Below are 144,179 nucleotides of genomic sequence, written 5' to 3'. Positions count from 1 at the left end.
ATTAAAATTATATGTCACTTTCGGTAAAACTAGCATAACAGGTTAGTAGCAATAGATAGGCTTGACTTTGATTGTCCAAGTATTCCGAATAATATATTGATTACTCGCTTATATGCTTTCAACAGTTTGACCAATGCCGCCAATGTATTACCGTCTATAACAATGAACACTGAAATTTCAAATTGCTATCCGGGTGTTTGATTATCTATCCAGTGAATTAGAAGTGTTGAATCATTCGTACAGTGTATGTTGCCTGCGTTTTCTCATAATCGATTTCCGTTATTCCTCAGAGTCAATCAAGGCTTTGTCTTTTGTTTCTATATGCGCAAATGTGGATCGCACTGCTTGTATGAAGCATTTAATGATTTTGTACAGTGGACGTACTGTAATAAGCTTGTTTTCTACTACAAATACAGCAATACTATTAACGTAATGTCCGTTTTTGGATACTACAGGCCTTCGGGGTTCGGAACCCAAAGCATTTTCTGCTTTGAGTTACATGCTTAATGAAGTGTAACGCTGCGAATTGCAGCGGCCCATCTTTTAAACCGAATCGTATAATTGTCTCACGGCAAAAATAGACAGGACGATAGTACCAATCCGAATAGGCTGACAAGATGACCTTACCACCAGCAACCGTCACATTTCACGGAGGATGCCATATTATAAATAAGTCACTAAACAAAGTTTTCTTATAAATACGTACTACGTAGGTATCACGGGAATATTATCAAAAATGGAGAATTGTATCCATGTAAAAATATAGATAGAAATAGGAGTGCAGAAAGACAAATGAATGGTGGATGAATTAAACGAGTAATTGCAAATAATAACGATGAGTATAAAATGTATAGTAGACACTGATATAATCGCTGATAGAAGATAGTGGATACAGAATACGTTGACTTAATTTTGCAATCCGTCTGTGGAATAAATATGTTAAATTAATGATTTTTTTAGTGATGGCTGAAATCAAACTGCAGTTCACATTACTGAACGATATATATTCGGTCACTAAAAGTACACAAAGTATGACCATATTCAGGTATTGTGTTACAAAATGACGTATTTAGAACAACGTTAAAACTCAAAAACGTGTTAATTTATTATAAGCGATATAATCGTTCTTGTCGACCGTTCACGTTTACCTGGCCGTATAACTGTTTTTTCTCCGATCCTCGGCTGCATACAAAAAGTGATGAGAGCTGTTTCCATTATTATTAAGCACAACAAAAATGAGCGGCAACAAGGCAAAGTGAACGGTGCGACGTTGCCGATCTGCACGCTCGGCTGACTCGTCACGTGACGTCACGTCTCAAGATGGCCGACACACCGGTCGCGTCCCCCCGCTTCCACGCCAACCGGATCCTATCCAGTCGCTTGGTAGTAGTAATAATAATAATTTAGAATGCAGCCGTCAGAAAGGAAACCGACCGAGAATAGATGGGAGAGAATATACTGAAATTTAATGTATCGGACGTGTCTACGTTATATTTTAACGCTAATTGTTATTCTACAACACGCTGTTTACTTTCGTTGAATAACACGGACTATGAATAAAGGGTCGTGGCCGTGTCAGTATGTATGGCGACTGTGTGATTCATTTATAGGTGGTTCTAATTAAACTGACGTAAACAGCGGTTGCGTTATATAGTTCATTTAAAGAACTTGATAATAATACCTTGATTACCATATTAAGATATGGCTACGTGAATACGCTTTTGTAAATAAGCAGTTGCGTTAAATATTTAATTTAAAGAATTTAATACCTATTAATAGCTTGATTACTTTAATTTATGGCTACGTGAATACGCTTTTGTATATTTCCTATTAAGTAGGTACCTAAGACTGGCTAGAAATCTTAATCTATGCCAATAATAAGTAGGTACTTTAATATAGAGTAGGGCACCTACCTACCTTTACTACACCATTGAACTCTCGAAAAATTGAGTAGGTAACCTCATTGCTTTTTTCAATGCGTATTTAGACGGGTTCGTCGTTATCGTGCGATAAGCGCGTCGTCGGGGTCGGGACGAGTGGCGCATCCGCGTCGCGGCTAACGGCTCGTCCTCGTCGCGGTGGCGTGGCGGTGCTGCGCGCGCTGACGTCACCGCTCGATAATGGCTGCCGCGCCCGGCCCCCCCGCCACACACACGCCGCCGAAGCTCAGTCTTTCCTCGACCTCTTAAAGAAGCTAGTGTCTTTTATGTAGTGGCAACAAACAACTGTCGTCCGCGAAGTCGAATGTGAAGTTTTGTGTTTTTATTTGTGACTACCATGGTGACAGTGTTTTTTCCCGAAGGCATAATAAATCAGTGACAATTTTCAAGAGAAACGAAGAAAACCGATCTCTCGCACTCCGCACTACACCCGGCGGCGAGATGTCGGTGATGCAGAAACGGCAACACTGCTACCTCTGCGACTTGCCCCGCATGCCGTGGGCAATGTTGCATGAGTTTTCAGAAGCAGTGTGTCGAGGGTGTGTAAATTACGAGGGCGCCGATCGAATCGAAGTAGTTCTAGAAACAGCTAGACAACTAAAACGCGCTCATGGTTTCCAAGAAGGTCGTGGTCCGTCGCATGCAAAAGGAGCACATCGTACGCCCTTAGAAGCCCATCAAAATGGAGCAGAAACAACAAGAGGACAACCTGCACCTCCAGCTCACCATACACCGACGGTTGGTTTTACGTTACACCATCCACGACCTACGGCTAGTGCAGGCCTTCTGGCTGAATATGGAAGCCGAAGAGACGAACATGAGGGTAGACGACTAGCCCATTTACCTACACATCATCTTCCGGCACATGCAGGGGCACGTCTTGCTCCTGGTCTCACTTTAAAACGACCAATGGATGATGATGACCATCAGTCGCATCACGAACCAGCTAAAAGACTTCTAGAAGAACACTCTCGGCCGCCTCTAACCCGTGGTGATTCACTGCCAGCAGTATCACTAGCTGCTCCTTTCGCGCCAGATCGCGTTTTCAAACAAGAGAAACATCCTCTCCGTACTCCTTCTTTTGATGGAACTACGTTTAAAACGAATGGTGAGTTTTTTTTTTTTTTTCATAGGAAACCCGGTCCTAATTCGCGATTTTTTAAATGCATTAAAAACAATTAGCAACCGATTTCATTATACAAAAATAAATTAAAAAAACATTTTGTGTGTAGAATAATTGCAAAATGTATGTATTTTGATTAACAAATTATTATTATTAATTTTCATAGCATGCATGCTCCTCTATATTTGAAATTTTATCCATGCCAAAAAACTGTTGGAAAATGCACAGACATTACAATTTAGAATAGAACATTTACTATTTACTGCCTATTCTTTTTATGTTTGGATTGTTATCAATGTACAATTCAATATTTACATGATTGTTTAAACACTATGATTATGAAAATGTAATAATGTAAAAGAATTACCAACGTTAAATTTAAAGGAATAACCGATTTAAACTAACGACTAAAAATATTTGTAGATTCTGAAATACCTACTAACTAACTTCAGTACGAAAATTACAATTCAGCATAATAATTACAAAACAGAATTAAACTATTGTTTACAAATAACACGCAACCAGTATTTATGAAACGGTTGCTTATTTCAAATGTTACAAATATACGAGCTGTATGATGATAACATTAATGATTGTAGCGGACGCGAACGTGCTCCCATAATGACTGTAGATGTTTTGCGCAAGCGTCCGCCTCGGGAATGATATCTAGGTAGGTGCATTAACACAGTCCATAAATACGAAACCGGTCGGACTAGTTGAGCGTTCTCGAAAGCGAGCCCGCGGCCTCTCGCACCACAATGCTACGTACAAACACCCACGTAATGTAAACGCGGATCGCGGCGTGAATGCATGCACGACACGACGGTGTGGCAACGTCGCGTGACGACATTTTCGCTCGCGTACGTATGTAGGCAGGCAGTCGGGTGAAAAAATATAGCGCCTGCCTACGCTTGGCAGAGTTGTTCGACCACATTCCGTGGTGTTGTTGAGTACAGGGAGCGCTCGGTCACCACTAGCCGTCAGCCAAAAAGGTCATAGTTCGTGACGTCACCTATTCCCATAATGGTCGAGCCTTCGAACCCTATTAATTTAATAGTGTAGATCCCGACACAACAAAGCTACTTCAAACGAGTCTGAATGTTTCGCTAAGTCTTGACCTATACTGTGAATCTTAAACATTAAGTTCGTAAATATAGATTCCCAATTAAATTTGGTGTCACAAGAATGATTAATATTAAAATCAACACGATCATAATTTATTCAAATATTCGTGCGTGTGTATAGTAAACAAGTTCTATTAATGTTTGCGACTCACTATGATTCTAATCGTTCAAGAGTTTTTTAAATCTCAAATTTTCAAATTAAATCGAAAATTTGTCTGCTCTTTAGTGTTTTCGGTGACACATTTCATCGCACTGCAGTACAACGCAGTCGTTCGTATTAAAACAGTTTCTCGGCAAGCGCTATTAATAAGACATTCATGTGTGAGAGTGAATTAGACATGCGTAGTTCCGGACCTAAATAGTTCCTGGAACTATGTCCTCATATGGAACTATATCATTCAATCCGAGTTGTCAAAATTAACATGTTCAGACAGTTCCATTTCCATTCCAAGTGTACTGTTATGCAGGAACTACGAACGCGTTGAACATGACGGACATGCGGACATGATTAGAGCATAGGTACCGCGCGGCGCGGAGGCGTGGCGCGGCGAGTCCACCCGAACGAGTCTCGAACCGACACGAGTCCACGTAAAGAGTGAGATGGAGCGAGTGCATGAAACTGCGTGTGGAGCTCTTTCATATTACATTTTTATTAATATTGAAGTTATGCTCTACGACCTACGTGTTACAGTCGATAGTTGAATAAATTAAAATGTTTTGCCATGGATTTTGACCTTGACCATGCATCATTCCTACGAGCACTTAACCTTAAGTGTTTGTAGACCATTTCTTAGAAAATCATAATTCAAAATTCGAGAATTTTAAAACATTCACCACTTTCGCTATTCGGTATCTCGGTTATGGGAAAAAGGTTGTAAGGCTACAACGAGCTCAATTTACGTTGTATATCAGAATAACGTGGTATTTTAATTAACAATTGATAGGTTATAGTTTCCGGTGCATCGTACAATACATGGAAAAATAATGAAAGTAGTAGAGTAATTGAAATTATTACAAAGTAATTACAGTACATTAATAAATTATGCAACCAGCTGTAACAATGAACCTAAAACTAAAAACCTTACAAAATAATAATTACAATAATAATTGCCATAAGCGGCAATCTATTTTTATATAGTGTTTTTAAAAAATTGTATTTTTAATACCTTTTTTGAAAAATATTGTGTAATTAATAATAATTTAATACGTGATTCGCTACACTACAAACAGCTACTAGACTTAACATGTCCGCGGAACTAAACAGCTTCAAACAGCTACTAGACTTAATATGTCCGCGGAACTAAACAGCTACAAACTACAAACAGCTACTAGACTTAACATGTTCGTGAAACTAAACAGTTCCGCGAACATGTTTACTGGAACTAGTTCCGACACTCAAAAGAACGATGTCATGTTCAATCCAGTTCCGAACATGATTAGCGCACGTCTAGAGTGAATGTTTACTATCCGTCAGTTCTGCACAAACGGTGTGTCATCCAAAATTGAATCTCAGGTTATACGGATAAAATGAAATGATGTCGACTCGTATGTAATTTGTTAACATTATATGCAGCTCTAAGCTTCATAGTCAATTTCCGTGCCAGAAAATATTCTAAACCAACAGACATATATTTTAATGATATCTTTTCTGTTATTTCGTAATATACATTATGCAGAATGAAATTTGTTATTTTAAGAATGGACACATATATGAGTTGTAATATCGAATCCACGTTTTATCGTGTAATAGTGTCGTGTTTTTTTTTTCTCGGGCGTGTCTTACGTAATAGTACGCAACACTATTTCCAACAGCTGTGACAACAACATTCTTTTCGTTTCGATTATCACTTACAGATCAACAACGGATTTAATATAATAGAAAGCCTTCTGCATCTTAAATATGAACTCGGTTGCTGTTGTTTGCCTCACTGAACCTGACTGGAAATATAGACCTTTGTAAACCACTTCAACCTTAGCGATTTTCACAGGATATGGGAATCCCGCACCGCTGACCAATGGATCGGCAGGCTCACCCCTCGGTCGCACGGCTGGTTCGCCACCGGTGACAGGCGCTCCTGGCGCTGGACCATCTCCGATGGCCGCACTAATGTCAGTGACTGACACTTTGCCTCCGGGATCCCCGCGATCAGCCGGAGGATCACCACCACAGCCCCAGACGCAACGATCTGCCAGCCGGTCTAGCCAACACTCGCCAAATTCTTCAGGTAAAAACAAAAAACAAGTGATGGCTATTTATGTTTCTAATGACGGTACAATGAAAGCGGATTAAAATTGTTATCTGAAAAATCGGTTTATTTCGTATCACATGACGGATCGGACTCGAGCGGGCGTCCGATGCCCAACGGCGTGGCGCCCGACGACCGCTTGCGCCCATCACCGTCTCTTTAAGCTCTGCCGACTTTTATCATTGATGTGAACTCGAAATTACTCAGATATTATTCTCGCTCGGTACCGTAATGCACAAGTCGATCGATCAAAAGATAGCTAATGAATTAATTTACGGTCCGGCAGGGTCGAACGGCGGGCGGCGGTCGTCGGGCTCTCGACACGTGTCGTCGACGACGTCGGTGTCGTCTACGGAGGCCGGTGAAGGCGCCGAAGTGCCCGCATCCGCATCCGCACCGTTACTCAAATGCACCTTGTGCCAGGAACGCTTGGAAGATACGCATTTCGTGCAGTGCCCCAGCCAACCGCACCATAAGTTCTGTTTCCCCTGCTCCCGGGACTCGATCAAGAGACAGCAGGGATCCGAGGTTAGTTTTTATTTACAACGCTTGTCGTTTACAAAGTTGCATATCATTCGTTACGTAAATTCGTGCTAAAAATGAAGTAGACTCTCATATTCATCGATCGATTGCAGGTGTACTGTCCCAGCGGAGAGAAATGCCCCCTGGCGAACTCGACGGTCCCGTGGGCATTCATGCAGGGTGAAATTGCTACGATAATGGGAGACGAACTGAAACCGAAGAAGGAACGCGAGACTTAGAGCGGCACCTGGTCAGGCCGACTGTATCTGTTGTCCCTCTCGCTCGCGGGAGGAGAGCCGCGGCACGAGGCCGCCCGGCGGCTCCGCGGCGGAACACCGACGAACGTCTTGTATATAACATTGTAAATAGTCAACCGTTACTATATCGGTTCGCTCGACGAACCTCACGATCGATTCGATTTCACTTCCCGACGATCGGCGAAATGCATCGTGGACTTCGTTTGGTGATTCTTGTACGCGGCGGGCGTCCGACGACGCTCCCGTTATGTTTCGAATGAAGTTCACGTTGGTTTTGGTAGTTTTTCTATACGTCATAGGAGTGGAGCACCCGCGCCATTAACGGGTGGAATTATTGATCTGAATGAAAAAAAAAACTTTTTTTGGTTTTTCGAGTCGAGGAATTTATCCCGAGCGAAAGTTCTTCAGATGCCATTTTCTAAGTTACCTTTAGATTCTGAAACATCGCTGACTTGGCATTTATTTATGTGATTCTTGTATAATGTACGAGTATTATGATATAAAGAACATGACATGATTTTCGTAGTTCAGATGTCTGATTGTAAAGATGTAGTTCTTGAATTTTAGGAGACCCGAAGCTCCGTGCACAGACTAGTTCGATGTAAAATTGTATTTGTAACAAGCGCAAAAGAAACTTATTTTTTTCTAGATTGCGATTTTTTTAGAGTGGTTCGAGTTCCATTACTGTTCTGCTATTGGCCCATCATTCGGCATCACGGAAATTGTTTTATTCTAAACTATTTAAATGAGATTCGAAATTGATCAAAATTCTAATTGGCTGGCACAGAGCGACGTCAAAGAAACGTCACCGACGATTGAGTTGTTTTGTAAAGTTAAGTTAAAAGAGTTATTTGGGGGTTCAGCGTCGTCCGTGCTCCAAGCTGACGTCTTCTTGTTGATTAAGTATAGTGCGGAGACGAGGTTGGAGCGCGCCCGCGCGGGTAGGCTGCAGTATTAGCGTGAGCGCTTTGTATGTGTGTGTGGGGAGGCATACCTAGTCATTTTGTGAAATGTCAAATTGTCATTACCGCAAAGAGAAGCGGCCGTTATAGGAACTCTTAAAACTCGCTGCTGTATTTGTATAAAGTGAATTAATCAATATAATTATTATCGATTTATAAATATGTATGTATTTCGTAATCTTAAACGATTCGTAGTGCACGTCAATTTCGAAGGCTATCAGATATCGGCCTTTGTAATATTATGATTTACGCGATTTCTTTACGGGGTTCACCGTCTAGAATCTTCTTATTGATGTTGTGTACCTGCCGTGCTTCATTGAATCTTCGCTGAAAGACTTAAACATTTTTCTAAAATCAAATTAAATAACAGCTTATTTGTCGACTGCGCTTTGTTTATTGGTTTTCTTAGCTTTATATTTAAGTCTAGACAGAATGTATGTCTTTAAACATTGATTAGAACATTCAATTTAATTGAGATGTCCGTTATTTATTTTATATGTTACATAATTATGTACATATATCTGTAAATATAATTTTATCTACTTGTAAATAATTTCTAGATGAAGAATGGCGTTGACAGCCATATTGCAATCCACAAGGCGTTTCGATTCAGTATTAGTAGCGAACATTCGAGTTTACGTACCAAACGTGTGTTTTGATTTTATTAAAGATACTCAAAAGTTTAGTGCTTTATCGGATAGTACCGTTTGAAAAAAAAACAATAGTGTCTATATAATAAATAAAAGATTTTTTTTTGTAAACTGTCGAAATTTTGGTTTTGCGTAATGCATTTCTCTTTGTAAACCGATCAGGAAAACTTTCGGTTGGTTGTCATATTATCATTGTAGAATACCATATGGGATGTGTGTCAACAACTTTAACACAAATAAAACGATATTCATTGACTGATCCCCTCTGGTCTGTATTAAATTTAATTTTTTGTGAGCCTGCAATGTATAGCGTACAAAACTTGAGGGTTAATCATTGCACTAACAAACGTGTACTTAGTTGTCTTGATTTAGATAAAATTGGCAATGTAAGAAGAACAGGATGGATTGCGATCTTTGACTTTCATTCGTTACGTTGACAATAATGGCATCCCAAAAAAATCGATTATCACACTGGTAATTTTCTTTTTTAACATTTTATGCGGTCGTGAAATTTTATATTAACACAATACTTGAATTAATTAGCAGAACAAATATTGTTGTCCGTTTATGTCAAGGTTGACCCGGTATTTTAAAGTGTGTTTTTTTCCAACCCTTCGCACTCTAGTATTGTCGAGTCTCCTCGTGATTTGAGGTCGTAAAACTAGTGGTTACTTAAAGTTGGTTCCCTACAAACCAAAGTAATGTATTCACGGAGATATCTTTCAAGAAGAGGCATCTAGAGTGCAAAGGGCTTATCACTGCGTATTTTCAGCAGAAATATGAACTTAATATTGAAATATCGATGGTTTTTTATCGTAAAGCCTCATGTTGCTACTTAACGTCGTTTTTCTGATGGTTTCGAAATTGAAGTCGAACGTAGTGCTAAAACAATTGTAATACTGACGACGCCCAATTTTGGACGATCGCCGTTAATTAATTTTTTCTCGCCGATTTTTGGCGCCAAGGGATATGCATGCACAGACGCCTCTGCGTCGTGTATGTTTTAATTTTTTGTGGTTTTTATATATATTAAATGTACATATGAAATAGAGTGTAATTTAGTGTGACGTTTTTGAGTCGTAATTTAACGCGGAACTGTAACATAGCACGAAAACCTTGCCTTTCAAATAAGAATGTGCATGGACCCGCGCCATATTGTGACGTCATAGCTGTCAAATCGAAAAAAATAGATGGTCAGAAAAACAATAATTAGGGAAATAATTCACTAAAAAAAACTATACAAATATTTTTGTTGCTGGCCACACTTTTTTATCGAGCTTTGGCAGATCAAGGCTATTGACGCGCACATTCTTATTTGGAAATTATTGTTTAATAGAAGGCATTTTTCGGCTACGGGCGAATAGACATGTAAAAAAAAAACAATCAAAAAAGTTTTTACTTCATGTGTCTATTATCTCGGTTTTTCCATTACGAAATATACATTTTTAATGTTTTATAATGTACATTTAATATATGGAAAGCTATGGTCCGCCTACCGACAGGCTTTTGTAGTTGTCGATCTCTATATGTCGACACGGAACGTTTTGTGACTCGTCTCGTTCTTACCGTAAGCGGAATGTGAGATGCCACGACGTAAGACGTAAAATGTACATGTTGGTGAAATACAATTGATGTGATTTTTATAATTTGTCATTTTTATTTAATTCACCCTTTGGCTCCGCTATGAGGACGGTGGTATGCGGTAACTACAATTTATGGAATCCTGGATCGCGCTAACGATATTCGCCAAGGTTTATCCAAGAAATCAGTTGTAGTTATGGCATTCTGACCCAATGTATATATTAAATTATGTTTAAACTGCTCACAAGAAAACCTTAAGAATGTTTTAATAAACTCGTTTATTACTCTTATTATCCGAAATAATTTAATGACACTAAAAATCGCGATACTAAACCATAAGAGTACTTTTATTTCTAATAATAACAGTAAAAAGAAAATACGAGCAAGATTTATTACCTATTATAAGAAGCCATTAGTGTCGATACCAAAATACCCCGATTTGATAAAATGCTTGAATCATAGAAGTGGATTGGACTACTTATTACCATACATACAACTGCGTAGCTGTTTAAGAAAAAAGCAACGACAGAGCTAGTTCGTAATTGTGTGTATAATCAATATACCGATTCTTCTAGTATAACTAAAAATAAAGAATTAAATTTAGTGTAAAAGATACAAAGACACGCTTTTATAACAAGTAGTTGTCTTTCTTCAACAAAAGGTTTATGGAGAGTAATCAATGGTAGGCAGCGCGTTGGCTGTGCCTCTGGCATTGTCCATGAGCGATGGTAACCCCTCATCATCAGGTATGTTCGTCGTGAAGGAAGAATATCCAAAGCAGAAGAAATCTCTGCCCAATGTCACATTTGGTATTAATCACGTTGCTGTGTATTAACGGTTCTGGTACAGTTAACATCAGATAGACTGTGAGTTAGTCTGTTTATATTATAAAAAAATTAATAAAATTCTTGGACAGTCAAAATAGGCCACGTCCTATAGGCCGTCTCAGGCCACTCTTAGACTGCTGGTGCGTGATAGTCCGATATCACCATCCTTTTTACATCTGTCGCAAAGCAATCATGAATAACGATTCAACAGGTCCCCTAGATGGTATTTAGGTTGTGACACCAGTGGGCTGTCTTTTTTTTCCTACCTAAGCTGATAGCCTTGAGAGGCTATGTTAGCGTAACCGGGCGAGTAAGTGAGCTCACGGGGCTCAAATCGGGAGTGTTGCTAACACTGGCCCTAGCAAGAGCAGTGCTTCGCAGAATCTACCACCGGATCGGAAACGCGACCCACTAAGAAGATCCGGCGAGAAACTCAGTGGGCTGTGTCTATGGGTTAATTTACTCGTCGAGCTCTTCGTCGCACGCGACAGGTTCGTTCATCCCTTACAACGTCTGCGACGTAGTCTTACAACCTCATCTTATAAACTTCAGATTGATAGAAGATACTTTCATTACAATTATTTTCTACATAATTCCCTTGCATTACGTTTCTCATCCTCATTTCTTTGTGAAACATTGATTTATCGTTACCATTAAGATCACTCTCCTTTCTAACACTTTGATATATCATTCAAAACCCACTTATCTTACTTACTCAATGCCAAACCAGGTTTTCCCATTTAGGAATAAACTATTCAGCTCTGCAAATTGAGTTTTGGTTTGTCGACAGATCGGAGCGGAACAGCCGAGAGGATGCCGGAGCCACTGTGCCTTGCAAACAGGTGATGCCGCGCTCCAGGTACCCGGTCGATCGATATTTGGTAAGTAAAGGGAGTCTCTGGTACTCATCATTTCCTCCTTCAAAAGCCAACACCTTATACTGTCAAGCTATCTCCTAGTAAATATTAATAGGTAACCACTAGTAGATAATTTTATCATAATTAGCAGCTCATATATTGATTTCTATGAAAAGGTTTGCCCTATTTACAATGTAATAAGGAGGTACAATCGATTTTAAATCTGAATTTAAAATAAATACATTTCTAATATTAAATATTACTTATATCGCAGGTTGAAAGCAGCAAAAAGTTGGAACGGGAAAATACAAACGACGATGATTTATGGACCTCCGAGCCAGCGCTTAAGCCTGAAGACGAGATTATGTTGAGGAAATTGCATGATATGCTGCAATCGACTACAAACGATCTAAAGATTTTGTCAGGGGAGCTATCGAAATTTCAAGAACCTAGCATTCAAATAAAATCCTCGCCTATTCCGCTGGACGAGGAATTCAATGAAAAAGTTCATATTGAAGAATTGGTAAATGCAAAATTCTATGGACATAAACTGGTTGACAAAAATCGTGACGGATCTGGGGCTAGACAGATAAAAAATGTTATTGGGCCAAGTACTGGTACGACTAACGCTGATACTAAAAAGAAACATAACGTGAAACCTAAAGTATCGACTTCTGTTCAAGTTAATACAATTCCTGAAATCAAACAAAAGCGAATTAACCGAAACATGGGTTTTTCAAAAACTAAATTAATACAAATTAGTGATAAAACATACAACAAAAAACTGAACAATGGTAAAATTATTAAGGAACCGCTATCAGTAGCCTACAACGAATTCTGCTACAAACATGAAGAACCAACTAGTAACATCCAAAAGAATTTACAGTTACAAAAAATGCCAAACATTAATATAAGAAGCGAGCTAAAACTGGAAAAAGTTTTCAATTTAAGTATTTTACCTGAGAATAACGAAACTTTTCCAGTCCCTACTAACAAGGGCAACTCAACTGTAATTTTAGTAAAACATATAGATTTAAATAAGCAGCCTATTGAACAATCACATTCTACCCAACCTAAGCCCTTAATAAGAAAAGTATCTAAAATGTCAACTTGCGAAAGCAGTGAGTCATCGAATAATTTGAATTTAGAAGTCAAAACTAAATTAAGGAAACATCCAATTAATATTTCACCTAAAAGTACAAATCGAGTAATTCAAACTCACAAGAAAACAGTAAAAAGAGATTCGGAGAAACGTTGTTATGCGGATCTTGAAGAATGGAAAAGAAAACTAAACAGGGTTTACGGGGGACACGTTTTCAAAAACGACAAACCTTCGTCTAAATATAAAATTAATAAGAAAAAGGCATCGCCTGATAAGAAAAATGTAACAAAACCTATCCTAAACAACACAGAATATATACCTTACTCACGATTAACGCTAGGAGGAGTTCGAGTGAGTGATATAGAAAAGGAAATAGGTGATATTTCAAATAAGAATGTACCGTTAAGTCCTATTATAGACAGAATTTTAAGCAGTCGGGACAATAGTCCAAGGAAAAATAAACAAGAAATTATTTCGAGAACATTCACAACTTCAGATGAAAATTTAATGCAAGAAGTTGTCGATATTGAAAGGACAATCAGTGAGACGTTATCAAAAACTATACAGAAAGATGAAGATAATGGAGTCAAACCTAAAACTGTTAATGAAGATAGTGTGAGCTATAAGAGTGACAGTTATATCGACGACTTTGAAGATGATACAGACCAAAAGGAACAAATTTTAGAAGAAAGCTATAACAATATTGAACACCTTGAAGCCAAAGACACCTCTGGTAACAAGTTGAATTCAAATAACTACCAACCAAATAACGAAGACAATATTTCTGATCACAATAAGCCTAGTACGTCCAAAATACAAAATAGAACGTACATAAAAGCGTCGAACTTGTCATTCAAAGACTCAGTTGATGTGTTCGAATTTGTTCATAACGTAGATACACAGGACACCGGCACCCAAAGTGATTCATCAAATAAAATAATTCCAAAAGAAACTCAAACATCACCTACAAATGAGAGACAAAACCTTCAACCTATACGTAACGATCTATGGATGTCAATCGACCCCAGAAAGGAAGTTGAGAAAATGCTGGAATTAGAAAAAGACTTTATAAAGAAATTCATAATTGAAGAATACGGTGATATATTAGAAGAAAAAATTACAAAACCTTCTACTTCAAAAGATAGAAATGAAAATATTAGAAAAAATATAGCAGCGTCGCAGAAGAATACACAAACTTCGCCTGCGCGTGTTAAAAGTGTGATGACATCACCCAGAAGAACCAAAACAAGGACCACCTCACCATTTCCTTTGTCATTGGCAGTCGATAAACAAACTAGTCCTTTACTGTTTGATGTCAACAATAGGGAAACGAGCGTTGACTTAGAAAATGATGAACTGGGAATTTCAATTAATCTATCCTCACCAAGATTCAATCTTCGATTACCTCAGACAACACGAGAAGTTCTGTCTAATCTAGACGCTTGTACTAAAAGAACTGGAACTGATGTTACGTCGAAAACGTTCAGAAAAACGTTAGTCAGTTCTAGTTCAGCTGATGCAGATAATTCCTCGTCGGAATTGAGTAGCGTAGGTGAAATAAAAATGAACCTCAAAAAAAAAATACGTGCACTGAATAGATCAATAAGTTCTGAGTCTAGTTCTTCGTCTGTTTCTACAAAATATAGTTCAGATTTGCAGCCAGGTGGTATATTACCTTTGAAAAGTGACGGTGAATTAAGTTTGGGAAGGTCGAAAGACAAACGTGCTCATAGTATTGGTGAAACTAGTAACTTATTCTAACGAAACGTCTCTAAGTGCCTTTTGAATTGTACGTTAGCTCTCCTGTTACGTTTTGCTTTGCTTTTTGAACTTCTGAAGTACAAATTTATTTTTATATTAGTAATAAGATTGTGAGCAACATTAGTGAATTTTATAAATAATTTTAATGTCACAGCATGTATTTAGGTAATGTAAATATTAACTTCTTTGTTTTCCTATGCCATACCATAAACTGTTGTTTTGGGTAGATTTAAGGGGAATTTTATTACTGTGATTAAATTTATTTTTTCTAATGTTATTTTTAATGAATACAAAAATTTTACTATGAAGGAAATCTGCTTCGTCGTCGTGCTCACGACGATTTCTTAACCCCAGCAGCAAGCGGCAGCAACTTTGTTGTGTAAGTGGTAATGCCGACTTGCAAGAGCGATGGTGTCTCTAAACCCTCACAATTAATTAGGTGAACGGTAGGTTTGCCTCCCTTCTGTGCCAAAAAAAAAACAAGAAATATTACAGAGTACACAAAATATTATCTTTTAGTAAAACAAGTACCTATACATAGTGATAAGGAAGCGCTTAGAAAAAAAAATCGATGCAAATGGAATAAAATATATCACCTACGTTGTAAATGTATATTTCTGTGATCGCTAGCTGCGGACCGGGCAGTGTTCTGTGGGGCGAGTTTTCGGTGGTATTTAAATCATAGACAATGTGTGATCAGATTGCCGAGAATTTTAGGCACCATTGCGGTCTGGGGTGGGCAGACCGATAAAATGCATAAAAATCAAATAAATAATGTATGATTGAACTTTCTGACTTGAAGACACTAGCTGTTTGGGGGGGACGTAGAGCCCGTTAAAGTACTCATTTTGGAAAACGAATGAAGTTGCAATTTGTATACCAAGTGCGATCAAGTCAAAAGCAAACCACTTCAAAGTTCCATTTTCAATTAACCTTTTAATTGGACGTATTGGGATATCCGTATGTGTATGTTGTGCACGTACGCTAACAATCAATAATAATGAAAATATGGTTATCTAATCAATTAGTATCAGTTAAACGGCAGTAAGAAGTCTTAGTGAATTCTCTGTGTCTCTAGTGAAAAAAATACTTCATTACTTTTCCCTAATCGACTTCATTTCGTACGACAAACAGCTTTGACTATTATCACAATAAACTTGGCTGTATGGAATATGTTCCCTTACTTTTCGCAATGGTAAACAAACGTTTTTGTTTGTAATCCTGCAAAACTCTAGGATTGTTTAAACTTATTGAGGAGTTTTACTCTTATCAGTTCGTTCGGTGAATCGCAATAGATCTGAAATAAACAGTGCATAACAATTACTTTTAATCTAAACGCGTAACGCGTAACGGACACATAATCGCTCCTGTAATAAAAGTTTACTTTAAATAAAATTAAGCCAACAAAATGGAACTATTCTTCTTATTTACGTTATTCAGCTTTTCATTAGCTTCGATACTGAATCAAGGCGCTGTAACCTACGACTGTCCGTATTGTCAGCCGGAACAGATTCATATAGCATTTGGAGGTAAGGGCTATTAAGATTTTTTGTGAAATTTTCTGCTTTTTGTTCTATTTATTTTTAAACCTGTTAACGAAAAGTTGTGGAGGTCTTGACTCACCTCATTTAAATTGTTTACTGGTGCCGGTACAATCACAATAAGATGCCGTAACCAAATTATTATATTGTTTTTTCATTATTAAATTTAATGTCTATATGAATTCGTTCTCTACTAAAAGCGATTCATACTTAAGCAATTATGATGTATTGTTAGGGATTATTGTGAACTGTAAAACTACAATTATTATGTGACAAAAGTAATAAAGTATTAACTACGCATGATTTTGTTGATGTTTTAAAATTTTATGCAAATGGGCTGATCGGGCTTTGTCTTAGAATCGAATTGACTCAATAATCATCTAAAGAGTGATGTTTTTTGTCTAAAACAGTAAAATTGTTTATTTGGCCACTTACACCTGACCATTATTTCATAATGATACAGTTTTTATAAAGTTAGCACTTATTTTGCGAACTAACTAACAAAAAGGAAACCCACATGTAAATGAAGGAAAAACACCTTCACCTTCTAGGTAAATAAACTTCTGGGTAATAAGCATTTGAAGTATTCTATTCTATTTATATTTTAGTGACCTTAAGGGGTCATACTAGATTCATTGAGCTGGTAGGTGAGCTCATGGAGCTCTAACCATAGGGGCAGTATTGATTGGAGGTTGAGATACTGCCACTTTCCAATAAAGCAGTGTAGGACAGTGTAAGTTAAAATAGCTATCCATATTTATATTCAAGTGTGCAGTTAAATGAAATTAAAACCCATCATGTGCATCAGCACAGAGTAGCATTCCATTGTGGTATTAATAGGCTTTAGAGACCCTCACTCATACCCATCAATACAATAAAATTAAGAGTTTAATTGATTATGTAAATCCTTTTGTAGTTTAACCATGAAGTTTGAAATTATTAATTGCTAACTTACGTCATTGATATGCATTAATATTTAAAAGTAATAGTGGTCTAAAGGATAAGACATCCAGTGCATTTGTATCTTGTGATGCACCGGTGTTTGAATCCCTCAGGCAAGTACGTACTTAACAAATGTTCACAACTGACTTCCACGGTGAAAGAATAACATTGTGTAATAAAAATCAAACCCGCAAAATTAGAATTTGCGTAATTACTGTTGGTATCACGCCTTGTGAGTCCACACGGGTAGGTACCACCACCACTGTCTATTTTTGTCGTGAAGCAGTAATGCGTTTCGGTTTGAAGGGTGGGGCAGCCAATGTACTGTAAAAACAGATAACTCAGAACTATTATATCATGGTAAGTGGCAAGGCAAGGCTGCGTTAATGTTGTAAATGTCTGCGTGAGCTCGTCCATAAAAAAGTATGTTTGTATTCATATGATTGTATATGTAGTTATATGATTCATAACTAAATACAAAATAAAATCATTAGAATTGTTTCAATAAACATGCAGCCTCCATTTACATATCATGTAATAATATGTTTTATATATGTCCACTGCTGATAAACACTGTTATTTATTCTGAGCTATGAGTACATAAGCTAAACTGATAAGAATATGTACTGGACAATTAACCTTTGTAACTAATTAATATATTATTTTTCTGTAAAGTTTTGAGGACAATGTACTGTTGACTTTACTATCATCCAATTGGGTTGTCACAGCTTTTTATTTTAAATGAATCGATTTAAATGGGATTAAGTATAAAAATAATGTATATTGAAGAAAGAAAGTAGTTTTAAAATTTTAATTACTTAATTCATAAATAACATTTTTTTAAATCACAGTAAGCTTAACAAATTTTCAGCACAATATATTCCCAATTAACCTACTTCATAAGAAAGCAGATCAATATCTCAATTCTATAAATGAACAATTTATTATTTCTTTTCTAGACATATATAATATGATGGACTCCATCAGATGGACTGATTTGTAACGTCATTCTATTCGTTGTTGTCATTGCCTTTCATAGTGACAGCAATAAAGACTTACTTTTCAATTAAATTAAATTGTATGAGTAGAACCAAAACAATAGAGAGATCCGCCAGGGCCCTGAAACTGTGATACTTTAAGACAAATATTTTTTGTATGGAAACTAGCGACATCTTGTAGCGGATGCCCCTAAACTTATATGTTGTTAAAATGAAGGCATTTAGTTATTGTATAACTAAACAGAGAAAATAAAAAAATAATAAATCCTACAAGTCTTTATTTGTTATAGACAAATTGATTAAATTTTATCAATTTGTGGTTTCTGAAAATTTACAAAATCCTTCATTAAAAACAAAATATACGATGCCATCTACAGGAGCAATAAGAAACTAATCGAAGCGAAGCTATCTAGTGGCCGATGCCCGTAAACATTTTGTTGGGTGCTTGAATTGCTTATCTATAGTAGAAAAGTGGGGTAGCTTAATCGTGAATTCCCTTGAATACCTTCTTAAACAATTGCTTACATGCGTAACATTAAACAAGTTGCAGTTTCTATCTTAGTTAACTAGGTTACATATATAATTTATTAAGCTATTACTAAGCCGACATATATAATTTATTTTTAATTGTACATATGGCTATTTATACTTAGGTTTTAGCGGTAGGCAGCGGCTTGGCTCTGCCCCTCGCATTGCTGAAGTCCATGGGCGACGGTAACCACTCACCATCAGGTGGGCCTTATGCTCGTCTGCCTACAAGGGCAATTAAAAAAAAAAAGGTCATTGTAAATCCACATGTTGCAACTAGCTATGTCAAATATGTTATAATTTGTCATTGAAATATTATTTTTATTTCAGAGAAAACCAATGACATCAAAATAACATGGTCCACTTTCAACGACACTCAGGAGTCCACTGTGGAATATGGAGAAGGTATTATGGAAAAGGAAGCTACAGGTTCAGCTACTTTGTTCACTGATGGTGGTAAAGAGAAACGTTCTCAATGGATCCATACTGTTCTGCTAAAGGACTTGAAATTTAATACTAGATACGGTCAGTGAAATAACCTAAATTTTTTTTTTTTTACATGAATAACTGTAGATATGGCCTCCTTTGATTTTAAACAGTTATTGGGAGAACATTATAAGTTGAAAAATTGACATATTTCGCAAAACCGACGTGAATGCATCCGTTATGTGTGTTGTTCACTTTGTAGAAATGGGCTGGATGACTTAGGATGCTTTAGAATGTAGTTTTTCAACTCCGTGCATCCTATTTTTATTAAAAAAAATATTTAGAACTAAGACTATTTGAAGTACTACTATTAAATTTAAGATCTAGACCTCATTTTTCTCCTGGTTGAGCCTCTGCTCGCCCACCTGTTCTGGTGGAATTGGAAAAGCCTTCGGGCTACCGGTAATCATTCCTTCATAAAAAAACTACTTGTAACTCACAGTAATTCACGTTGTGACGCGCATGGGCACTGATAACCACATAACATCAGTGTGCTTAATGCGAGTTTTTTAACGTTTTCGATAGCGTCAACGTTAACTCAAATATTATTATGTATGCAGTTGGAGCAGCGCTCCTAGCGGCAAACGTTCCAACTGAGTTAACTTGAGTGAATTTGAGTTAACTTTTACGCTATCGAGAACGTTAACAGGCTCGCACTAAGCACACTGGTCGTGACTGAGCACCTCTACTCAGTTATGCAATAAAAAAAGAGAATATAGGGAAATAAATAATAATAATAATTAATATAAGGAAATAATAAATTGGATGGTTCAAATTTTTTTTATTCGTCTCGCGATAACCTAAATTATACTATATAAGAATATTATTGTTTATGCAGTTTACCATGTCGGTTCTGTATACGGATGGTCTGAGCTGTTTTCCTTCAAGACTCCTCCGGAAGGCGAAGACTGGTTATTGCGGGCCGCTATATACGGTGATATGGGCAATAAAAATGCTCACGTAAGAAAATTCATTTTTTATCTAATTCTAAATATTTTTTTCTATTTTTTCATTGTATCGACGCTTTAAAGGCAAACGTGTCTAAGCGACAATAACTGCTTTGTACATACATGATAGGCAATATTAACCATATTCGATGCGCAAAAAAATATATTTCTAGGTCTATTAAAATCATTTCAATCCTACAGCTACTAACTAGATTCTACTACAACTAGATTCGTTAAAATAAATTTTGTTTTCAGGTATTTCAACTTTTAATTAGTCTACTGTAAAGTTCACGCATTGTCGCTTAGTCATATTTGCCTTTCAAGCGTCGATATATTTAAAATAGGAAACTTGTTATTACTTTACTAAAAAAAAAGTAAAATGTTATCTTGATTGAGAGAATTAAAAACAAACTTAGGCTTTGAGGTGAACGACCTTTAAATTCTGCTCCATGACATATATTTGTAGAGAAGTTTAATTCAAAAATAGACCTTATTTTTTCTTACCTATTCTAATAACCTCGAGGGTTTATTCTAGATTCACTGAGCTAGTAGGTGAGCTTACGGGGCTCAAACCTGGAGTGTTGCTAACACTGGCCCTAGCAAGAACAGTGCTTCGCAGAATCTACCACCGGATCGGTGATCGAGACACTCAGTGGGCTGTATCTATGGGTTAATTTACTCGTCGAGCCCTTCGTCGCAAGCGACGGGTTCGGCGAGCACGATGACCGGTGCTTGAGGTACCTAAAAGCACCGTTAATGGATCGGGAGGATCCGTAATGACGTGTTTAGGGCGACGTCGACTATTTACCATTCGGTCCACAGGATCGGGTATGAGATCTTAATGTACTGGTATTTACGATACATTCCAGTCCCTGTCATACTTGCAAGATGAAGCCGAACGGGACCACTTCGATGTGATCCTCCACGTGGGCGACTTCGCGTACGACATGGACACGGAGGACGCTCGGGTCGGTGACGAGTTCATGAGACAGATCCAGCCGCTGGCCGCCACTGTGCCCTACATGACTTGCCCGGGAAACCATGAGGAGAAATAGTCAGTTATTACTCATATCGCCTTTTCGCATTGAAAGTGTACAACTTCCTAAAATATTCGAAATTGACTGGTGGTAGGACCTCTTGTGAGTCCGCGCGGGTAGGTACCACCGCCCTGACTATTTCTGCCGTGAAGCAGTAACGCGTTTCGGTTTGAAAAGCGGGGCAGCCGTTGCACTTTTAAAACTGAGACCTTCGACCCCATATCTCAAGGTAGGTGTCGGCACTTACGTTGTAGATGTCTATGGGCTCCAGTAACCACTTAACATCAGATGGGCCGTGAGCTCGTCGAAATATAGTGTATTGTTGGTTAATTGACTTAAATAAACTTACCCATGTTCACAGCAACTTCAGCAACTACGTGAACCGCTTCTCGATGCCCGGCCCGGACTCGAACCTGTACTACAGCTTCGACCTGGGCCCCGTGCACTTCGTGTCCGTATCGACCGAGGTGTACTACTTCACGGAGTATGGGCTCAAGTTGATCGTCAACCAGTACGATTGGCTAAAGGAGGATTTGGCTGAAGCGAACACCCCTGAAAACAGGCGAGTTGGGTACACTGGCTCCGCGCCGTGCTTGCGTACAGTAGGATGTACCGATACAAAATTGTTTCTAGGTACAGTCTAACTAGATGTATGAACTTCGTGCTTTCTTCTCAGTCGGACACTCTTGTCAGAGTGTTCGTGGTTGCGCTGATGCTGTATATGCAGGAGGACCTGTTAGGTCGGCCATGCTCCCGACGACCGCCCTCCAGGCAATGCGCTTCCAGGTCTGGCGGTTCGAAGCGTTTCGAGTACATTCGACCATAGTGGACTCAGTTGCCTTCTTTATTACGTCAGTCCAGCGAGTCGGTGAGCGGCCGCGTGATCTCCTGCCTTCCACCCGGCCCTGGATCACCACCCATTTCTTACTTTACACTTTGATAATGACGAAATGTGAGACAACCGCTCATTCTCTATTTTATCATCCCTTAGAAGTGATATTTCTAGAAAGTAAGAACTACGGTAACCGCTTCATATCGAGCGAGCCGTGAGCTTGCTTCCTCTGGAACGGCAGTCAGTAAAAACGTCACACAATACAAATCTAATTTTTTTTATTTTTGTTCAGGTCAAAGCGGCCCTGGATAATACTGTTCGGCCACCGACCCATGTACTGCAGCAACTCCAACGACATCGACTGCAGCGTGGAACTCACCCGCGTCGGAATCGCCGGAATGTTCGGTGAGACCTCACGGGAAACTTCACTTCACTTACGGGAAACTTATTCCTCATTACAACCCACCCTGGTGTGGAAACATTATCTCGACATTAGGAGCCTAAGGTTGCACGCATCTCAGTTACTTTAATAGTCTCAATCGATCACCTTGTATATATATATAATCTGAATCTCGGAAACGGCTCCAACGATATTTATAAAATTTTGTATACAGGGGATTTCGGGGGCGATAAATCGATCTAGCTACGTTTTATTTTCTGAAAATGTTGTTTTATTCGTGTTTTCAATAATCAACTTTATGACTCTTCCCGACATCTATTGGCGAATAATAATACTATTTTTCATAATTGAGAGTAACTGTTTTAAAAACACAATAACACTAAAGCTATTTCAGCTTTTTTTTGGAACGAAGTTCCTTATCGCGCGTTGTGTAAGGGGGCTAGACGGAAAAAATTCTTACGAAAAGTTGTCACGACACCTTTTAGATCCGTCATTCTGACCAATCAACGTGTAGGCGCTTATCGCGTGACATTGCTCGTATCCGATTGGTCCGCGTAATGAGTAGTTTCTCGAGATAGCGTTTCAACAATAGTAATTTAGTTCATAGTATTGTTTTTTTCTTCTTCATAATGCCGTAATTTATTATCATAACTTAAAAAAAAAAATTACAATTCCTTCACTAATTAATCGAAAGGAACTTCGTTCCATCCGAGTGTCCCTTGACACCTCTGAAGTTTTTTTTTTTTTCCTGCCTATGCTGATAGCCTTGAGAGGCTATTTCAGCTTCGCCCTAACGTTTGTAGGTGAGCTCGCGGGGCTCAACCGGAGTGTTGCTAACACTGACCCTAGCAAGAGCAGTGCTTCGCAGAATCTACCACCGGATCGGAAACGCGACCCACTGAGAAGATCCGGCGAGAAACTCAGTGGGCTGTGTCTATGGGTTAGTTCGCTCGTCGAGCCCTTCGTCGCAAGCGACGGGTTCGACGAGGACGGTGACCGGTGCTTGTGGTGCCTAAAAGCACGGTTAATGGATCAGGAGGATCCGTAATGACGTGTTATTTCAGCAGATAGCGTTGTCAAGCCTCTCTCTCTCTCTCTGTTGTCTAGTATATATTATATGAACTAAATGGAATATTAAATTTATATTAAGCAATCATAGTATTCACTTAGTAAACACTTGTGTCACACACCTACATTTATTTATTTGTTAATCTATTTATATATATATAAAAATGAATTGTTCGTTAATCTCGCTAAAATTCGAGAACGGCTGGACCGATTTGGCTAATTTTGGTCTTGAATTATTTGTGAAAGTCCAGAGAAGTTTTCAAAGGAAGATAAATATGAAAATGCTCGGAATTAAATAAAAATAACAATTTTGTTTTTCCTTTGATGTGTCCCCCGTCAGATGGATTTCTTTTGTTTGTTTTAAGTTTATTTTATACAAAAGCTTAGGTCTTATAATTATCGATTGAGGCACTACGAAGTCTACTGGGTCAGCTAGTTTCTCATATTTCTTTAGTTTTGCTATTGTGAAAAGGAATGCTGATGGAAAGTAAAATTTTATAAATTGTTTTTAGATTAATAATAATAGATAATGTGTTTTCAGGTCTAGAACCATTGCTGATAGAGTTTGGCGTGGACGTGGTCATATGGGCTCATGAGCACTCTTACGAGAGATCCTGGCCCTTGTACGATAATGTTGTGTACAATGGTACCGAGGGACCTTACATCAATCCTGGGTAAGTCACTTGGATCTGCATGTTTGCTTCAGGAATGTGCTTAGAATTTCATGGGGTGATGATTTGTTTACTGTACCTTAACATAATTGACACAAACATATCGACACTTAAAATGCAAACGTGAGTAAGCGACAATGCGTGAACTTTACAGAAGACTAATTTAAAGTTGAAATACCTGAAAAAAAATCTATATTAACGAATTTACCTGTAGGATTGAAATGATTTTAATAGACCTAGAAATATATATTTTTTGCCCATTGAATATGGCTATTGCCTATCATTTATGTATAAAGCAGTTATTGTCGATTAGTCACGTTTGCCTTTCAAGCGTCGATATGTATAGTAAGTTTGTGGTTTGTCAATGCTTGTACTTGATGTATTATAAGATCTATGAGGACATCTGTGGTTTTTTTTAACTTGTTTTGTGTTTATGTTTGTGATGATTAAAAATAGCATTTAATTAAAGCATGGGATATTATGACTTGCTTTCATGTAAATATCATATCGGGCTTTTGTGTGTTTGTTTTGTATTAAAGCATTGTGCCATGGACAGCCATGGGTGCAGTTCTAATTCTTTTTTTGTCTCTTTTTCGAATCTAGAACCCTCTTATCATTCAGCCTCTGCTTTCCACACAGTTCTTCACTGGAATTTTAAAATTGAAAAGTTCAGATTTATAAAGCAATTTTTATGACACACATTTTACTTAACATAAATTATTAATCATGCATATTGTTATGGTATACTAGATGATTCTAGATTCAATTTATTAAAAAAATGTCCCGGAAAAGTTCATGTATACATTTTAAAAGTTGGGTTCTGTATTAGGGTTGTGTTTATTTTATAATTAAATGGTGATTATAACATTTTTATTTTAATAAAGTGAAAATAAGTTGAATAAGTTTCAAAGACCTCTATTTATTTGATCGGGATAAAATTTGGTGTATCTAAGTATGCTTTTTTTTTACAATTATCAGTTAAGATGTAATAAAAAAAAATGTATTTTAAGTTATTCGATTATCCAATATATGGTTGAAACTCAAATTGGACATACTATATTGTTTGAAACCTTTGTACATAACTCTTTGGTTGGGTCGTTAATCCCGGAAATTATGCTTTGTGTGATACTAAAATATACTGGATATAAATAATAATATACTGGATGAATATTAATTTAAAAGTTAAGTATGTACTGCTTGTCTTAAATAATAACATTAATTGATTTTTTATAAAATAGGTACCTTATATACACACTTAAATTGAAAATAAAACCTCAGTTGAGCGACGTTTCAAATGTAAATTTCAAAAACATTTTTGTTTTTTTAGGGCCCCGGTGCACATAGTCACAGGATCTGCAGGCTGCCAGGAGTCCACGGATCCCTTCAACTGTGAGTGATTATTATTTATTAACAGGATGCACCCATGGCTCAATGATAACACGCGCTACCCTCATGCGAGATTTCATTCAGTTGACATTGGACCCTGGAGTACCTACTTATTATAGGTTTTAAAGGACACCCTTGCTTGCACAGACGGGTGTAGGTGTTTTGACTCATCTTGACCCATGAAGTCAAATTCTCAGTTTTATAGTGCAACGGCCGCCCCACCCTTCAAACTGGAGCACACACCCTTCACGGCAGAAAATAGTCCACTTCGACGCTTGAAAGCCAAACGTGACTAAGCGACAATGCGTGAACTTTACAGTAGACTGAAAGTTGAAATACTTGAAAAAAATTATATTTTAACGAATCTAGCTGTAGGATTGAAATGATTTTAATAGACCTAGAAATATATATTTTTTGCGCATCGAATATGGTTATTGCCTATCATTTATTTACAAAGCAGTTATTGTCGCTTAGTCACGTTTGCGTTTCAAGCGTCGACTTAAATGGTCATAGCAGGCGTTGATCCGTTGCGGAATTTGATAGAACAATAACATGAATACAGTGCACCTAGAAGGGTGAGGTCCACCCGTCTAAACAATAAAAAACAATACATACATATTTTAGTTTCGTATTATAAATACTAAAATTTATATGTGTCCGTGTGTACCCCAGACCCCGCCGCCGCGTGGTCCGCCTTCAGGTCCACTGACTACGGCTACACGAGATTCAAGGCGTACAACCAAACACACATTTACTTTGAACAGGTACGACCAATGTTTTTAGTACATTGTATTGTAAACTAATAGGTCGCTTTAACACATTGACTACGGGACTTTCAGCCAGTGGGTACGGGGCTTTTCGAAGCATGATTGGATTTCTTTATAGTGCGTATGAGATCTGACAGATCTCTTTGAATATAGGTACCCATACCTATAGAACTGTAGACATAGTCGCCTCTCGCGTCGAGCGAAAGGGCGCGGTTTTGACTGCCGTCCCAGGGGAGTGTCGCGCGTGGAGCTTTTTAAACCGCAAAACGCAGTGAACGTGTTAATAATATATTTTAAGATAACTTAAAGGCCTTTTAAAGAAAAAACCATGGACCCAGTTCTTTTATGTTACAAATTAAGGTCTTGCACCGCTTTTTTTGGTACTTCGTAGATCGTAACATATGTGTGAGAGAGAGAAGTAGGTAACGTAAGAAGAGATGAGATGATGAGATCATAAATAAATAAACAGTACAGTGTCATTGTTTCCTCTGTTTGACAAGTGATTTCTTTTATTCCTTTAATAAGTCGGGACGGGATTTGGTATCACTACATAGTATAAAACAAAGTCGCTTTCTCTGTCCCTGTATCCCTATGTATCCTTAAATCTTTAAAACTATACAACGGATTTTGATGCGGTTTTTTTTAATAGATAGAGTGATTGAAGAGGAAGGTTTATATGTATAATAACATCCATTAAATAGTGGAGAAATATTGTTATCAATAATAAATTACAGTTTCCGAAGCGAAGCGAGGGCGGGTCGCTAGTTACCAATATAAGTCTCGAAACGTCTGCGCTGCTCTTGCTTGTCCGATATAATACGCTTCATTTAAGAGACAAATTGTAATTAAAACACATCTCCTACGCGGCCGTGTCACAGATGTGTCACTAGCCGCCATTCCAAATATGGTCGCGTAGTCTGTGGGTCCAATATGACTTTTTGTCGGGAACGGAAGGGACGAAGCTGTTTTTCATTTTGTTAATTTAGTGTTCCTTCAGATTTAAATGTGTAATAATGGTGTTTTACCAACTGTTTAACATCTCTGAAACTGTACAAGTGTAGAGAGAAAGGAAACAAAGGCGCTGGACGTGGCTTCTCGGATATTATATTTCATCGCATCTCGTTTCATTCAATTTCATCACAATCCATTAAAGTCTCAAACTAGTTAACTCAATCTTACTTCGCTTCATATAATTTTTCATATTATAACAGACATAAGAGAATGTAAGAGTTGGCTTAAAGGTCTCATTACAGGGTCAAAAATCTTTAAAAAAAAGTGTCCATAACCTGGTCATTACCGGGTAGCGAATTGCAAGTTATGACACTGTACAGTTTGAATTAATTCACCTATGATTATTAAGTAACCGATATTCGTAAATGTGATGTACCCCTAATTTACTGTTTTCAGGTGAGCGTCGATCGAAAAGGGAAAGTCATTGATTCTCTGTGGATCGAGAAACACAAGCACGAAGCCTACAATCTTTGATAGCGTTGCGGCTTAATAATAATAGTAATAATAGCACATTAATATAATAATATAAACTGTTAACCTGGTACATACGGTCAATAAGAGAATCATTAAAGTAATCAGAATTTGGACCTTGACATGTTTAGTTTGCAGACATTTTGAAGGTGACGAAGATTACATTGAAATATTTCGACAACATCATGAAAGCTCGTTATAATATAAGGTAATTCATCGAATAATGATAAGAATCTTAAAAAAAATTGTACTCAATATTTTTTACAAGAATAAACCTTATATTGTTAAAGTTAATGTGCAATATTGCGTGCTCGACGGTGTGATGTCATCTGGGTAAGGCGTGTGGGATGTCCGCGGACTCGGGTAACCACTTACCAACGGGAGGGCCGTGAGCTCGTTCAACCTTCTATGTGATAAAACGAGATGTCAATTATAATTTTCTTGCGATTAAATATTATTTTTATTTTTTTACAAAATATTTAAGAAACTAGTGAAGTACCCGTCAATAATGTAAGTCGGGTATCTGAATAAAGCTGGTTTGAGCCTCGTGAGCTCACCTACTAGTTATGGCGACGCTGATATAGCCTCTCAAGGCTCTCAGCTTAGGCAGGAAAAAAAAAATGAATAAAGCACCAGCAAAATATTACTCCTGTTAGAGCAGATATTAGCGAAGTCCCTCAGGCCCTATGAGCTGCCCTACAACTTCGGTGTAGGGCAGCTCATAACCCTTCGAGGTTAGAAGCTGTGGGTAGGCAAAAAAAATATCGAGATAATATCAAAGACTATCTCGTACATTATTTAGCGTCACACTACTTTGGAGGACGCGGCGGGTGTGCGTATGTGAAAAGGCATTTAGTTTGATCTTGTCGTTTTAAGTTTTCGTACAAAAATATATTTTGACAATAAATATTAATAAAATTTATAAATATATGTCGCAGTTTTATTTTTTTCCCCAAATATTCGTAGTATTGTACTGGAGTGAACTCAAAAATAGCTGAATTTTTTGGGTTGTCGGTCGGTAAGTATCTCCTATCTTGGCACATTGAAGTTTCAATTGCAGATGTTTCGCTCTTGAAACCAAAACACACGAGGTGGCTAAGAAAAAATAAGCTTCGTGTGAATGTTTGTCATTAAAGATTTCCGTGATAACGTATTTTCTGTATTGATTTGATTCATTTCATTTATTTTATTTCATTATCATTCATTCAAAATTCAAAAATCTAGGTATCTCCAGCACAGTCAATGTGGCTCATACAATTATTGGCTTTTTGCCTGCCTATCTGCTAGTAGCCTCATGGGGCTATTCTATTCACCTTGAACGGTGACAGCTCAGCCTAAATTGGCTGATACTAGCCCTGGCAAGATAATGCTTCGCCAAATCTAACTCCGGAACGAAATCGCAAAATTATTGACAACTACCTCTCCGCTTGTATGTGTTACACTTCTTATCGCGTAAGATTCGACAGGTGCTCAGCTCAATAGGCTGACAACTACGAATAAATAGACATTATTTATTCGTAGGCTGACAGCTATATAACTCTTCCCTAAACTTCAACGATTTCCATACTGAACCGGAATTCCTCAAAATCGTTTCAATTGGCTTAAGGGCGTCCAAACGTCACAGGGATACTTTCGTATGTCTAACGTAAGAATGAATTATTTACAGAGCTCCCGTACATATAATAACTGGGTCGGCTGGTTGCCAAGAGGGACGAGACCATTTCGGACGTAAGTGATGCTATTCGATTTGAAAGAAATCATTGGGTTTTGGAGGTCGCATCAAGTTTGCTAGAATGCGCGGTTCTGTCTATCCCTGGTATAGATGATAGTCATTCCCGGTTTGAAATTCTTGCTTGCTTAGGAAATTTCTTAACAAGCTTGTTGCCTATTTGTATACCCCAGTCAGTCTGCTGTATTCATTAGTACTATGCTAGTTGCTCACAATCTGATGCCAATTCAATATGAAGTCGTCGTGGCCTAAAGGGTAAGATGTCCGATGCATTCCTATGTAGCGATGCAACGGTGTTCGAATCCCGCCGGCGGGTACCAATTTTTCTGAATGAAATACGTACTCAACAAATGTTCAAGATTGACTTCCACGGTGAAGAAATAACATCTTGTAATAAAAATAAAACCCGCAAAATTATAATTTGCGTAATTACTGATGGTAGAACCTCTTGTGAGTCCGCGCGAGTAGGTACCACCACCCTGTCTATTTCTGCCGTGAAGCAGTAATACGTTTCTTGAAGGATGGGGCAGCCATTGTACTGTTAAAACTGAGATCTTATATCTCATATGGCTATACGCTGTAGATGTCTATGGGCTCCGGTAACCAATTAACACCAGGCGTACTATGCTAGTGGAACAAGGAAATCATAATCTAATGCCGTTCAATATGCAATTTCCAAATATCCAGCTAAATAGGCAACAAGAAAGAACTTGTTACCTACTTTGAGAATCTTCCGCAGGTTTTTCCCTATTTACCCCAGAATCCCTATTTATTTGACAATAATTCGCAGATAATCCTTTCAAGTGGTCAGCGTTTCACTCGCAGGACTTCGGATATACGAAGTTGAATATCTACAACAAAACGCACATTAACTTCGAACAGGTGAATAAATATTCAATAATAGTTTTCAGGCAAGCACACAAACGAATGAAAACATTAAAAAAAAACCAAATTTTTACGAAACTTCCTTTTTTTATTGCTTAGGTCGCGGCCCATCTGGTGTTAAGTGGTTACCGGAGCCCATAGACACTTACGACGAAAATGCCGCCACCCACCTCGAGATATGAGTTATTGATGACACGAGTACTGCATGAATACCGTCATTATTTTTAAATATTCTTTTTGCCGTAACATTTATAAGGTACATACTAAAAGTTTAATCGCAGTCTGAGCGCCACTACACGAGAACCCTCTCATCGTGGCCGCCGGTAACTACATTCCCGATCCTGCGGAAAGAATGGAAAGCAGTCAACGTCGCCCCAAACACGTCATTTCAGTTCCTCCCGATCCACTAACGGTGTTTTTAGGTACCTCAAGCACCGGTCATCCTTCTCGTCGAACCCGTCACTTACGACGAAGGGCTCGACGAGTAAATTAGCCCATAGACACAACCCACTGAGTTTCTCGCCGGACATGCACAGTGTGTGGCGTTTTCGATCCGGTGGTAGATTCTGCAAAGCACGGCTCTTGCTAGTGTTCGTGTTAGCAACGTCGTCAGGTTTGAGCCCCGTGAGCTCACCTACTAGTTAAGGTTACTTTGTAATAGCCTCTCAAGACTATCAGCTTGGCAGGAAAAAAAACAGTGAAATATTTTAAGTTATCGCGTACAAATCATGCAGATAATTACCTCAAAAAGTGTTCATGAACGACTTACAGGATGAAGAAAAAGCATCGTTATAATAATCGGTTTTTTTTTTAATTGCGTTATTATTGATGGTAACGCATGTTTAGACACCACTATTCTGCTTATTTCTGCTGCGAATCTTGCGTTCTCGTTCGAAGCGTAGCCCACTTTATACAATGCAATTGAGGTTTCGATCTCACATTTCATAGTGAGTTATGGCATGCACTTTGTGATGTGTATGAGCTATGGTTATCTTTTTTTTTTTCTTACCTAAACTGTGAGCCTTGCGAGGCTATTTCAGCGTAACCTTAACTAGTAGGTGAGCTCACGGGGCTCGAACCGGAGTCATGCTAACACGAACCCTAGCAAGAGCCGTGCTTCGCAGAATCTACCACCGGATCGGAAACGCGACCCACTGAGAAGATCCGGCGAGAAACTCAGTGGGCTGTGTCTGAGGGATGGTTAACACTAAGTGAGCCGTAAGCTCGTACACTCATTTGGGTAGCAAATGTTCTAAATCATATATGCCCTTGTGCCTTTAATGAGCAAGGTATTATGAAAGCATCGACGTGTGAAAGGCTATTTGGTTTAAGCGACATCTTTGCAACTTTACAGGAGAGCCATATTATAAAGTTTAAAATTTAGAAAAAATATCATAACAAAAATGTTTTTCAGCTATTTGAATGGGGTAACCTTAATTGAAGTTCAATTGAAAATATCAAACTGCCCCTGCCTATTTCTGCCGTGAAACAGTAATGCGTTTCGGTTTGAAGGGTGAGGCAGCCGTTATAACTATACTGAGACCTTAGAACTTATATCTCAAGGTGGGTGCCGCACTTACGTTGTGGATATCTATGGGCTTCAGTAACCACTTAACACCAAGTGGGCTGTGAGCTCGTCCACCCATCTAAGCAATTAAAAAAAAATATGAATGTCGCGTGTTAAGCGAAATGTCGCTTAAACCAAATATCCTTTACCCCTCGTTATTATTTAAACCACCAGCGACATCCAAACTTTAGATTATCTATTGGTTTTATTAGTTATTAATAATGTTATTATAATAAAATAATAATAGCACGTATTTATTACTCACTCAATACTAAATACTAGTTATTATTAAGGTGATGATGACATTTAATGTTTACTTTTTTTTTTCAGATCTCCGTTGATCTCGAAGGACAAACCATAGACGACTTTTGGTTGATCAAAAATAATAAAAATAACAGAACTTCTTTTGCGATACCGAAATAGGAATCTTCAAGATATAATAATGATCAAATTTATTAGGTAATTATTAGGTACTAGCGACCCGCCCTCGCTTCGCTTCGGAATCTATAATTTATTATTGATTTATCCACTATTTAATGGATGTTATTATACATATAAACCTTCCTCTTCAATTACTCCTATCTATTAAAAAAAACCGCATCAAAATCCGTTGCGTAGTTTTAAAGATTTAAGCATACATAAGGACAGAGGAAGCGACTTTGTTTTATGTAGTGAAGTATTAGCATGCGCGCCACCTGGTGGTGAACAGTGACCGTTGTTCATGGATATCAGAAGAGGCAGTCAAGACGCTAACTAGCGCTTACGATAAGTCAAAAGCGAGATTTCATATAAATAATAGATTAGATTTAAATAAATAGATTTAAACCTAGATGATTACTAAAATTTTATTTTTCATCAATCCGCAATGTAAAACGTACAAAACTTCAGGTTCAAGAATCACATAAACACGGAATTGCCTGGAAAACACAGAGCTGACGGAACATTGTTATGAGCGCACTAATAATAGTAACATTTCCGTAAGATTTAGTTATCTGAAGAACAATCGCGAGCCATTTAAATATTGTTATCGTATTAGATCACCAGCATTGAAATTTCTTCGTTTCTGAGATCAGCTTCCAAACACACTGCTGTATTATTCACGCGCCCCGATAACGCGAATCAGATAAAAGAAATAATTACAATACCTAGACGGCCTACTCGGCGTTCGAATCAAATCCGCTTTTAATACTACGTGCATTCAGCTGGGAGGGTTTTTTTTATTGCTTAGATGGGTGAACGAGCCCACCTGGTGTTAAGTGGTTACTGAAACCCATAGACATCTACAACGTAAATGCGCCACCCACCTTGAGACATAAGTTCTAAAGTCTCAGGTATAGTTAAAACGGCTGCCCCACCTTTCAAACCGAAACGCATTACTGCTTCACGGCAGAAATAGGCAGGGTGGTGGGTACCTACACGCGCGGACTCTCAAGAGATCCTACCACCAGTAAATCTTGTAGTTTAAATAAAAAACACGTGTGGCACTTGGGGACTGCCGCGGCAAAGCGATTGCATAGCATTTTTATCAATTTATGCAATTATAATCGGACAATAATAATTAAATATTAAAACAATAATAAAATAAGACCACGCTATATTTATAAACATTAACAAAAGCAAAACATTAACTGTCCCCTTCACACTCATAAGCTAAGCCGTGCGAGAGAGAGATGGGCAGACTTTTCATGATGTGCATGCAGCCACATTTCATGATGTCACGCTGCGCGCATATCACAAACACTGCACAAGCGCAACGTGTGAATATGTTGAACGCGAGCTACATGGTAAGCGGAGTGGGGGTGTTAGTTTTATTTTACGTTACGGAATTTCTTGATTCGGTCGTCGCGCTCAAAGCCCGCGATAAAAACTGTGATAAAAAATAGCTTAACAATAGGCACTAAACGTAATAGTTCACAGAGTTCTAGGTCAAAAGAAATTGACAATGAATCGTGACGTCCGATCGTGTCTCATGCTAAGCGACGACGCGACGTTCGTATGGTAATCAGTGGATTCAGTTGCTTTCTAATCAAGCCGAGGAATTATATGAATTTACACTTCGATTCCATCGACTGAGCTGCCGTAGATAACAATATTAAGTACATGAGGAAATAAGTATTATAAAATTATATTATAGTGACTGACTGTTTCGTTTTTTATTTAAAATCTTTTGGCAACAAGGAAAAACCTCACATTAAAGAATAGTAGTATATTTAATAGTATAACTATTAAATAGTCCAAATCAAAAAAACTTGATTTCAAAACAATTTATTTAAAAAATCAGTAGATTATTTTACGAAATACTGTAAACCGAACACACATTGGTGACAATGAACTTAATTTTCGATTTAATCATAATACAAGCGTATTTAATCATTTTGTAGAAAAAAAAAAACAAATTATCTTTTCCCTCGTTTTGCAATTCTGCCCCTATTGCGGTTATAATGATTATTCCGAAAGACGTTAAATTGAACTTTCTGTACTTTATTATGTAAAAACTTCGTCTTTCTATGTTTATATTTAACTTCCTGATATATATTTTCCGTATTTTTCTGCAAAATTTCTCTCAGGAAATTAGGTTTTTTATCCTTATGAAATGTTTCTGCAGCAGATTTGAAAAGATCAACTATTCTGGTCACTAATTTGGGATATATATTGACAGAGCAATTTCTGGAGTGATCAAACGGATCTTGTATACATAAGGAGGTGTCCAGTCGCAATGGTTTGCATACTTCAGCGGCAACATTATGTTGATATAAGGAAAAATTTGTTAAGAATAAGTCAAAGCTTTTTTTTCTTATCGGAAATCCTAAATATGGACATATTATATTTTCTTCGAAATCAAAAGTTCCATAGTATGAAAAGAATCCACCAAGCAACTTGTACAAAGATTCATTATTAGTAATCCTGTGGAGGTAGTTGTTATTAAAATTTGTATTCCAGTAGTCTGTCATTAAACATTCCACATCGCTTTGTAGGTCTTTAACAGATGGTAGCATGCATATTTGCTGAAGATAAAATATGACCAGCAACGTTAGTCCATAATTAGGCATTAGGTTTGTACCTGTAATTTTCTTAATCTTGGACCAATACTTAATTATTACAGCTAGTTTCACAGCCCTAGGATCCAGGTGAAGTAAATAAGCAACTAATTTACTATTATAAATACCGGACAAACTCGTAAAATTGATATCACAGTGGTAACCAGTTGGTATGTGGTAACATTTCAGTACTGGCACTTTTGCTGTGGTTATAGCAAATAATTCAGTGAAAATATGTGGGAATTGTCTCAGTCTGTTGCGTGCCTGTATGACTGTCCTGCTTGATGGTATCTCTCCCTCTGGGAGCTGGGCATAACAGTCGACATCACTGGATATTATTCCAAGCCCAGTTATTATTGATCCAAATGGTTTTACTGAACAACCTGCAATGTACATTAAAATAATCGTATTTTAAATAAGGATCTTTTAGTGGCATCTATTACAATGTTTCCTCTTGTTACATATGATAGTAAATTTATCATTTCAACCATTTTATAGGTTTGACTTTGTGTAGTTTCATTTTTATATTGTATTATTTTCCTTTTTTTTAATAGCTTTGATACTAAGTATTAGGCTGTGAATTAGTTTATAGAGTCCTCAAAAACACAATGTGCATATGAATTTTGAAACAAGAATGTGCATGATTACTTTGGTGCAGAAATGAGACATAATGATGGTACCGTTCTCTGCGATCCGATTTGCAATAACCTCTATTACCAGTAAATTACACAATGCTGGTATGATACACAGAGAACACTGTTGTCCAATCTCTGTTAATCATTGTTAGTTGCCTTGAAGATCAATCAATGCAACTTGAAAACTAATATTTTTTAATATATTGTCTTCTCGCATTAAAACTGTATAATCTCAAAACTTACTAATTTTACAGGAGAGTGTTTTAAAGGTTTAACATGTGATATTTTTAATATTAATCATCTTTGTATCATTTATTTTTTATTTTGTACCAGTTACATTATCTGTCTTTTAAAGTAAGATAAATGTAATTTGACTAACAAGTCAAAATATAGGTAAACTAAAAATAAAAATAAAATAAAACTAAACTAGCTCTTTTGACAGTATTTATTAGAGAAATACTGGTGATACCAAATGATTCTGCATATTAATCCAATTTCGAATATTTTGGGAAATTGTACAGTTTTAATGCGAAAAGACGATATGTTTGTTGATTTTTTGTACTTTTGGTTTCCCTAATAAACAAATAAACTTCAAATTAGTAATGATCAATATGACAGGTAGGTACCGGGCCACATGAATTGCAGCATTTCTTCTATGTCATGAAATAAAGGAGTCAAGCCTTCAACTTGCTGCCTAGATAACCGGATCTGTTGCAGTAATTGTTCTACCTGATCGTCAAAGTCACCTTCTAAGCATAGCTCCAAAGCATCTGGCAAACAATCTGAAAAGATTTTCGACTTTGTATGTTAGAATTAAAAATGGGCATAAAAGTGTTAGTCTTACTGTTATAAGTGAAATTACACAATGTATATAGCAATCAGAAATACAATTGTTTTTGTTTACATTATATTTTTTATACTAAATAGAAAATAGACAGAGTACAAAAATAACTAACATTCCTTTAAAAAAGTTACCTAACATTAAATAAGATTTCGGTAGAGACTACTGCCGCTATTAATTATGAGATGTAAAGTACATATGTGGAAGGACGTGGGAACCCACCACAATTACATCCCAAGAGAGTCATGGACAGAGAAACATTTAAACTGTTTCAAGGCCATGACCACGACCCTCAGTAATGAGGAAACCGACGCAAGGAGGAGGAGGAGTAAAGTACATATATTTCAACTGAACCTACGTAGACTTAGGAAAAAAATGTTTATTTATTTTCAGGAGTTAAATATAGTTTTGAGGTAATAGGATCATAGCTAAAAATAAGTAAACTTCTAAATAAGTATGTAGTTTGTTATGGTGATTATTGTTATCACCGTGCGTAACTTGAAGTTATAATCGAATACGGAGGGAGTAACTTTTGAGGATCTTGAATTTTACTTGACTTCGGTATTGTTCAAACATATGCTTCAAAACTTGTAACAGAAAAGGTTAATTTTTTTTATTATATTAGTATTACTTGCAATAAATAAATAAAAACATTCATAACGTTTTAGCTAATACTAATATACAACAGTATCAATCATTATGCACACCTGGGTCCATCGTAATACGATTTTTTTTAACAAAACCAAATCGAAACTAGTCCATATTCCCAAACAAAAATATGTTTTGACGTTTAGCAACACCTTTTTTGCTTTGACCATTTTTTTTGGCAAAAGGAACAGGATCCACACTTTGCATTTTGTATTGTGACACGTATCTTTCGAGGGCAAACCTAATTGCAATAACCTCATTGAAATTTTGGCTAGAGCATAAAAAGTTTGTCCAGAGATATATTCAACATTTAAACTATAATCAAAGAATTTTGATTAAGAAAATATCTCAAATCCACGTTTTTAATCGCCGATTTTTCGAATAACCAATCTCAAATAGTCATGTCTAATCTCTATTTTAATAATTGAACGTTTAAAATATTAACATTGGAGAATTGCATAGCCTTACACCGGTCACTCACATGCGCACGAATACGCAAACCCACAAGTGTAGGACGACATTTGCGAATGATTATGCAAAGTTTTCGCTGCATTCGTGGTTTTCCAAGCTGTGTCGGTTTTTTAACAGACATCTAAGCGCGCGAACCTCGAACCTTCGCGTAGAGTCTCACACATTCGCTTACCCAGTTGCGCCGACGATTGCGAAGGTAACGGACGTATACTATACGCCATTTTCATAGTTCGTGACGTCTACTGTGTAGCGTATCTTCATCAAAAGAAATCCCATAAAAACAGCATGGCTGTTAATGATGTCTGGGAAAGAATTAAAAACCCTTTTTCTCTTCAATGTTCTATTGACGAATTAAAAAGGAGGAGAAATTCGTGAGACATTCGTAAACAAGTGTAGGAGGAAGCGCAAACGGATTCGCAAATTGAGTATGCGAACCCATTTGCACAGCCGCTAGGTTTGCGAATGAATGTTTGACGGCCCTTCACATGCGCGCAAACATTCGTACAATGTACGAATATTTGTGCGCACGTCAGTGGCCGGCATTATGTACGAAAACTGATCCATAATTCGAGGCTAGCATAGACTAAAATAAGGCTTACCGCGAAATATCAATCATGTATAGAGCTGTTTGCGTTCAAAGTGCGACGTGAGACGTGAGCCTATTACAAGTATGGAAAGTTGTAATAAAAAGTTCCTAACAGCGCTATGGCACGTCACGGGTCTAGGCAACGAGCGTGTCCTAAATATGGAAATTAGCGATCCGATTCACGATTAGCAGGATCAGATTTTAGGTAAAAAGTATAATTAGACATCTGTTTATTTAACTGGAAATTTTGACGGGACTTTCACGAGACTGACAAGGCAAACAATAGATCTTTCAACAATAGAAACTACTTTTTAAGTTTTAAATACAACATATGAAACGCATCGTTCCTGTAGAGTAGTTGGAAGTCGTCGCGGTCAAAGAAGAAGACGCCTGGTGCTTTCATAACAAGCAGTGCGACTGAGCGACTGCACCGTTTCGATAAAGCGGCACGACACGAGAACCCTCTCATCGTGGCTCCCGGTAACTACATTGCCGATCCTGCGGACCAAATGGTAAACAGTCGACGTCGCCCAAAACACGTAATCTCGGATCCTCCCGATCCACTAACGGTGCTTTTAGGTACCCCAAACACTGGTCATCGTTCTCGTCGAACCCGTCGCGACGAAGAGCTTGGCGAGTAAATTAACCCATAGACACAGCCAACCGAGTTTCTCGTTGGATCTTCTCAGTGGGTCGCGTTTCGGATCTGGTGGTAGATTCTGCGAAGCACAGCTCTTGCTGGCTTCATGTTGGCAACATCGTCCGGTTTGAGCCCCGTGAGCTCACCTACTAGCCCGGTGACGCTGATATGGTCTCTGTAGAACATCAGCTTATGCAGGGGAAAAAAAAAAAGTACGACTGCGCTGCTCGTATATTCAAGGCTCCGATAGCCACTTAACATCAAGAGTGAGCTCGTCATGAACGTCATGGAGCGACTAAGTAAAAAAAAAGTTATATAAAAACGGTTTTTTTTATTTTTTATCTTTTTTAACGAGACTTCGTCGGACATCCAGTTGAGAATCAAATTAGTCTCTTAACAGGGAATAAAAATAAAACACCATTAATTTGTTTTTGTAACTCAAATTCTACAAACAGCGTAAAAATAAAAAATAAAAAATCGTAAAACGTCTTAGCTTAAAATAATATATAAATTAGTTCACTAGAACTAAAAAAATATGAGAAAAATTGTACTATATGTAAATTATTATAAACTAAGAAGTCGCGTCATAAGTACTTTAATTTTCATGATTTTAAAATGCACGATTCGTTAGATTAATGCGTAGTACATTCTTCGCTGAGGTTGCCGGCTTCTTTAGTGGCCATTTTGTCCGTCACTATAATGTCATTCTCGTTACATTCCTCAGATTGGTTTTGCGGCAAATTTTCCGCGTCACTGTCAGACGTATCCGGCTCCTCGGCGTTCTTGTCTATCATTTTTATCGTGTCCGCTACGTTTTCATTTATGGGCGTGGAATAGGGTTTCACTAGTTCTAGGAACCACTGCTGCATGCTCGAAATGAAAAACTTTCCAAATTCTCTAAAGTTCTCTATTTGTCCGGGCGAAGCGTTCCGCAGCGAGATGACGGCGCTGGTGGGATTGTCAGAAAATGTTAGAATCAAGTAGAAGTTCATTTCGATAGCCTGCTTCTCGACCAGCATGATCTCCTCGGTTATCTTCTTCTGTTGGCTCTCGAAGTCCAGGTTGGTGGCGCTGTATAATCTGGTGAATTTTTTTCGCTTCCATATTGCCTTCGTCACTTGTCCGGAGTACTTTTCCTTCTGTTTTTTACTGTCCGGCTTCATTGTTTCCTCACACTTCCCTAATGTAATCTTCAGCAGTTTCTCGAATATCCTAAACACGATTTCTCTGACTACGGATTTCCAATCCGGATCCACTATCGCCGCAATAATCCTGCGGAATATGTTCACTCGGTACTCTTGATGGGTTTTAGGACGCAGCAGATTGGGTGCTTGGAGCAGTATGATCTTTAGGAACTCCAAATTACGATTCAACTTTTCCTTTTCGTAAGCGTTCGCCGCGTGCTTGAAGTAAGCTTTGATGTCGGAGGCGAGCCTGGAGGTGATGGCGGACGCTAAGTTGTGCGACTGCTCGAAGGGGTCCTGCACGCAGATGGCGGAGCCGTGGCGCATGGGCAGCACCATATTCTCCAACACATTCATCTTGTACCGATCAAACTCTTTGGGCAGCAAAAATGTGTCTCTAAATAACGCTTTTTTTATCGGCGCACCTAAGTATGGACACACGACCATCTCGTCAAAGTTGAACGAGGAATAATACTCGAAGAAGCCTCCTAGGAGCTCCGATATGGAGGAAGTGTTGGAGGAGGGTGGCAGCAGCTGTCTCTGGCCCATGAAGCCCACATTCCAGGAGTCTACGAGGAAGTGTGTGGAAGCGTCACTCTGCAGCCACGCCACCGCCGGCAGGATCGAGATGGGCGGCTGCTGCAGATAAAATATGATCATCATCGTCAGAGCGTAGTTCGTCAGTTTCCCGGTTCCAGAGAAGTCGTGCACTTTAGCCCAGTACTTGATGACCACGGCCATCGGGATGAGCCTGGGGTCCGCGTGCAGGAGGAACGCGATCAGCTTGCTGTTGTGTGCTCCCAACGGAGTCTTGAAGGTCAGATCGCAGTTGGTTTCGGTGGGGATGTGGAAGAACTTGACGATGGGGGTGTTGGCCCGAGGTATGCACAGTATCTCAGAGAACGTTCCCGGATAGTGCTGAAGGATCTTCTTGGCCTTGACGACGAAGTTGGCCTGGGGGTGTCTGAAGGGCGGCGGCACATCCACGAAACAGTCTGCGTCGCTCGTTTTAACTCCCAGCCCCGTGGTTATAGAACCAAAGGGCACTGTTTTGCAACCTACGGAAAAAAATCATATGGCTTCATAACTTCATTCATCTTTTATCATTAATTATTTAAATAATACTTCAGTAATTACAAAGAGCATCTCTATACAGGGTGTAATAAAAATATGTCAAAATTTTGTGGTATCTTCTAGCCGTAAAGATCTTCATACTACTGTCCAAAGGAGCCGTAGCGTCCTATGAGACTCTGCCGCTGGGCGGGGAGCGAGCAGGTCGTGCCGCGGCGGGGGCTCCGACTCCGGCCGCCAGACCTTCAGAGGTAATATCCAACAGGGACATAGAGTAAGGCACCCTACAAACGTGGCTTTATTTCCTTCTAGATATGATTATTACACTGTATAGTTGAGTTAATGGTATTAATTATTATTTTCATTGAATTTCAGAATCAGATGTTCCATACAGACATTCTATTAATTCACTTTGCTTCACGTGAAGCAGTAATGCGTTTCTGTTTACTGAGACCTTAGAACTCATATGTCAAGGTGGGTGGCGGCATTTACGTTGTAGATATCTATGGGCTCCAGTACCTACTTAACCCCAGGCGGGCTGTGGGATCGTTCACCCATCTAAGCAATATTTTTTTTTAGCCTACCTATTCTAGTGAGTTCGGGGGTCATACTAGATCCATCGAATCTGAGCTCACGGGGCTCTAATCTGGCGACGTTGCTAACACTGGCCCTAGCAAGAGCAGTGTTTTGCAGATTCTACCACCAGATCGGAAACGCGACCCACTGAGAAGATCCGGCGAGAAACTCAGTGGGCTGTGTCTATGGGTTAATTTGCTCGTCGAGCCCTTCGTCGCAAGCGACGGGTTCGGCGAGGACGGTGATCTAACCTAATAGCCTAACCTAGGTACCTAATAGCACCGTTAATGGATCGGGAGGATCCATAATGACGTATTTAGGGCGACGGTGACTGTTTCCCATTTGGTCCACCGGATCGAGTCTGTGATACAAAGTATGATAAGCACATCAACACAAACCAGGCCATATTGACTGCAGAGCGTATTCAACGTCTGTATAGAGTTGAGTGAGGGCGGTCACGTCCTCTTGGGTCAGTCTCACAGCAGCCAGAATGTTGTCGAGTTGAGAGTGAAAATCACCAGACATGTCAATCTTCTTCGGATCTATGGTTATGGCTGAAAAGACAATAAATTAAATTCGATTAATAATGTATAAATATATTAGCAACGTTCCGTAATTACCGAATTTCACAAATCTGATGATTTGAAAGTAGAGGGCTCAGTCAGTGGGCTAGAGGCCAAATTTGTAACATCTGATAAAAACGACTTTTACAGTTGCTAGGTGGACGAGCTCACAGCCCACCCGGTGTTAAGTGGTTACTGGAGCCCATAGACATCCACAACGTAAATGCGCCACCCACCTTGAGATACAAGTTCTAAGGTGTCAAGTATAGTTACAACGGCTGTCCCACCCTCCAAACCGAAACGCATTACTGCTTCACGGCAGAAATAGGCAGGGTGGTGGTACCCACCCGCGCGGACTCACAAGAGGTCCTACCACCAGTAAAGTTATTGTCATTATAATATTTCCGACGTTTACAATACTGTACAATTCTCGTGGTCACCGACCCATTGGCATTCACATCTATTGTTTTAAATTTGATATCTGAATCAGACATTTGAGTTGATCCAACTTGGGAGACTTTTATATTACGAGTGTGAATACTACCCTATATACTGCTTTATAAATCAAAATTCAATTGAGACTTTAAAATTGGCAGCAACATTTACATTGCAGCAGTACCTTTGGGATGGTGTTACTGCTTAAAACAGATGATTACATTTATCTCCTCTCCCTAGCTACCACCGAAAATCTAGATACTGGTTTTATTTATTTTACTGGTGGTACTACATAGTTATGAGCAGTAAGCCTATTTCTACCGCAAAGCAGTCATTCATTCCAATTGAAAGGCTGAGATAGCTGTTGTACAAAATAATTGAGACTTCAACTACATGTCTATATGTGGGTGGTAATCGCTTTACAGAAGGTGGGCCGTAAACTATGACATGTTCTTCTTCAAACGAGGCTTGCGGAGAGTACTTTATGGTAGGCAGCGGCTTGGCTCTGCCCCTGGCATTGCTGACGTCCATGAGCGACGGTGCCCACTTACCATCAGGTGGGCCGTATGCTCGTCTGCATACAAAGGCAATAAAAAGATAAAATAAAAAAAAGTCCTTCAAAACTCTAAGCATTAACAATTATAATTATAATAACTCACATTTCTCTTTGGTCCTTGCAAATTCTCTCTTGGGACTGTGTTTGGGTTCCTCACAAGGCCGTCCGTAGTACAATTTGATTGTTAGAAACTCTCCGTAGATGTTCAGTTCATTGTTACATTTGACGGCCTCCGCAGCTTCCTCTTCTGATGAGAATGTGATCGTAGAGAATCTTGGGTTCAGCTTATTGATTTGGACTGATCCAAATACATTGAAAGTTCTTATTAAGTCCACGGGCTGGACATATGGAGGAAAACCTGAAATTTTAAGAATATTTGGTTTTAAAAATTCAAAGAAATAAAATGATATCTTGGCATGTTGATGGACGGTAATATCAACAGGTCAAGTTCAAACCTGTGAACAAACAAAAATACGATAAGTTTTTCTGGTGACCTTATTACTACGGTGTATTAAGATAAGATACGGGTAATGCAATAAATTAATAACATTAAATAATCTGGAACAAGTCATATATGATCATTTGGCCCCAACCTAAGATTCCTTGTGCTATGGGAACCAGAGACTCATACACATACATGTATATAGATTTACAATAGTAAATATATTAAAACACCAAGACAGTGTAAAAAACCTGCTTGCCTCACGAATATTATGCCCTTAGCTGGAATAGAATTTAAGACCCTCGATCAAAGGTTCTAATTGATGTGCTGTCCATTTTTGCTACTGAGAAGTGATGACGTTTAGTTTGAAAAGTAAATCGGTTAAATTTTATTGACAAATCAATTTCACATCTCAAGGCGGGCTGTGGCATTCTCAGTGTCTATGAGCTTCGTTAACCGGTATAGTAAACATATCTTTTGTCTTATTATTAAAGGGTTATCTTTATATATATATTTCTTCTGTGCGTGTTTGTCACTGAACTCCTAAATGACTGGACCGATTTTAATGAAATTTTCTGTGTACCTTCAGGTGGATTCGAGAATGCTTTAGATTTACAAATCAGCCCAGGAGATGGCGCTGCAGTCGGTATCTAGGTTATTTATCTTTTCTAGAACTAATTTATATGGCAAAACGTTTGCCGGGCCAGCTAGTATTTATATAATATCTTTCCAATAAACTATAGCATTTGTTATACTGTATACTGCACCTGTCACAATAATCATTTTGGTTGCCTTCTCTTTAGTTGTGCTCTGTGTGTCGGGTTTTGGTTGCGAAGTTGTAGGCGCTGGGGACGCGCCGTTCTTCCTTCGGGGCGCAGGTTGCGGGGCTGGCTGCCGGGGGGCGGGCTTCGGCGGGGCTTGTTTCGGTGTACATTGCGGGGTAGCTTTCGAAGACTGCTTCGATGCGGGTTGTGGCGCAGCCTTGGAAGGTTGCTTCGGTGCAGGTTGTGGTGAAACTTCTGACGGTTGTTTCGTTACATCTTGTGGTGCAGTTTTCGAAGCGGATTTTGGTGCGGTCTGTGCCGATTGTGGTGTGGGTGGTGTGGGTTGTGGGGGGGCGGCGGTCGTGGGGGTTTCATCCGCCGGCGTTGTTACCTTTGTCTCCATGGTTCATGGATAGAGGTGAAGTCCTGAAAATAAAAAAAGCAAATCATCAAACATTAAACACGATAAACGCGAAATTTGAATATAATCTTTTCCCTTTTTACTACATATATTAAACTTGAATGAGCTTTGTTAATAGTTTTGATATATTTTCAAACAACATCATGTTAACCAACTGCTGGTCATTTCGATTCTATTTCCCGCCAAAATCAAAAGTAAAGTTCCAAATATTTGACGTAATTTATTAAACTACTAGCAGCCCGCTCCGGCTCCGCTCAGGTTTTTAACAAAACTATATTTGACGTTGTTTTATTTTTTAAATATAAGAATACTTATTGCGGCATAACTATATTAGTTAGAGATACGGCATAACTATATTAGTTATATGCTGTCGCGACAACTTTTTGTAAATAATAATTTGTTCTACAAAGTCGTAGTACATTATTTTATTCTATCATCAATCGTTTTCACACGGCACACAATGTAAATATTTTAGATAATTTTTTTACACCTTAGGTTACATTATTGGAGTTTTAGTAAGGATTCCAAATTTTTTTCAAAAAGGATTATGGGTTATGTCGCTCGGGAATATTGTAGCTTTCAAACAGTGAAAGAATTTTTCAAATCGGTTCAGTAGTTTCGGAGCCTATTCAATACAAACAAACAAACAAATCTTTCCTCTTTATAATATTATATAGTATAGATAATAATGTATTATTTGTTCTAAATATTACCTGTAGCTACTTTAATGACTTTACTAAAATACTTGGGCTCCAAGAGTCCCTTCTCGTTTCCTTGTGTCAGAACAACTCCATTTTCAGACTCGTAGAATTTCAAACCATCATTTAATGCTCTATTTAGATCAATGTAGATGTGTATGTAGAGGAGCGGAAGGTCGGCGCCCTCCACACTCTTCACTAAGTGAAGAGTGCTCCTTCTGGAGAGTGCAGCTTCCGATGGCACCGGTTTGCCGGCATGCCGTGAGCGGTGGCACTCTGTGCCCCGTTGTCGTGGATATCGCGTTCCGACCCGGCAGGCTGGTTCTGGCCCAGCGGGGTATCCCGGAACACCAGCGGCATCGCCCGGGCGGCCTGAAGGGCCGCCGTACCGCGGAGACTGACGTCGTTGGTCGTCGACTATCGCCTCGACGACCCGTCGGTCGGGCGTCCTCGGGGTGGCGCCGCGTGTCTGGTTGTAGTGTTGACCGCGGGCAATCAATCAAGGCAGCACGAGCCGCGAAAGGGAGAGGATCCCACTCGTGCACCCTGAGCGCTGTGACAGTGCGCTCTCACTGCGCTCGACCCAAAGCTCCGCAAGGGGCTGCGTGTCGAGCGGTCGGGAGTCGCCACTTTTCGTCCACGACAGCGCCGGACTTTTCGTCAGTCGGAACCAGGCTGACCCGAGAGCTCGAAGGAAGCGGAAGTCGGTCAAACGACCGGCGGCTCCCGCTCCCTCCGAGTCCTCGGAGGTGGAACCCGCACCTGCCAAGTTCCTGGCAGTCGAGGAAGGGCTGGTGAATGCTACGGCGTTACCCCCCATAGGATGCGGACCTGCACGAAATTTGACGGTGACCTACGGCGAACCGGTTGTCACCACCCCGGTGCGGACCAGTGCCTCCCGCCGTAGAGATGCAGCTCATGTGAGGGAAGGTGAGGTTGAGCGACTATCCCGCTCCCTCGTCAAAGAAATGGAGGCTACGGATCCACGGGGGACATTCGTAGTCTCGAAGGAGATTGTCTCCGCGGTGGCGACCAAATCAGGCTCGTTGAAGGGCACATATGTGCAAGCCCTGAACCGCGTGGCCACCGCCGTGGAGACACGACTGGACGATCTCCTAAAACGTACAAGCACGGACGAAGTGATTAGCCTGCGGTTGCAAATGGAGCAACTGCAGGCACTATACACTTCCGTCCAAGTAGAAAACGCGGAGCTTCGTGCGGAGAGTGCTCGGGTGCGGGAGGAGATGGCCAGGATGCGTGTGGTCCTTGACGATGTCGTGGGATGCCAAGGCAGCTCGGCCTCTCCGCCACCCGTGCCCTCACCGCAGGAAGCAACGGATAAAGACCGCGAGATAGAGGAATTAAAGAGGTGTCTCGCGATAATGGAGGCCCGCACGTCTACGGTGGAACGCGCAAGGCCTCCACTGGCGCACGAGCGGCCTGTGCCCACAAATGCGACAGCGACCGCAGTTGTACCAGCGCCCACGGGGGCTGCAGCCAAGGTGCGTATGGCACCCGCCACACGAACGGTGCGCAGCTCTCGTGCACCGGCCAAGCCCGCTGGACGACGAACGCCCGCCCAGCCCACGAGGCCCCAAGCCGCTGCTTCTGCCCCGCCCCAGGCCGCCGCTTCTGCCCCGCCCCAGGCCGCTGCTTCTGCCCCGCCCCAGCCTGCCAAGGTGGGGCCTGGCAGAAGCCGCAAAAAGCGAGAGAGGGGCGTGAATGCCGCTGAGACGGCGCAGATCCCCCAGCCCCGCCCATTACCTCCTGCTCCGTCCAACATGGATGAAGCCTGGAACACGGTGGTGAGGCGGGGGCGAAGGAAGGCTGCAGAGCCAAGCACCCGAACCACCCCTGCGGTCGTCTCCCCTCAAGCAATGGGTCGAGCGACGACTGGGGGAGGGAGAAAAGGGCGCAAGGTGAAGAAACCGCGCGCCCCACGGTCGGCAGCGGTCGTATTAGAACTGCTGCCGGCTGGCAAGGAAAAGGGCCTCACCTATGGGGAGGTGATGGCTCGGGCGCGCGGTAGCGTCGACGTTGACGCCATAGGTGTGGAAGGGGGACTCCGAGTCCGGCAGACGGCCAGCGGGGCTCGGCTGTTGGTATGTCCTAGTGCTGACTCCGGCGCGGCCGCAGACAGACTGGCAGCCCGGCTTCGCGAAATTCTGCCGGACCCGGAAGTGGTGCGCATAGATAGGCCTGTCAAGATGGCGGAAGTCAAAGTGACGGGCCTGGATGAATGTGCCACTAAGGAGGAAGTGGCCGCCGCTATTGCATCGCAGGGCAACTGCGCCCTCGCACAAGTGAAGGTGGGGGAGCCTCGGAGTTGTTACTCTGGATCTTTCACTGTGTGGGCGCGTTGCCCTGTGCAGGTGGCCACTCTTTTGGCCACGCCTCCACAAGGTCGGCCCGCCGACTCGCCGGGGAGGCTGCGCGTGGGCTGGGTGATAGCCCACGTGCAGTTGCAGGAGGCACGTCCATGGCGATGCCTCCGGTGCTTTGGCACCGGTCACGGCCTCGCCAAGTGCCCATCGGCTGTGGATCGCAGCGGACTTTGCTTCCGTTGCGGTCAGGCTGGGCACAAGGCAGCCTCTTGCAGCGCCGCCACGCCACACTGCGTGTTGTGCGACGCGGCGAAGCGGCGGGCCGATCATCGAGCTGGAGGCCCGGCCTGCTGTTCCGCCCCCTCTTCCACAAAGAGACGGCGTGGCGGGAAAAAAGAGAAGAAAAAGGCAGAGAGAGAGCCGGCTGCACGTGAAGCAGCCGGCCCGTCAGTTCCCGCCGCGGCCGTCGAGCCGCAAGGCGGGACGGAAGACGAGGGAGCGATGGATGTGACACCTCAATAATGGGTCACGTCCATCGCTTCCTCCAAGCGAATGTGAACCACTCCGCCAGGGCGCAGGATCTCCACACCATGGCGGAGTGGTTCATCGACATCGCGATCGTCGCGGAGCCATACTTTGTACCTCCCGACCGGGAGGATTCCTGGGCCGGAGATGTCGATGGCTCTGTGGCGATCGTGATGCGACAGTCGGCGGCGTTACCCCCCCTTGGAATGGTGGCCAAGGGACCCGGGTACGTCGTAGTTAGGGTCGACGAAACCGTCGTGATCGGGGTGTACTTCTCTCCGAACAGGAGTCTCGCCGAGTTCGAGCAGTTTCTGGGTGGGCTCGAGGCGTTGATCCATCGCTTCGAGTCTCGCCCGTTGATACTGGCGGGGGACCTCAACGCCAAATGTACGGCGTGGGGTTCCCCTCGCACGGACTCACGCGGCGAGTTCCTGTCGGAGTGGGCCTTCGCGACCGGCCTCTGTCTTTTGAATAGAGGTTCGGTCGCGACCTGCGTGCGGTGGAATGGGGAATCACACGTGGACGTCTCGTTTGCGTCCTCATCCGCCGCGCGCCGTGTCCTTGGCTGGCGTGTCCTCGAGGGGGCGGAGACGCTCTCGGACCATCGGTTTGTCCGATTCGAGCTCTCTGCTTCCAGCTCGTTGAACGCGCCGGCTGAAGACGCCCGCGGCGAGGAGGAGCTCCCGCGTAGCGCTCCCCGATCATTCCCACGATGGGCACTGAAGCGCCTGAACAAGGTGCTCGCGGTGGAGGCGGCCACAGTGGCCGCGTGGGCGCCGATGCCCGCGCGTCTAGTGGACGTGGAGTCGGAGGCCGACTGGTTCCGGGGTACAATGCGTCGCGTCTGCGATGCTTCGATGCCCCGGATCAGCGGTCGCGCTCCACGTGGTGGTGCGTATTGGTGGACGCCCGAGATCGCGCTCCTCCGAGAGGAGTGCGTGCGGGCGCGCCGCCGAAGCGCCCGCCACCGCCGTCGCCGCCTTCGCGATGCGGACTTCGCGGAGGTAGCGGCCCGCCTGCATGCCGACTGCCGTCAGAAGCAGGAGGCACTGCGGCGGGTCATCGGCGAGGCCAAGTCTCAGAGCATGAAGACGCTCCTAGAGACGCTCGACCAGGATCCCTGGGGGCGCCCGTACCAAACGGTCCGCAAGAAATTGCGGCCGTGGGCGCTCCCGGTGACAGAGCGTCTCCAGCCTCAGCAGCTGCGGGAGATTGTCTCCGGGCTGTTCCCGCGGATGGAGAGGGACTTCGAGCCCCCCTCCATGGGCGCGCCGCCACGGGGTGATGTGAGCGGTGATGCCCCTGCTGAGGTGGTCCCTCCGAGCATCTCGGAGGAGGAGATTCGTGCGGCCGTGTCGAGGATGCGGAGGAAGGACGCGGCCCCCGGCCCTGACGGTGTTCATGGTCGGGTCTGGGATTTGGCCTTCGGTGCCCTTGGGGACCGGCTCGTGCGGCTCTTTGAAGCCTGCCTCGAGTCGGGACGGTTTCCGAAACAGTGGAAGACGGGCAGACTTGTTTTGCTGAGGAAGGAGGGACGCCCTGCAGACTCACCTGCGGGGTACCGTCCAATCGTGTTGCTGGACGAGGCGGGAAAACTGCTCGAGCGAGTGGTGGCCGCCCGCATCGTCCAGCACTTGGCGGGGGTGGGTCCCGATCTGTCAACGGAGCAGTTCGGATTCAGGGAGGGCCGCTCGACCATCGACGCGGTGATGCGCGTGCGCGCCCTCTCTGATGAGGCTGTCGGCCGGGGCGGGGTTGCACTGGCGGTGTCCCTGGACATCGCCAATGCGTTCAACACCCTGCCCTGGTCGGTGATCGCAGGGGCGCTGGAGTATCACGGCGTCCCTGCGTATCTCCGTCGGCTGATCGGGTCCTACCTCGAGGACAGGTCGGTCATGTGCACCGAGCACGGTGGGGCGGTGCTCCGCTTCCCCGTCGAGCGCGGTGTCCCACAGGGGTCGGTCCTTGGCCCTCTCTTGTGGAACATCGGCTACGACTGGGTCCTGCGGGGTGCCCTTAGCGCTCCTCTCCCGGGTCTAAGCGTAGTTTGTTACGCGGACGACACCTTGGTCGTGGCCCGGGGTAGGGACTTGCGCGAGTCTGCCCGTCTTTCCTGCGCGGGGGTGGCCTTCGTCGTCGGCAGGATCCGAAGGCTGGGTCTGGAGGTGGCGTTCGATAAATCCCAGGCCCTGTTGTTCCACGGGGCCCGGAGAGCGCCGCCTCAGGGGGCCCACCTCGTGATCGGAGGCGTTCGCGTCGAGATCGAGGCGACCGGGTTGCGGTACCTCGGCCTCGTACTGGACGGTCGTTGGAGCTTCCGTGCTCACTTCGAAAGATTGGGTCCCCGACTGATGGCAGCCGCCGGCTCGCTGAGTCGGCTGTTGCCGAACGTCGGGGGTCCCGACATGGTGGTGCGCCGCCTCTACACGGGGGTGGTGCGGTCAATGGCACTGTACGGGGCGCCCGTATGGTGCCACGCCCTGACCCGTGACAACGTCGCAGCGTTGCGACGTCCGCAGCGCGCGATTGCGGTCAGGGCGGTTCGTGGGTACCGCACCGTCTCGTTCGAGGCGGCGTGCGTGCTCGCCGGGACGCCTCCCTGGGACCTGGAAGCGGAGGCGCTTGCTGCGGATTACGCGTGGCGATGTGATCTCCGCTCCAGGGGGGAGCCGCGTCCCGGCGCGGCGGAAGTTCGAGCGCGGAAGCTTCAATCTCGGCGTGCCGTGCTCGAGGCGTGGTCTCGCCGCCTGGCGGACCCCGCCTACGGGCGACGGACCGTCGAGGCGATCCGCCCGGTCCTCTCGGACTGGGTGAATCGCGACCGAGGACGTCTCACCTTCCGAGCGACGCAGGTGCTCACGGGACACGGCTGTTTCGGTCGCTACCTGCACCTCGTCGCCCGGAGGGAGCCGACGCCGAAGTGCCACCATTGCAGTGGCTGCAACGAGGACACGGCGGAGCACACGCTCGCGTGCTGCCCCGCTTTCGCGGAGCAGCGCCGCGTCCTCGTTGCAAAAATAGGACCGGACTTGTCGCTTCCGACCGTCGTGGCTGCGATGCTCGGCAGCGATGAGTCCTGGCAGGCGATGCTCGACTTCTGCGAGTCCACCATCTCGCAGAAGGAGGCGGCGGAACGGGAGAGGGAGAACTCTTCCTCCCTCTCGGCGCCGTGCCGCCGCCGTCGAGCCGGGGGTCGGAGGAGGGCGTTTGTCCAGCTCCGGCCCCTATGAGGAGGCAGTCTCCTCCCGGTGATGGTCACGGGGCGACCTAAGGGGGCTGAGACTGCGCCGCACGCTACCGTCACTCTAGCGCGCTGGCACCAGGAGGACGGGACGACGCGTCGGCGGCTGCGGACTGCGATGCGGTCCGCATTTTCGTCGTCGCTGTCGTCGCCGAACACTGTGGAAGAGCAACCCGGTCGGCGGTGTATCGCGTTCCGACCCGGCAGGCTGGTTCTGGCCCAGCGGGGTATCCCGGAACACCAGCGGCATCGCCCGGGCGGCCTGAAGGGCCGCCGTACCGCGGAGACTGACGTCGTTGGTCGTCGACTATCGCCTCGACGACCCGTCGGTCGGGCGTCCTCGGGGTGGCGCCGCGTGTCTGGTTGTAGTGTTGACCGCGGGAACCCCCCTACTCTGACCGGGTTTTGACCCCGGACGGAGATCGGACGCCGGGTGTAAGAGTGCAGGGGAGTCGTTTAGTGGGTGGGCCCTAAATTCCTTGGGCCCGCGGTCTGCTCTCAACACCTGCAGATCGTTGAGTCTCACATACCCCGCGCGCCCCCTAGGCGCGGGGACCTCGTAGGAGGTTCGGCCCTCGGCCCGGAAAAAAAAAAAAAAAAAAGGTGCTCAGAGCTTAGGGTGCCACGTAACAAAGTATTCTGACCTACATGTAGTGACCAGTTTTCTGTGATTTCCGAGTATTGATGGACTTTTTTTATTGCTTACATGAGTTGCCGAGATCAAAACCCACCTGGTGTGAAGTGATTACCGATGCCCATAGGCATCAATAACATAAATGCTGCCACCAAAAACGAATTTTAACTTTTTGTCAGGAATTTCTGAAATAGATATTTCAGAGTGTTGAGCTTTTTGATGGCAACACCAGAAACCACAAACCTTTGTAAGCATTTAAAAAAATGTACCACTTCATTCCCCAAGCCTTCTGTATGTTATCTGGTCATTAATTGGCTTTATTTAAGCTATTTTCCTTGAGATATACATATGAGACCAAGTATAATATATATTCTTGGTCATCATTCAATAATTAACATTAAGAGGTAAACAACTTAACTCTTAACTTAGTTATGTCTACAGCTCGCAAAAATGACGAGAATACAAATTCAGGGGATTCCCCTATATTTATGTATTGTTGTGTTGCCAAATATTTTAAATTATAGTAATTCTATTAAATTCTGGAATGGTTAGTGCTAGTGTTAATGCATATTTTGAGAATAGGTATTAACTGTGGTCTTATTTTTATTTTCAACAGTATTTTTGAGTACAAGCACTAGGTGCTAGTTACAAGGCATTAGCCATACCATTAGCCGCTTCCAGAGACATGACTAACCCAATTTTAAATTAACTGTATTTAAATGAGATATTTCACCACTAATATGCAATGTAGTATTGGTTGCACAAGCTGTCAGATATTTTATTTAAATGGTCAGATATGTTGAATCAATGTTCAATTTTCAAAGATGCATGGTTAACATGTAACAACAATGTTTGAGGATTTACAATGGAATGAAAGATGCTCATAATTTTATTATTCAGTAAGATAAATAAATAGTAAATCCAGTAGATAAATGTTGACTACTTTACGATTGGATTTCAATTAGATTACCTTATTTGCAGTCCTTCTTTCACAGCACTGTGCCTCAGAAGCCAAGATAAAGATTTGCTTAGCTGTACGTCTTTTTTGCACCTGTAAATTAAGACTCATAAACAGCTAAGCGATATTGAACACGCTGTAATTAAATTCCAAAAATATGTAACTGATGGTATCCAACTTTTTAAAAAAAAAGTGTTTGGTTTGATAGTAATGTATTATTGTAAACGTAAGAAACACACTTGGACATTTATTTTGCTAAATAGATGAATATGCCAAAATTAAACCAGAAACAATTAACAAAGGATGCAGCCGGTTGCCTTGGTGAAATTGAATCGTAGATAATACTAGGGATGAAAACTATCTAACTTATCGTTCATAAGAATCGATGTTTTAACATCGATGTGGAGACCAAAAAATCGGCGATACATCGTTGTTCATGAATAATGTTTTGTGATTTTTGTGAACGATTTTTTACGCCATCTTGTATTCTATCCCTGATCTACACAAATTTCCTGTCTCAGCCACAAGCATACATTTTTCAATTTTTAATTTACACATTTTATAGAATGATTCATGGAGCTAATACAAATTATTGGTGCGATATTATTGCACCGCCCAGATGCACCTCCAATGATCACATCAAGTGAAATAGGCTGCGAAATCATTCAACTTTTGCATCCGTTCAAAAGATTAACCGAAGAAATTTGTGCACAACATTTTATTACAAAATTACAATTTGAAATCACAAAAAGATTTCATAAGTTAGAGCACTATTCATCGTTGGATATTGCAACCGCCTTGGATCCTCTTTTCAAGCGAATATAAAAATGCCACTGCGATAGCTAAAGTCACAAACTGCATAAATAATTACGTAGCCAGTAATCCAAAGAATGTAGCTGGAGAAGAAAAGTCTTCTGATGAATGTGAAAAAGGTGCCATATGGAGCTACCATAAAACATTGACGCACTACAACATAATAAAATCAAACTAAAGATAAAACTAAAGCAGATACAGAATTTAAAATGCTTTTTTTTATCTACCTAAGCTGGTGATCTTATGAGACCATTTCACCATGTCCTTAACAAGTAGGTGAGCTCACGGGGCTCAAACCAACGACGTTGCTAACACTAACCCTAGCCAGAGCAGTGCTTCGCAGAATCTACCACTGGATCGGAAACGCGACCCAGTGAGTAGATCCGGCGAGAAACTCAGTGGGCTGTGTCTGTGGGTTACTTTACTCGCCAAGCCCTTCGTTGCAAATGACGGGTTCGACAAGGACGATGACTGGTGCTTGGGGTACCTAAAAGCACCGTTAGGGGATCGGGAGGATCGTCACGTCGACTGTTTACCACCGACCGGTCGCCACGATGAGAGGGTGCTCGTGTCATGCCGCTTTCTCGAAATGGCGCACTGTTGCCGACTGTAGATACTTACTGATGGACCCTATGTTCATGTCGTCGTGGAAGTCCACATTTCTAACATACCACGGAGCTCCGGCGGCAATCCTGCAAAAACGAAATTGTAGTATTTGGAGGAGTTTCAAGTTTGTGCGGGCCGCGTGAGCGAACACTACATTTGCATAGGTCACGACCGGACATAGTTTATGCTTATGTTTATGCATACAAATTTTGTAGAGTACCACCTTGCTAAGGGACATTTTACTTCACTTGCAAATCATCGGATAGAATAATGTAAAAGGGATATTTCTGGGCTTTATAGCCTAGCTATGACCTACATACCTATTGTGGCAACATCAGTACCTAGTGAGTGGTTGTTCTCAGGAGCTGGAGCTACAATCACGCAGGAGAGAAACCGCTTATTAGGTACCAGAATATCTAAACTGTTCTATTTTAATTCAATTTTGAAGAATGAATTGGCATTAATAATAATGCTCATTAATTAATTAGAATTTCAATTAAAAATAACTGTCAGCGCTTAATGAATGTTGAATTATACATGTTATTTTCTATTTTTATTATATTTAACATAATTGTTTCTTATTGTTTAACTGTCTATAAAAAAATTTAATATAAAATTTGATTACACTGGTCTATAAATTTTAACTTCTATTTTTGTATTTGGATGCTGATCTTGGGATATTTTGGTGCGTAGATTACAAATATGTCCTTTTATTTTTCTTATCACCCTCAGTTTGTTTGAGAAATCTCTTGGAGTTAATTTCAAAACAAGTTACAGTTTAGTTTAGTTTAGTTTAAAAATATTGAAATATCACTCATAAAGATCAATGCTTTTCATATCGATTTTTTACTTTTAAAAGCATCGTTATCCTAGCATTGATGTTTTTTATTAGCGATGTACATCCCTAGATAATACACTATAATTTTTTTACCACAGGTTAGTATTTAGTTAAAAAGACAGCTTAAAACACAGATATGGTTATATGATAGGTGACTGAAGTTAGCCCCTCAAAAAAATTTTTCTTTTCTGTTTTCTACTTATTTTCTATTAATTCGTTTGTTCATCATTTTTCTTGATTGTTCACTGTTAATAATTGTTTGTTCTGCATATATTTATTTTAAAAAAATTATTAAAATATATGTACAAGTTAGCCCCCCGATTGCAATTTTTAATATTTTTTCGTCCTTAATGACTCGTAAATATTCATTTTCGATTGTTCTTATATAAAATACGTTTGTTCTCTTTCGAAATTACTCATTTTTTGTTTAATTAATTATTTGTATTAGTTGAATAAATGTATCCAAAATATGTGTATTGCGCATGCGTCAACTATAATGCCTCAACTTTCTACGCGGTTTTAATCGTGAAAAAAAAAACAATTATAAATCCTGAAGGATCAATTAATTGGTATACAGTTTAATTAAAAAAATTTAAAAATAAATAAATGAAATAATGAGCATTCGCGTAAAGTTAGACCAAATACATTTTTTCCATCCTCTTACCTATCGTATTAAAATGTTATTTTACTAATGTTAGGAATATAATATCGACTGTGTAAAAAAGTTATTATAATGTATACCTACATTATCTCTTGAAAGATAAATAATGAACACATTTACTTATTTGTTTATATTACCTATGTGAACTCCCTATCTTTTTTATACCTTCATAACGATAAGTAGGAGGATGGAAAAAATGTATTTGGTCTAACTTAACGCCAATGCACATTATTTCATTTATTTATTTTTTAATTTTTTTAATTAAACTGTATACCAATTAATTGCTCCTTCAGGATTTATATTTGTTTTTTTTTTCACGATTAAAACCGCGTAGAAAGTTTAGGCATTATAGTTGACGCATGCGCAGTACACATATTTTGCATACATTTATTCAACTAATAAAAATAGTAAATTAAACAAAAAACGAGTAATTTCGAAAGAGAACAAACGTGTTTTATATAAGAACAATCGAAAATGAATATTTACGAGTCATTAAGGATGAAAAAATATTAAAAATTACATTAGAGGGGCTAACTTGTAGGTATATTTTTAAATATTTTTTTTAAATAAATAAATGCAGAACAAACAATTATTAACAGTGAACAATCATGAACAAATGATGAACAAACGAATTAATAGAAAATAAGTATAAAATAGGAAAAAAAAATTTTTTGAGGGGCTAACTTCATTCACCTTTATATGATTCGTCCATTGAATGAGCAAAGGGAATGTAAGGCAATCTTTTGTGAAATCGACGATTGGGAATTTTAGTATATTGTGGTGAGATATAGGATCTCTCAGTTAGACTGTATGTGAACTCAGTCAAGAAACTAGTGTATTAAATACTAATTGAGTAGAACTGTGACAGTGAGAAAAACAACTAAATTATTATTATATATTTATTGCCCTTGTACGCAGACGAGCATACGGCCCACCTGATGGTGAGTGGTTTCCGTCACCCATGGACTTCCGCAAAGCCAGGGACAGAGCCACTTTCAAGCCACTGCCAACCGTGTTAATAGATTTATCCTAATTTTTCCTCAAATGTCCAAATTGTAATTTGGAACATTTTTGCTAAAGAGTATTGTAATGCCACGGTAAGTATGACTAAAGCGACTTTTTGACAGAACCGCACGGGGTGTATATGTCTGAATAATAACCATTACAATAGATCTTGAACTGTTTAGTAGCTGTATTGGACGATTGTGTCATATAGCGCTGTACATTAAATCAAATTACATTATGATAACGCAAAGAATGAATTGTGTGTGAAAGGCTATGTATGTATGGATTAAAATCTCACACATCATTCTCTGATTAAGTTCGGTTTTCTATTTTTATACCATAAATTACATTAAATTAAATGATAGTTGATTTACATCGGTAGGAAATTAGTAAAAAAAATAACTTAAATTATGGCTCTGAGCATTTATTGTATTTAAAGAAGAATCCACTGCTGAGACAAGCTAGTCCATATTTTCAAATTGTTTTCCCATTTTTTTCATAGACAATTTGCCATTACACCATTGTGACAGATTCAGTTCCAATTTTTTTAAGTGAAACTTATTTAGGCGCATGGCGGTAAAATTTTTACAGAACGTCACGCAGGTATGCAACGGAAGTGACATCAAACTACTATTGAAATTAAGTACTTGTCAAATGTCAGTAGTAGTAGTTGTTGTATTTTTCCAATGGCAGTCTGGCTCATAGTGCGAAGGAGAAGGCTGACCTTCTGGTCAAGCTCTTTGCCTCATACTCGATTTTGGATGACGGAGGAGCCACGCCGCCCAACATCTCCCGGTGTGACAGCTCCTTGCCTGAGATTCGCATCACACAGCGTGCGGTCAGGCAGGAGCTTCGGCTTCTTGACGTCCATAAGTCGAGTGGGCCGGATTGCATCCCCGCAGTGGTTCTAACATGCGCCCCTGAATTGACACCCGCGCTAACGCGTCTATATCGCCTTTCGTACAATACCAACAGGGTTCCGTCTTCATGGAAGACTGCTTATGTCCACCCTATCCCCAAAAAGGGTGACCGGTTGAACCCCTCGAATTACAGACCTATCGCGATAACTTCCTTGCTTTCCAAGGTGATGGAACGAATCATAAACATCCAACTTCTTAAGTATCTTGAGGATCGCCAGCTGATCAGTGACCGGCAGTACGGTTTCCGTCATGGTCGCTCAGCTGGCGATCTTCTTGTATACCTCACACATAAATGGGCTGAAGCCATGGAAAGCAAGGGCGAGGCTCTCGCTGTGAGCCTTGACATCGCGAAGGCCTTCGACAGGGTCTGGCATAGGGCACTTCTATCGAAGCTTCCAGCTTACGGGATCCCTGAGAGACTCTGCAAGTGGATCGCTAGCTTTTTGGATGGACGGAGCATCACAGTTGTCGTCGACGGCTGCTGCTTCGATACCATGACCATCAACGCTGGTGTTCCACAAGTTTCTGTGCTCTCCCCACGTTTTTCATACTGCATATCAATGACATGCTATCTATTGATGGCATGCATTGCTATGCGGATGATAGCACGGGGGATGCGCGATATATCGGCCATCAGAGTCTCTCTCGAAGCGTTGTACATGAGAGGCGATTAAAACTTGTGTCTGAAGTGGAGAACTCTTTGGGGCGGGTCTCCAAGTGGGGTGAACTGAATTCAGTTCAGTTCAACCCATTGAAGACACAAGTTTGCGCGTTCACTGCGAAGAAGGACCCTTTTGTCATGGCGCCGGAATTTCAAGGAGTATCCTTGCAGCTTTCCGCGAGTATCGGGAGGGGTCGATATTTCGAGCGATGTTCAGTTTCGGAGTCATTTGGAAGGTAAAGCCAAATTGGCCTCTAAAATGTTGGGAGTCCTCAACAGAGCGAAGCGGTATTTCACGCCTGGACAGAGACTTGCGCTTTATAAAGCGCAGGTCCGACCTCGCGTGGAGTACTGCTCTCACCTCTGGGCCGGGGCTCCCAAATACCAACTATTTCCATTTAACTCCATACAGAAACGGGCTGTTCGGATGGTCGATAGTCCTGCTCTCGCGGATCACTTGGAACCTCTGGATCTACGGAGGGACTTCGGTTCTCTCTGTGTTTTATACCGCATGGTCCATGGGGAATGCTCTTAGGAATTATTCGAGATGATCCGACCATCTCCTTTTTATCATCGTACCTCCCGCCATCGGAGCAGGGTTCATCCATATTATCTGGAACCGCTGCGTTCATCGACAGTGTGTTTCCAAAGATCTTTTTTGCCACGTACCATCCGGCTTTGGAATGAACTCCCCTCCGCGGTGTTTTCCGAGCGCTATGACATGTCCTTCTTCAAACGAGGCTTGCGGAGAGTACTTTATGGTAGGCAGCGGCTTGGTTCTGCCCCTGGAATTGCTGACGTCCATGAGCGACGGTGACCACTTACCATCAGGTGGGCCGTATGCTCGTATGCCTACAAAGGCAATAAAATAAAATAAAACTGGAAAGGCAAATGTATCATACCATACAGCCTAATATTTTATATTTTTTTTGTGAAAATTTTTAATAAGAATTGAAATGAAATGAAAAGAATTTGGAAAATTAATCAAATAGCATGAAATTAAATTAGTCAATTCAATTGGCAAAATATTAGTCATTTACAATTTAGAAATCTAAACATAATGTGACTGTCAACGCTGAGGTTTGAGATTGACATTTGACAGACTTTTGGCGGAAACATATCCTCCTTTTTTCCTTCCTCTAATGCCGGCCCCTCACATGCGCGCAAATATTCGTACATTGTACGAATGTTTGCGCGCATGTGCAGGGCCGTCAAACATTCATTCGCAAACTTAGCGGTTGTGCAAATGGGTTCGGTACTCAATTTGCGAACCCGTTTGCGCTTCCTTCTACACTTGTTTACGAATGTCTCACGAATTTCTCCTCCTTTTTAATTCGTTAATAGAACATTGAAGAGAAAAAGAGTTTTGAATTCTTTCCCAGACATCATTAACACCATACTGTTTTTATGGGATTTCTTTTGATGAAGATACGCTACACAGTATCCGTCACGATCTATGAAAATAGCGAAACGTCCGTTGCCTACACTATCCTGGGCGCAACTGGTCACACGAATGTGTGGGAGACTACACGAAGGATCGCGGTTCGCGCGCTTTGATTTCTGTTAAAAAACCGACACAACTTGGAAAACCACGAATGCAGCGAAAACTTTGCATAATCATTTGCAAATGTCGTCCTACCCTTGCGGGTTTGCGTATTCTTGCGAATGTGAGTGACCGGTATTAGTTTCGGAAATCTAAAGTTTTGGATTTGTATTAATATAAGCAAGACTTATAAATTAGTTCGCCAAAAAAGTTTCACTTCTGACTTATGTACTTTGTACGCACGCACTTTTTTTCTTTCTACTGCATTCCATAAACTAAGAGCAATGTCAGAAATCAAAGGTGGTGACAGACATGCGATCATTATTTATACAAAATTCAACTTAAACATATCAAAATTAAGTGTCATATTTTAAATAATAAGTCTGCCGCTTAAGTCTTTTAGTCATGGACTCCTATTCAAAAATCAATGATTTCAGCTGATCATAGACAAAGAGGCGTAGAGTTGGGGTCAGCTGACTTCATTTTAATCATTGGTCTTGTGATAAGTTGTGATACTCCGCCATTCTCGGTTCGTCTTTTCCATCTTTCTCGTCTAGTGAGTTTGATTTTATTAATTCTAATAAGAAATTATTAAGATCAGTTTTGTTTTGCTGGTGTATGTGTTATTGATTGTGGTGCTAAGTCTTGGTAAGATTGTTCTTGTTTCTGCCATTGCCAAAAATCTTTGGTTGCCATGTAATATGTCATTAAATCTTAGGTTCTTCGGTGTATTTGCCTTTATCTTGACGGTTTTTATTCAGTTACGTATAAATTGAAATATCTTAGTATGGGCTCTGGTTATTTTTTAAGAATGAATCGATAGATTTCGAACCAATGGTATCATGTGACTGTAAGCTTAAGTTTTCTTTCTAGCCGCATTAATACTCTGTTCACGATTCTTAAAGGTTTTTTAAATGTACCAGTACTTGATTTTTTAAATAAGGTATCTTATATTTCAGTTTTTCTATTTGGTATAGTTAATTAGGTCAATTGCTGAAAAACAGACTATATTTTCAGTGGAAATGTTCATTAGATTTTTTACTTGATTTATAAGTGCTGAAGAACTTTTCTAAAATCATACATTAAATTTTCATCTTGATACCTTGGTATAGATACCATCTTGGTATAGATTTTAAACTGTGTCAAAGAAATTACAGGCATAGTAGATTATTTCTTTGGTTGTCTAAGTTATGACATGATAATTAATTGTACTATTGTACATACCTCACTGACTGGCATATTTGTCTTGAAAACTACCCAACATATTTCTTCCTTTGGTAAATTATAAGTTATACTATGTTATAATCTTTGTATTCATTAAAATTTGATAATGTTGTCCCTTAAACTCTACTCTTTATCGTAGATGAAAAGTGTCTTTTTTATATGTATAATTTTCACAATGATGTATTGAATAGTGTAATTGCTTGAGAATAAATACAACCTTCAGTTTGTCAAAATAATCCTAATAAATTTAATAGAGTACATTATATGATAAATGAACAAATTTTGTATAATTTATTTCATTATGTAATGAATAGTACTCACAAATTGTTTAAAAAATTACATGCATAATTATTAGTTTGATTTTTTTTGTTAATATAAAACAGTTACAATAAAGGGGATAAGGAATGACTTTTGTGTAATTGTGTACAATTTTTTATAAGATATAACAAGATTCATATTTTTAAACTGTATGGACAAGAAGATTAAAGCAGAGACAGCTTCTAATTTTTAAAGAAACTACTGGTCTACCTTGTTATTTAAGTGTTACTGTAGCCTGTAGTAACTATAATGTAACATTACTTTTTATATTAAGGACAAAAACCTTGTCCAATTTGGAATGTATGAATACATGTTAGTAAAAGTAGGCACTAACATCAGTACTGGAGAATACATAATATTCTTCTCTAAAATAATATTGTATGTGCTGATATTTGAGACAGAAATTAAAGGTGTAGTTAATGCTTAGATTGATGTGGGGGAAGGTAAAACCTGGAATCCTTCATACAGTTTAATGTACAAGTTAGTTAGTTCTTTTATTCAAAATTTAGATTTCAGTTATTTATTTGTTATTAAATAAATGCATACATCTCTCATTTTGAGGATCTAGAATGTTTTGACTTCATTTCAGCCATACCTAGTTTCATAAGTATGTGTGTAAGAATATGTGTGCTTACAGAGGCAGAGGCTTTTCTGCCTTCTATACACGATTCTTTGGTGGCCATGATAAAAGCTTTAAAATACAGAGCAATGAAGAATCGTAAATCATACTAAAATCATAGATATTCTGTGGCATTTGACATTGATTGATGGTAATCTTATCAGATTCCCAGTTGATACTAAGGCAGATCACCTGATCATTTTGTCTCTGCCCTCAGTTTTGTGTTAGAGTGCTGGTAGAACAGCTCGAGGTGGGTATGTTATGTAATCAGTCAGTAATGGAAAAACATTTTTCTTAGATTTATAACATTGTGTGTAAATATGATTTTTATCAGATTGCTAAGGGAGTGCTGTATCCTGTCATTAAGGTTTTGTATATTCTGCTATGTTCAAGTCTTTATCTTTTTGTTTTTGAAGTTTTTGTTCCAAATATGTTCCCTATTTAAAAGGGAGTAAGGTTGATTTTTAGGTCTCTATTTTTTCAAATGACAATTTGATGTGTCTAATACGGTTTTGGCATTCCATAAAACAGGCAGAATCAAGAACAACTACTTGACCGTTAACAACTTTTGAAAAAATATTGGATCTTTATTGATCTATCTGGGTCGCCAGAATGTATAATCATCATTATGTGAATTCTTCAACCGGAATGCTTGATGGCAATTTTATCTGGCTTGGATATAATATTTTTATATTTTTCTACAGGGATAAAGAATAACTAGTTCAAAATGGCGAGCAAAGGCGGTTTGAGGACGATCGCCAATGAGGAGAATGAGGAGAGGTTCGGATATGTCTTCGCCGTATCTGGACCCGGTGTGTAATTTATTTTAATTAATTTACAAGAATCATTGCAAAGAATACTAATGTAGACTCCAATTCTATTAAACCTGCTGTATTGTAGTCATGGTCCTCGCTCTACTAGAACAATCACATAGCAGGCACAAAGAGTGCTGAGAGACTAATTGCTCATACTATGTTAAAGAAATAAATAATTGTCCAACTGGATAAAACATATTTGTAACTTACAGCATACATTTGCTATTCATTTTGGATATATCAGACAAATATTCAAACTATTATGTTTTTTTATTGAATTCTATTTCTCAGCCAACAAATACTGTAGCCTGATTTTTTTATTTAATATTATTGAAGTTATTTTATAATTTTATAATTCTGTACAGTCGTCACTGCCGAAAAGATGTCCGGATCTGCTATGTACGAGTTGGTCCGTGTCGGTTACAATGAACTCGTCGGTGAGATTATCCGTCTTGAAGGTGACATGGCCACCATCCAGGTAAATGATCATATCTATAATATGCTAGTTAGAAATCGTGTCTTTCACTTTGCATATGTAACTTATTGATACGACTAGATGTGTGGTAATGGTTACTGGTTACCATCATTGTTGTGATGTAAAATACATATATAGGTATAACTTTAAAAAAATAAATGAACAAAAGATGTAATTTTTCAATTATAAGTAAGAGTGGTAGGAAGTAACCTGTAAACCTGTATTGTTGGATGGCATCTTAAAAAAATTAAAATAGGCAATTTTAATCGGCTCATATTCTGAAGACTAACCAAATGGCTCGAGGCATGTAGTGGCATTAACATTGTGACGTCTCAACCACAAATAAATAATTTCAAAGACATTATTAAATTAAATTTTAGGCCCACAATAAATCTTAGTTGTGCGATCCATAGACTGATGTTCATAATTTTATATGTTTAAATGTGAACATACTATTTATATATTAAACACCCAGATCGTGCAAACAAAAACCTCTTCATCACAAGAGTTTTACTCAAAGTGGGATTTCAACTCAGGACCCTTGACCCAGTTGTGAATGACGTTAACTGCTAAGCCTAACTACTCAGGTTAGTTAAAATAAATAATTTCTACAGGTATACGAAGAAACTTCAGGTGTAACTGTAGGTGATCCAGTACTCCGTACTGGAAAGCCTTTGTCAGTAGAACTTGGTCCCGGTATCTTGGGTTCCATCTTTGACGGTATTCAGCGTCCCCTCAAGGACATCAACGAGCTGACTCAGTCCATCTACATCCCCAAGGGTATCAACGTGCCTTCCCTGGCCAGGGAGGTTGACTGGGAATTTAACCCATTAAATGTTAAGGTAAATTGTAATGCTAAATATATTGGTATGTATATTTATTTTCAATATTCTTGAGTTCACTAGTCTTGATTTACCACCTAAAGATTTAGATTTATTTTATTGTATTACATTTTCCTATTTTCCTATTTTTTTTATTGTTATTTTGAAAGAAAAAATTGAAACTGATTCCAATAAATTTTTGGATAACATAATAACTAGTCAATAATTTTGGTAGCATCCAAACAAAGATAAAGAAAAATAATAGACAAAGTATATAAATTTAGAGAACGTTATTGAGAAACAACAAAACGTTTATTGCAATTGTGATATGATTTCCTACTTATAAATAGTATTTGACTGTAAAATTTGATGTTAAATCTATTCATTCACAGGTCGGGTCCCACATCACCGGTGGAGATTTGTATGGTATTGTACACGAGAACACTCTGGTCAAGCACAGGATGTTGGTCCCGCCCAAAGCCAAGGGAACAGTTACCTATATCGCACCGGCCGGGAACTACAAAGTCACAGTGAGTCTATGGAAGTCTCTTATGAAATACATGAAACTAGTTGTTGAATGCGATTTGTACTTTATTGTTCGAAGAAACTATACAATGACATGGTATAGTTGAATTATTTTTTTATTTTTGTATGCATCTAATGTTTTAATTTTGTATGTGTCTGATTTTAAAATATAGCCATAATTTGGAAACAGTTTTGCTGCAATTATACTAACTACTGGTCCCCCTGTAGTCGAAATTAGACTATAATTAATTAAAATTATAAGTTTGAACATTCTTATACTTCTTATAATCACCGATTTTGCCAAGACAATATTAATCAATAGACAAACAATATTAATCTTTTCTCAATTTGATCAGACTAAATAATAACAAAAGTTTAATAATTGACAATAAACAAAGAGTATATTTATATGTGTTATATCAAATACATGGTAGTGTGTGTTTTGGAAATGTATTTTTTATCCATAATTTAAAAAAAAATTGAATTCTGCACTCCTCTATATTCTCTATAAGTGTGGGAAATTTCACACACCTCCATCCATGCAATTTTCCTAAAAAGGGGTACACAGGTTTTGCTTCACGTATTAATATACAGAAGATACTTACATTAATACTGAAGTGAATCCGTTGAGTTAATTTAGATATGTTTTTTTTTGTTTTTCTTAGATGGGTGGACGAGCTCATAGCCCCCCTAGTAGTTAAGTTGTTACTGGAGCCCATAGACAAGTACAATGTAAATGATGCCACCCACCTTGAGATATAAGTTCTAAGATCTCAGTATAGTTACAGTTAGTTACAGTTATACAAGTAACGAACAACAACATTACACCCGCTCGGTGGAAGATCTTCCTGTTCGTCGTATACTTGTATAGATTCATTTTCAGTATCATCGGACATAACATATGAGATGTGTATCGGGGTGGTGCTCTGCTTGCAGGACGTGGTGCTGGAGACGGAGTTCGACGGTGAGCGGCAGAAGTACAGCATGTTGCAGGTGTGGCCCGTGCGCCAGCCGCGCCCCGTCACCGAGAAGCTGCCCGCCAACCACCCGCTGCTCACCGGGCAGCGCGTGCTCGACTCGCTCTTCCCGTACGTTACCTATGACATGTCCATCTGCAAACGAGGCATGTGGAGAGTATTAAGCGGTAGGCAGTGGCTTGACTCTGCCCCTGGCATTGCTGAAGTCCATGGGCGACGGTGACCACTCACCATCAGGTGGGCCGTATGCTCGTCTGCCTACAAGGGCAATAAAAACAAACCTATGCAGCATGAACCTCAATGATCCTTATGTTCGGATCCTGAACTGGCACTGGAGGAGCGAAGTTGCATGTATTGGTCTATTGAAGTGCCTGGAAAGCAAAATTTTAGTCGCGACAAATTCGTTACGGCTATAGAAATAAATAATAATTTAATAAAACTAACAAAATACGCTTTTATAGAAAATTCAACTAAAAAATAGAAAATCAAATTTTAATAAATTTGAATTAAGAAGTGTAAGAAAAAATGGTTTTATTGTTAAAAAAGCGTAACAACATACATACGTCTGAAGCTAATAAAGGCGTATTAAAAATATACAATTTAAGTCTTCTTTCGCTTTTGCGAGAATAAGAATATAGACAGCGTCTCATGAACCACTCGACTGTGGTGAGAGGGAAAGGATAAAACAAGCTAAATAGTTTCTTTTATACACAGATTAGTACGATAGAAATTTGCGTTAAAGATGAAAGAAGAAGATAACCACAATACTACATACCGCAAAAGAAGTTTAACTTCTTTCACGCCATTTTGTTTTGTTTTTTGTTATTATAATTTAGTGTATTTCAATCTTTTCAATGCTCTTTGTTTCCAGTTGCGTGCAGGGAGGTACCACGGCCATCCCCGGGGCTTTCGGTTGCGGCAAAACTGTCATCTCCCAAGCCCTGTCCAAGTACTCCAACTCTGACGTCATCATCTACGTCGGCTGCGGCGAGCGCGGTGAGTGGCGGCCACACAACAGACCAACTTCACTGTGGACGAAGATAATTTAAATGAGACAAATCAGTCATCGATCATAACCAGTAGTCGTCGTGGCCTAAAGGATAAGACGTCCGATGCATTCGTATGTAGCGATGCACCGGTGTTCGAATCCCAGGCGGGTACCAATTTTTCTAATGAAATACGTACTCAACAAATGTTCACGATTTATTTCCACGGTGAAGGAATAACATCGTGTAATAAAAATCAAACCCGCAAAATTATAATTTGCGTAATTACTGGTGGTAGGACCTCCTGTGAGTCCGCACGGGTAGGTACCACCACCTTGCCTATTTCTGCCGTGAAGCAGTAATGCGTTTCGGTTTGAAGGGTGGGGCAGCCTTTGTAACTATACTTGAGATCTTAGAACTCATATCTCAAGGTGAGTGGCACATTTACGTTGTTGATGTCTATGGGCTTCGGTAACCACTTAACGAGCTCACGGCCCACCCGGCGTTAAGTGGTTACCAGAGCTAATAGACATCTACAATGTAAATGCCGCCCCCCACCTTTGAGACATGAGTTGTAAGGTCTCACTTTCAAACCGAAACGCATTACTGCTTTACAGCAGAAGTAGGCAGAGTGGTGGTACCTACCCGTGCGGACTCAGAAGACATCCTACCACCAGCTAAGTCATGATTAGCCAGTTAATTATTTTAATTCGGACCCTAAATGTGCCCAATTGTACCGCCAATTATTATTTTACTTTTTTTGTATTTAATGTTTTCGATTTTTTTGTTGTTGGTGTATAATAAAGAATACTCTTTCTCTCTCTATCTCTTTCTAAACGTGCATCTGTATGGATCAGGTAACGAGATGTCCGAGGTGCTCCGCGACTTCCCGGAGCTGACGGTGGAGATCGAGGGCGTGACGGAGTCCATCATGAAGCGCACGGCGCTGGTGGCCAACACCTCCAACATGCCCGTGGCGGCGCGCGAGGCTTCCATCTATACCGGTACCCGAGCCTTATGTTATTTTTGTGCTTTTTGAAAATTTACAAAATCCTTCATCAAGAATAAAATGTAGGATAGGTAATATGTTATTGCCATCTACAGGAGCAATGAGAAACTAATCGAAGCGAAGCCATCTAGTGGTCGACGCCCGTAAAATTTTTTGTTGAGTGCTTGAGTTGTTCATCTATAACTGATGAATGTGTATTATGTACGTCAGGCATCACGCTGTCGGAGTACTTCCGCGACATGGGCTACAACGTGTCGATGATGGCGGACTCGACGTCCCGTTGGGCGGAGGCGCTGCGTGAGATCTCTGGTCGCCTGGCGGAGATGCCGGCCGACTCGGGCTACCCCGCCTACCTGGGCGCGCGCCTCGCCTCCTTCTACGAGCGCGCCGGCAGGGTCAAGTGCCTCGGCAACCCGGACCGGGAAGGTGGGTCTCCTACTCAATAACTCCAATCCTCACTAAATAAACATATCGACGCTTAAAAGGCAAACGTGACTAAGCGACAATAACTGCTTTAAACATAAATGATAGGCAATAACCATATATTCGATGCGCAAAAAAAATATTCTAGGTCTATTAAAATCATTTCAATCCTACAGGCAAATTCGTTAATATAGATTTTTTCAGGTATTTCAACTTTAAATTAGTCTACTGTAAAGTTCACGCATTGTCGCTTAGTCACGTTTGCCTTTCAAGCGTCGATATACTAGTGGCCCCGCAGTAGTCGAAATTCGACTATAATTCGTTGAAATTATAAGTTCGAACATTATTATGGTTATATTGTCAAAGATTATTACTTCTATAATCACAGATTTCGCCAAGACTACACTATAGACAAATAATATTAAAGATAAACAATATTTTAACTTATATTAAATTAAATTTACATTATATTAACCCTATTTTCTATTTGACCACAGACTTTAGTATAGTCTTAAGTATAGTTACAACGGCTGCTCTACTCTTCAAACCGAAACGCATTACTGCTTCACGGTAGAAATAGGCAGGGCGATGGTACCTACCCGCGCGGACTCACAAGAGGTCCTACCACCAGTAAATCTATCAGCTTAGGTAGGAAAAAAAAGGCAGTTGTGTACAAAGTCGTTTCCCGTTAGGCTCGGTGTCCATCGTGGGCGCGGTGTCGCCGCCCGGCGGAGACTTCTCGGACCCGGTGACGGCGGCCACGCTCGGCATCGTGCAGGTGTTCTGGGGGCTCGACAAGAAGCTGGCGCAGCGGAAGCACTTCCCCTCCATCAACTGGCTCATTTCATACAGGTACCCGGCTCTTTGAGGCCGTCGTTTTGAACAGATTCCTTTAGTAAGGGTCTGCAAACAAACTGTCCTCACACGGGCGCGGTTCTGGCTCATAGATTTTTTTACTAATCATTATTTAAACTGAATTTTGATTACCTAAATACAAAAGAGAGACAAGACGGTTTTGACTCATGAACAAAAGAGACAGATGACAGTTTGATTATAAACTAGCTTTTGTCTGCGACTTCGTCCGCGTGGAATAGTTACTTTGGCATTTTTTTGGTAGAAAGTGAAAATATTTTTGAATTATAGAATGTTAAGGAGCTATTAAAACCCCTATTTTGAAACATTCTTTATTGGTGCTCCACTTGTAGTGGCCTTACTATGATGTAGCATTCCTCAATAAATGGGTTATCTAACACCGAAAGAATTTTTCAAAACGGACCAGTAATTCCTCAGATTAGCGCGTTCAAACAAACAAACTCTTCAGCTTTATAATATTAGTATAGATATACCCTTGCTCAGTGGCACGTCACGGACTTGAAGTGGCAGTCACAGAGGGCTATTCACACGAAAGAGACTTGCAACATTCAGAGCATGTTTCTATCTCGCTCTCGCACAATTAAATCTGATGAATGAATAAGTTTTCCCTTCACTTGGTATATTTAATTAAAACGTTACGTTCGCACTCAAACATTTATGCTTACGTCCGCAGCAAGTACATGCGCGCCCTCGACGACTTCTACGAGAAGAACTACCCCGAGTTCGTCCCGCTCAGGACCAAGGTACGTGTGACGTCACGTCCGGACATAGACTACGCTCCGGCCACTCTGTTTTTTTTTTAAGAGATTTTATGACCTGGTAACTAAGACCTTTAAGTCATGTCTTATTTTACTTTATATTCTTAATTTTATGAAAAATGATAATATGGAGTGAAATGAAATGAAGATGATTAATTTGAGACATTAATCAACTGGGATGAAATTTAATGAAATGAGAAGATATGGGATGAAATATAATCGCAGTAAAATGGTGGTCATTTACTGAGATTTTTCCAGTGGACTTTTTGGAGGAACACGAGAAGTTACGTCCAGCAGCTTTGTTTCATTTTCCCACATTTGTGCACTTTCACAGATATTAAACAGTTAATAAACCACCATTATTACACATTTAAACCTGAAGAAACACTAAATAGACAAAATAAAACAAATCACACAACTTCACTCCTCGCGTTCCCGCCAAAAAGTCCCGGCCACTCTGTTTCCAGAATGTTCTAAAGCTAGAAGTTTCTTGAACAGACTTATTTCGAAACGGCTACGGACGTGTATGAAGATTACAAATTGTGTCTTCATTAAAAAGTCGATATCAGAAGGTGATGTTATCGTTATTGGCATGTTCTCAGACGTTGCTTTGTGCTGTACCAAATCTTTCAAAGTAAATCCTGATTCTAAATAATTGAGATATAACTTGGGATATTTAAAAAAATGCCTAGTAAAAATCTATTATCAATAGTTCAAGTGCTATATCGCACAGAGTTAAAATTAAAAAGTAAACAAATTTTAAAATTTATAATTTTTTTTTATTTATTTTTGATATACATGAGACGTTACTACATGGACATGGAACAAGAAGCTCATGAATGCTCATGAATCATCAGCTCATGGACAAGTGATCACAACACAGATCTCACACTGTCCAATAACAAATCCAACCGCACCCGGATATCGATCCCGTTTTGTAGCTCGGTGGAGTGCGTCGCTGACAGCTATATGTGATGTAGATATTGTTGATATGTAGAGATTGATATTATGAACAGGTCAAGGAGATCCTGCAGGAGGAAGAGGACCTGTCCGAAATCGTGCAGCTGGTCGGCAAGGCGTCCCTCGCGGAAACTGACAAGATCACGCTCGAGGTCGCCAAGCTGCTCAAAGACGACTTCCTGCAACAGAACAGGTGAGGGTCAAGTCACATTTATTTCTACCTCCAATTGAATCTTGCATAGATGGGTGGACGAGCTCATAGCCAATCTGGTGTTAACCGATAGCTGGAGCCCATAGACATCTACAACGTAAATGCCGCCACACACACAGTGCCGTACTGGTGGCTGTGCCACCACCCTGCCTATTTCTGCCATGAAGCAGTAATGCGTTTCGGTTTGAAGGGTGGGGCAGCCGTTGTAACTATACTTGAGACCTTAGAACTTATATCTCAAGGTGGGTGGCGCATTTACTTGTGGATGTCTATGGGCTCCAGTAACCACTTAACACCAGGTGGGCTGTGACCTCGTCCACTCGTCTAAGAAATAAAATAATTTTTTTTTTTTATGAGAAACTGACCGCAGAGAGATATAGGCTGGCTTATGACGGCTTTTCTTTTGGTGGACTAGCAGATAATATCTTATCTGTATTTCTATAATTCACACGTCTTTGCATAAAATGTTAAAATAATCGGACGCGCCAAGTATTAAAACGCTTTGAAACAGTTAAGGAGACCCACGAGGGGACAGATGAAAACGTCCACCTACACCGCTAAAGTGTATAGTAATAGTACATAATATAAAAATGAATTGCTGTTCGTTGTTCTCGCTAAAACTTGAGAACGGCTGGACCGATTTGGCTAATTTGGGCATGAATTATTTGTGGAAGTCCAGAGAAGGTTTAAAAGGTAGATAAATAAGAAAATGCTCGGAATTAAATAAAAATAACAATTTTGTTTTTCCTTTGATGTCGGACGGATTCCTTTTGTTTGTTTTAAGTTTATTTTATACAAAAGTTTAGGTCTTTTATTTATCGATTGAGGCACTACGAAGTCTGCCGGGTCAGCTAGTACATAAAAATAGAATGCTGCAGTATTCTTGGAGTATTCTTAATAATGAGTCTATTTGTTTTGCAGCTATTCGTCGTACGATCGCTTCTGCCCGTTCTACAAGACGGTGGGCATGCTGAAGAACATCATCACGTTCTACGACATGTCGCGGCACGCGGTGGAGTCCACGGCGCAGTCCGACAACAAGGTCACGTGGAACGTCATCCGCGACGCCATGGGCAACGTGCTCTACCAGCTCTCCTCCATGAAGTTCAAGGTACAGGATCTCCACATGTAACATCTACTAAACGATAACCTTTTTTTGAAGTGAAACTTCTTTAGAATCGTTGTACGACGATCGACGTGTAGGTGAGCTCACGGGACTCAAACCGAGAGTGTTGCTAACACTGGCAAGAGCAGTGCTTCGCAGAATTTACCGCCGAATCGAAAACGCGACCCACCGAGAATATCCAGCGAAAAACTCACTGGGCTGTGTCTACGGGTTAATTAACTCATCGAGCTATTATTTATATATTTTGTACTGACTTAACGCAGTTTTAGATCTGAGAATTTTTAAAGAAAATGTTTGAATATAGCACAGGTTGTTACTGATTTATTATTTATCCCCAGGACCCAGTGAAAGACGGTGAACCTAAGATCAAGGCCGATTTCGACCAGCTTTTAGAAGATATGTCTGCCGCTTTCCGCAACCTCGAGGACTAAACACTATATTGTCTTTAAAATATTATAGTTATTGAAACACTAAAGTTTACTGAAATTAATTTCAATGTAAAAAGAAAATATTCTGAATGACCGAAGCTAATCTTGTGTGTCGTTGCAAATATTATCGATATTTTGTCGTCACAACATCGACTCTAGTTACGAACGAAAGAGTGTAATGTAATTATAGAATTGAAATTTCAATGTCAGTAAATTATTGTGTTGCGTTGCTACATTTAGGAGTAATTACATGTGTAGTGATTAAAGTATAAATATCGATTCCACTTGTTGAATTTTAATCGATAAAAAAAAAACGCGTCTGAACCCCGTCTCTAAGCGGCAGCGCGCTCCCCTGTACATATTCAGATCACGTTGCAGCGACGCGTTTTATTAACGTACTTGTGTATATTAAAAAAAGTAATTAAATATGATATTTATGAAGTACTACTAACCGTTTGCCATTTGTTGTATTCATTGGGTACGTAAAAATTGTCGAGTGTCCTCTTGCATTCCAAACTTATTATAGATAAAAGTTTTAACGATTTTATATTGTTTTTTTGAACGCTTGTAGCTAAATGTCGTTATCGAAATGTAAAATCGCAATTCTTACAGTATTAGCCGGCGACGTCCGGTCCGGTTCGTGTTACAATGTTTAATCGTGCAATGGATATTGTTTTTGGATTTATCAGTGACGTTACGTGTTGAAAGTTATTATCGATAATAAATCGTAAACTTTAATTGTTGTTGTTTTATTCAGTATTAAACATGTGTTTTCTATTCTTCTTTTAGTTTTCTTTTTTTTAAATATTGCTTCAATCACTGGACGAGTTCAGGACCAACCTGGTGTTAAGCGGTTACCGGGGCCCATGGACATTAGCAATATAAATGCCACCACCCACCGCTGAAATGGAAACGCATTACTGCTTCACGGCAGAAATAGGCAGGGTGGTGGTACCTACCCGTGCGCACTCCCAAGAGGTCCTACCACCAGTAATAGAAAGGAAAGTTAGGTAATCCGGGCGCCTTAATAACAGAAATCGATATAGTTACTTGAGAGCGCCGCGTAGGGCACTGGTGACCACATGGCAGCCAAAGGGTTAATGAAGGTCGTGTCTTTGAAATTTGACCGTGGCATGTCTCGTGAGTTGTCTCCACCTCGTCCGGTCCTTAGCTTCTCGTAGGGCGGTTGCGACAGCCCAGTTAGGGTAGTTATTTGGTCACACCAACGCAAATTTTGCGGGTTTTGAGTTTTTGCGGGTCTGTGGCGAATTATTATTGTACCTATCTAGAGCCACTGGCAGCGTTTACTACACATTACTATAGCGCAGACACGTGTGTGGTAAAAAAATCTAGTAGGTAGAAAAATCTCTTAATATGTACAACGACTTCCACCGCTCAGCGACTGCCCGAAAACTTATGAAAATATACATATAATTATCGAGATAAAACCCTAAAATGAGTGGAGTCTAATTAGCATAGCTTTTTTTACCGAATTATACTTTTGGATAAAAAAAATTCTTACGATTATTCTTGACAATATCTCCAATAAACGAAATCGAACGAAAATCGTTAATATTATTGTAAGCTTTTAACTTTGATTATCAGTGGCTAAATAAATAATTTATACGTCATTTAAATTCGATGAATAGACAAAAAACGTGGATCGGGAGTTCATTTCTCCATATAGGCTAATAAGAAACTCAATTACTCAGCCTTTTTAATCAAATACAATCTTCTTTCACACATTGTCAGTTAAACACAAAAATTCAGACACCAATTTAATTGCCAATTGGTATACTTATTGTTAATTGCGACTGCGTTTACGACTGATTCGATAAAATAAATGAGCAAGATGAAGCGACACATCGATGAACCGAATATGAGCGACACCACGATCCTCATGAAATTAGAGGATTTGATTAACATAGCAATGGGACCGCCTGAGGTATGTGTACCATGAGTCCGCGTGGATACCAAACATTCAACCGTTGCATTTCATCCCCTTAGCGCTGTTTAAGTTCAGTCCAAACGATAATTACCCTTAGGCTCTGTCAAAGAGCATTTACATAGTTACATCCACAGTTACAATTTACAAGCGGCAATTTAATTCTGCCCAAAAAGGCTGTTAGCTAGTCATGTCTCTTCCTATCACTAAAGCATTTACATCCTTAATTTTTCCAACGCAAGATAGAGTTTGATTACATTCTTACATTGCGATAAATGTGAACAGATTCAATGGATTCTCACGGATATCTAGCGACCTAAGAGTGTCGTGTTTATTAATTTCCACTGCCATATAAATGCTTGCTTTAAAGATGCGTTGATTTGAGATATGTATAAATAGGCAGGCATATATTAATCGGGTCCAGCGGGTGTCAGCGATTCTTTATACTGAATAAAAAAATAGGTAATCGCCAGGTTTACTTGATTATAGATTTTTCAGATACTGAACTTTTTTCAGAAAAACATCATTAATTACAAAATGATTCAAACAGTATTGCACATATTAGCACGTCAAATGCGTATGTTGGAAACTCACGTGGAAGTTAGGATCAGGGAGCATTCCCCTATTAGGGAGAAGACTAAAAAGAAGAGAGAAGATTTTTCAACTGAAAGCTCTTCTTCTAAGAGTCCTAAAAGTAAAAGGGCGGGCGATGCCAAGGAAGAGGGCAGGAGAAGAAGCGGATCTAGAAGGGGTTCTCGTGAGAGAGGGAAGGAAAAAGTTTTGTCCCCGCAGGTTTGGTGACCCGTTTTTTAAATAAATCAGTACCTTTTCGTAATTGTCATCATGTAAGTTCTTTTTAAATTTATAAACTAAAATGCCAATAGGGAAAAGAAATAAAAGATCAAATCGAAGGTAGTGCTCCTAAAGATAAAGACGAAAAAGGCGTAATGTCTAAAGATAAGAAAGGAAAAGACTCAGAAGCGGATAAGTCGGCTGCAAAAGATGACAAATTGGATAAAAAAGAAAAGAAAAAGCACGAAAAAGGCAAAGATTCAAAAGAAACCGGGAAAAAAGTTGAGAAAGTAATAGGTAAAGATAAAGAGGACGAAAGTGACAAAAAAGACGATTCTTCCAGCCCGAGAGATGTAAGTGTAAAATTTCAAAATTAAAGTACAAGTTAATAATAATTATTATTAATAATAATGCAGAATTTGCGTAACTACCGGCTGTGACCTTGTACGGGTGGGAATCACTACCACGCCTGTTTCTGCCGTGAAGTAGTAATGCGTTTCGATTTGAAGCCTTAGAACTTATGGCTTAAGGTGGATGGCGGCATTTAAAATGTCTATGGCTCCAGGAGTTACTGAATACCGGATGAGCCGTGAGGTCATCTGCTCATCTAAGCAGTATAAAAAAATTGATAGCTCGAACCATTAGGCGCCCTCCCGGTTCGACCTTTCATAAAATATAAATCTTATTTAATAGGATACGTAATTCTAATAATACAAACACATAAGTAAGTTCTCTCTTGGTATCTTTTGTAAGTATAAGCTCAAATAAACTGCATTCATATTTTCTTTAATTTCGTGTTTAAATTTTACATAGTATATTATATTACATTTAGTTAATATTTATTTTCTTTACAGCATGCTAAAACTGGACACGTTCCTTCTACTACCAGTATTGAAGTTACAGGCAGGTTTATTTTGTATTTTTTTATTATTGTTATATATATTAACATAATCTATTTGCTTTATGAAGTATTCGTATTAGAAGTATCAAGATTATCCATTATTCCATCCTTAGTACGTTTGGGGCATAAGATTTTCTTGATTTGATATCGGCCTGGCGAATTTCTGCGTTCTAACATTAGCCAACGTAAAAGTTCGAATTTGAATATACACGTCTGTGGAATGCAATTTTAAGAATTATTAAAAATTTAAATCTCCTATTTAATTTTGTTAATCGATTTATTTACAATGAAACTAATAATATCATAAACTTTGTAGAAGTGGAGAGAGACAAAGAAAAAGTGTTATTAGGTAAGGTTTTAATCATAAATTAAATGAATTAAATTACGTAATTGACTTCTTTACTGTTTGTATATTTTCAGTGGAAAGGGGACCTATTTTCAGAATTGGTAAGCTCGATTTTACATTCAATCGATTTTTGGAATACGATAGTTGCGAGATTTTATTCTTAATAACACTCACGTTTAAAATTCAAGAGTCACGTCCGCGTGTCGGGAGTATCGAAGTTGTGACAATAACCCAGTTTGCTAGACTGGAAGCCGAGGTTAAAGACTTGAGAGCTTTAGCGTCGCCACTACCAACGCCCACGATTCCGGATAATGAAAAAATTAAGACGGGAATTATAAAGGGTACGGCTTCACTCACGGAGATGATGAAGACTATGCAGGTAGGTAAATAAGCTCACGTAGAATCTAGCAGTGTACGAACGACCAAATACCAATAAAGACTAACCAATTACGTGGTGGGTTTTATGGATATATATCGAGGGTTGAAAGGCCATCTAGTTTATGCGACATTTTAGCAAATTTATAGAAAAGCCATTTAAAGTTTAAATTTTGAAAAAAAAATATGATAAAAAAAAAAAAAAAAAAAACATATTCAGCTACCTATTTGAATTTCGGGGTGGGGTGGCGCTGGCGGTGTCTCTTGACATCGCCAACGCATTTAACACTCTGCCCTGGACCGTGATAGGGGGGGCACTGGAGAGGCATGGAGTGCCCCTCTACCTCCGCCGGCTGGTTGGGTCCTATTTGGGGGCCAGGTCGGTCGTATGTACCGGGTACGGTGGGACCCTTCATCGCTTTCCGGTCGTGCGTGGTGTTCCGCAGGGGTCGGTTCTCGGCCCCCTCTTGTGGAATATCGGGTACGACTGGGTGCTGAGGGGCGCCCTCCTCCCGGGCCTCCGCGTTATTTGTTACGCGGACGACACGTTGGTCGTGGCCCGGGGGGATGATTTTAGGGAGTCTGCCCGTCTCGCCACAGCGGGAGTGGCCCTCGTCGTCGGAAGGATAAGGAGTCTGGGTCTCGACGTGGCGCTCAGTAAATCCGAGGCTCTGTGGTTTCACGGGCCGCGGAGGGCGCCACCAGTTGACACCCACATCGTGGTTGGAGGCGTCCGGATAGGGGTCGGGGTGCAGTTGAAGTACCTCGGCCTCGTGTTGGACAGCCGGTGGGCTTTTCGTGCTCACTTTGCGGAGCTGGTCCCCCGATTGATGGGGACGGCCGGTTCTTTGAGCCGGCTGCTCCCGAATATTGGGGGACCGGATCAGGTTGTGCGCCGCCTCTACGCAGGGGTGGTGCGATCGATGGCCCTGTACGGTGCACCTGTGTGGGCTGAGCCGCGCAACCGGGCCACTATGGCTCGGTTTCTGCGCCGGCCGCAGCGCACCGTTGCCATCAGGGTCATCCGCGGATATCGCACCGTCTCCTTCGAGGCGGCGTGTGTTTTGGCGGGGACGCCGCCATGGGAGCTGGAGGCGGAGTCGCTCGCTGCCGACTATCGGTGGCGCAGCGAGCTCCGTGCTCGGGGCGTGGCGCGTGTCCCCGAGAGTGAGCTGAGGGCGCGGAAGGCCCATTCTCGGCGGTCCGTGCTCGAGTCGTGGTCGAGGCGATTGGCCAACCCCACGTGGGGGCTACGGACCGTCGAGGCGGTTTACCCGGTCTTTGATGACTGGGTGAATCGTGGCGAAGGACGTCTCACCTTTCGTCTGGTGCAGGTGCTGACCGGGCACGGATGCTTCGGGAAGTACCTGCGCCGGATAGGGGCTGAGCCGACGACGAGGTGTCACCATTGTGGACACGACCTGGACACGGCGGAGCATACGCTCGCTGTCTGCCCCGCTTGGGAGGTGCAGCGCCGTGTCCTGGTCGCAAAGATAGGACCTGACTTGTCGCTGCCTGGCGTCGTGGCGTCGATGCTTGGCAGCGATGAGTCATGGAAGGCTATGCTCGACTTCTGCGAGTGCACCATCTCGCAGAAGGAGGCGGCGGGGCGAGTGAGGGAAAGCTCTCCTCACTACGCAGAAACCCGCCGCCGCCGAGCAGGGGGTCGGGACCGGGGTCGTATCCGTGACCTGGCCCCCTAAGAGCTAGGGGTCCCACCCGTTTTGTGCGGGGAGAGACCCAGACGTGGGGTGGCGTGCTTGCACGCTCACCCGCAATAGGAAGCCGGGTGATGGCAGACCGCGTTCCCCCGACCGCTCTGGGGGAAGGTGTAACGCGGCGCCATCAAAGCGGGCTCTCGGCCCGCTGAACGAGGGAACCGGTGGTCGTTTCGCTGGCGGCCACCGGTCCGGCGTCCGTGGGACGGTGGGATGGATGTAATGTGCTCTGCGTCAACCCTGTCCCGCCGTTTCAATAGCCCCGACTGGGCTCCGGCCCGGTCCGAGGTAGGGCGCCGGTTGTGAGCGGCAGGAGTTTTTAGTGAGGTTCAACTCCCACATACCCCACCTGCCGCGCGGGTGGGGATCCGGCGATTTTCTCCTGTGGAAAAAAAAAAAAAAAAAAAAAAAAAAACCTATTTGAATTGAGTAAACTTAATTGAAGTTTAATTAAAAATGTTCTACTGTTGATGCTAATACCAAATAAACCGCATCTTTATTTACAAAGGTAAGTGTGTACTCAGTGAAATGTCGCTTAAACTAAATAGCCTTTCGCAGTGGCGCAGCGAGGGGGGCAAGTGGGGCATCATGCCCCGGGTGCTGCTCACAAAAGGGGTGCCAAATGGCCCCCTGCAAAACAAAGAATTGCTAGATAATTTTTATTGGAACGAAGTTCCTTATGGGACGATGCGGAGGGGTACCCTAACCGGGAAAAAACGTCCGTAACGTAAGATTTTTATTATTAACGCACACAGAGTACGACATAACTTTGTAATAACGTACAAAAAATATAATAACATATTTTTTTATCATTCATTGACCACGATCTCAGAGCGTTCGTTTGCGCTATACACTAACTATTATGCAAACAACCGTAAATGAAGTGTACCACAATAAGTTTGCACGTTACCGAATGACCGTGGGTTGTTGTGAAACCTCCAGTTTTATTTTCTTTATACCTCGAATAGAACTTAAAATTAATATTTTTATAATAAGGAACTTCGTTCCTATCCGGTGTCCCACGACACCACACATCTTCATTCCGATTCAGGCACCCGTCGCGTGCTGACGTGCTCATCGACCGTTCGATTGCCCAACCTCGGTTCGGGGCACATCTGGCGTCCAAGTGTTTTTCTCGGAAGTGACTACCTGTGCTAATTGCGTCGCATCGCCATCTGTGAGCGGGCGGACCCCTAAATTCCAGGAATTCGTTCGGTAACTTAGTGGCCCGTTTGCAAGCGGACGGCTGTGTGCCGTAATTAATTGCGATTATTACAATTTTTGGGGCCTCGCCGTAAGGCGAGTGTGTTTTTAAAGTCCCGGGGCAGCCCCCCCTGGGCACTCGTCTATTATAATGGAGTCCACGGTCGATCTGTTTGCAGAATTTCTTCGCCTTAGGTACCCAACGCTATCGGCAGAATTTTTAGAATTCAAGACCCATCACGCAGCGAACTCGCCGGCGGTCTCTGTCGCTCCCGTCGCTCCTGCGTCGTCCATCGCGGCCTCCATCACGCCTGCCGATCCCGTGTCCCCGATACTCGCGCCCAAAACTTCTGCGTCGACCGTTGCAGCTTCCGCCTCAACCGTGCGTTCGTCGGCGACCTACGTTGCTTCCGTGCGTTCGTCCACGGCCTCCGTCGTGCCTGCGTCGTCCACTGCGCCCGCTAAAACACCCACCCGCAGGTCGCCCGCGCCCTCCTCATCCGATTCAGAGTCGGACATGGAGGTCGACCCTTCCCCCGCCGCCACGACTGATGGATTCACAGTAGTCCAAAAAGGTAAAAAGCGCGCTGCGGAGGCCCGAGCTTCCGCGGCCGCTAAAGTAAGCAAAGCCGCGAACGCGTCGCGTCCCCGCCCTCCAACCCCCGTCGCTCCCGCTGTCCGTGCAACACCGTCGCCGCGTCCAGTGGCACAATCTAAAACTCAGACCCCTCCCCCGATAATCCTTCAAGAGAAGACAGCTTGGGACCGAGTTTCCCTGGCCCTTAAGGCCAAAAATATTAATTTTGTCAGCGCCCGTAATCTCGCTAACGGGATTCAAATAAAAGTAACGTCACCCGACGACCATAGGGCCCTCTCAAGTTACCTCCGAAAGGAGCGTATAAGCTTCCACACTTATACGCTCCAGGAGGAGCGCGAACTCCGCGTTGTCATACGTGGAATCCCGAAGGAGCTAGATGCTGATCTCGTCAAGGCTGATCTGATAGAACAAGGCCTACCAGTAAATTCCGTGCACCGCATGCACACCGGCCGCGGTAGGGAGCCATACAATATGGTTCTAGTCGCCCTCCAGCCTACCCCCGAGGGTAAGCACATTTTTAACATACGGACCGTCTGTAAGCTCTCCGGTATCGCCGTCGAAGTCCCCCATAAAAAAGGCACTCCTAGTCAGTGCCATAACTGCCAACTGTACGGGCACTCTTCCCGTAACTGTCACGCGCGCCCCCGATGTGTTAAGTGTTTGGGCGATCACGCCACGGCCCTCTGTACTCGCGACCAGAAAACCGCCACCGAACCACCTAGCTGCGTCCTGTGCCGAACACAGGGTCACCCCGCGAACTACCGTGGATGCCCCCGAGCTCCAAAAATAAATCGCCGCGTCGCCCGCCAAAACCGCCTCCGAGCTTCCCGCCCAGACATCAAAGTCTCAGCACCCTCTGTGCCGAAGGCTAAGCCTGCCTTCGTGCCGGCGCCGGTGCCCAGCGGCTCGGCCTGGGCTAAACCGTTGCCGTACACGAACACGGCTGCAGCTCCTCCCTCCGCGATTCGTCCCGCCCCCGCGATTCGTCCCTCCCCCGCGATCAGCACCCCGACCGCGTCCGATAATCTCGCTCTAGCGATCGACTTTTTTCAGTCGATCAACTTTGAGCGTGTTAACGCCTTGGGTGACGCCATTCGCGCCGCCTCCACTGCACAACACTTCATCGCTGTTGTGCAGGAATACGCTGACGTATACGCGTCGTTAAATACGTACGTCCTCCCCTCACTCCGCCGGTAATCAATGGCGTACATTAGTAGAATAAAGCCCTTATCCGTAACGATAGGATTTTTTAACGCTTACGGTCTCGCAAATCAACGTGATCAGGTTTGTGATTTTTTGCGTGACCATCAAATTGACATTTTCTTAGTGCAGGAGACCCTACTCAAGCCCGCGCGTCGCGACCCTAAAATCGCGAACTATAACATGGTTAGGAACGATAGGCTCACTGCTCGTGGTGGTGGTACCGTCATTTACTATAGAAGAGCCCTGCATTGCGTCCCGCTCGATCCTCCCGCGCTCGCTAACATCGAAGCATCAGTGTGCCGAATCTCACTGACGGGTCACGCGCCGATCGTTATCGCGTCCGTTTATCTTCCACCGGATAAGATCGTTCTAAGCAGTGATATCGAGGCGCTACTTGGCATGGGAAGCTCTGTCATTCTGGCGGGCGACCTAAATTGTAAACACATCAGGTGGAACTCACATACCACAACCCCTAATGGCAGGCGGCTCGACGCGTTAGTCGATGATCTCGCCTTCGATATCATCGCTCCGCTAACCCCGACTCACTACCCGCTAAATATCGCGCATCGCCCGGATATACTCGACATAGCGTTATTAAAAAACGTTACTCTGCGCTTACACTCGATCGAAGTAGTTTCAGAGTTAGATTCAGACCACCGTCCCGTCATTTTGAAGCTCGGTCGCGCTCCCGATTCCGTTCCCGTCACGAGGACAGTGGTGGATTGGCACACGCTGGGCATTAGCCTGGCTGAATCTGATCCACCATCGCTCCCGTTTAGCCCGGACTCTACCCCGTCTCCTCAGGATACCGCTGAAGCCATAGACATCTTAACGTCACACATCACCTCGACATTAGATAGGTCATCGAAGCAAGTTGTAGCGGAGGACTTCCTTCACCGCTTCAAATTGCCCGACGATATTAGGGAACTCCTTAGAGCTAAGAACGCCTCGATCCGCGCCTACGATAGGTATCCTACCGTGGAAAATCGTACTCGAATGCGTGCCCTACAACGCGACGTAAAGTCTCGCATCGCCGAAGTCCGAGATGCCAGATGGTCTGATTTCTTAGAAGGACTCGCGCCCTCTCAAAGGTCTTACTACCGCCTAGCTCGTACTCTCAAATCGGATACGGTAGTAGCTATGCCCCCCCTCGTAGGCCCCTCGGGCCGACTCGCGGCGTTCGATGATGACGAAAAAGCAGAGCTGCTGGCCGATACATTGCAAACCCAGTGCACGCCCAGCACTCAATCCGTGGACCCTGTTCATGTAGAATTAGTAGACAGTGAGGTAGAACGCAGAGCCTCCTTGCCACCCTTGGATGCGTTACAACCCGTCACCCCGATGGAAGTTAAAGACTTGATCAAAGACCTACGTCCTCGCAAAGCTCCCGGTTCTGACGGTATATCTAACCGTGTTATTAAACTTTTACCCGTCCAACTCATCGTGATGTTGGCATCTATTTTTAATGCCGCTATGGCTAACTGTATCTTTCCCGCGGTGTGGAAAGAAGCGGACGTTATCGGCATACATAAACCCGGTAAACCAAAAAATCATCCGACGAGCTACCGCCCGATTAGCCTCCTCATGTCTCTAGGCAAACTGTATGAGCGTCTGCTCTACAAACGCCTCAGAGACTTCGTCTCATCAAAGGGCATTCTCATCGATGAACAATTCGGATTCCGTGCAAATCACTCATGCGTACAACAGGTGCACCGCCTCACGGAGCACATTCTCGTGGGACTTAACCGACCAAAACCGATCTACACGGGAGCCCTCTTCTTCGACGTCGCAAAAGCGTTCGACAAAGTCTGGCACAACGGTTTGATTTTCAAACTTTTCAACATGGGCGTACCGGATAGTCTCGTGCTCATCATACGGGACTTCTTGTCTAACCGCTCTTTTCGATATCGAGTAGAGGGAACCCGCTCCTCCCCGCGACCACTCACGGCTGGAGTCCCGCAAGGCTCCGTTCTTTCTCCGCTCCTATTTAGTTTATTTGTCAATGATATTCCCCAGTCGCCGCCGACCCAGCTAGCCTTATTCGCTGACGACACAACCGTTTACTACTCAAGTAGAAACAAGTCCCTAATCGCGAGTAAGCTCCAGAGTGCAGCGTTAACCCTCGGACAGTGGTTTCGAAAATGGCGCATAGACATCAACCCAGCGAAAAGCACAGCAGTGTTATTTCAAAGGGGAAACTCTCCGCTTATTTCCTCCCGCATTAGGAGGAGAAATATCACACCCCCGATCACCCTCTTCGGCCAACCTATACCCTGGACCAGGAAGGTCAAGTACCTGGGAGTAACCCTGGATGCATCCATGACATTCCGTCCGCATATAAAAACAGTCCGTGACCGTGCCGCATTTATTCTCGGTAGACTCTATCCCATGATCTGTAAGCGGAGTAAAATGTCCCTTCGGAACAAGGTGACACTTTACAAAACTTGCATAAGGCCCGTCATGACTTACGCGAGTGTGGTGTTCGCTCACGCGGCCCGCACACACATAGACACCCTCCAATCCCTACAATCCCGCTTTTGCAGGTTAGCCGTCGGGGCTCCGTGGTTCGTGAGGAACGTCGACCTTCACGACGACCTGGGCCTCGAATCGATCCGCAAACATATGAAGTTAGTGTCGGAACGTTACTTCGATAAGGCTATGCGTCATGATAATCGCCTTATCGTTGCCGCCGCTGATTACTCCCCGAATCCTGATCACGCAGGAGCAAGTCACCGTCGTCGCCCTAGACACGTCCTTACGGATCCATCAGATCCAATAACTCTTGCATTAGATACCTTCAGCTCTAACACTAGGAGCAGGCTGAGGAACCCCGGTAACCGTACTCGTCGAACTCGACAAAGAGGTCGACGTGCAACCTAACCCATGCATCAGCCCGCTGAGTTTCTCGCCGGATCTTCTCAGTGGGTCGCGATTCCGATCCGGTAGTAGATTCATTCGCGAAGCAATTGCTCTTGAGTTGTTAGGTCTCCTTCGGAGGCGCTCGGGCAGTTGTTAGCAAATTCCCCCCCTCCTGGCTGAGCCTTTGCTCGCCCACCTGTCCTGGTGAAGCTGGAAAGGCCTCCGGGCCACCAGTAATGTTTCAATCATAAAAAAAAAAAAAAAAAAAAAAAACCACACATCTTTTTTTTATTTTAGTTGTTTTTTGGATATTTTCCATTTTAAATTTAGTGCTATTATAATAAATGTTAAATCGTAAATAAAAAGGCAAAACAGAAACACTAACTAATAGTTTAAATAGGGGCGCTAAAAAGGTATTGTGCCCGAGGCGCGAGTTAAGTTCGCTAAGCCACTGACTTTTTGATACATATTTAGGGCCTTTATGTGTGTGGACGAGCTCACAGCCCACCTGATGTTAAGTGGTTACTGGAGCCCATAGACATCTACAACGTAAATGCGCCACACACCTTGAGATATAAGTTCCAAGGTCTCAGTATGGTCACAATGGCTGCCCCACCTGGTACCTGCCCGCGGGGCTCGAACACCGGTGCATCGCTAGATACGAATGCACCGGACGTCTTATCTTTTAGGTCCCGACGACTTCATGGGCCTTAGACTGTAATATCTGCTTTATATCGATTGTGAAGAACAAACAAGGGCATCATTTTGTGATAGGTGTCCGCGAGAATTCAAGCCGCGGAGCAAGCGGTTAGTCGAATGGCAGACCTATTAACGCAGCTGGCATCAGTAGGAGCCATCCCCCAGGAGCTGGTAAAAGCTATTCGGGACATGAAGGCGGAAGCGGACCGGGCGGCCGCCGCTGGTGAGGTTAGTATTTAATCATCATCATCATCATCATTATTTCCTATTACCCTCTGCTGGGGTGTAGGGCTCGATTTTTTTTCATTGTTTATATGGGTGGACGAGTTCACAGCCCACCTGGTGTTAAGTGTTAAGTCCCATAGATATCCACTGCGTAAATGCGCCACCCACCTTGAGATACAAGTTTTAAGGTCTCAAGTATAGTTACAACGGCTGCCCCACCCTTCAAACCGAAACGCATTACTGCTTCACGGCAGAAATAGGCAGGGTGGTGGTACCCACCCACGCGGACTCACAAGAGGTCCTACCACCAGTTATCCTTCCATTTACATCGGTCTTGGGCAGTCTGTTCTAGCTCCTCCCACGTCATGCCGAAGACGACTAACTCCTACTCCACCGAGCGATGCCAAGTTGTTCTGGTAGTATTTAATAGACAAACATAATTACTGCTTAATTTCTAGTCGAACCTGTCGCTTGCGACGATGGTCTCGAGGAGTAAATTAACCCACAGACATAGCCCACTAAGTTTCTCGCTGGATCTTCTGAGTGGGTCGCGTTTCCGATCCGGTGGTAGATTCTGCGAAGCACTGTTGTTGCTAGGGATAGTGTTAACAACGTCGCTTGAGCCCCGCGAGCCCCGTGAACTAGTCATTCTGCGAATTCAGTATAACCCCTCGAGGCTACTAGAATAGGTAGAAAAAAAACTGCTTAATTGATTGCATTGTAAATTATTGATTCTTTACGTGCAATGGTGGTTGCTTTCCCGTGTCTATGATAATAATATGTATTTGTATAAATCGTTAAAGTGACATTTCGCTAAACAAAGGGCATTTAATTTTTTAATTAAAGTTGCTTTTTATCTGGTATTAGCATCAAGAATTTGATGTTTTTAATTGAACTTTAATTATTTTTACTCCATTCACATAGCTGATTTAGAAGTCACTGTTCGAACGATAGGGATCATAGAAAACAGTCTTTTCTAATCTGATAAAGGCTATTTTCATTTAAGATATCTGGCCTCGAGATAATGTTAATCCGGATACGTGTTTATGTTCCTACGACAGTCGGCAGGCGGTCCTAGGAAATCTGTAGCGATAGAATCTGCAGACAGTCCAGAGTCTACTGCGACGCAGCCGTCGAAGATGACCGATACCAGACCGAGCGTGGATTCCAAGACGTCTGCGACTTCTGTCACAGCGCAGCCAGTCACTCGGAAGGAGATGGAGTTAGTTTTTAATGACTCGGATATTGAGAATTATGTTTCAGCATCGTAATAAATGCAAATATCGGTATCGTTATACAAATATCGATATGCAATATCGATGAAGGTATATTTCAACACATGACATTATTTTAAACAATTTAATTTTTATTTATTTTTTTATTTATACTTATTGTACACAAAAAGAAAATACAATAAAAACAGATTTAAAGAATGTCTAAATACTATGTACAAAGGCGAGCTTAACTCAATCATGAGTTTTCTTCCAGCAAACCATTAGCAGAGAGAAATACGATGTATAAGAGGGGAATAGTGTACAATATAAGAGCTATTTTGATTTGATTTGATTTGAATATAAGATCTTCCTAGTCGGATACTCTTGGCAGAGTAGTCATGGAACAATTTACTTAAACATCTCTACTAATATATAAATTATCTACAGTGGTTTTTACGGATGTTCCGTTATAACTACTGAACCATGCATCCGTCCGATTGACTTGAAACTTGGTATCCATCTATAAAATACATGCACTTAATGGATAGGCTAATATTTATATGAGTTTTGGACTCCGTACACCAGTTGCGGGGGCGTTAATGATGAGAATCTTTGTGGGAGTGAGAAATAATAATGTTAATTTTAAATGCCCAGCGAAGCGGACGGGTACAGCTAGTATAATAATAAGTTTACTTGTTGGCAGAATAGATATGCTAAGAAATTTATTTGTATTTGTTGTACCTTAGCGATATGTTAGAAAGCCTCAAAGAAGAATTAATGAAAAACATGCATCATATGTCGGCGAAGGCTGCTTCTTCGGCAGATACAGCTGCTTACACTGCGAAGAACGTTGGTAAGTTTAGAAGTGCAAATAATAGCGAACACGAGGTTCCCTTTTAACTTTTCACAAACGCCTACCATTCCATTCATTGTGACGTCATTTGGGGTTAAAATAACAAGCTAACAGTAGATTGTACACGAATTCATAACAACTAGTTTTTACAGCGTTGCTGCTTAGATTGACGGGATTTAATTCAATTTTTTTCTTTAAAACTAACTTTTTTTTAAAATTATACCAACATTATTCGATTTTCGGCATATATCAGGCACCAATTTTTTTCCCCATACCTATTCACTGGTAGCCGAAGGGGCTATTCCAGTTACTTTACAATCGTGTTGTTACTGATGTCGGATTGACAATTTAGTTGTATTCATGTATTTGATATATTTCTAATCACGTTAATATATCGAAGAGGGGGAGGAGGAAGGAGGAGGGAGGGGTGAATGAATGGCTATTTGGTTTAAGCGATATTTTTGCAGCTTTACAGGAGAGCCATTTTAAATTTATAATTTGGAAAAATATCATAAAAAAAAACTTCGGCTATTTGAATGGAGTAAACTTCATTGAATTTATAAACATCGAACTCTTGTATGTACTACCAAATAAAACGCAGCTTTAATTGCAAAGATAAATGTCGCATATTAAGCAAAATGTCGTTTAACCCAAATATCCTTTCACGCCTCGATATTACGTCTAGATTGTTTTTTTTTAATACGCTTTTATTAGCTTCAGACGAATGTATCTTAATATGTTAGTATGTAACGGAATCTTTGAACATGATTTTGACTCCCTTCAAAACGTCGGATTAACTCGAAATTTTGTATACTTATTAAGGACCGATGACAATTCAATATTAAAAAAAGTTGAAATTCAACAAAAAAAAGAAAATTATATAATACTTTAAAAAAACAAACAAAATACGCTTTTATAGAAAATTTAACTAAAAAATAGAAAATAAATTTCAATAAATTTGAATTAAAAATAGTGAAAGAAAAAATGCGTGGGGTGCTTGGTATCAGTAGTTATAAATATTTTATGAACAGATATGAGTGGAAGGGTTATTTTGATATAACCCTGAAAAGCACCCCACGCTTTTTTACAATAAAATATTTTTTTCTTACACTATTTTTAATTCAAAGTTATTAAAATTTAATTTCTATTTTTTAATTGGATTTTCTATAAAAGCGTATTTTATTCGTTTTTTTTAAACTATTATTTATTTATTAAATGAATATTTCGTTTTAGCTGACAAGCTGGGAACAGCGTTAGCGGTCAATACTCGCCTGAACACACTGCATTCGCTTGTGGCCGATTATTCCGAGCAACTATCGGGATTCGATGCCGGATTAACAACTCAGGTTGGTATTGAAGGGGGGAGGGGGGGGAGGTCAAGTTAACAGTCGCCTGAACACACTGCATTCGCTTGTGGGGCAAGTTGTGAAGCCGAAAGAGTCGGTAGCATTATTAAGTATCGTAGGTACTTAGCGGTAGCACGGTGACTAGGTTCATATCAGCATAACCTAGGAATCCTATGACGTACAGCAGCCCAAGATCTGCAGTTCGTCAATTTCCAAATACCCCGTGTGCCTCCTAGGCGCGGATACCTCGGAGGAGGTTCAGCCCCCTTTTTTAAAGTGAAAACTTCTTTAGAATCGTTGTGATTTCAAACCGGATGCAACGGAAAAAACGACAGGTAAGATACACAAATACAAAAATGTGTAGGATGAAGCGAGCAAAGAATGAGACAGAAATATACATACTATTTAATACAGCGCCATCTGTGAGATTTTTTAATACTAACGTGTGTATGAAAGCTCTTGTAGTGAATTTTAATTTAGGATTATACGTGAAATTAAAATATCAATTCACAGAGGGCGCTACCTTACAATTATTTACTAATGACAAAATTTTACATATACTTAAGACGTTTAGGATAATTGTATTTTAATTTTGGAAGGTTTCACTTCTACCACGTGTGAATTGCACACATATAATTTTTTTTTTCGGGTCGGGGCCGAACCTCCTACGAGTTTCCCGAGCATAGGGGGCGCGCGGCGTATGTGGGACTGGTCTGCGACTGCGAGACCCCGGGCCCAAGGATGAGGTTCGGCCCCCTTACCCAAAAGGATGTATAGTAGCTTACAAACCATCTGTGTTTAAGCAAAGAAGCTAATTACATATTGTCAGCAAATCAAAAAATGTAACGCATTTACTCTCTTTTTCTTTTGTCGTATCACTCTTGTCGGAGCGGTCGTGGTCGTTATTCAGTTTCATTGCTGTGGGTAGATGCTATGCGTTTATAGTTATGTCCTAATTATGTCAGAACTTCAGTCTGTATGTATCTTTCCGTGTGCGCAGATGCAAAGCTTCAAAGAGCAAATTGTTCAGATCGATTCGGATCTCAAGAACGGATTGAAACTAATGGAAAAGGCTAACAATAGTGGCGAAACAGCCGGTTAGTTTTACATTATATAATAATAATAACTGGGAAAGAATCACGCACGATCATCAGGCGCCAAATTAGGATTCGCTTATACCAGAGACTGACATAGACACTTGTATACGTGTAAATATATACATACACATATATATAGATAATAAGCATCCAGACAAAGAGAAAAGAGCCCTGTTCAAAATGTTTGCCCGATGTGAGAATCGAACCCACTGCCCTCAGCGCATATCAAGAGTCAGAGCACTAACAGTTTTTATTTATTTATTTATTTTATTATTATTTGTGGTCACAGTTTAACAAAGATTAATAAGCTAATATTAATAAATGTATGACTATGTCCTGCTAGTAAAGCGTACAAATATTAGGTGTAAGTCTACATAAAAATAAAAAATAAAACTTAAATTATTCTACTTTATCATCTTAATTATCTAAAGTTATCGTCTAAATATTCTGACATACTATAGTAAGCCTTATCTATTAAAAATACTTGCAATTTTTGCTTAAAATCTTGTAAATCTACTGTCTTCAAAATTTTTATTGGTAGTTTATTAAATATTCTTGATGACATACTAAAAAAACTCTTGTCATAAAGGGCAGTTCTATGAGGCAGCGAAGAGATCTTTAAAGTATTCCTAACAGATTGCGGTTTTGCAAACAGATGTTTGTTCGTTTTGACAAAAATCGCTACCTCATAAATATATAACGATGTAAAAGTCATGATTTTAAACTTTTGAAAGAAAGGCTTACATGAGTCTGGTACATGAATGTTTGCTATAGCACGCACACATTTCTTTTGTGCTTTAAATACGTACTCTGTATTAGTGGCATTTCCCCAGAATATTAAAGCATATCTAAGGGTTGACGCCACATATGCATGGTAAGCTGTCAGTACAGCTGATTGGTCTACTACTTTCGCTAACTTATACAAGGCATACGTATATTGGTTTAATTTTTTACATATTGTATCAATGTGTGTTTGCCATTTCATATCATTATCAATCCAAATACCCAGAAATTTAGTACTATTCACTTCTTCAATATGTGTCCCATCATATTCTATTTTCAAAGAGTGTTGTATTTCTTGTGGGTACTACTGCCCCATTGATTTATAATATTATGTATGTTTAATATTATGTAAATGATAGTAAATAGTAAATAAAGATTTATACAAGTAATACTAAGAATATGAAGCTATATATACTTATAACTAGTCAGGTCATAAGTATTGTCACACAGTAAAAACTTTTCTTTTAGAATGCTGGCCACAAAAAAGTTTATTGAATTCGAATTTCGAATTGTTCATGAAAATAAAAATGTATACTTTTAGAATTTTACTCATTTTTAAATATGGAGTGGACGCTTAAAGAAGACCGTGTTGCAGTTATTGCGTTGCATCGTTGCGGTTACGCGCCAATTCAAATTTTTAACATACTGAAAATTTTGAATATAACCAAAAGATTCGTTTATCGTACCATCAAACGATACAATGAAGACTCTAGTGTAGATGACAGGTCAAGAAGTGGTCGTCCTCGGTCTGTTAGGACTCCAGCAGTGATAAAAGCTGTGAAGGCGCGAATTCAAAGAAATCCCAAACGTAAGCAGAAACTGTTGGCCCTTCAGACGGGGTTAAGCAGAACCACGGTGAAAAGGGTGTTAAATGAAGAATGATGCTCGTCTAATGGACCTGAGACTGAAGAGATGCCGCGCTTTGTTGAAGCGGTACGTGGGGAAAATATATCGGGAAATTCTTTTTTCGGATGAAAAAATTTTTACTGTAGAAGAGAGCTACAACAAACAAAATGATAAGGTGTATGCACACAGTAGTGAAGAAGCGAGCAACCGTATTCCGCGTGTCCAACGAGGTCTTTTTCCATCCTCGCTCATGGTATGGTTGGGAGTTTCTTATTGGGGCTTAACAGAGGTACATTTTTGTGAGAAAGGTGTAAAAATGAATGCAGTTCTGTATCAAAATACAGTCCTGACGGAGCCCTCGTGGAACCTGTTTACCATACCATGATCAATAACAGGCACTGGGTATTCCAACAAGATTCGGCGCCAGCTCATAGAGCGAAGAGCACACAAGACTGGCTGGCGGCGCGTGAAATCGACTTCATCCGGCACGAAGACTGGCCCTCCTCCAGTCCAGATTTGAATCCGTTAGATTACAAGATATGGCAACACTTGGAGGAAAAGGCGTGCGCAAAGCCTCATCCCAATTTGGAGTCACTCAAGACATCCTTGATTAAGGCAGGCGCCGATATTGACATGGACCTCGTTCGTGCTGCGATAGACGACTGGCCGCGCAGATTGAAGGCCTGTATTCAAAATCACGGAGGTCATTAACATAAACTTTAGTGTCATAAGAATCCATGTTTTGTTAAGTTCATTTTGGTATACGAATGATTACATAATGAATAAACTTGTTTCAATTATTTTACATTAAACATGTGACAGAATTTATGACCTGACTAAGTATATACATAACTTTTTATCAAGCTATTTGTATACGTGTTGCAGTTATTGCGTTGCATCGCAATATGTATTCTATGTTAGCAAATCCCACCCCTCCTGGCTGAGCCTTTACTCCGGCACGTGTCCTGGTGAAACTGGAAAGGCCTTCGAATCCTTCATTCACACAAAAATATACACAAGGTCCTCCATAGGTCTGCGGGAATGATCGAGAGCTGCCTATTTTTCGTTGTATCGTATAGTAGTGGTTTAACTTGAGTATAGTGACGGTTTATTTGCAATCCACGACATATTTATTATGACTCGTTTTATAAATACTTTGTTTGTAGAGCATTAATTGACGCCGATGTTGACGTGTTTGATGATTTTGAAACTGATGATTCAAATTTGCACTTGGCTCTGTAATTTCAAATGCTTTATGACGATAGGCTTCGACTTAACATCGACTGTAGATCTTAAGAAAGACTTAAGAAATGTTCACGATTGATTTCCGCGGTGAAGGAATAACATCGTGTAATAAAAATCAAACCCGCAAAATTATAATTTGCGTAATTACTGGTCGTAGGACCTCTTGTGAGTCCGTACGGGTAGGTACCACCACCACCCTGCCTATTTCTGCCGTGAAGCAGTAATGCGTTTCGGTTTGAAGGGCGGGGCAGCCGTTGTAACTATACGGAGACCTTAGAACTTATATTTCAAGGTGGGTGGTGTATTTACGTTGTAAATGTCTATGGACTCCAGTAACCACTTAGTACCAGGCGGGCTGTGAGCTCGTCCACCTATCTAAGCAATAAAAAAAAGAATATTTGGAATGTTATTGTTTTTTTTTAAATACATACCTTCCTTAATACAGCTATAATGGAATTGACTGAGCGCTACGAGGGTCTCGTCTCCGACTTGGAACAGACTACTAGTGCTCATCAGGGTCTCACCCATACACAAGCGCAGCTTGAAGATCAACTACAAGTATGATCATCATCAATAATTTTTTTTATGTTGATTTGTTTATTTCATTGAGATAATTAGTTTGTAGTTACGTAATACGTCGAACGTAATGGGATGTTTAAACTACTCCCCGAATCCTGATCACGTCTGGAAGGTCGTGTTGTGAGTCCGCACGGGTAGGTACCACCGCCCGGCCTATTTCTGCCGTGAAGCAGTAATGCGTTTCGGTTTGAAGGGTGGGTGGGGCATTGACATTGTAAATGTCTGTGTGCTCCGCTAACAACTTAACACTAGGTGGGCCGCGAGCGCGTTCGTACATTTAAGCAATAAACAAAAAACATTTTGTGGTAAACAATCCCGTATTACCGGGTTACGATATATGTTGGTATAACACTACACTGATTTGACTTTGTTTTTCGAGATTAAGGAACAATAAATAATTCAGTTTTCTTGGTTGTCGGTCTCATAGAAAATGCTGGAATGCATTGAAATGCTGCGCGAGCAGAAGGCTGATCGCGATGAGGTTGCGGACGGTCTTAGGGATAAGGTATGAGATTAATTTAAATGCTTAATGATACTTTAGATGTAGCCGAATAACTGGCTTTTGATGTAAGCTATCGGTTTAGCGCCGGCGAACAGTAAAGTCGCTACTGTTGCTTTAGTAATAACACTTATATTCGTTTGAAAGCTCGTTTGCTGAAGGATACTTCATGGCGCCCGAAGAAACCGCGAGCGACGAATTCATCCCACAGCGTTTTGTATAAAACTAAAATCTTCTAAATTATTCTGTTAGGTTAGGTTATAAAGGACTGTAGGGAGCGGTTTGGCTCTGCCCCTGGCATTGCTGAAGTCCATGGGCGTCGGTAACCACTCACCATCAGGTGGGCCGTATGCTCGTCTGCCTACAAGGGCAATAAAAAAATTTTAGGACGATTTCTAATATTTGAAAGGAAATGTCTTCCCATTCAAAGTTACAATGTAACAAAACACGTAATACCATTCTATTTGATTATTTTAATGTAATCTTTATAAGTATTAGGCGTATTTTTAGAAAAAATCATATTATTGAGGTTCTATAATATAATTGTTTGAAATGATACCATCATATCGTTCTTACGATCGCACCGTCTGCCACCGGAGTAGAGTTCATTCATACTACCTGGAGCCACTGCGTTTATCACAGTGTGCTTCCAGAGATCTTTTTTGCCACGTATCATCCGGCTTTGGAATGAGTTCCCCTCCACGGTGTTTCCCGAGCGCTTTGACATGTCCTTCTTCAAACGAGGTTTGTGAAGAGTATTAAGCGGTAGACAGCGGCTTGGCTCTGCCCCTGGCATTGCTGAAGTCCATGGGCGACGGTAGCCACTCACCATTAGGTGGGCCATATGCTCGTCTGCCTACAAGGGCAATAAAATAATAATAATGATAATGATACTATGTTATGTGTAACTCTATAAAGTATTATAGGCGGATATCTCACGGCTTGCGGGCTTGTTGTCCGAATTAGACTTCGCACAGGCCCGATCTGAACTCGAACGGCGTTTGGAGCTCTGCCATGAAAAGTTCAACAAGCAGGAAGCGGTTTGGATGGTAGCTTCTATGCCAGTTTGTTTTCTGTCATAATTTTAATGCTGTCACACCCAGCTGACTGTGCCCTCGGTACGTATAAGCGACGGGAGTTTTCAGTCGATGTTGGACGGATGTTGGAGAAGTCTGTAAGCTCGTGGATTATTTTTAAATATCACATGAAGCTAAATTTGTAGATATCTGGATCTGGTTCTACCGTAATTGTGTACTACATTTTTAACATACTTTTATTAGCTTGGTATGTATGTATGTTAAGGGAATTTTTGAATCTCATGACAATACAATAATTTTGTAGCTTTGCCTTAATATACGGACCAGAAAAATATGAAAACAATTGTTAGTTCGGATCCTTATATACGATATAAGCAATTTTTTTTTAAGTTTCTAAAATATATAATTATCTTCATGCGTTTTGTGAATGATCGGTTGTTATGTTGATCAGGAAGAAAGTCTTGTCGTTGAGGGCGAATGTTAGAGAGGTTCATATAATGGCGCTATTGCAGGGCGCCATCAGTGACCTCACATCGGTCATGGAGAGTAAGGCGCAGTTGATGCAGCTACTGTCCACCAAAGATGAAGTTCAGCAGCGTCTCGAGGAGCTGCAGGAGAAGCTGCGTAAGCTGGCCGTTTTACTTGGAGACCCGAAGGTTCGATCTTTATCATTTTTTTTTATTTCATACAGCGTGCTTAGCGCGAGTTTTTTACGTCTTGATCGCGTAAAGTTAACTCAAATTTGTATGGATTTAAAACAGCTTCCCTTTGCCACTAGGGGCGCTGTTCCGACTCCATACAAATTTGAGTTAACTTTAACGCGATCGGGAAGTAAAAAAACTGGCGCTAAGCACACAGATCTCGGTCTGTCTGTACGTTTTCTTCGCACCTTTTTACAGTTGTATTGAAACTGTTTTTGAAGTGAAACTTCTAATGCGACTTCCGACAAGGTTGCGTTAAACGTTTAAAGCTGCCATATTAGAAAGAGACAGAGCGAGAGTGAATGCGTGGCACTCGAACGCGTGCACGTAGTATTGTTGTTACAGGCCAGCGCGAGCGTTAGCAACGAGTAGCGGCCAATATTTTAACGAAGTATTAAAAAAAAATTTTTTCTATCTATAATTTAAAGTATATATAATATGAATGTTGAAGATGTCGCATCTCTTATACACAGCATTCCCTATTACAAGAGCAATATGATTTAAGGATGAAAAATGAAGAAAACCACAGTCACATACTACACATCGAAAAAGAAGTTTCACTTCATTCACACGTGCACCAAGTTGCACGCGCACCGTTTTTTTGTTTGAAAATTACTGACATTCTGGTCAGAACAAGAATGTGGTTTCAGGCGGCGATGTTGACTCGCAAGCTGTGCCGCGATGCGACGTGCGGGGCGTGCATGGCGCCCGCGCTCATGGAGCTTGAGGACGCCAACTTCGGAGCGCCTCCCCCCCTACCCGCTCTGCATCCGGCCCCCGCCGCCCCCATCGACGACATATGCTTCGACGACTTTAAACCTGAAGATCACAAGTGAGGAGAATACTTTTCTTACGTTTGGGAATTTGTGACATTGACCAACTATTTGAGCGATAAGAAACTAAGCAATTCTTTTTTCTACAATTTGTTTTGTTTGCCATTATAAGTAGATTCGCATACGATCCACTATTGATGGTGAGTGGTTATCGTCGCGGATGGACGTCAGCAATGCTAGTGGTACAGCCAAGCCATTGCATACCGCTCAGTAAGTTCTTAACCCACAGACACAGCCCACTGAGTTTCTCGCCGGATCTTCTCAGTGGGTCGCGTTTCGATCCGGTGGTCGATTCTGCAAAGCACTGCTCTTGCTAGGGCTAATGTTAGCAACACACCCGACTTGAGCCCCGTGAGCTCACCTACACGTCAAGAAGATGCTGATATAGATTAAGGCTATCAGCATACGTACGGAAAAAAGCAAGTTTTTTATTTGAGGAAGGACATGTCACACCGCTCGAGAAACACCGTGGAGGGTAGTTTATTCTAAAGCTGGATATTATAATAATCAACAGGCACAAGCCATACACCCCAAGCTAGAATTCTTTTTACTATAGATACTGGAGACTGATATACTTGTATACGTTTATATGTATCCATATACAGATAATAAACACACATGCAAAGAGCAAACGAATCTGTTCATCACACAACTGTTTGCCCGATGTTGGAAGCCGGACCTACGATCCTCGATCCAATAGCCAGAAGAGGGTAACTACTGCTCATACCCGATCCTGTGGACCGAATGGTAAACAGTCGACGTCGCCCTAAACAACTGCTCTTGCTAGAGCCAGTGTTAGCACCACTCCTGGCTTGAGCCCCGTGAGTTCAACAACACGTCAAGGTAAAGCTGAAATAGCATTTCAAGGCTATCAGTATGGGTAGGGAAAAAAAAACTACAGCACCATCGAATCAGATTTCTCGATATTATTCTCGTATGATCGTCAAACTGTGGTACAGCCGAAGGTTTTGAGCCTCATTATAAGAGGGACATGAAAACGTAAAATAATTATAGTCATATCAGTTGTAAATATGATGGTGGTAATTTCAGAGCCCGTCACATTTGCCACCGCTGGGTCGGCGGCTCTCACACTCTGATCTCGGGGGCCGGCACGAGGGGGACGGCGCCCCCCGTGGGCCTCAACGCGGCTCCCACCAAGAAATACACCGGCTACGGAATGGACGGACGTGTACGCATGATAATTGTCGTTTAAAAAAAAAACGGTGCGCGTGCAACTTGGTGCACGTGAATGAAGTGAAACTTCTTTTTCGATGTGTAGTATTGTGGTTTTCTTCATTTTTCATCCTTAAATCAGATTGCTCCTGTAATAGGGAATGCTGTGTATAAGAGATGCGACATCTTCAACATTTATATTACGTATACTTTAAATTATAGATAGAAAAATATATAATATCTATATATTTTTTAAATACTTGATTACAATATTGAACGCTAGGTACTCGTTGCTGGCGCTCGCGCTGGCCTGTAACGGGTATACTACGCGCAAGCATTCGAGTGCCTCGCATTCGCTCTCGCTTTATCTCTTGCTAGTATGGTAGCGTTAAACGTTTAACGCAACCCCGTTGGAAGTCGCATTAGAAGTTTCACTTCGAACACTATTAATAATTTAACGTATATACTGAAAAATTTTGAAAAAAAATATACTGAGCCTCATGGAAAAATCTAAGAATGAAATATACTGTTAGCAAGAAATCAAAAAGAAATCAAGAGGGTGGATGACGGCATTTACATTGTTGATGGTAATGGGCGCCGCTGACCACTTCGCACCAAGAGCGCTGTGAGCTCGTCCACCCATTTTAGCAATAAATAAATAAAAAATGTTGATTTATGCAAAGCTGCTTTGTGGATGGTTACGGTGCCAATTATTTGCGGCAAGAATACGACGGTGGTCTTAAAACTTTAAGATTATTTCCGCAATTATTAATTACGCAAATATAAATAAATTAGATGAAAGTTTTTTTTTATTGCCTAGATGGGTGGATGAGCTCACAGCCCACCTGGTGTTAAGTGGTTACTGGAGCCCATAGAAATCAACAACGTAACTGCCGCTAACCACCTTGAAATATGAGATCTAAGGTCTCAGTATAATTACAACGGCTGCCACACCCTTCAAACCGAAACGCATTACTGCTTCACGGAAGAAATAGGCAGGGTGGTGGTACTTACCCGTGCGGACTCACAAGAGGTCATGCCACCAGTAATTATGCAAATTATAATGTTGTAGGTTTGATTTTTATTACACGATATTATTCCTTCACTGTGGAAGTCAATCGCGGAGATTTGTTAAGTACGTATTTCATTAGAAAAATTGGTACCCGCCTGCGGGATTCGAACACCGGTGCATCGCTACATACGAATGCACCGGACGTCTTATCCTTTAGGCCAAGACGACTTCCTTTTTGCGACGAGCCTTTTGTTTTTACTACGTTTTGTTTCATCTTGGACTCACTCTTCCGATCTACGAATTTAGAAATCAATAAATTTTTCTGGCTTAGGTTTTTTCATTGTCGTTATATTATTTCATACGGTCAGGCGTCGTTCATAATTCATATTTTATAATCTTTTAATTTTGTATCCATTAGTAGAGCTAGTGGTTGAATTTGAAGAAAAATACAACACGAATCTAAATAAATATTTGGAGTTCTGTATTTTTCATCTCTTTCACGCACACGGATTTGGATAGATAACGTTTTGTGTATTTAATCTAGTTGTATATGCTGGAAGAAGAGTTACTGCCGTGCTTGGAGTGCAATGCTTTGAATATAGAAAAGGAGGATGCGACTTCTGTGCCCGGTCCCCGCGAGACTGGGGCTGGAGACCAAGGTAGAGAAGTAGGAGATAATCAACTCATTTATTAGGATTAAATGTAAATTTTTATTGTTATTTATATCGGGTCAACTTAGTCTTATGTTGTTACTGGAGCCCATAGATATCGACAACGTAAGTGCCGTTGAGACATTTGGTCAAGTCTCAGTATAGTACAAAGCTTGTGCCGTCCTTTAAACAGAAAGGTATTATTGCTTCACGGAAGAAACAGGCAGGGTGATGGTACCGACCTTTTTTTTTTATTGCCCTTGTAGGCAGACGAGCATACGGCCCACCTGATGGTGAGTGGTTACCGTAGCCCATGGACTTCAGCATCGCCAGGGGCAGAGCCAAGCCGCTGCCTACCGCATGCCAAGCCGCTGCCTGCCGCAGCCAAGCCGTGCCTACCGGGCGGGCTCTCAAAACGCCCTACTCCCTACTGATCATGACAAACAGACGCGACAGTTTGCAATTTGTTTGTTGAGCGACGAATCAGATTACAGATTAAACTGAGCTAAGCCTTTAGCATAGCCCACAGCACAGCACCTTAGATTGCCAACAATTAGGTTGGGAGAAAAGAAATAGTTTGGCCGGAAATTGCAGTGAAAATTCAAATATTCATTACCTATCAGTTATTTAATTATTTTAAATATGAAAGGGTAATAAAATACATATATCGAAATGCTATTGACAGTGAATATTTTTTTTATCAATTGCAGGGAGCAACCCACTCTCAACAATACAACCAAAAACAGTGGAAATTTAAAATTGAGTTTATTTTTTTTGGATATGTTCAATAAAAACGATATTTGTTTTATATTGCTTTCATTTATTCGTAAAAAAATAAATAAATAATTTATTACATTAAAATTAGCGTATTTACAGCGGTTTTTCTTACGTGAATTAAATAAATATTATTATTATTATTATACGTTGATAATCTTGTAATTTTAGAGTTTAAATTAATAATTAGTGCGGAGCTGAAGAGCTTTCATACATTTTGTTCCGATTAATTAAATAGTGAGAAAAAGTCTATTCTGAAATGTGGCTCTAAAAATATTAGAATAAAAAAAGAGTGTAATCTGTAAACATTCTCATTTGTAATTTCACGTTAATTTTTTTAATACAATAAATATTAAAACGTTAATTATATCACTTTAATATGAAAAATTTCAAATAAACTTGTCAATAAATTGTATTAATTTAGATAAATTCTATGTTTTATTTTGTCAGTTTTATCCAGCCAATTTGAATTCAAAGTTACGTCTGGAATGTTTTAAAGATAATTGTGTAGGGCTAACTGTTGTTAAAATCTATTCCAAAATCGCGATATTTTATTATCATCTCATTTACTCATCACTCAAATGCGTTGAGAGATTGAATTAGAACTGAATAAGTTAAAATAAATAAATTAAACATTAATCGAATCGAAAACATAAATAAGTACATATTTGGTAACAATAAATACATTATCCATTGACCGCTAAACAGTTATCGAGTTACATAATTTTGTGTAAATCGTCTTCTGTGATGCGGATGCGCTGGATATATCTATGATTTGCGAAATGTTTTACAATCATAATTAATTATAATTATCTATATATTAATACGTGAAGCAAAAACTTTATATCCCTTTTTAAATAAATTGCGCGGACGGAGGAGTATGAAATTTTTCACACTTATAGAGAATATAGAGAAGAAGTGCACAAACTAATTTTTTTTAAAAATAATGCATAAAAGATACATTAAATCAATAAATAAAACTTTACACACACTACATACCATGTATTTGACGCACACACGCATGCATACTATTTATTGTCAAACTTTTGTTCTTGACGTCTGTTGTCAAATTGAGAATAGAATATGGTTTTTCTTTCTTAATATTTTATATAGTGTAGTCTTGGCGAAATTTGTGATTATAGGAGTATAAAATACAATCATAATAGTGTACAAACTTACAATTCCAATTAATTATAGTCGAATTTCGACTACTGCGGGACCTCTAGTGATAAATTAAAATGTATTTTAATTATGTAATTTTATGTATTCCATTTAATTTGACTTAAATCTAAGCAACGATCTCTACAGGTTACGTACGTAATTACGTTTTAATTTTATTTGTAAAACATTTTCGCGAATCTTATCATAAATAGTTACATCTTATTAATAAATTACAATTAGCTTACATCGTAGAATAAATAGAATAATAAATTATTAATCACGATTATATTTCACCAGGATGTGAGTTTAATTTCTGCTTTTATTGCGTGTAGCCGCGGTCCGTGACTTCACTAGGAACAAAAAGGTTTTAACTGCAGTGTAGGTAGTTTGAAATTTAACCTATTTCACTTGTAGCTGTTTTTTTTTGTATGTGAAATGATATTATGAGGTTTTTATCGGTGCTCGAAGCTTCTAATTGCTTTTCTGTTAACGATATGTTACTGGTCATAAATATCGAAGTCACTCAGACATTAGAATAAAAGAAACATAATAGCGAAGTTTTAGACACATATGACGTCACGCCTGGAAGTCTTCTCTCAATGCAGGATAAGATCAGGGCGTTTGGCAATGGAACCGGCCGCAGTCGTGGTCCCGGCTCGCCGCCATGACATCTCCGAGCTGATGAGCCACTGATGAGGTGCTGGGGTCAGCGCCAAATGAAATCCTGGAATTCACAAGAGGACGAATACAGAATGTAGTTCAGTTTTTCTAAAATTAATTTAGTTTGGTGAGCCACTGTCGTGGACAGATCACGGCGATGTTTTTTTAATTTTTTGAACGAAGTTCCTTATGGGACGATGCGGAGGCGTACCCTAACGTCCGTAACGTAAGATTTTTATTATTAATGCATACAGTGTACGACTTTATAACGTACAAAAATACATTCATTGACCGCGATCTCAGAGCGTTCATTTGCGCAATACACTAACTCTTATGCAAACAACCGTAAATTAAGTGTACCACAATAAGTTCGCATGTTACCGATTGACCGTGGGTTGTTGCGAAACCTCCAGTTTTATTTTCTTTATAGCTCGAATAGAACTTAAAATTAATATTTTTATAATAAGGAACTTCGTTCCTATCCGGTGTCCCACGACACCACACATCTTTTTTATTTCTTAGATGGATGGACGAGCTCACAGCCCACGTGGTGTTAAGTGGTTACTGGAGCCCATAGACATAATGTAAATGCGCCACCCACCTTGAGATATGAGCTCTAAGGTCTCAAGTATAGTTACAACGGCTGCCCTACCCTTCAAACCGAAACGCATTACTGCTTCAAGGCAGAAACAGGCAGGGTGGTGGTACCTACCCGTGCGGACTCACAAGAGGTCCTGCCACCAGTAATCGTGGACAGATCATAGCGATGTGTCGCCTTTAATAGAATGTATTTTCCGACTGTGATCTATGATCGATTAAATATCGATAATAATCGTAAACAGAGGTTACAGAAACAAAACTAAGATAATGTCTTATGTAATAAATCGGAGAGCGGCAGTTATGTAACGTTGAATTATTAACTGTGGGTTTTTCATCTTTTTTCGCGAAACCTAGATGAAAATTATTATTCGGAACGTCGGAAGCAAAATAAAAAACATGCGAAATTAAAAATTATTGTTTACTTTTTTATTTATTACTTTGATGTGTGGACGATTTCACAGCCCACCTGGTGTTAAGTGGTTACTGGAGCCCATAGACATCTACAACGTAGATGCGCCACACACCTTGAGATATAAGGCCTAAGGTCTCAAGTATAGTTACGACGGCTGCCCCACTCTTCAAACCGAAACGCATTACTGCTTCACGGCAGAAACAGGCGGGGCGGTGGTACCTACCCGTGCGGACTCACAAGAGGTCCTACCACCAGTAAAAAGATACGCTTTCGTTTGAATCGTTTGATAGCTGTGCGGATTTGTTTCTGTTTAATTACGTCAGTCCGTTTCCCAAAGCCAACAGCGATTAGTCATTGAGAATGTGGTCGGTTCACTTTCACCGGCACGCTTCCGACACGGTTACGTAACCGCGAACGCACCCCGAGATTCGGCGACAAGCCGTCTGACACGGACAGCCAAATATCAATACATAATGTATACATTCTATAGGATTCACTAGGATTCTCGGCTGACGTAATGGTCAGGCCCTCGGGGAAATAGAAAAAGAGTAGAGTAGTAAAGAGTAGTACAATAAAACTGAGGCTTAGAGCTCATGTCTCGAGGTTAGGGGCGGCATTTACGCTGTTGGTCTCTGTGGGCTTCGTTAACTACTTAACAGCAGGTGGGCCGTGAGCTCGTCCAACCGCCAAAGCAATAAAACAAATACAGCACGCCAAATTGGCTAGTTCGTAATGAAAATGCCGAATTTTATTGCTAACCTATTTTATACAAATGATGAGTTTGTATAATCTACATTGTCAGTATAATATGTGACATTGCATTTTCCCTCCATTGCTGCTGTAACACTTTAATCAATTGTTTGTGTCTTAATATAATAAAGTTTAATAAATTCAAGAAAACCAAGCTATTATTTAAATATGACAAATTGGGTGAACCAACAACGAAGAAATCTCTAATCTAATAAACAAAAAGATTTCAGAGGACAACACAACCGTATTGATTTTTATTTTAACGCAAAGCAAATATATACAAAGGTAAAAACATATTCGGAATAAAGTCGTGAAGCAGCTATCGTAACTACTGTTCTAATTCGCTTGAAGTGCTCACGTTGCGAATGTTTTATTCTTCCATTCATTACGTTCAAAATGTAGGTTTTTTGAAGTGAAACTTCCTTATCGGCGTTGGAAAAAAATTTACCGTCACATTTTTCGGTTACGCGTCACTTTTTTCCGTTACGCGCCATCTGTTTTGTATTCATGTCTATGATAATAAAATCCTTTTGTTTAAACTTTATCTAATTTAACTTTTTTGTATTCATGTCTATGATAATAAAATCCTTTTGTTTAAACTTTATCTAATTTAACTTTATTTAACCAATTTCTAGAAAGTTGCATGTAGATCATTTTTCGAAAAATAAGGCCATAAACAAGTTTCACTTCTTACGTGTGTACACTAGTACACGCACACATTTTTTTTTAGTCTGCACGCTTGTCAAGTCGGGGTCTGCGCTTTGTGCGATTGGTTACGGCTTTTTTTTTGCTTTCAGTAATGTCCGGTGTGCCGCTGACGTAACTGTTATGTGTCGGTTACGTCACGTTACGTGTAGCATAACGCTTCTCATTATAACTGTTGAGTTTGTACCGTCAAAATTTTTTGCATTTTGTTTAGGATGCTCTTTAGGAACGACCGTTTTGATGCTAATTTGTTTATATAATCTGTGCTACTTTTTTAAAATTTAAGATGATTATTTTTGTTTATTCCGTATAATTGCGGACACACGTGTTCTTTAGGATCGTCTTATAAAATACATACGCGGTTAAGCAATTTAGATTATGTGTAATTCAACTCTGAATTGTTGTGGAAATGGGGCAAATACAATTGTCTATAATATCCCATTATCTTTACGTTGTAAATGTCAAAATGTATGAAGGATTACTGGTGGCCCAGAGGCCTTTCCAGTTTCACCAGGACAGGTGGGCGAGCAAAGGCTCAGCCAGGAGGGGTGAAATTTGCTAACATTTACCCGAGCGCCTCCGAAGGAGACCTAACAACTCAAGAGCAGCTGCTTCGCAAATGAATCTACTACCGGATCGGAATCGCGACCCGCTGAGAAGATCCGGCGAGAAACTCAGCGGGCTGATGCATGGGTTAGGTTGCACGTCGAACTCTTTGTCGAGTTCGACGAGTACGGTTACCGGGGTCCCTTAGCCTGCTCCTAGTGTTAGAGCTGAATTGAAATTGTGTTTGTTTCTTTGTCCTTCTTTTAGGTCGAAACAAAGCAATGTGTTTTTTTAAAGTCATATTTTCAGGTCCGAACAGTGACATAGGCTAGCTTTTATCGCAAAAAATATCTTATCCTCATGAACGACTGCACTGACATTTTTTGGTGACCATGCGAGCGAAGCCATAGGTAGCAGCTGGTTTATTTTAAAAAATCCATTGTCACATTTATGACGGAGTACATCACTCGAGAATAGTTCAAATGATTTTTTTTATTGTGCTCTTAACTGCCAGGTAAAGGTTCGTATTATGTAGAGCGTGGACTATAGTTTGGACTGGTCACTTCAATAAAGCTATATTCAGAAGGATTTTTATTTTCTTTTAAAGTACAACACGTGTACGTACGACCAGAATTTTTATTTTTAACTTACACTAACTGTGTTGCCACACTTGTTAGTGTGTTCCCACATTCAAAAAAGTCATATAAAACTTCATGTTTAGGATTGCCCTAAGCAGGTATGACTATGATAATATGTTTTGTGTTCACATTACATTTATTTTGTAATAAGGCTAAAGGCAACCATAAATACATATAATATTTTTATCAGACAGCAAAAAAGTTAAACTAAGCTTAAATAAAAGTATGATTTTACTGCCGCACGATACAATCATCCTGCTTGTTTTTGCCTCGAAACAGTAATGTGTTTGAAGGGTAGGACTGCAGTTTTACAATTAAATTGGGAGCTATCTAAAGTGAGTTGGCCTCAGGCGGACGGTAAGTCAAAACTGTGAGTCGGAGCAAATTGTACACAGGCAAAAGCTGATCCAATCGAGTGAAATACGTGTAGAATGTAAGAAATATATTGTCTTCCAATGAGAGGTTTCATTTTTAATAGCTCGCCATTTTAATAGTCATGTGTCAAGCTGTCACACCACTTGACAGATGACAAGTAACAACTACGTCATTACCATAGACCTATATAGTAGGGACACGACATATTGTTCTATACGTACTATTGCTTATATAAATAGCACCCATTTTGAAGGCACACACATAAACATATATCTATCTCGTTCTTACTCAGCACTTTAACTCGCAGGAAAACAATATAACAGTATTTCAGTGCGTACATAAAATGAAACATGAATATACGTAAATGTCTCCGTCTCCGTCTTATGAGGCCGAAAATCCGCCATGTTTAGCGCGCCAAATGTCATTGTCACGTCAGTTCGGCCGTCTGTTTTGGGTTGACATTATTTATTGACTTTGATATCGATTTAATATGATTGCTTATATAAAATTTCTTATTTTATCATGCTTAAAACATACAAAAATAATAATTAAAACATATTTTATAGGATCTCAAGAAAGTCGATGCCCCAAAACTATTATCTATATGTATTTAAATTCATTATGGAGCCCTCATCCGAAAAATCGGAAACCATTTTTCGGTCGGAATCTATTGATCATGACACTAATCATAAATACCTCTTTAAAATATGTCATCAAAACATATTTAGACATTCTGTTTAGATATTTCAGGAAAAAGGCTACCGACAAAATCTCTTCGGAACTATTTCAATAAAATAGTTTTATTCCGCAGTGAGTAAAACACTATTGTCAACTCATTAAATATTTAATAATTGAGTTAATTTAGAGAGGAAGTCACAAGGAATGACGTTTGTAATTTTATTAACGAATAAATGTTCTGTAGGTGTTTTTTTTTTCACGCGGTCCCTTGATAAGTTTGAAATTTGAATCACTCTCAAGCGAAAGTGATCCAAATGTTGCGGCGCACCTTCCTTGGGGTGCGCTGCGGTAATATGTTACGGACTTTAGAGTCAGCAAAACAATTAAAATAGATTGTAATAGTCTAAGAAAAACACGTACTTAAAATACGATAACATTTAGCATGCTAGAAATGGGCTGATGGCTTTGAACTACGCCATATCTTTATGTTTTGCGACAAACGACAACTTTATAAAATCAGTGTAGCAACTTTTAAAAATCATCATATCGTTTACTTGGCAAATTCGAAGGACGAACTTGTCTTAGATTTCACCCATCTAAATCATATCATATTTGCACATAACAATATACCTACTTACTTCCCATTAAAGTATAAATTCTACAAATAAATAATACTCAACAATACTTAAAATAAAATGAGCCAAGAACGTTTATCGATAAAACCTGATAACATTGAAATCTTTTGTACAGCACTAAAGCCGCCATGTTTTGTGGCCAGATGACGTCACACTGGCACGAAATTTTGGTTGACGTTTCATTTCCATAGGTTTCCTACTTCATTGGTCATTACCACCATTTGCCACGAAGAAGGACGGTTGTGTTGATTACGCTCAATCATCGCCAGTGAAATTTCCTAAAACTGTTTCCAATCGAAACTGGAATATATACTTTAGTAGAATTTATGATTAAGCAAACGTTGAGTTGTCAATATTTACAAATCAACGTTTTTTTTTTTTTTTGCTTAGATGTGTGGACGAGCTCACAGCCCACCTGGTGTTAAGTGGCTACTGGAGCCCATAGACATCTACAACGTAAATGCGCCACACACCTTGAGATATAGTTCTAAGGTCTCAGTATAGTCACAACGGCTGCCCCACCCTTCAAAGCGAAACGCATTACTGCTTCGCGGCAGAAATAGGCGGGGCGGTGGTACCTACCCGTGCGGACTCACAAGAGGTCCTACCACCAGAAGGTGATTTTAAGCCGTAGCCCCGAAATCATGAATGTTGTTAAATTGGAAATTTAACTGTTATCATTTTATAGCCCTTGAAACCAAAACTTGTAATTGTGGTATCGACTGTAGTCTCATTAGTGAGAGTGAAATTTCACGCAACACACTCGAACAGAAATTTAATCATCGAATTGCGAATTTAATCGCATTCGGACACGTATTTACAGTAGCTTCGTTGCGTTGCTCACACTTTCCCGTTGCATTTGTTGATCACGTAACAATGTTCATACGCAACGACACACCGCCGATTTACTAACATCCTTATTTAAATGTGAAACTATATCGAAGGAATCCGTTTAATAGATATTTATTTAAGTACTTGTGGAATTTTTTTGCGGCTCCGGATTGTTTTGGCGAAGTGATTGTGGGTAAAACGTGCGTTTTTTTATTGCCATTTCGAAATACGGTCGTGTCTAATGTAATAAAAAAATACAGCAAGCTTGTTAAAGATAATATACGATACAGCAGTATGTTAAGCGTTGTTCTTTTTTTACATTTGTGCTGTTTCAAAAATGAATAAGTAATCTTTTGTTGTGGAACAAATTTTAATCAACATACCTTTTTGTCTTTTTAAAAGAGCGCCTGAAATGTAATTTTTAACGTTTTTCTATCCGTTTTGTTTACGGGTTCCGTTTATTTTTGTAATTTTACTAATTTTTGCGTCATTAGTTAAGATAATTAAAGGGGATGGCCCATTTTAGGCCCAAAGCGGACAATAGATTATAGAAAAAATACTTAGTGCATTAATTTTGTCATAAATAAATATGCATTTACTTTCTTGCAAATAAGCGCCACTACAGTTTACAATAAGTAGTTTAAAAAAAGTAACTCTATTGAAAAAACAAGGATTTTTATTTTTGCGGGAAAAATATTGCCAGCTTCAAATCCTTTTACGTATGAAGTAAATATTTTGAGTATATAAATAAAACATGTAAATAAATCATTTTAAGTATTATCATTAATCAAACGATTTTAATGGATTTTATGCACATAAAATAACATCGAAGACATACCCATTGGACTTTAACTTGTAACTATACTTGAGACCTTAGAACTTATATCTCAAGGTGGGTGGCGCATTTACGTTGTAGATGTATGTGGGCTCGAGTAACCACTTAGCAACACCAGGGTGGCTGTGAGCTCGCCCACCCATCTAAGCAATAAAAAAAACTTTACTAGTATTGTTATTTAAATATGTACAACTAAAACAAAAACATAAAAAATAATGTGTACTCGTAAAAAAAAGATTAAGATATAAATCAATTATCGGTTATTTAAAAAAATAATCGATATATGAATTTGATGTAATTATTTTTCTTTATACTGACAACACTGAATTTAATTTTTTTTTTTTTTTTTTTTTTTTTTTTTTTATGATTGAAGGATTACTGGTGGCCCGGAGGCCTTTCCAGTTTCACCAGGACAGGTGGGCGAGCAAAGGCTCAGCCAGGAGGGGTGGGATTTGCTAACAGCTACCCGAGCGCCTCCGAAGGAGACCTAACAGCTCAAGAGCAGCTGCTTCGCGAATGAATCTACTACCGGATCGGAATCGCGACCCGCTGAGAAGATCCGGCGAGAAACTCAGCGAGCTGATTCATGGGTTAGGTTGCACGGCGAACTCTTTGTCGAGTTCGACGAGTACGGTTACCGAGGTCCCTAAGCCTGCTCCTAGAGCTGAAGGCGTCTAGTGCGAAGGTTATTGGATCTGATGGATCCGTAAGGACGTGTCTAGGGCGTCGACGGTGACTGGCTCCTGCATGATCAGGATTCGGGGAGTAGTCAGCGGCGGCTACGATAAGGCGATTATCATGACGCATAGCCTTATCGAAGTAGCGTTCCGACGCTGACTTCATGTATTTCTGTATAGATTCGAGGCCCAGGTCGTCGTGTAGGTCAACGTTCCTCACGAACCACGGAGCTCCGACGGCTAACCTGCAAAAGCGGGATTGTAGAGATTGAAGGGTGTCTATGTGCGTGCGGGCCGCGTGAGCGAACACCACACTCGCGTAAGTCATGACGGGCCTTATGCAAGTTTTGTAAAGTGTCACCTTGTTCCGAAGGGACATTTTACTCCGCTTACAAATCATGGGGTAGAGTCTACCGAGAATAAACGCGGCACGGTCACGGACTGATTTTATATGCGGGCGGAATGTCATCGATGCATCCAGGGTAACGCCCAGGTACTTGACCTTCCTGGCCCAGGGTATGGATTGACTAAAGAGAGTAATCGGGGGTGTGAGATTCCTCCTCCTAATACGGGAGGAAATCCGTGTGGAGCTTCCCCTCTGAAAGAGCACCGCAGTACTTTTCGCTGGGTTGATGTCTATGCGCCATTTTCGGAACCACTGTCCTAGGGCTAGGGCTGCGCTCTGAAGCTTCTTCGCGATTAGGGACTTGTTTCTACTGGAATAGTAAACAGTCGTGTCGTCGGCGAATAAAGCTAAATGGGTCGGCGGCGACCGGGGAATATCGTTAACGAATAAGCTAAATAGGAGGGGTGAGAGGACAGAGCCTTGCGGGACTCCAGCTGTGAGAGGTCGTGGGGAGGAGCGGGTTCCCTCGACTCGATATCGAAAAGAGCGGTTCGACAAGAAGTCCCGTATGATGAGCACGAGACTATCCGGCACACCCATGTTGAATAGTTTGAAAATCAAACCGTTGTGCCAGACTTTGTCGAACGCTTTTGCGACGTCGAAGAAGAGAGCTCCCGTGTATAACGGTTTTGGTCGATTAAGCCCCACAAGAATGTGCTCCGTGAGGCGGTGCACCTGTTGAACGCATGAGTGATTTGTACGGAATCCGAATTGTTCATCGATGAGAATGCCCTTGGATGAGACGAAGTCTCTGAGGCGTTTGTAGAGCAGACGCTCATACAGTTTGCCTAGAGACATGAGGAGGCTAATCGGGCGGTAGCTCGTCGGATGATTTTTTGGTTTACCGGGTTTATGTATGCCGATAACGTCCGCTTCTTTCCACACCGCGGGAAAGATACAGTTCGCCATAGCGGCATTGAAAATAGATGCCAACATCACGATGAGTTGGACGGGTAGAAGTTTAATAACGCGGTTGGATATACCGTCGGAACCGGGAGCCTTGCGAGGACGTAGGTCTTTGATCAAGTCTTTAACTTCCATCGGGGTGACGGGTGGTAACACATCAGAGGGTGGCAAGGAGGCTCTGCGTTCTACCTCACTGTCTACTAATTCTACATGCACAGGGTCCACGGATTGAGTGCTGGGCGTGCACTGGGTTTGCAATGTATCGGCCAGCAGCTCTGCTTTTTCGTCATCATCGAACGCCGTGAGTCGGCCTGAGGGGCCTACGAGGGGGGGCATAGTTACTACCGTATCCGATTTGAGAGTACGAGCTAAGCGGTAGTAAGACCTTTGGGAGGGCGCGAGTCCTTCTAAGAAATCAGACCATCTGGCATCTCGGATTTCGGCGATGCGAGACTTTACGTCGCGTTGTAGGGCACGCATTCGAATACGATTTTCCGCGGTAGGATACCTGTCGTAGGCGCGTATCGAGGCGTTCTTAGCTCTAAGGAGTTCCCTAATATCGTCGGACAATTTGAAGCGGTGAAGGAAGTCCTCCGCTACAACTTGTTTCGATGACCTATCTAATGTCGAGGTGATGTGTGACGTTAAGATGTCTATGGCTTCAGCGGTATCCTGAGGAGACGGGGTAGAGTCCGGGCTAAACGGTAGCGATGGTGGATCAGATTCAGCCAGGCTGATGCCCAGCGTGTGCCAATCCACCACAGTCCTCGTGACGGGAACGGAATCGGGAGCGCGACCGAGCTTCATAACGACGGGACGGTGGTCTGAATCTAACTCTGAAACTACTTCGATCGAGTGTAAGCGCAAAGTTACGTTTTTTAATAACGCTATGTCGAGTATATCCGGGCGATGCGCGATATTTAGCGGGTAGTGAGTCGGGATTAGCGGAGCGACGATATCGAAGGCGAGATTATCGACTAACGCGTCAAGCCGCCTGCCATTCGGGGTTGTGGTGTGTGAGTTCCACCTAATGTGTTTACAATTTAGGTCGCCCGCCAGAATGACAGAGCTCCCCATGCCGAGCAGCGCCTCGATATCACTGCTTAGAACGATCTTATCCGGTGGAAGATAAACGGACGCGATAACGATCGGCGCGTGTCCCGTCAGTGAGATTCGGCACACTGATGCTTCGATATTAGCGAGCGCGGGAGGATCGAGTGGGACGCAATGCAGGGTTCTTCTATAGTAAATGACGGTACCACCACCACGAGCAGAGAGCCTGTCGTTCCTGACCATGTTATAGTTCGCGATTTTAGGGTCACGGCGCGCGGGCTTAAGTAGGGTCTCCTGCACTAAAAAGATATCAATTTGATGGTCACGCAAAAAGTCAGAAACCTGATCACGCTGATTTGCGAGACCGTAAGCGTTAAAAAATCCTATCGTTACGGATAGGGGCTTTATTCTACTTATATACGCCATTGATTACCGGCGGAGTGAGGGGAGGACGTACGTATTTAATGACGCGTATACGTCGGCGTATTCTTGCACAACGGCGATAAAGTGTTGTGCAGTGGAGGCAGAGCGAATGGCGTCGCCCAAAGCGTTAACGCGCTCAAAGTTGATCGACTGAAAGAAGTCGATCGCTAAAGCGAGATTGTCGGACGCGGTCGGAGGGCAAGTCGCGGGAGAGGGACGAGTCGCGGGGGCGGGACGAATCGCGGAGGAGGGAGTTGTAGCCGTGTTCATGTACGGCAGCGGTTTCGCCCAGGCCGAGACACTGGGCACCGGCGCCGGAACGAACGCTGGCTTAGCCTGCGACACAGAGGGTGCCGAGGCTTTGATGTCTGGGCCGGAAGCTCGGAGGCGGTTTTGGCGGGCGACGCGGCGATTTATTTTCGGGGCTCGGGGGCATCCGCGGTAATTTGCGGGGTGACCCTGTGTTCGACACAGGACGCAGCTAGGCGGTTCTGTCGCGGTTTTTTGATCGCGAGTGCATAGGGCCGTGGCGTGATCGCCTAAGCACTTGACGCATCGGGGGCGCGCGTGACAGTTACGGGAAGAATGCCCGTATAATTGGCAGTTATGGCACTGGCTAGGTGTGCCTTTCTTGTGTGGGGTTTCGACTGCAATTCCGGAAAGGCTACAGACCGTTCGGATGTTGAATATTTGCTTACCCTCGGGGGTAGGCTGGAGGGCGACGAGAACCATATTATATGGCTCCCTTCCGCGGCCTGTGTGCATGCGGTGTACGGAGTTAACCGGTAGGCCTTGTTCGAGAAGGTCGGCCTTGACGAGCTCGGCATCCAACTCTTTAGGGATGCCACGTATAACGGCACGGAGTTCGCGCTCCTCCTGGAGCGTATATGTGTGGAAACTTATACGCTCCTTACGGAGGTAAGAAGAGAGGGCCCTATGGTCGTCGGATGTTCGAACCTTAATTTGATGAATTTAATCTGACTGACTGATACTTCGCTTGCTGCTTGTGGTGTTGTGCTTGCGTACAAAATGGATGTGTTTTGATTTTTCTTCGATTTATTTTACTTTTATCAATAACGTTTCATACTACGACTAAAAAACATTGTGTGAATTGTGGTTTTACCCTGACCGAGATTTAAAACCGTGTATATGCTCTCCTTTGCTATTTTTAGATGATACTAATTGTGTATGAAGATGAAGAAAATATAGATATTTAAAGAATTAAGTGTGTTTTTATACCCTGTTGGATAAAAATACATTAGGAACATCTTAAACATTAAGAAAAGACAAGTTCTTGAAGTATCTCACAATCCGACACTTATTTATATAGAAAATTAACCTCAAAACGAGTTTTTATTTTTATTATATTTTTTATAATAGTGGCGTCAATTTCAATATATTTTTTAGATATCCAATACATTTAAGAATTTGAATCAGTACATTTTTATAGTAATATTTGATGTCCATCTTGGGCCTAGCACACTATGGAGAGTGGGCAATCCCCTTTGCTTCATAAAAGTTCATGCCTATTCCCAAAGCGTTGATTTTAATTGGAGCACCACGAATTTTTTATTGATGCAGCCTTTTGTTAAAAATACTAATAATGAAGCTTCAAAACTATATTTTATTCTTCACAAATACAATAATGACAGACTAGGGCTAAAATACTTTTTTTTTTCAAAATCAAGTTCAGACGATAAAGGTATTGGTTTTTTTTTATTCGTAAACTATAAACTTTATCGATAATAATCGTAAACTATGTGGTCAAAATTACCGAAAAAAAAACTGAATAAATAACACAGTTTTAGAACCGCTTAGTGAGAGAAATAGAATGTATGTTATAAGGTTAAGAGTGCCATTGTTTTTATTACAGACGATATTAAATGATTTACAATTACATAATATATTATTAATTAATTTTACTATTTTAATAAATTTAACTTTTGAAATTAACCGCTTTGGTCACGGTTTTGATTGTAGTTTTTTTAATTTTAATTTAGGGCCTTGACAACTTGTCCTTAAAAAAATATTTCTATAAGTTTCTACAAATTGATTTGAAATTTTTAATGTATTGCAATACTTATAATTCGAAATCTTACATTTGACTTTTTACAAATATACTGATGCATCGAACATTCTTTTCTGGCTGTAGTATGATGATGAGGAGACAAAGCCGAGTCTTTCATTACCTCTGGCTCGACTAATACAGCGCGAAAACCGTGAAGAATCGCGTAATTTTCACAACGTTAAAAAAATACTTATCTCTTAATGTAATCAATGAGAGTCGTTCCAAAAACCTTATAACATTAATTTTGCGGAGCGTATTAATTCGAAAGTTTCTTTTTCTTGTGGTTCTGTTATGACTTATAGCTTACAGCATACTTTCATTTATTTTTTGTTTCTGGCGAAAGATTAATAATGATTGAAACCTCATATATTATACTAAATCAAAAATATTAATTTGTGTTAACTTTCTAGATTCGTGAATAATGCTGTCGTTGTATGTCTAATATTTGCCGATTAGTTGGTCAAAGCAAACGAACCTATTTATTGTTTTTATGTTCTAGACAGTTCTATTACTTTTTTCACGAATATTAATTCAATGGATAATATTTTTATTGAATTTTACATTTTTTGTGCAACTAAACAAATTAAGATATTACTCTTGTAATGATAGCTAGTGGAGTTATTATATGACTAGGTATGAGACACACCCCATTTTTCTTCCTATGATCGTTATTTTGGGTCGTCCTTATTTAGCATTTTTTACATTTTGGTGATACATCATTAAAATGGATATATACTTACATTTTTATTAATGATGCCATCTTCTTTTCCATTCCAAAGATAGAATCATCAGACTGTGATGTAAGGACAGTGCAGAATGTGAACTTGGCACATTGTGAATCTCTCCAGTCGGTCTGCTTTATTAAGTCCATTGCGGAGGTTGTCAGAGAAGGCGGTGGTGATACGTCCACGTGCTGCAGATCTTCAGACATATCGTTGATTGATCTGACGTGTCTTCTCTTCACACGCTTCAAAGCTTGGCCATTATATGGTTCTGCAAAGAAGCTAAGAGTTTCCCTCTTAGCTCTACCTTGACTGTTGTCTGGTGACATCACCACGTACACATTTTCACTGGGCATTTTGTAGTTGTCGTCATATATCTTTTGGGTGCTTAGTATTTGGCGGTCCACGTCAAACGCCTCAAAAGATCGTTTATGTTCTTTCTCGAGTTCGTCTTGAATCTCCTCGTCGTTTAGTCCTGCACTTCTCATTAGGTTAACGTCGAGAAGTTTTCCGACTGCGACAGCCCCAAGACCTAATGCTGCACCACCAGCCATCAATCCGAGAGCCGGTAGCATAGCGGGAGCTCCCGAAGATACAGCGGCTACACCGATTTTGTCTTGGGCATATCTTTGAGTTTGAATCGAATTGCTCGGGTAAAGACCTAAGTTGCTGGATATTTTATGTGTAGCTTCAACTATTGGTTCGAATACGGGTTGAGTTACTTTGGCGATCGGGTCGATGATGGGCCTAGTCAATTGATGAACTGTTTGGCTGGCTGTGTTCATTGTGTCTTTGATCGAATCTGTGAATCTTTTCCATAGGGAGGGTTCTGGTGTACGTTTCAAATAACCATAATTGTTGTAAGGATACCTAGGCACTTCATGTGAGTTATAAGCGTTTTCGTAGTACCTGAATTTGTTATATTCATCTTCATAATATTTATTGGCGTTGATATTTTTCTGGGAGCGCTGTTGTCCGTACCCATTAACAGGTTCCATAGGGTAAGGGTGGGCGCTTTTGGGAACATTCATGGTATAATACATAACTTTACGTCCCTTGTTGTCGTAGTTATTGTCGATGCTGTCTCTTGTAGCTTTAGCGGGTTGCACGCCGAGCTCCGGATGAGCGTATTGCAGTATTGGGTTCCTTACGCTTTCATCGAAACCTGGCTTGGCATTCTTCGGAGTATACATCACAGAGTTGGGAAAATTTACTTCACCGGGATGATGGAGCATACGTCTTTGAATGTGGCTCTCCGCGAATTCCATATCTTCATGCGATCTAGAACTACGGCCACTGAAGTAGTCTCGCTTCGATTCTTGATCATTAATCTGTTTGATGTATTCAATTAATTTGGAATTTGCCACTTTCGAATTGTCGGCTTTAGTGAATGGTCCGTAACCTGACTTTAAATAGTAATTGTCCTTTTTCTGTTTGTAGTAGTTTGACGGATTTTCACTTGTTGTGTAAGGTGTTATGGCGTCGCTGCTATCAAATTTCAAATTGTCGAACTTGGTGAAAGGACCATCTTTAGAATCAAAGTTGTCTTCTTTAGTGAATGGACCAAAACTTTGTCCGGGATTATCGGCTGCTAAGTCAGGGTAAACGTCAGCCTCAGGAATTGCTTTTGGAGGTTTATATCCTTCAGGATACGGAATTAGTTCACCATTTACAACCCTGGCGTTGCGCCATGTCTTTTTATCTGATTCGTCATCAGGCATTCTAATTCCCTGAATTTCTGGAATGCCATCATCACCAAGAGTTAAAATAGATCTACCACGCTTATTATTATATTTTTCTAATGCTTTCTTTATGTACATTGGCTCTGAATTGATTACCACTGGATCCGGAACTTTAAACCTTTCATTATCTCCTTCAGATACTTTGGTGCTCACTACTTCAATATAGACTGGATTCCTATCATTTTTGATGACTGGATTTTGTGTATCGAATCTATAATTCGTAATAGGCGCTCCATAGTCTTTGAAACTGGCTGAAGTTATGTAGACTTTTTTGTCCTCAGTTACTTTATCATTGTCGTAGGTCGGATAGTAACTTGTGGTTTCCGAGTCACCTTCCGGTTTCTTCCCATCTTCTTGAATATGAGATTCAGGGTACACAGAAACTGGTGACCAATTACCATATTCAGCTTTTACATCGATAGGTTCTTCTGAATGTTTGTTGCGATTCAAATAATAATCATATCCAGCTAGGTCACTGTTGACTGTGCCCAAGAAATTAAGTTTCCTTTGATCTCTCGTTTCGGTTTTGTTTTTTGTTTCATCAGTCGTATTTACAGCTACAGTGGTTTTAATGGAAACCGTTGTCGGTGTTGGGGTAGTACTGCTTATTTGAACTGTGGTAGATTTCTCTTTTTTCTTAACAATAAGTTGCGTGACATGTCCGGATTTGCTTCTAACGTTCAACGTTTGCGTGTCGTGAGGATTCAAACTTCTTGATACTTTTAGTTCGGTTCTTGTTGTTTTCGAGGGTAGTATCGTCGTACGAATGGTCTTCGTCGTCGTCGTGGTGTTTTGTTCGTTGGTCTCTGCTGCGGCCGTTATGACAATAGCCAGCCAGAGTAAGGCACCGGTCCGTATCACGGGAATCATCTGGAAGCAATGAAAAGAAAATTAGTGAACTTTTAACTATTGGCAATAATTCGACGGTGAATAGGTTAGTGCACATTAACATGTAGTATTGGGCCAGGGTGGATTCCACTATCCTTATTTCTGCTACGAATCATGCATCCCACTGCAAAATCAGGGCAGGGCTTTGACCACACTCAAAACGGATGACGTCATTCACGTCATGATGTCTATGATCTCTTATAACCACAAAAATACGGTTTCTGAATATCACCACACTCTGACATACTGTTATTTAATACATCCACGCGACAAATTTCTATTCCACATATCGATTTCAATAAAAACGTAATTCTATATCATTATCTATCACCACAGGTGCTGGTAAAAGTGACACGTCAGATGAAAAGGTGAAAAAAATAAAACGTAATCGTTTTGATATTGTGAAACTTTATAGATTGAAATCATTTGGACGGTGAAAGTGCACAATTATAATGCTTCAAATGATTTTCCTGTTGTTAATAATGTGATGAGTGTGTTTTTTTGTTAATTGCCTTTAATTGTCAGAGATTTGAATACTTTTAACGTGTCCGTCCAATTTCAGAGGAGAAAGGTTTAGGTGTTGTTTTTTTTTTGAGTAAATGTGTGTTGAGTTGTATTTATTTAGTGATAAACGAATAATGAAAAAAAGTAACACGGTAATTTAATGTTTCTTTATTAATCACCTAAGAGTTTATATGTTAGCTTTTAAAATTTAATACAATTTTTATTTAATTTATATATATACTAGCTTTTGCCCGCAACTTTGTCCGCGTGGAATAGTTCACAAATAATGCTTTATTTTAGAATAAATTTGGTTAGCATAAAAAACGTTATAGTGAGCCAACCTTAAAAACAAGTAGTTCATGAGATTAGCGCGTTCAAACAAACTAACTTTTCAGCTTTATAATATTAGTATAGATTTATTGTTTTTTTATACTATTCGATGTAGGTATCTATTTTGACCAGTACTTAGATGAAACGCCTATCTTTGTATTTTTATTCCATTGGATTCCCCTTTTTACTTAATTCTGTTTTCCCATAATATATTTTATCCAGATATTAAACTATTTTTTGTTTGTTATCAATGCACATGATTTCTTTTTTATCGATATCTTTCTGCACAAGACTTTTCTTGCCAAGTGTTTGACTCCGAATATGTATCCAATGTTTTTATTATTTATTATTGTTATTAGTATATGCTATGTTAGTTCGATTAACGTGCGATAGGTAGCGCATGCGTACTTTCATGAAATCAATGTTTTCCATATAGTTACAATGAAGCGTCACCAGTTGTGTGCTTATTGCGAGTTTTTTAACGATCTCGATAACGTAAAAGTTAAACTCAACTTTGTATGGAGTTGGAACGTTTGCTTACGTTTGTCGCTAGGGGCGCTGTGCCAACTCCATACAAATTTGAGTTAACTTTTAGTATATCGAAAACGTTAAAAAGTTTGCACTAAGTACACAGGTTCCACTACGTATGAAATATTCGTATGGGATCCCTTGGCGCCATTACATGTGTAAATTAATAAAAAATGAAAACCGATCGCAGAAGTGATGCCAATATATCAATAAAACTTAACTATGAAAACACCCTGAGAGTGTAATCTTTCAAATATATAAATAATTTCCACAATTAGTCCTTAATGCACAGTGAAGTCGTTTAAGAAAAAAAATGCGTAGAATTTTCTTCTATCTTGTACTCAGCTAAATATTCATACTATGCCAAAAGCAATCTCTTGAAAGTATGTTATTCTTACAATATCTTTAATGGTCGGTTAGTCTTCAAATGGTGATAGCGCGATGAGAGACGGTGAGATCTTGTAAGACACATAAAATCTGCCAACTCCCAAACTATCGTGAACATTCCGACAAAGAATGAAAGAAATAAGTTTTAAATTAAAAAAAGACAAGGGTTTCTCAGATTTGTGTTTTGTCAAGTATCTGCTACGGATCGAACCCAAAGGCATTGTTAATAGATTAGCTTGTGTGCTCAGTTGGACTTGGCCCGAATCCTTCATAGTATAACATTGTTCACGCAATACCGCGAAGGATTATTGGATGAGCGATTTCAAAAATCCCATTGTTCATTCAAGTTTTGCGCATAATTTTAATGAATAAAATTTTAATTTGCAAAGAATAATTAGCTGCTGTGTTTGGTCATATAAACCTTCATGGAAAGTGTACATGAGTTTTGTGTGCTTTAATAATTTTGCATATATTTTACGGTACATCTGTATTACATTCGTTCAATGACATAAAAATGCCGATTTGGGTTTTTCACGATGTACGCGAGAAAATATTGGTAAATTTCTATGCTAGTGAAACAACGACGAATAAGCGACATTGCTAATCAAACCTCATATTTCGAACATTTGATTTACAGAAAAGCATCTATGGGAATGGCTCGAGGTCAAGGGGTTGGCACTATAAGAACGTGTCCAATTTGTGCTCATCAATACTTCCACGATGAAGGCATAGTGTTGTGTAACTTTAATGTAACAAAATTTAATGATCTTGGTATGATGATGGTGCACGAGTAAGTAGCCCCAATCTGCCTAATCTTTTCCTCTACGTATTCGCTGGTAGCCTAAGAGGCTATTTCAACTACGCCCATACGGGTAGGTGAGCTCACGGCCTCAACCTTAGAGAATTTGTTAACACTAGCCTTAGCAAGAGCAGTGCTTCGCAGCGTCTACCACCGGATCGGAATCGCGACCCACTGAGAAGATCTGGCGAGAAACTCAGTGGGATATGTCTAAGTCTTAGTTCGCTTATCGAACTCTTCGTCGTAATCGACGATTTCGACGAGGACGGTGGCCGGTGCTTGAGGGATCTAAAAGCACCGAGAGTGATTCCGGGGGATCCGACAAGACAAGGTTCAGGCGACGGCGGCTTGGCGTTGCCGCATCACGGTCGGATAAGATCTGCCTATATCAATCACGAAACAGTCAAGAGTTCCGGTTTTAAAATAGACGACAATGACGTCAATCCAGAGAAGCATCCAGATGGAAGATCACGATAAAATTACCCAAACAGCGAAATACACGTAAAATTAATGAAATACGTACTCAACAAATGTTCACGATTGACTTCCACGGTGAAGGAATAGCATCGTGTAATAAAAATGGAACCCGCAAAATTATAATTTGCGTAATTACTGGTGGTGCGTCCGCGCGGGTAGGTACCACCACCCTGCCTATTTCTGCCGTGAAGCAGTAATGCGTTTCGGTTTGAAGAGTGGGGCAGCCGTTGTAACTATACTTGAGACCTTAGAACTTATATCTCAAGGTGTGTGGCGCATTTACGTTGTAGATGTCTATGGGCTCCAGTAACCACTTAACACCAGGTGGACTGTGAGCTCATCCACCCATCTAAGCAATAGATAAAAAAAAACGCCGATTTCAACGAAGACGGTGGCCGATCCTTGAGGGATCTAAAAGCGCCGAAGGTGAATCCGTGGGATCTGACCACATATGTTTGGCAACATATGTGACGAAGGCGGCTTGGCGTTGCCCCGTCACGGTTGGATAAGATCTACTTAAATCAATCAGGAAGCAATCAAGAGTTCCGGTTTTAAAATAGAGAACAGTGACGTCAATTCAGAGAAGCACCCAGATGGAAGATCACGATAAAATTGCCCAAACACCGAAATACACGTAAAATATCAAAATTAGTTTAATTGTGCTAAATCGATGCATGCTCGATAAAGAACCACTACTAACAATAAAAAAAATACATTTAATCCTCGGATCATTAATTTAAAACGATTATTGAAACGGTGTGTTTCAATAATTTCTCTCAGCCATCGCGTGTAGGGTTGTGCCTAAGGATGAATCTTTACATAAGTTAAATGTGTGAAGATTTCTAACATAATACGTGCTTTCTTGATGACGATGGCAGTCGAGCGTGGACATCAATTTAACCAAGCCACAGCTTACCGTTGAAGACTCTTTTCAAGTCTCGTTTGATTTTTTTTTCATATTATAGCGCGCAGAAAATACCGTGGTACGTTGCGGAAAATAGCTTTTGGAACACTGTGTATTAGCGTAATGGATCTAACAATTAAGAATGAACTCCTTAGGCCGGTGGTGCCATCATAAAATATAAATGACAGTTTTATTTACAATTCCTTTATGAAAGCATTATGGAAAATACGGATTAAAATACACAGAGCAAAGCCTCCAAATACCTGTTATAAATGGTCTTTAGCTTTACTGTTTCTGAGAGAGATACAAATTGTAAGTTCCGGTCAGACATTCATCGAAGTGGGACGTTTACCGATTTTCCTCACTATTTCCAGATTTTACTGGTGGTAGGACCTCTTGAAAGTCCTCGCGAGTAGATACCACCACCTTGCCTATTTCTGCCGTGTAGCAGTAATGCGTTTCGGTTTGAAGGGTGGGGCAGCCGTTGTAACTATACTTGAGACCTTAGAACTTATGTCTCAAGGTGGGTGGCGCATTTACGTTGTAGATGTCTAGTAACCACTTAACACCAGGTGGGCTGTGAACTCGTCCACCCATCTAAGCAATAAAAAAAAAGAAAATTCCAGATCATTCATTATAACTATTTTGCAGTTTCGAATAATTTTTTTTTTAAAGAGTTCGGCTTTCTCTCTTTTTAACAGTATGTATTATAGCCCAAGAGCCCGTGGGCTCTACCTGTATGTATTTGACCAGACCTGAATTTTCGTACATTGAGACCCCTATACCTACCATGCATGAGGTGGGGACTCACTAAGCTCAAAGTGGTCGACGCGCCGAGCGCTCAGGTAGGACAGGTACCGATTTTAACGGATTTTAAATCCATTTGACCACGTCTGCCGTTTTGAAATTTTGAAAATATATGATTATTATTATCGGAAAATAAGAATGGCAGACCATTACCGCGCATTTTACTTTGTGGCAGACCACTTCGAAAATGCTAAAAAAACACTTGTGGCAGACCACTTTGAGCTTAGTGAGTCCCCACCTCATGCATGGTAGGTATAGGGGTCTCAATGTACGAAAATTCAGGTCTGGTCAAATACATACAGGTAGAGCCCACGGGCTCTTGGGCTATTATATATGCGCTGAAGCAATCAAACGTTTTTGTAGGACTGCCGTGATACATGAATTGAATCTTCGACTTCATATTCTAAGATGGTTATATTCGTTAAGGTTATGGTAGCTTACTTAGGATCAAGAGATCACCTTTTTTTAATACTGAATAGTTGTTGAGCACATGACCCACCTGCTCTTTAGTGGTCAACGGAGCCAATTTTTATCACAGTTCTGAATTTTTGAGGTAACTCTTTAAACTGGAACTCATGATCCGCCATAAGCAGGCACGATGCTGGTTCCTACCCCTCCGTCCTAATAAGCCAACCAGCGATGTTGATTTGCGCTTATACAAACAACTGTAATATAATGATATTGTTAGAGATGATAATGATTTTTAAACAGTGACAACCCTAGCTAGTGAATTAGCTACAAACTAGAGCGTTCAGTGAAACCGCGTAAATGTTTAACAGTGAGTCAACTGTGATTATGTTTGAAGCGCCTCCGTGGATTACTTGATCGCCTTGTTAGTGTACTGCGGGGACTCTATTTCAATAGTCGGAACGAGTTAGTATCAACAGATGTATCGTAATCGGGGTTTTGTTGTGTCAGTGTGCTTAGTGCGAGTTTTTTAACGTTCTCGATAGCGTAAACGTCAACTCAAATTTGTATGCAGTTGGAACAGCGCCTCTAGCGGTAAACATAGGCAAACGTTCCAACTCCATACAAATTTGAGTTAACTTTTACGCTATCGAGAACGTTAAAGCTCGCACTAAGCACACTGGTCTCCCCTTTCTTTGCGTGTTTTATTATAGGCCCTAGAGAAAGGTTTTTGGGCTATTGGATGTAGGTTTCATTGTAAATATTTAATTTCATTGTAATTTTTATACTAATCAATTATTTTATAAAAAATGGGAATACAGATTGAAGATAGACATCTTGAATAGATTATTAATACATGATTTACATAGAGATGTGCATTATAAATTCATCTATTAGTGAGGTAACTACATAAGATGATATCTTTGACGGCTTAGTGGATACCATTCAATATAAAATGATTAACACATTCGCAGCGGAAATTCAATTTTAATAGCACAATTTAGATTATCGAATTGTCAAAAATCAAACGGCTGTACACGTACACAAAGTACACGACTGAAAAATCTAGATATTTCTCATCCATCGCAAGGGAGATATGGACGAGCTAGGTATATTAGATCTCTTTTAACATTGAAAGTTTCAATTGCTTTTAGTTGGGAAGCGCGGGACCGATTCGGCATATTTTAAAGCTTTGGTAATAATCCGAATAAAGTGATAAGGAAAAATATATTGGAAAAGTGGTCCGGGGTATTAAATACGTAATATCATCATCATTTATTCTACATAAAAAAAAAAGTTATAGATGGCGCCTCCGTGATACCGCTTCAATATTCTTGTTTAGACACAGTGAGGATAATTTTAATTTGACATATTATTATCAAGTATTATAAACTATAATTGTGGTTATAATAGTTTGCAAAATCTCCAGATTGTCATTCAGTGGTGGTGTTCTGGAAATGAGGTATAATACTCGTAATTAATGAGAAATGTTTTCACGAATTTCAATTTATACTTCCTGTTAAATAACAAAGATACTTGTCGCGACTATGTTTTGTTAAAAGTTGAACGTAATGATTCATTCTTTCACTCATTAACTAATGCTTAAGGTTAACAGCACTATAATTAGCGATGTGATATATAATTGACGCGTAATGAGTGATTATCTAACGTAACTAGGCTAGAACATGAGAAGGTTTCTCTTTCACAGGGTTTCCTATGCCGATGTGAGGCGATAATGGGAATTTTCTCGAAGGTGTGATTTTCTTCTTCGTCTTACTTGATGCAGTGATCATGATGGTGATGTAGCTCATCCACCCTCACTGCAGACTTGACTTGATCGGTCCCCCTCATGGGAGAACTCCCGCGCGGTCTTGTTCCTTTGAAACTTCCTTGCAAGACCAGGTTTTTTGTGGACTGGTTATCAATTCGGGAAACGGTTATGGCGGTAAGCATCAAGGTATGTTATGAGTAAATTATTTGTACCAATATCCCACTTATTTTGACTCACGTGAGCCAAGCAGTCACGTCGTGGTATATATCAGGTAACTGCCCAAGATGTGGTAGAGCTTGGTCTAATCAAACGTTTGATATATCTTAAGCAGTGAGAGCTTATTACCACTCTTACCAAAGGCATTTTCCTCTTATAACTTAACAGCATTCATTGCCATTGGATAGTGTTTCTAAGAAAAAAAGTAATCAAGAAAAAAGTTGCTTTTTTTGTTTTCTAAACATTACGTCTATAGAAGGTGGAACCTGTCTTCAGATTTCACTCTGTAATGACCGAGTTTGATGACCTGAACTGCATCTTGTCAATCAACTTCAGACATAGAGCGTTTTTCACTGATGTACTCGATTATACAGACATATGTAAGCTACGTACGTCGTAATTATTTTTATTTTTTAGTGAATTTGTAGGCAGATGAGCGCACGGCCCACCGTAAAGCTTAAATGAGTAATCTATCACAAATACTTTTTTATATTACCGCGGCGACACCCAAAACATAGAGTCTACTTCGGCTAACGATCGATATATGGCTACACTTAGTTTCGTGAATTTCACAGATGATGTTAATATGGAAATAAATATAGCTTTTGTAACGCACGTGATGATTTGGTAAAAATTAAGGGTTAATTAGTGCAAGGTAGAAAGGGAAGAGGTCTACCGAAGAAGACATGGATGGAGTGTGTGAGTGACGATATGAGAGAGAGAGAGGAGTGAGTGTTCAGATGACGGCTGATAGAAGAGAAGGGAATAGAAAATGAAACCCGCAAAATTATAATTTGCGTAATTACTGGTGGTAGGACCTCTTGTGAGTCCACGCGGGTGGGTACCACCGCCCTGCCTATTTCTGCCGTGAAGCAGTAATGCGTTTCGGTTTGAAGGGTGGGGCAGCCGTTATAACTATACTGAGACCTTAGAACTTATATCTCAAGGTGGGTGGCGCATTTTACGTTGTGGATGTCTATGGGCTCCAGTAACCACTTAACACCAGGTGGGCTGTGAGCTCGTCCACCCATCTAAGCAAAAAAAAGAAAAAACTCGCAGTGCCGATCCCACCTACTGGGATAAGGTGGAGACAAAGAAGAAGAAGGGTTAATTGGTTTCATACGAGGAGTCTTTCATCAGCCTCCCGTATTTTAGATAGTGCAGCCCACTCGCAAAATGCGAGCTTCCGAAAGCTAGCTTGACTATTTACAATAAGCTTCAAGCGAGTTATCGTTACCATTATAAATGTCACAGGTTGGGCAAGATAAAGTTCAAGTAAGCCCCTGTACTTATTTAATTGACGGTTTGACATTTACATTGTTAATGTTAAACCATTGTTTATGTTGTTGTTATTGGATAAGCCTTTGTTCGTTTCGCTTTGTCTACATTAAAGCATTACGGAATCGTGTCTTTCTGAGGAATGCAATAAAGATAATATTTTATAAATTACATATTTGTTTTAACTAGTTGTCCCGCAGTAGTCGAATTTCGACTATAATTAATTGAAACTGTAAGTTTGTACATTATTATGATTTTATTTTCAAAGACTATTATACTTTAAAATAACAAATTTCGCCAAGACTACACTATAGAAAAATATTAGAGAGAGAGAGAGGGAGAGAGTATTCTTTATTGTACACCAAAAAACCAATAAGCAGTGCGATACATTAAACACACAAAAGTACAATTAATAAAGACTAACAATATTTAATCTATTCTCAATTTGACCACAGACGTCAAGAACAAAAGTTTGACAATATATAAATAGTATGCATACGTGTCTGCGTCAAATACATGGTAGTGTGTGTAATGTTTTCTTTATTGATCTAATATATCTTTTATGCATTATTTAAAAAAAACATTAGCATTGTGCACTCCTTCTCTATATTCTCTATAAGTGTAGAAAATTTCATACTTCTCCGTCCGCGCAATTTTCGTAAAAAGGGATACTAAGTTCTTCCTTCACGTATTAATATATACCTAGTCAGGTCATAAGTATTGTCACACAGTAAAAACTTTTTTTTTAGAATGCTGACCACAAAAAAGTTTATTGAATTCGAATTTCGAATTGTTCATGAAAATAAAAATGTATACTTTTAGAATTTTTACTCATTTTTAAATATGGAGTGGACGCTTAAAGAAGACCGTGTCGCAATTATTGCGTTGCATCGTTGCGGTTACGCGCCAATTCAAATTTTTAACATACTGAAAAATTTGAATATAAGCAAAAGATTCGTTTATCGTATCATCAAACGATACAATGAAGACTCTAGTGTAGATGACAGGTCAAGAAGTGGTCGCCCTCGGTCTGTTAGGACTCCAGCAGTGATAAAAGCTGTGAAGGCGCGAATTCAAAGAAATCCCAAACGTAAGCAGAAACTGTTGGCCCTTCAGATGGGGTTAAGCAGAACCACGGTGAAAAGGGTGTTAAATGAAGACTTAGGGCTTCGGGCATATCGAAGAAAAACAGGACATCGTTTGAATGCTCGTCTAATGGACCTGAGACTGAAGAGATGCCGTGCTTTGTTGAAGCGGTACGCGGGAAAAAAATATCGGGAAATTCTTTTTTCGGATGAAAAAATTTTTACCGTAGAAGAGAGCTACAACAAACAAAATGATAAGGTGTACGCACACAGTAGTGAAGAAGCGAGCAACCGTATTCCGCGTGTCCAACGAGGTCATTTTCCATCCTCGCTCATGGTATGGTTGAGAGTTTCTTATTGGGGCTTAACAGAGGTACATTTTTGTGAGAAAGGTGTAAAAACGAATGCAGTTGTGTATCAAAATACAGTCCTGACGAACCTTGTGGAACCTGTTTCTCATACCATGTTCAATAACAGGCACTGGGTATTCCAATAAGATTCGGCGCCAGCTTATAGAGCGAAGAGCACACAAGACTGGCTGGCGGCGCGTGAAATCGACTTCATCCGGCACGAAGACTGGCCCTCCTCCAGTCCAGATTTGAATCCGTTAGATTACAAGATATGGCAACACTTGGAGGAAAAGGTGTGCTCAAAGCCTCATCCCAATTTGGAGTCACTCAAGACATCTTTGATTAAGGCAGCCGCCGATATTGACATGGACCTCGTTCGTGCTGCGATAGACGACTGGCCGCGCAGATTGAAGGCCTGTATTCAAAATCACGGAGGTCATTTTGAATAAACTTTAGTGTCATAAGAATCTATGTTTTGTTAAGTTCATTTTGGTATATGAATGGTTACATAATGAATAAACTTGTTTCAATTATTTTACATTAAACATGTGACAGAATTTATGATCTGACTAGGTAGATTTATATCTCCATGTAGACAACACAGTTAGTTATAGCACTAATTGAGTTGCAGTATGCATTGATATTACCATCTAAAAAAATAGGAACGCGGGATTTGAAGTCAGGCATAGTCGCATCACTCGATAAGATTAAAGCCGGAGTCTTATCTTCTGGGCCACGGAAACTTCGACAATAGGCCGCTATTGTATTCGTTCGAACTCTATTATAGATTAAAAGCTATTCAAATAAGTGTCAAGGTTTATATTATTTACTTTAATCGATATGTTAACCATTTTTATCGCGTGATCGTTATAAGAATAGTTTATTTTATTACCGAGACCTTTATTTGAATGTGGCTTGAGTGCCCGTGATTGAACAATTCGAGTTTAATATTCGATTGATTGGTTTTGAAGTTTGATTTCGTTTTATAGATTTATCGAGGTTGTTCATAACAGCTGGCTTTATGGAAGGTTGTTGCTCTAAAAAGGTTGATAGTTTTTTATTTTTTTTTGAAGTGAAATTAATTGGCTGGGTAACTATATTACGATAGATGTAATTGTTGTATTAATGGTTTTTACATGTGGTTTAATCATATGTATAATGTAAAAAAAATATATTGGAAAAGTGTTTTTCTTTAAATTAAGGGGTATTTATGCCGTTTCCTGGGCTCTTGACATTGTTTAAGCGAAATGTCAATGATGTCATGTCAGTCAATAACAGGTTGAGTGGTTAAGATTTTTAATTTACTACACACAAACATTCTCATTTATAATTTTGATTCATCTAATTATTTAACTGCAAATGTCAATACCAATAAATATGAACTAAAAAATTCCAAAGCTTATGAAAATTTTAAGACAAATATAAGATTGAGGAATAGTTAAGCTGTAGTGACTGAGCTTTAATTTCAAGAAGGAGATGCCTGTTAGACATGTTATAACTTATCATTAAATATGAGGTACAGCCGCACTTACAACACAAGTCGGTAGAAAAAATGAATTATTCATTAAACACTTTAAAGTAGGCGCATTCTGGCGCACGTGCCCGAAAACGGAAGTTCACATACCGGTTAGTATTACGAAACCGAATCAAATTGAAATAAGAAAGCATTGAATTCCATTATAATTACAAAATCGAGAATCGAACGTACCGCCGGTGAAAGTTGTTACGTCAACGCCCGCTGATTGGTTGGAACGATCACGGAACGACCCGAGCGCCGACGGAGATACACGAGCGTAGATAGATATATAGCGATCGAACGTAGATAACATCGATAACGCCGATATTCATATCGATTCCCACGAGCTTGCTCGATTATGATTTATGTAATCGAATAAAGATGTACATTTGTTTATTTGGATATCGAATTATCAACACACACATAAAAGCCAATTACATTTTATTATTATTATAGTATTCGGTATTTTAGATAGTAGCGGTCAGTGTCATGCGTAATGATTTTTGGTTGAATAATGCTTTGTGTGCTCAAATCACATACCAAAGTGAATGGAATGTAATTTAGTGGTAGAACACGTTTTCAAGCTCTAGTTCACATGTAACCCAAATAAATACAAAATGAATCTAAAATGGAAGTTACGCTTTGGGGAATCGCCCCATTTCAATTATTGTTTTCACATTGTCGTCGCTTGGTAGTTAAAATGCCCGGTTTACTCGTAATTTTGCGATTTGCCATAGTTCAGTCATTGGTTTGGTATCTAAATACATAGAAAAGTAACACTGTCGTGTAATTGGAAAAGTTTATTTATAAGCGTAATATTATGAAAAATCCAGAGCAATTAGCCCCAAAGAAAGAACAGAATAAAAAACGTTTCAAAACAAATATAATTCTGTCTAAAGCGGTTAACAGATCTTAGTAAAATTATAATTGCACTACCTTTGATAAAACCTTAGATACCAAAATAATTCAGGATTCAATTGTAAATCGATTTTCTTTTTCAACTGTATTCGATTGATCCCTGTCTCCATTTGAAGTCAATATTATTGTAGTGTCATCGGTTCCAGTGTGCTTAGTGCGAGTTTTTTACGTTTTCGATAGCGTAAGAGTTAACTCAAATTTGAATAGAGATGGAACGTAGCCCACTGAATTTCTCGCCGGATCTTCTCAGTGGGTCGCGTTTCCGATCCCTTTGTAGATTCTGCGAAGCACTGCTCTTGCTAGGGTCAGTGTTAGCAACCTATCGGTTGAGCCCCGTGAGCTCACCTACAAACGTTAGGGTGAAGCTGAAATAGCCTCTCAAGGCAATCAGCATAGGTAGGAAAAAAAAAAAGAAATAGCTTACGTTTGCCGCTAAATTCCAACTGCATACTAATTTAAGTTAACTTTTTCGGTATCGAGACCGTTAAAAATTCGCACTAAGCACACTGATAAGCTTGCAACTTTTCAATTTAGTCGGAAGTCTTGAAGTCGATAAAAATTACTTTGAAAGAATTCGTTACACAATAGAATAAAGCGGAGCTAATAAAAGCGTGCTAAAATCGCTTTAGCTGTTTCAGCGCAATTTAGTTACGCATCGAATAGAGAACTGCTTTTTAATTCGAAGTCTTGAAAATAGAGGATTGATTTGGAATCACTAATAATGCGTATTCAAAATTATTATCATAGTAACATATTATTATATCAGTCTTAAGACGTCCACTGTTTCACAGCTTTCCCTTTAGTTGGCCAACAAAACCGGTTTTTCCCGTAGACATCATTAATTGTGTAAAGAAAATGTTTGTGGTTTCATTATTAAGGAGGGAGCACGGGTTGCGTTTTGTTCATACAAACACAGTCATCTGTTTCCTCTATGGCTAATGACCCTAAGCATACTTACATGCCTATATGTTTTATGTTGTTGCTTTTGAAAATTTTTGAGATATAGATAAGAAATTTGAATTGTTTGATATTTGTCTAATTATATACACTATAATATATACGCTATGCAATATTACAATTTTTGCGGGCTTAATACGTGAACGTAGTACTTTAAGTGCGTGTTGTATCAGAAAATATTGTATCTACAAGCATGTTTCGAATAATAATGCTGTCGCATCTTTCAGTACGCGTGCACCGAACGTCTCATTTTTTAGACTTTTACTATCCAAAGAGTCGAAAAGGTTTTTTTTTTAAAAATGCTCCGCACTAAACGCTTCACTCTCCCCCTTTTGCCTTTTCATGAGTTCTGTATCTTGCGAGGTTTGGACGGAGGTTGTTGAGTGACAGGAGGTTTTAGTCAGTTCGACTCTGACATGCCCCGCCCTCCATCCCCAGTGGAGGGCAGTAGTCCGACGATTTCCTCCTGACCAAAGAAAAAAATGCAGCTACCAGAGACAATAGTGTGATAATAAGCGTCGATTATCGCTTTTATACAACGGTCTGTTCAATTTTGAATATGGAGGGTTGAGGTAAGTAGCTCCATCTTGGTTTTTTTTTATTGGTTAGATTGGTGGACGAGCTCACAACCCACCTGATGTTAAGTGGTTACTGGAGCCCATAGACATCTACAACGTAAATGCGCCACCCACCTTGAGATATAGGTTCTAAGGTCTCAAGTATAGTTACAACGGCTGCTCCACCCTTCAAACAGAAACGCATTACTGCTTCACGGCAGAAATAGGCAGGGTGGTGGTACCCACCCGCGCGGACTCATTAGAGGTCCTACCACCAGTTAATACACTGAGATGGTACTCCTTATTTCTATCTTCCATGATTTTGAAGCAGCCGTTCCTACAGTGATCATAGTTTTCGATTCGTATTTTTTCAACCTTACCCTAATCTTGATTTGGCCAGGCAGCCCATTGAACTTTAGTGTTGGGAAATATCTGCGAATTAATGCGTGTACATGTAAGATAAAGTATTATCTTACTCTTGAATATTCTGTCATTAGAGCATCGTTCTAATTGCGTAGACAATGTTAATTAAAATTATTATTCAAATCTGTGCGAATGTTTGCACATAATCTGCATAATTTAATTTGGTATCAAAGAGATCGGGCGCCGTTTTAATTAGTCATTAGGTTGATTAGCAATCGTTTTTAATTAATTATTTGCACCTATGACTGTTACGTGAACCATGAATGAATTTATTTTAATTAAAAACACTTCCTTTAGCTAATTTCGAAATCTATTTCTGGGCGTCAACTGGTGTTACATTACCGTTTTTTCTTGATTCAATTTTGAAACTGGTTAGTATCTATTTAAAGCTTTTTTGTGTATTAATGTTATCGCTTTTTGCTATTTAGATTTCAGAATTAATGTATAGATCATATGCAGATTTTCATTGCGGACAGTAAAATAAATAATTTATTAATATATGCATGAATTATATTTATTAAATTTATATAATATGCTCTACTATAATACTTACGTAGTTTATTTATGTATCTTTTATGTATTATGTATTTGATATATTTAAATATGTAATTTTTATATATACGTACGTATGTAATGATATTAATTTCTACTATCATTTATTAAACAAGGAATCCACTGTAATTTTATAATGTATGAACTTTGGTTGACGAGATAATTCCTTGGAAGTTTTAGTTAAGCAAATTTTAATGCTATAACAATTTTTGTACTAAATGCTGAAAAACACTTGTACAATGAAAATGTCATAAAAACCTTTTTTTGCTTTATCGCTGTGACCTAAATAGCGTACAAGCGAACTAAGTTCGCTTTCTGCTACTAAATCGCTTCGTCGTTCATGTATACATTCAACCATATAAAGTTTTATATTATATTTTGCCAGGACCTCTTGTGAGTCCGCGCGGATAGATATCACCACCCTGCCTATTTCTGCCTTGAAACAGTAATGCGTTTCGGTTTGAAGGGTGGAGCTGCCGTTGTAACTATACTGATACTTTAGAACTTATATCTCAAGGTGGGTGGCGCATTTACGTTGCAGATGTCTATGGGCTCCAGTAACCACTTAACACCAGGTGAGCTGTGAGCTCGTCCACTCATCTAAGGAGACATTGAAAAAAATATTTAAATGATGGGATTTTCCAGGGGTTTTGTTAAGGATTTAAGACCACTATAATAAAATTTATATTGGATAAAGTTTTGGACGTTATTGGACGTCTTGAAGTTGACGTAAAATGAAATTATAAGATTCTGTTAAATAGATACAGGTCTGGTTTATAAAAAGCGTGTTGAAAATAATCACAATAGTAAAACATTAAGACTCATAAGCCTCAGATTTCCATACAGTTTCACACGAATACACCAACCAAGTTTTTGTCATTGTCATTGTCAGCGATAGAATATCGTAACTTCCATTCTCACGGGAGTCGATGGCTTACGACATTTCCTATCGTAATATCATTGTTGAAGTTATTAATTTAGAACAACAAAAAAAACTATTTACGGTTGGTATCAGTGGTGAAACATTACTTATTGCATTAGTATCCCGTCATTACTTAAATTAGAACAGTTTCACTGATGTATGTTGGAGCTTGCCTGGCGTAATTTGTGCCGTAGACCGGTGTCAAGTGATGTGATGAGAGGATTGAAATTTTAATAATAGATGCATACGAGTTTTTCTAGAACAATCCTCTGCTATTAAAGGTATACTTTTATACTGGTGGTAGGACCTCTTGTGAGTCCGCACGGGTTGGTACCACCGCTCCGCCTATTTCTGCCGTGAAGCAGTAATGTGCTTCGGTTCGAAGGGCGGGGCAGCCGTTGTAACTATACTTGAGACCTTCGAACTTATATCTCAAGGTAGGTGGCGCATTTACGTCGCAGATGTCTATGGGCTCCAGTAACCACTTAACACCAGGTGGGCTGTGAGCTCGTCCACCCATGAAAGCAATAAAAAAAAGTAATAAACGACACGTTGCTTAAATGCGTTATTATTGATTTTGGTGCGCATTTCAACCATCATGAGTAAGTACTTCTTTGTACTTCTTTGTACATGTCCGCGGCGAATCAGCCTTAAGTTCCAGCTTTATGCGTTTTTTTTGGACATGGTTCCGAACCTCCGAACGAAGGTATTCGCGCTTAGAGGGCATGCGGCATATGTGGAACCTGGCGGTCCGCTGCAGTGTGAGATAATCATCACTCTGTCGACTGAGATTCAAGATGGATGGAGGCATTCAGTTGGCAATGATTAAGGGATTCGGTAGTCATTAATTATCAATTCGTGTGTCGTATTTTCTATAGTAACATTGGTGTGCAAGACGCATGTACCTTTTGGCATCTCTAAACCTTGTAGAATCGATATGCGTTTACATAAATATTCTCTTGCATAAATAAAAAGATATTTCGTGATTGAATATGCCAAACCTCACTCAGAAGGATGCCAAAGACCGGGCAAAGTGGAGGAGTTTAAGCAGAAAAGGTCTGGCACTAGACCGAGAAAACGCTAAGAAGCAGAAGATTGAATATGTCTGTTTATAAGCCAAATTTATTTGTGGAAGTTGTTGATTCCCTTCTTTATTATGAAGTAATCGACGGTTGAGTTTTGTCGTGCGTGCTACTCAGACATTTATGGCGAGGTCGTTCTGTAAGTGAAATATCTGATTGTGTCTGATTTCAAGGCTTTGGCCATGGATCATCGTAAATATCATTCTCATTTTTTTATTGGTTAGATGGGTGGACGAGCTCACAGCCCACCTGGTGTTAAGTGGTTACTGGAGCCCATACACATCTACAACGTAAATGCGCCACCCACCTTGAGACATAAGTTCTAAGGTCTCGGGTATAGTTACAACGGCTGCCCCACCCTTCAAACCGAAACGCATTACTGCTTCACGGCAGAAATAAGCAGGGTGGTGGTACCTACCCGCGCGGACTCTCAAGAGGTCTTACCACCAGTAAGCATGGCAGACCAGACCCGATTCGAAGACGAACAATTACAGGCTTGTTCGATGAAAACTCACGCGATAATCAAGAAGAATTGGCAAAATCATGTAGACATGACGTGAAATGGAATTTCAAAACGTCTTGAAGACTTTGAATCAGACTTTGAAGTAAGGACTTTAAGGGCTATCCGATTCGAGCGATGTCGTGTGTGAAAAAAAAGAAAAAAAGGCAAATGATTTCTACATCGTATCATGTCAATCATGAAACGAACGAAAAAAATTTTTTTTTGATAACAAAGTTAAATTAAAAAAAGAAATGGCAGAAATTCAAAACTAATTTTTGACGGTCTCACTTCTACGGGAACAGAACTCAAGTACCTATGAACGTATGTATACGTTACTTAATAATTAGAAACTCATTCACATGCAAACGCGAAATATTTTAGACGATCCGTAGTAAATTACGAATATCGTAGATTTATGTATGTATGTATGTATGTAATATATTTATTCATAAAAAGTTAGACTTTCATTTAAACCATGTCCCGCAAAACTGCTTGCGCAGTTTGACTGCAGGTAACTCGCTTTATATAAGCATAGCTTATAAATTATTAAATTAGATTATATTAATACAATAATTAATTTACGTAAATGGTTACAACGTATTTAACAAGGGTTTTTGAAGTGAAAACTTCTTTAGAATCGTTGTGATTTCAAACCGGATGCAACGGAAAAAACGACAGGTAAGAGACACAAATACAAAAATGTGTAGGATGAAGCCAGCAAAGAATGAGACAGAAATATACATACTATTTAATACAGCGCCATCTGTGAGATTTTTTAATACTAACGTGTGTATGAAAGCTCTTGTAGTGAATTTTAATTTAGGATTATACGTGAAATTAAAATATCAATTCACAGAGGGCGCTACCTTACAATTATTTACTAATGACAAAATTTTACATATAATACTAAGTTCGTAGATGATGCAAACAGTTTACTGTTTGGGTCAATGCTGTTTATTAAACGAGTCCCCTATACGCGCTCGTAATGTATAAATGATTCACATATCGGACGCTAAGGCTATGAGCTCTTTCATCATTACCACGCGACCATTCAGCGAAGCCAATTTCTGTATTGATAAGAGATCAAAGTTCTATTGGCTAAAGTCAATCGGTTTTCCGTTAAATGTAATTAAAGATTATGGGTGGAATAAAGATTATGCCTAAATGGGTGGACGAGCTCACAGCCCACCTGGTGTTAAGTGGTTACTGGAGCCCATAGACGTCTTCGACGTAAATGCGCCACCCACCTTGAGATGTAAGTTCTAAGATATCACTATAGTTACAACGGCTGCCCTACCCTTCAGACTGAAACGCATTACTGTTTCACGGCAGAAATAGGCAGGGTGGTGGTACCTACCCGTGCGGACTCACAAGAGGTCCTACCACCAGTAATTAAGCAAATTAGAATTTTGCGGGTATGATTTTTATTACGCGATGTTATTCCTTCACCGTGGAAGTCAATCGTGAACTTTTGTTGAGTACATCTTTCATTAGAAAAATTGGTATCCGCCTGCCGGATTCGAACAACGGTGCATCGCTAGATACGAATGCACCGGACGTCTTATCCTTTAGGCCACGACGACTACAACTAGAGGAAATTAAATAGGAACATAGGGGTATTTTCTTAATACCACCACTCAGGGCCGTATCGCATAGATATTGCAACTTAAATGCTTTAAATGCCATTAGTTTCATGTTTTTTATAAGTACTGATAGGGTGTATTCATAAGTCACGCGAATACCATTACAATGCCTGTTTTTGCCGGGAAGTAGTCATGCGTTCTGGGCTAAAGAGCTGCTGCTATGTAATGCGGTCTTCGAACTTTATTCCTTTTTGTGGGAAGCGTCATGCATGTCGTGATGTTATCGGGTTCCGTAATCACATTAACTCATTGCCGGTCCCAAGCCCGGATGAGAAAAGGGGAGGGTTGGCGTCGGTATGCCACCTACTCGGTTGTAAAAATATAACGCCAAGCAAAGGGCGGCGGTCAACTAACCCGAACTAGGGCTTCAGTAGCCCAGAGGAACTAAATCGACTCTGAAATTTTGCTGTGGAAGGACGCTGGAACCCACCATTAGCCATTTCCCAAGAAAACCTTTACGTAAGTAATCCGTAAACGTCACTGAGGAACACGACGCACGGAGGAATCACATAGCACTGGTTGAACCGTGAGCTGGTACACCTATTGATACCAAAAATGCTTTGATGTTTATGTTGCTGTTTCGATCGCGTTGCGAGGTAAAAGGGCGACAAACCCGAAAGACTACTTATCACCAGCAAAGTCGAAGGAAAGAGGCCTATTGGCGTAGTCCCATGCGTAGGTTCGATCAGATTAAGACGACATTGGACTCCAGCATCAATGTCGCTACCCACTGCGCGGAGGACAGGAAGGAATGGAGGAACACAGTCCTAACAAAAATGCTCCGTAAAGGTCACGACCCTCAGCACTGAAGATTACGATGCACGTAGGAGGCTTTGTGATAGAAATAGACAGGACGGTAGTACCCATTCGGGCTGGGCCGCAATACGCTATCAGCATTTCTGAATGCGCAAATGAAATTATGCGACTTTCGATTATTATAATACACGATGCCTTTTAGTACATGCGAGGCAGAAAAATATTGCAGAAAAATCGGAAGGCACCAGAACTAATTTAATTCGTAGTATTTATTTCTTTTATTTGGAGCATTTATTTACCATTGAAGAGCTTATAAATTTGATTTACACGTTACAATTTTTTTTTTTTAATTTAATGCCTTGCTTATTTCTGCCGTGAAGCAGTAATGCGTTTCGGTTTGAAAGATGGGGCAGCCGTTGTAACTATACTTGAGACCTTAGAACTTGTATCTCAAGGTGGGTGGCGCATTTACGTTGTAGATGTCTATGGGCTCCAGTAACCACTTAGCACCGGGTGGGCTGTGAGCTCGTCCACCCATCTAAGCAATAAAAAAAAAAAAAAATGCTTTAAGAAGAACATTACGTCCAATATTAGTTCCGGTCGTATAAACTAATAAAGACTATCGAATTTACACAGTTTCGTAAGTGCGGTCTATTAACAGTGCTAATGACTGGTTTATTAGTAAAAGTGACACGCGAACGTAAATCGTATTACGTAACGTTATCAAAGCTCACCGTTCTGTGTGTCCCGTCGTCGAGTAGAAAGTGAAAATATTCAAGCGAACAAGCGCATACTCCGGACGCCTCACTTTCCTACACACTCCACTCTCACTGCGGACACGGATCTCGGTACAATTAATTAATAAAAAAAAACACAACAAATAATAATGTCCAAAAGAATACGCGATATGTGAATTGTTCAAAAAAAAAAAAAACGCGTTTCTTCTCTGCTTCACTATTTCTCGTTCGATAACTCGGAACGGCTGTAATGCACTTTATTTTTTTTTTGTATTCGCGTTGTGTTGTCGGCAATACGCGTCGGCGCGTCAGGTGCGACTGCGCCGGTGAGAGCTGATGCCGCAGGTTGCTGGTTGTGTAACCGATCATACGCCGAGAGCACTCTAGCACCCGGTGCGGTGGTGGGCGTGAAAAGGATCTCTTAGCTGTTTTCCATAATTACGTCGTGTGTCAACATCCGAACGAAGGCTGTTTGTTGACCTCCTTCCGAATCAATCGATCATTAATATTCTTAATACGGCAAATTTTACTTTTACTTATCGTTATGTCATTTACCGTCAATCGAAGAGAGTTTTTGCGCGTACCTACTTATGAATTGGCTAACTTACCTTAAAACCGCATTCCGTTTTGGCGTTACATAATAAAGTAAAAATACATAGTTATCAGTCTATAAATTGCTTAGTTTCTACGGAGCTAAACGACTTTTTGGAAGTAGACGTACATAGTTGTGATGTTCTGATTAGTTCACATATTCGGCAGTCAATACAAAATTCCGGATTTAGTGTTTCAACTAAAAACATTATTGTATTACAACTGCATCAGATTTTGCAAGCATCGAACCACCTGGCTTTTCATACCGGGCATACCTTGGATACACTTACTTATAGTACCGGCCGGTAGGTTAGTTTTATTGGTAACCATTCCATGGTACCTATTTCCGCAATTAAACATTCGTGCATACCGGTCTTATGGATGGTGGTACAGCGTACCTACAATGTTTCACTTAAAAGCCATAAATTTCGGTATCCTATTTTAATAGGTCTGGGTTAGTTGTCAGACATTCCGAAACTATGGATCTTTTGTGTCAATCCCTTGCCTTCTGCTTTTCATCTCTAAACAATACTCGCATGAGGTTTTAAATTAAGGGCTTGTAAATATTTTCATTTGGATAACCATTGCCTTAGACATGGTGGTAGGACGTCTTGTGAGTTCGCACGGGTAGGTACCACCACTCTGCCTATTTCTGCTGTGAAGCAGTAATGCGTTTCGGTTTGAAGGGCGGGGCAGCCGTTGTACTGTTAAAAGTAAAACCTTACAACTCATGTCTCAAGGTGGGTGACAGCATTTACATTTTAGACGTCTATGGGCTCCGGTAACCACTTAACATCAGGTGGGCCGTGAGCTCGTCCACCCATCCAAGTAATTAAAAAAAAACATATTAAATTCTTGTCCTTGCTAGGTCGTAATACGATGAAAGTATGTGATGTAATGAATAGCCGCTTGAAACTAGGTGAAACTTAAGTCTGTCCGTTTTTAATGTAATAAAAAAGCACAACACACGTGGCTTCAGCACGCCTAAATTCGAAGCGGACATCTGACGCAACGCACAGCAATTAGCAGTGAAAACTGGGCCCGACCGCCGGTCGTCGACTAGCTGACATAATTACTCATAGAATAGGCAAACTTGAAAGTTACCGCTGTTTTTATTGTTTTAAATGGAAGATTAGGTGAACTGAAGCTGACAAAACAACTTCGTTTTCTGTTTCTTCGTAGAGACGGTAACTCAATCAGATAACTAACCGGTTGGTCTGACTGGTAATAGGCTGGATATGACTGTGTGTTCAGTATTTGGTAGTCGCCTGGACTTTAGAACTTATATCTCAAGGTGGGTGGCGCATCTACGTTGTGGATGTCTATGGGCTCCAGTAACCACTTAACACCAGGTGGGCTGTGAGCTCGTCCACCCATCTAAGCAATAAAAAAAAAAAATTATGGTTACAACGGCTGCCCCATCCTTCATACCGAAACGCATTACTGCTTTACGGCAGAAAAAGGCGGCCTACCCGTGCGGACTCACAAGAGGTCCTACCACCAGTTTACCGCAATTGAATATAGAACCTTAAAACATTTTAATATAAAATTCATAAATCAATCAAACAATAAAAATTTATACAAACAATGCGTCTGTCATTCCGGAATAGTAAACTTTCACTGGCACCGTGTAATGTCGATTTGCAAATACAGCTAAAGTATAATGATAATTGCGACTAAACACTTCATTTTCGAAAGTTTTTATAATGAACTAGCGACCCGCCCTCGCTTCGCTTCGGAAACATTAAAACACACATGAAACAAAAAATAAAATAAAAAATTAAATAAAAAAAGTAGCCTATGTTCATCAGAGACAATGTCGGCTTCTAATGTAAAAATAATTTTTCAAATCGGTCCAGTAGTTTCGGAGCCTATTCGAAACAAACAAACAAACAAATCTTTCCTCTTTATAATATTAGTATAGACTTATCAAACGAATATCTTTATATGTATAGTATGTCACAAAGCAGTGACTAAGTCACTCAAAAAATAAAGTAGTATAAATAAATAATTTCGTACAATATTTTTAAGGACACACACCTATGCACATTTTGCCTAATTATTTTTTAGTAAATTTTCAAAAACTTCATTTATGCAGGTTTTGGTAATTTGCTTTGGTAATTTATTTAAAATAAATTTGGTCTGAATCGGATATGTATCCGACGGAGCAACTTAAAACCGCCGTTGCCCGTAACATGTCTTATCGGAGCCCCCAGACCAGCTCTCGCTTTTAGGCTCTTAAAGTACCGAACCTTCATCGTCGAACACATTGCAAACTAACCCATAGACGCAATTCCCTGAGTTTCTCGCCGCATCTTCTCAGTGGGTCGCGTTTCCGATCCGGTGGTAGATCCTGCGAAGCACTGCTCTTGCTAGGGCCAGTGTTAACACCCTCTCTCTGGTTGAGCCCCCTGAGCTCTAACTACCGGACATAGCGTAGAAGCAATAAGTCTACCCGCGAATAGAAAAAAAAAGAATAGAATATATCTGTAGAACAATAATTCCATTGTTAAAACATCTTTCAATTACAGAAAAACGCATTATTTTAAGCATGAATTTGCAAAAATTTCAATACTCATTGCATTTTATTTAATCATTAATTAAATCAATAAAATTAATTTCTTGAACTACTTACAATATTAATAGTTAACTGTTGCGTTTTCAGTATGCAATTAGAGAACGTTAAATTGTATTTTACTAATAGTAACACAACTGTATTTTCTTTGCAAACATCGCTAGCTTATTGCTCAGAGTGATAGTTTCCTTATATGAATGACACTGAAGACACTTATAATTTTTCATCTGGTATATTTTCTTTCATTTAATTGATTAGCCTGAAAAGTTTTTCATTAGAGAAATAGAAATCAAGGATTGTCTGGTGTTATGTGGTCATCGTTATACGAGAATGATGCCTACCAATTTTGAGACGCTCAACGTTCAAATTTTCAAAGATTCATGGTCGGTCCCACTAATCAAACTGAAGCTAACCTTTAAATTTACAATTGTAATTGGGCAAAACATCTTAGTGTTCATTCACCACGATGAATATCGTATTTGCAAGCACAGTAATAAAGACAAAAGTTTAGTTTAGTAAAGACAAAAGTTTTCAACGCATGTGTGCTGCCGGTTATGACATATGGCGCTGAAACGTGGACATTGACCGTAGGTTTGGTCCGTAAGCTCAAAGTCGCTCAGCGTGCTATGGAAAGGTGTATGCTCGAAGTTTCTTTGATGGATCGAGTCGGAAATGATGAAATTCGTCAAAGAACCAAAGTAATCGACATAGCCCTAAAGATTAGCAAGCTGAAGTGGCAATGGGCCGGACATACGTGTCGCAGAACCGATGGCCGATGGAGCAGACGTGTTCTGGACTGGAGACCGCGTACCGGTAAGCGCAGCGTTGGGCGTCCCCCTGCCCGTTGGACCGATGACTTGCGGCGATATGCTGGAAAAGATTGGATGCGGAAGGCGGAGGATCGTTCATTGTGACGGACTATGGGAGAGGCCTACATCCAGCAGTGGAGAGATATAGGCTGATGATGATGATGATGATGAAGCACAGTAATCCGTTGGTAAGTTATATGAACTAAGGCAGTAAGCCCATTGTCTCGAACAAGTAAAGTTTTCGGTCGAAATTATAGTGAAAGGTTAATAATGAACGTTTTGGAAAAAAAACGCGATGAACCGAAGTGAATTTATTAATACTAATATTATAATTGTGAAAGTTTTTTTATTTTTGAAGTTGCTTAAATTGGACAATATCAAACATTAAAGAGTATTACTGAATGCGATCTAGTCTAAAGGATTAGATCGGAAAATAACGGTCGATATCCATATTATTCTACGAGGAAGACGTCGTGGCCTCAAGGATAAGACGTCCGGTGCATTCGTATGTAACGGTGCATTGGTGTTCGAATGCCGCTTTTTTTTTCCTTTCTTTTTCTTCCTACCTATGCTGATAGCCTTGAAAGGCTATATCAGCTTCGCCCTAACGTGTACGTGAGCTCACGGGGCTCAAACCGGAGTGTTGGTAACACTGGCCCTAGCAAGAGCAGTGCTTCGCAGAATCTACCACCGGATCGGAAACGCGACCCATTGAGAAAATCCGGCTAGAAACTCAGTGGGCTGTTTCTATAGGTTAATTCGCTCGTCGAGCCCTTTGTCGCAAGCGACGGGTTCGACGAGGACGGTGACCGGTGCTTGTGGTAACTAAAAGATCCGTTAATGGATCGGGAGAATCCGTAATGACGTGTTTTGGGCGACGTCGACTGTTTACCATTCGGTCTACAGGATCAAGTATGTAAAAAGGCGGGTACCAATAATTTTTCTAATGAAATACGTACTTAACGAATGTTCACGATTGACTTCTACGGTGAAGGAATAACATCGTGTAATAAAAATCAAACACGCAAAATTATAATTTGCGTAATTACTGGTGGTAGGACCTCTTGTGAGTTCGCACAGGTAAGTATCATAACTCTGCCTATTTCTGTCGTAAAGCAGTAATGCGTTTCGGTTGAAGGGTGGGGCAGCCGTTGTAACTATACTGAGACCTTAGAACTCATATCTCAAGGTGGGTGGCGCACTTACGTTGTATATGTCAATTGGCTCCGGTAACCACTAAACACCAGGTGGACTATGAGCTCGTCCACCCATCTATGCAAAAAAAAAAAAACTTCGTCATACGTCAAAGTAAGCAGAAATGTATAGAAAACAAGATAACAGAATACTCGTTTTAATAAAAGTTTTGTTTTTTTCGTTTATCATTTTGATGATCTCAGAATGCAGCTCTACGAGATGTTGCTTTAAAACACAACGTAGGAAGAGAAATTTGATGACTTGGTAAAAAATATATTTCAGTATCATCCTTTAAACTGGAATGTACGTAACAAGTAGCT

The 144,179-nt window shown here is 40.5% G+C and overlaps 8 protein-coding genes across 14 annotated transcripts in view; 5 read left to right on the top strand and 3 right to left on the bottom strand.

Moving 5' to 3' along the window:
* Positions 1-15,224, top strand: part of LOC101740927 (uncharacterized) — a 134,930-nt gene extending 119,706 nt beyond the window's left edge. Inside the window, exons 4-5 of the mRNA XM_004928397.5 lie at positions 12,023-12,113; positions 12,364-15,224. Of these exons, the coding sequence (XP_004928454.2) occupies positions 12,023-12,113; positions 12,364-14,952 (2,680 nt within the window). The 3' untranslated portion in view covers positions 14,953-15,224. The remainder of the gene's footprint in view (positions 1-12,022; positions 12,114-12,363) is intronic.
* On the top strand, positions 856-10,470 carry LOC101737357 (interferon regulatory factor 2-binding protein-like A). Of its 2 annotated transcripts, none has more exons than XM_004928305.5 (4): positions 856-3,048; positions 6,176-6,412; positions 6,720-6,961; positions 7,069-10,470. In XM_004928305.5, the coding sequence occupies exons 1-4, from the start codon at positions 2,382-2,384 to the stop codon at positions 7,192-7,194; spliced, it is 1,272 nt and encodes a 423-aa protein (XP_004928362.1). In that variant the 5' UTR covers positions 856-2,381; the 3' UTR covers positions 7,195-10,470. The 2 variants fall into 2 exon arrangements, with proteins under 2 accessions (XP_004928362.1, XP_021205005.1); XM_021349330.3 differs by having other exon boundaries at positions 6,164-6,412.
* Positions 15,225-15,357: 133 nt separating the features above from the next.
* Positions 15,358-34,360, top strand: LOC101737208 (acid phosphatase type 7). 2 transcript variants are annotated; one of them, XM_062673758.1, is made up of 10 exons: positions 15,358-16,481; positions 19,292-19,486; positions 20,286-20,407; positions 21,264-21,448; positions 21,793-21,993; positions 22,556-22,668; positions 24,273-24,405; positions 29,704-29,765; positions 30,557-30,648; positions 32,549-34,360. In XM_062673758.1, the coding sequence occupies exons 1-10, from the start codon at positions 16,361-16,363 to the stop codon at positions 32,639-32,641; spliced, it is 1,317 nt and encodes a 438-aa protein (XP_062529742.1). In that variant the 5' UTR covers positions 15,358-16,360; the 3' UTR covers positions 32,642-34,360. The 2 variants fall into 2 exon arrangements, with proteins under 2 accessions (XP_062529742.1, XP_004928361.1); XM_004928304.5 differs by lacking the exons at positions 29,704-29,765; positions 30,557-30,648; positions 32,549-34,360 and adding exons at positions 25,730-25,791; positions 26,461-26,552; positions 27,963-28,967.
* Positions 34,361-34,467: 107 nt separating this feature from the next.
* Positions 34,468-37,604, bottom strand: LOC101736982 (terminal uridylyltransferase Tailor). The gene is made up of 3 exons (XM_004928302.5): positions 37,440-37,604; positions 36,518-36,673; positions 34,468-35,639 (listed from the first exon to the last, which is right to left on the bottom strand). The coding sequence occupies exons 1-3, from the start codon at positions 37,447-37,449 to the stop codon at positions 34,615-34,617; spliced, it is 1,191 nt and encodes a 396-aa protein (XP_004928359.1). The 5' UTR covers positions 37,450-37,604; the 3' UTR covers positions 34,468-34,614.
* Positions 37,605-39,501: 1,897 nt separating this feature from the next.
* Positions 39,502-53,838, bottom strand: LOC101736670 (speckle targeted PIP5K1A-regulated poly(A) polymerase). Of its 5 annotated transcripts, XM_062673756.1 has the most exons (7): positions 53,709-53,838; positions 53,455-53,562; positions 45,803-46,063; positions 44,672-45,094; positions 43,566-43,820; positions 42,307-42,462; positions 39,502-41,319 (listed from the first exon to the last, which is right to left on the bottom strand). In XM_062673756.1, exons 4-7 carry the CDS (start codon positions 45,069-45,071, stop codon positions 39,710-39,712), a joined length of 2,421 nt encoding a protein of 806 aa, XP_062529740.1. In that variant the 5' UTR covers positions 45,072-45,094; positions 45,803-46,063; positions 53,455-53,562; positions 53,709-53,838; the 3' UTR covers positions 39,502-39,709. The 5 variants fall into 5 exon arrangements, with proteins under 5 accessions (XP_062529740.1, XP_004928358.1, XP_062529739.1 ...); XM_004928301.5 differs by lacking the exon at positions 45,803-46,063 and having other exon boundaries at positions 53,482-53,562; XM_062673755.1 differs by having other exon boundaries at positions 53,455-53,812.
* Positions 53,839-61,073: 7,235 nt separating this feature from the next.
* Positions 61,074-73,352, top strand: LOC100037424 (vacuolar ATP synthase catalytic subunit A; the record flags this gene model as incomplete). The annotated part of the gene is given in 16 exon segments (NM_001098359.1): positions 61,074-61,164; positions 63,382-63,489; positions 63,858-63,970; positions 64,582-64,809; positions 65,181-65,318; positions 66,250-66,401; positions 67,162-67,286; positions 68,134-68,280; positions 68,496-68,711; positions 69,401-69,560; positions 70,255-70,324; positions 71,356-71,492; positions 72,432-72,577; positions 72,580-72,586; positions 72,588-72,621; positions 72,975-73,352. Coding segments are annotated over 15 exon segments (1,851 nt in total). The 3' UTR covers positions 73,068-73,352.
* A 547-nt stretch (positions 73,353-73,899) lies between these two features.
* Positions 73,900-100,999, top strand: LOC101736409 (uncharacterized). The gene is made up of 20 exons (XM_004928297.5): positions 73,900-75,009; positions 75,526-75,801; positions 75,894-76,154; positions 76,656-76,704; positions 77,019-77,051; positions 77,123-77,149; positions 77,237-77,427; positions 85,779-85,931; positions 86,990-87,150; positions 87,889-87,995; positions 89,229-89,341; positions 90,342-90,438; positions 93,758-93,870; positions 94,319-94,396; positions 95,317-95,439; positions 95,940-96,083; positions 96,779-96,960; positions 98,012-98,150; positions 99,691-99,805; positions 100,507-100,999. The coding sequence occupies exons 1-20, from the start codon at positions 74,908-74,910 to the stop codon at positions 100,551-100,553; spliced, it is 2,511 nt and encodes an 836-aa protein (XP_004928354.1). The 5' UTR covers positions 73,900-74,907; the 3' UTR covers positions 100,554-100,999.
* LOC101736535 (uncharacterized) lies at positions 100,594-139,111 on the bottom strand. Its single transcript, XM_004928298.2, has 3 exons — positions 138,688-139,111; positions 115,670-118,263; positions 100,594-102,455 (listed from the first exon to the last, which is right to left on the bottom strand). The coding sequence occupies exons 2-3, from the start codon at positions 118,261-118,263 to the stop codon at positions 102,344-102,346; spliced, it is 2,706 nt and encodes a 901-aa protein (XP_004928355.1). The 5' UTR covers positions 138,688-139,111; the 3' UTR covers positions 100,594-102,343.
* Positions 139,112-144,179: the final 5,068 nt, after the last annotated feature.

This window comes from Bombyx mori, chromosome 18, assembly GCF_030269925.1.
Source record: "Bombyx mori chromosome 18, ASM3026992v2".
Taxonomy (NCBI): Eukaryota; Metazoa; Arthropoda; class Insecta; order Lepidoptera; family Bombycidae; genus Bombyx; species Bombyx mori.
This window is presented reverse-complemented; position numbering and strand designations above follow the sequence as displayed.

What these genes read in the sequence shown, in the direction of transcription:
- LOC101737357 (XM_021349330.3), top strand. Translation starts at nt 2,382, where the DNA reads ATGTCGGTGATGCAGAAACGGCAACACTGCTACCTCTGCGACTTGCCC. An exon ending in AACTACGTTTAAAACGAATG is followed by an intron (nt 3,049 to 6,163) that starts GTGAGTTTTTTT and finishes CTTCAACCTTAG; the next exon opens with CGATTTTCACAGGATATGGG. An exon ending in AGAGACAGCAGGGATCCGAG is followed by an intron (nt 6,962 to 7,068) that starts GTTAGTTTTTAT and finishes GATCGATTGCAG; the next exon opens with GTGTACTGTCCCAGCGGAGA.
- LOC101737208 (XM_062673758.1), top strand. Translation starts at nt 16,361, where the DNA reads ATGGAACTATTCTTCTTATTTACGTTATTCAGCTTTTCATTAGCTTCG. An exon ending in GGACCTTACATCAATCCTGG is followed by an intron (nt 24,406 to 29,703) that starts GTAAGTCACTTG and finishes AATTATTTACAG; the next exon opens with AGCTCCCGTACATATAATAA. An exon ending in CGCACATTAACTTCGAACAG is followed by an intron (nt 30,649 to 32,548) that starts GTGAATAAATAT and finishes TTTTTTTTTCAG; the next exon opens with ATCTCCGTTGATCTCGAAGG.
- LOC101736982 (XM_004928302.5), bottom strand. An exon ending in GCTGCAATTCATGTGGCCCG is followed by an intron (nt 35,640 to 36,517) that starts GTACCTACCTGT and finishes TGTACATTGCAG; the next exon opens with GTTGTTCAGTAAAACCATTT.
- LOC101736670 (XM_062673756.1), bottom strand. Translation starts at nt 45,071, where the DNA reads ATGGAGACAAAGGTAACAACGCCGGCGGATGAAACCCCCACGACCGCC. An exon ending in CAAAATGATTATTGTGACAG is followed by an intron (nt 43,821 to 44,671) that starts GTGCAGTATACA and finishes TTAAAATTTCAG; the next exon opens with GTTTTCCTCCATATGTCCAG. An exon ending in TGCAAGGACCAAAGAGAAAT is followed by an intron (nt 42,463 to 43,565) that starts GTGAGTTATTAT and finishes TTGTCTTTTCAG; the next exon opens with CCATAACCATAGATCCGAAG.
- LOC101736409 (XM_004928297.5), top strand. Translation starts at nt 74,908, where the DNA reads ATGAGCAAGATGAAGCGACACATCGATGAACCGAATATGAGCGACACC. An exon ending in AAAAAGTTTTGTCCCCGCAG is followed by an intron (nt 75,802 to 75,893) that starts GTTTGGTGACCC and finishes AAATGCCAATAG; the next exon opens with GGAAAAGAAATAAAAGATCA. An exon ending in AGCAGGAAGCGGTTTGGATG is followed by an intron (nt 95,440 to 95,939) that starts GTAGCTTCTATG and finishes GCGCTATTGCAG; the next exon opens with GGCGCCATCAGTGACCTCAC.
- LOC101736535 (XM_004928298.2), bottom strand. Translation starts at nt 118,263, where the DNA reads ATGATTCCCGTGATACGGACCGGTGCCTTACTCTGGCTGGCTATTGTC. An exon ending in ATGGCATCATTAATAAAAAT is followed by an intron (nt 102,456 to 115,669) that starts GTAAGTATATAT and finishes TGTGAATTCCAG; the next exon opens with GATTTCATTTGGCGCTGACC.